Source organism: Oncorhynchus gorbuscha, linkage group LG24 (genome assembly GCF_021184085.1).
Source record: "Oncorhynchus gorbuscha isolate QuinsamMale2020 ecotype Even-year linkage group LG24, OgorEven_v1.0, whole genome shotgun sequence".
NCBI lineage: Eukaryota > Metazoa > Chordata > Actinopteri > Salmoniformes > Salmonidae > Oncorhynchus > Oncorhynchus gorbuscha.
Window position 1 is genome coordinate 48,157,129 of NC_060196.1, and position 144,179 is coordinate 48,301,307.

At 41.2% G+C, this 144,179-nt stretch overlaps 10 protein-coding genes, 1 long non-coding RNA gene and 1 pseudogene across 17 annotated transcripts; 2 read left to right on the forward strand and 10 right to left on the reverse strand.

Moving 5' to 3' along the window:
- Nucleotides 1-8,036: 8,036 nt before the first annotated feature.
- Nucleotides 8,037-19,180, reverse strand: LOC124012257 (annotated as a pseudogene).
- An 11,857-nt stretch (nt 19,181-31,037) lies between these two features.
- Nucleotides 31,038-36,680, reverse strand: LOC124012947 (homeobox protein Hox-A2a-like). The gene is made up of 2 exons (XM_046327038.1): nt 32,999-36,680; nt 31,038-32,342 (listed from the first exon to the last, which is right to left on the reverse strand). Exons 1-2 carry the CDS (start codon nt 33,360-33,362, stop codon nt 31,582-31,584), a joined length of 1,125 nt encoding a protein of 374 aa, XP_046182994.1. The 5' UTR covers nt 33,363-36,680; the 3' UTR covers nt 31,038-31,581.
- Nucleotides 36,681-36,828: 148 nt separating this feature from the next.
- Nucleotides 36,829-90,733, reverse strand: LOC124012943 (homeobox protein Hox-A3a-like). Of its 6 annotated transcripts, none has more exons than XM_046327028.1 (5): nt 90,609-90,733; nt 64,808-64,915; nt 46,256-46,316; nt 42,072-42,657; nt 36,829-38,496 (listed from the first exon to the last, which is right to left on the reverse strand). In XM_046327028.1, the coding sequence occupies exons 4-5, from the start codon at nt 42,538-42,540 to the stop codon at nt 37,697-37,699; spliced, it is 1,269 nt and encodes a 422-aa protein (XP_046182984.1). In that variant the 5' UTR covers nt 42,541-42,657; nt 46,256-46,316; nt 64,808-64,915; nt 90,609-90,733; the 3' UTR covers nt 36,829-37,696. The 6 variants fall into 6 exon arrangements, with proteins under 6 accessions (XP_046182984.1, XP_046182983.1, XP_046182985.1 ...); XM_046327027.1 differs by lacking the exon at nt 90,609-90,733 and adding an exon at nt 72,718-72,855; XM_046327029.1 differs by lacking the exons at nt 64,808-64,915; nt 90,609-90,733 and adding an exon at nt 48,695-49,092.
- On the reverse strand, nt 54,562-56,780 carry LOC124012957 (homeobox protein Hox-A4-like). Its single transcript, XM_046327054.1, has 2 exons — nt 56,258-56,780; nt 54,562-55,745 (listed from the first exon to the last, which is right to left on the reverse strand). Exons 1-2 carry the CDS (start codon nt 56,670-56,672, stop codon nt 55,405-55,407), a joined length of 756 nt encoding a protein of 251 aa, XP_046183010.1. The 5' UTR covers nt 56,673-56,780; the 3' UTR covers nt 54,562-55,404.
- Nucleotides 56,178-63,220, forward strand: LOC124012970. Its single transcript, XR_006834800.1, has 5 exons — nt 56,178-56,420; nt 59,083-59,148; nt 60,266-60,323; nt 60,421-60,474; nt 62,904-63,220. It is a non-coding gene; the product is annotated as an uncharacterized LOC124012970 (long non-coding RNA).
- LOC124012954 (homeobox protein Hox-A5-like) lies at nt 65,562-68,843 on the reverse strand. The gene is made up of 2 exons (XM_046327050.1): nt 67,328-68,843; nt 65,562-66,674 (listed from the first exon to the last, which is right to left on the reverse strand). Exons 1-2 carry the CDS (start codon nt 67,917-67,919, stop codon nt 66,418-66,420), a joined length of 849 nt encoding a protein of 282 aa, XP_046183006.1. The 5' UTR covers nt 67,920-68,843; the 3' UTR covers nt 65,562-66,417.
- LOC124012958 (homeobox protein Hox-A7-like) lies at nt 74,820-83,261 on the reverse strand. The gene is made up of 2 exons (XM_046327055.1): nt 79,096-83,261; nt 74,820-75,202 (listed from the first exon to the last, which is right to left on the reverse strand). Exons 1-2 carry the CDS (start codon nt 79,454-79,456, stop codon nt 74,820-74,822), a joined length of 744 nt encoding a protein of 247 aa, XP_046183011.1. The 5' UTR covers nt 79,457-83,261.
- LOC124012955 (homeobox protein Hox-A9-like) lies at nt 83,473-90,745 on the reverse strand. Of its 2 annotated transcripts, XM_046327052.1 has the most exons (3): nt 90,609-90,745; nt 84,968-85,491; nt 83,473-84,576 (listed from the first exon to the last, which is right to left on the reverse strand). In XM_046327052.1, exons 1-3 carry the CDS (start codon nt 90,614-90,616, stop codon nt 84,332-84,334), a joined length of 777 nt encoding a protein of 258 aa, XP_046183008.1. In that variant the 5' UTR covers nt 90,617-90,745; the 3' UTR covers nt 83,473-84,331. The 2 variants fall into 2 exon arrangements, with proteins under 2 accessions (XP_046183008.1, XP_046183007.1); XM_046327051.1 differs by lacking the exon at nt 90,609-90,745 and having other exon boundaries at nt 84,968-86,761.
- Nucleotides 90,746-91,683: 938 nt separating this feature from the next.
- LOC124012945 (homeobox protein Hox-A10-like) lies at nt 91,684-96,959 on the reverse strand. Its single transcript, XM_046327034.1, has 4 exons — nt 96,656-96,959; nt 94,772-94,965; nt 92,655-93,677; nt 91,684-91,985 (listed from the first exon to the last, which is right to left on the reverse strand). The coding sequence occupies exons 3-4, from the start codon at nt 93,532-93,534 to the stop codon at nt 91,711-91,713; spliced, it is 1,155 nt and encodes a 384-aa protein (XP_046182990.1). The 5' UTR covers nt 93,535-93,677; nt 94,772-94,965; nt 96,656-96,959; the 3' UTR covers nt 91,684-91,710.
- Nucleotides 96,960-98,146: 1,187 nt separating this feature from the next.
- LOC124012953 (homeobox protein Hox-A11a-like) lies at nt 98,147-101,233 on the reverse strand. Its single transcript, XM_046327049.1, has 2 exons — nt 100,356-101,233; nt 98,147-99,528 (listed from the first exon to the last, which is right to left on the reverse strand). The coding sequence occupies exons 1-2, from the start codon at nt 100,996-100,998 to the stop codon at nt 99,296-99,298; spliced, it is 876 nt and encodes a 291-aa protein (XP_046183005.1). The 5' UTR covers nt 100,999-101,233; the 3' UTR covers nt 98,147-99,295.
- Nucleotides 101,234-113,542: 12,309 nt separating this feature from the next.
- On the reverse strand, nt 113,543-115,677 carry LOC124012952 (homeobox protein Hox-A13a). The gene is made up of 2 exons (XM_046327048.1): nt 114,941-115,677; nt 113,543-114,499 (listed from the first exon to the last, which is right to left on the reverse strand). The coding sequence occupies exons 1-2, from the start codon at nt 115,608-115,610 to the stop codon at nt 114,252-114,254; spliced, it is 918 nt and encodes a 305-aa protein (XP_046183004.1). The 5' UTR covers nt 115,611-115,677; the 3' UTR covers nt 113,543-114,251.
- Nucleotides 115,678-131,564: 15,887 nt separating this feature from the next.
- LOC124012968 (homeobox protein XHOX-3-like) lies at nt 131,565-135,054 on the forward strand. Its single transcript, XM_046327068.1, has 3 exons — nt 131,565-132,112; nt 133,211-133,446; nt 134,261-135,054. Exons 1-3 carry the CDS (start codon nt 131,740-131,742, stop codon nt 134,786-134,788), a joined length of 1,137 nt encoding a protein of 378 aa, XP_046183024.1. The 5' UTR covers nt 131,565-131,739; the 3' UTR covers nt 134,789-135,054.
- Nucleotides 135,055-144,179: the final 9,125 nt, after the last annotated feature.

Consider the following 144,179-nt stretch of genomic DNA (forward strand, 5'->3'; position numbering starts at 1 on the left):
TCTTTTCTCATCAATCTACACACAATACCCCATAATGCTGAATCAAGAACAGGTTTATATACTTTTTTTCAAATGATTAAAATACAAAAAAGGAAATATGACATAAGTATTCAGACCTTTTAATAATATGTATTTTATTGAAGCACCTTTGGCATCGATTACAGCCTAGAGTCTTCTTGGGTATGACGCTACAAGCTTGGCACACCTGTGTTTGGGGAGTTTCTCTCATTCTTCTCTGTAGATCTTCTCAAACTCTGTCAGGTTGGATGGGGAGCGCCGCTGCACAGCAATTTGCAGGTCTCTGCAGAGATTTCCGATTGGGTTCAAATCCAGGTTCTGGCTGGGCCACTCAAGGACATTCAGAGACTTGTCCCAAAGCTACTCCTGCGTTGTCTTGGCTGTGTGCTTAGGGTAGCTGTCCTGTTGTAAGGTGAACCTTCACCCCAGTCTGAGGTCCTGAGCACTCTGGAGATGGTTTTCATCTAGGATCTCTCTGTACTTTTCTCTGTTCATCTTTCCCTTGATCCTGACTAATCTCCCAGTCTCTGCCACTGAAAGACATCCCCACAGCATGATGCTACCTCCACCATGCTTCACCATAGGGATGGTGCCAGGTTTCCTCCAAGCGTGAGGCTTGGCATTCAGGCCAAAGAGTTCAGTCTTGGTTTCATCAGGCCAGAGAATCTTGTTTCTCATGGTCTAAGAGTCCTTTAGGTGCCTTTTGACAAACTCCAAGCGGGCTGTCATTTGCCTTTTAGTGGCTTCCTTCTGGCCACCCTACCATAAATGCCTGATTGGTGGAGTGCTGCAGAGACGGCTGTCCTTCTGGAAGGTTCTACCTTCTCCATAGAGGAACTCTGGAGCTCTGTCAGAGTGACCATCAGGTTCTTTGTCACCTACCTGACCAAGGCCCTTCTCCTCTGATTGCTCAGTTTGGCTGGACGGCCAGCTCTAGGAAGAGTCTTGGTGGTTCCAAACTTCTTCCATTTGAGAATGATGTAGGCCACTGTCTTCTTGGGGACCTTCAATGCTGAAGAAATGTTTTGGTGCCCTTCCCCAGATCTGTGCCTCGACACAATCTTGTATCGGAGCTCTACAGATCTCATGGCTTGGTTTTTGCTCTAATATGCACTGCCAACTGTCAGACCTTAAATAGACAAGTGTGCCTTTCCAAATCATGTCCAATCAGTTGAATTTACCACAGATGTTGTAGAAACATCTCAAGAATGATCAATGGAAAAAGGATGCACCTGAGCTCAATTTCGAGTATCATAGCAAAGGGTCTTAATACTTATGTAAATAAGGTATTTCTATTATTTTTCTCTGTATATATATAAAAAATATATATACATATAAAAATTTCTACAAACCTGTTTCCGCTTTGTCATTATGGGGTACTGTGTGTAGATAGATGAGGGAAAAAATATTTGATCCATTTTAGAATAAGGCTGTAACGTAACAGAATGTGGAAAAAGTCAAGGGGTGTGAATACTTTTCGAATGCACTTTAAGTCTCCAATAAATCAAAGGACATAGGCCTGCATATGTCCTGTAATTTCCCTCCTGAATGTGGACCGGGTATCCAGAAGGACATGACTCCCATCGTACACTGTTGGCACTTGGCACATTGCAGTGTTTACATTGCAATATTTACATTGCAGTATTTACTGGTATGTGTATTGCCACAACCAAGTCACTGCCCATGTTTCTTCTATTTATTTTCTAGAAGCTATGGAAATGAGGAACAATAGAGATGTTAGTACCAGCCCACATGTATCAAAATTAAACACCATGATAACACACACCATTATCCCAGAAACCCTAGACACACTCCAATTTTCACTCCGCCCTAACAGATCCACAGATCTCTATCGCCAGGACAACAACATCTCCCTCAGCGTGATCTATACAAAGGAGATGATTGTAGACTACAGGAAAAGGAGGACCGATCACACCCCCATTCTCATCGATGGGGCTGTTGATAAGCAGGTTGACAGCTTCAAGTTCCTTGGTGTCAACATCACCAACAAACTAACATGGTCTAAGCACACCAAGATAGTCGTGAAGAGGGCACGACAAAACCTTTTCTCCCTCGGGAGACTGAAAATATTTGGCATGGGTCCTCAGATCCTCAAAAGGTTTGACAGCTGCACCATCGAGAGCATCCTGACTGGTTGTATCACTGCCTGGTATGGCAAATGCTCGGCCTCCGACCGCAAGGCACTACAGAGGGTAATGTGTAAGGCCCAGTACCTCACTGGGGCCAAGCTCCTGCCACCCAGGACATCAATACCAGGCGGTGTCAGAGGAAGGCCCTAAAAATGCTTTGGGAGGCTGAGCACAAGTAGGCCTAGGTCTGTTGCTTGTTGAAACACACTGCATTTGTGTGTGTGTGTGTGTGTGTGTGTGTGTGTGTGTGTGTGTGTGTGTGTGTGTGTGTGTGTGTGTGTGTGTGTGTGTGTGTGTGTGTGTGTGTGTGTGTGTGTGTGTGTGTGTGTGTGTGTGTGTGTGTGTGTGTGTGTGTGTGTGTGTGTGTTTCAGCACTTGACTTTATTGCTGACTTTATTCACTCCAGTAATTATGACAGACACTTCTTGTGTTATAACGGCACGTTAGGAATTACCTCAAAATATTTACATTTCTCTGCAGGTCATATATTGGACACAGGCCTACATCTGTCCTGTATTCTTTCTGCTCAATGTGGACAGGAGAGCTGTAAGAACATGACTCCGATTGTACACCGTTGGCACTTGGCACATTGGAGTGTTTATATTGCAATATTTACATTTTTTTATTTTTTTATTTCACCTTTATTTAACCAGGTAGGCAAGTTGAGAACAAGTTCTCATTTACACTTGTGACCTGGCCAAGATAAAGCAAAGCAGTTCGACAGGTACAACAACACAGAGTTACACATGGAGTAAAGCAAACATACAGTCAATAATAAAGTAGAAAGATAAGTCTATATAGAATGTGAGCAAATGAGGTGAGATTTGGGAGGTAAAGGCAAAAAAGGCCATGGTGGCGAAGTAAATACAATACAACAGGTAAAAAATAACTGAAATAAAAATTAAACACTGGAATGGTAGATTTGCAGTGGAAGAATGTGCAAAGTAGAGAGAACTAATGGGGGTAAAAAGGAGCAAAATAAATAAACAAATACAGTATGGGGAGAGGTAGTTGTTTGGGCTAAATTATAGATGGGCTATGTACAGGTGCAGTAATCTGTGAGCTGCTCTGACAGCTGGTGCTTTAAGCTAGTGAGGGGGATAAGTGTTTCCAGTTTCAGAGATTTTTGAAATTCTTTCCAGTCATTGGCAGCAGAGAACTGGAAGGAGAGGCGGCCAAAGTAAGAATTGGTTTTGGGGGTGACCAGAGAGATATACCTGCTGGAGCGCGTGCTACAGGTGGGTGCTGCTATGGTGACCAGTGAGGTGAGATAAGGGGTGACCTAGCAGGGTCTTGTAGATGACCTGGAGCCAGTGGGTTTGGCGATGAGTTTGAAGCGAGGGCCAGCCAACGAGAGCGTACAGGTCGCAGTGGTGGGTAGTATATGGGGCTTTGGTGACAAAACGGATGGCACTGTGATAGACTGCATCCAATTTATTGAGTAGGGTATTAGAGGCTATTATGTAAATGACGTCGCCGAAGTCGAGGATCAGTAGGATGGTCAGTTTTACAAGGGTAAGTTTGGCAGCATGAGTAGTGAAGGAGGCTTTGTTGCGAAATAGGAAGGGAATTGTAGATTTAACTTTGTATTGGAGATGTTTGATGTGTGTCTGGAAGGAGAGTTTACAGTATAACCAGACACCTAGGTATTTGTAGTTGTCCACATATTCTAAGTCAGAACCGTCCAGAGTAGTGATGTTGGAAGGGTGGGCAGGTGCAAGCAGCGATCGGTTGAAGAGCATGCATTTAGTTTTACTTGTACTTAAGAGCAATTGGAGGCCACGGAAGGAGAGTTGTATGGCATTGAAGCTCGTCTGGAGGGTTGTTAACACAGAGTCCAAAGATTGGCCAGATGTATACAGAATGGTGTCGACTGCGTAGAGGTGGATCAGAGACTCACCAGCAGCAAGAGCGACATCATTGATGTATACAGACAAGAGAGTCGGTCCAAGAATTGAACCCTGTGGCACCCCCATAGAAACTGCCCGGACAACAGGCCCTCCGATTTGACACACTGAACTCTATCAGATAAATAGCTGGGGGACCAGGCGAGGCAATCATTTGAGAAACCAAGGCTATCGAGTCTGCCGATGAGGATGTGGTCATTGACAGAGTCGAAAGCCTTGGCTAGGTCAATGAATACGACTGCACAGTATTGTTTCATATCGATGGCGGTTAAGATATCGTTTAGGACCTTGAGCGTGGCTGAGGTGCACCCATGACCAGCTCTGAAACCAGATTGCATAGCGGAGAAGGTATGGTGGGATTCAAAATAGTCGGTAATCTGTTTGTTGACTTGGATTTCGAAGGCCTTAGAAAGGCAGGGTAGGATAGATATAGGTCTGTAGCAGTTTGGGTCAAGAGTGTCCCCCCCTTTGAAGAGGGGGATGACCGCAGCTGCTTTCCAATCTTTGGGAATCTCAGACGACACGAAAGAGAGGTTGAACAGGCTAGTAATAGGGATTGCAACAATTTCGGCAGATCATTTTAGAAAGAAAGGGTCCAGATTGTCTAGCCCGGCTGATTAGTTGGGGTCCAGATTCTTCAGCTCTTTCAGAACATCAGCTGACTGGATTTGGGAGAAGGAGAAATGGGGAAGGCTTGGGCGAATTGCTGTGGGGGGTGCAGTGCTGTTGACCGGGGTAGGGGTAGTCATGTGGAAAGCATGGCCAGCCGTAGAAAAATGCTTATTGAAATTCTCAATTATAGTGGATTTATCGGTGGTGACAGTGTTTCCTATCCTCAGTGCAGTGGGCAGCTGGGAGGAGGTGTTCTTACTCTCCATGGACTTTACAGTGTCCCAGAACTTTTTTGAGTTTGTGTTGCAGGAAGCAAATTTCTGCTTGAAAAAGCTAGCCTTGGCTTTTCTAACTGCCTGTGTGTATTGGTTTCTAGCTTCCCTGAAAAGTTGCATATCACGGGGGCTGTTCGATGCTAATGCAGATCACCATAGGATGTTTTTGTGTTGGTTAAGGGCAGTCAGGTCTGGAGAGAACCAGGGGCTATATCTGTTCCTGGTTCTAAATTTCTTGAAAGGGCCATGCTTATTTAAGATGGTGTGGAAGGCAATTCTTTTTTTAAACAGGCATCCTCTACTGACGGGATGAGGTCAATATCCTTCCAGGATACCCCAGGCCAGGTCGATTAGAAAGGCCTGCTCGCTGAAATGTTTCAAGGAGCGTTTGACAGTGATGAGTGGAGGTCGTTTGACCGCTGACCCGTTACGGATATAGGCTATGAGGCAGTGATCGTGAGATCTTGGTTGAAAAAAGCAGAGGTATATTTAGAGGGCAAGTTGGTTAGGATGATATCTATGAGGGTGCCCGTGTTTACGGCTTTGGGGTGGTACCTGGCAGGTTCATTGTTAATTTGTGTGAGATTGAGGGCATCAAGCTTAGATTGTAGGATGGCTGGGGTGCTAAGCATGTTCCAGTTTAGGTCGCCTAGCAGCACGAGCTCTGAAGATAGATGGGGGGCAATCAGTTCACATATGGTGTCCAGAGCACAGCTGGGGGCGAAGGGTGGTCTATAGCAGGTGGCAACAGTAAGAGACTTGTTTTTAGAGAGGTGGATTTTTAAAAGTAGTATTTCAAATTGTTTGGGTACAGACCTGGATAGTAGGACAGAACTCTGCAGGCTATCTCTGCAGTAGATTGCAACACCGCCCCCTTTGGCCGTTCCATCTTGTCTGAAAATGTTGTAGTCAGGGATGAAAATGTCCGAATTTTTGGTGGTCTTCCTAAGCCAAGATTCAGACATGGCTAGAACATCTGGGTTGGCAGAGTGTGCTAAAGCAGTGAATAAAACAAGCTTAGGGAGGATGCTTCTAATGTTAACATGCATGAAACCAAGGCTATTACGGTTACAGAAGTCATCAAAAGGGAGCGCCTCGGGACTAGGAGTGGAGCTAGGCACTGCATGGCCTGGATTCACCTCTATATCACCAGTGGAACAGAGGAGGAGTAGGATAAGGGTACGGCTAAAAGCTATGAGATTTCGTCGTCTAGAACGTCCGGAACCGAGAGTAAAAGGAGGTTTCTTGGGGAGATAAAATAGCTTCAAGGTATAATGTACAGACAAAGGTATGGTAGGATGTGAATACAGTGGAGGTAAACCAAGGTATTGAGTGATGATGAGAGAGATATTGTCTCTAGAAACATCATTGAAACCTGGTGATGTCATCGCATGTGTGGGTGGTGGAACTGAAAGATTGGATAAGGTGTAATGAGCAGGGCTAGAGGCTCTACAGTGAAATAAACCAATTAACACTAACCAGAACAGCAATGAACATTGCAATACTTGTCAAAGCAAGGGCTGATTTCAAGGTTTTACTGCTAACCTACAAAGCATTACATGGGCTTGCTCCTACCTATCTCTCTGATTTGGTCCTGCCGTACATACCTACACGTACGCTACGGTCACAAGACGCAGGCCTCCTAATTGTCCCTAGAATTTCTAAGCAAACAGCTGGAGGCAGGGCTCTCTCCTATAGAGCTCCATTTTTATGGAACGGTCTGCCTACCCATGTCAGAGACGCAAACTCGGTCTCAACCTTTTAGTCTTTACTGAAGACTCATCTCTTCAGTTGGTCATATGATTGAGTGTAGTCTGGCCCAGGAGTGGGAAGGTGAACGGAAAGGCTCTGGAGCAACGAACCGCCCTTGCTGTCTCTGCCTGGCCAGTTCCCCTCTTTCCACTGGGATTCTCTGCCTCTAACCCTATTACAGGGGCTGAGTCACTGGCTTACTGGGGCTCTCTCATGCCGTCCCTGCAGGGGGTGCGTCACCTGAGTGGGTTGATTCACTGTTGTGGTCATCCTGTCTGGGTTGGCCCCCCCTTGGGTTGTGCGGAGATCTTTGTGGGCTATACTCAGCCTTGTCTCAGGATGGTAAGTTGGTGGTTGAAGATATCCCTCTAGTGGTGTGCGGGCTGTGCTTTGGCAAAGTGGGTGGGGTTATATCCTTCCTGTTTGGCCCTGTCCAGGGGTGTCCTCGAATGGGGCCACAGTGTCTCCTGAACCCTCCTGTCTCAGCCTCCAGTATTTATGCTGCAGTAGTTTGTGTCGGGGAGCTAGGGTCAGTTTGTTATATCTGGAGTACTTCTCCTGTCCTATTCGGTGTCCTGTGTGAATCTAAGTGTGCGTTCTCTAATTCTCTCCTTCTTTCTTTCTCTCTCTCGGAGGACCTGAGCCCTAGGACCATGCCCCAGGACTACCTGACATGATGGCTCCTCGCTGTCCCCAGTCCACCTGGCCATGCTGCTGCTCCAGTTTCAACTGTTCTGCCTTACTATTATTTGACCATGCTGGTCATTTATGAACATTTGAACATCTTGGCCCTGTTCTGTTATAATCTCCACCCGGCACAGCCAGAAGAGGACTGGCCACCCCACATATGCTCTCTCTAATTCTCTCTTTCTTTCTCTCTCTCTCTCTGAGGACCTGAGCCCAAGGACCGTGCCCCAGGATGACCTGACATGATGACTCCTTGCTGTCCCCAGTCCACCTGACTGTGCTGCTGCTCCAGTTTCAACTGTTCTGCCTTGTTATTATTCGACCATGCTGGTCATTTCTGAACATTTGAACATCTTGGCCATGTTCTGTTATAATCTCCACCCGGCACAGCCAGAAGAGGACTGGCCACCCCACATAGCCTGGTTCCTCTCTAGGTTTCTTCCTAGGTTTTGGCCTTTCTAGGGAGTTTTTCCTAGCCACCGTGCTTCTACACCTGCATTGCTTGCTGTTTGGGGTTTTAGGCTGGGTTTCTGTACATCACTTTCAGATATCAGCTGATGTACGAAGGGCTATATAAATAAAATTTGATTGATTGACTTGTATGTGTATTGCCACAACCAAGTCACTGCTCATGTTCAACCTTGGATCCGGAGCATCCTTTCTGACTTGTCTTCTACCAGCACTCTGTCATCAGATCGAGATGACACACCTCTCTGGTACCTTGAGGAGCCTGACAGACACAATGACAATGACAGGGTCAAGGGTGCATTTGTGTCAATATCATCCTCTCGATGTTTTAATCAATGGCCTTTCTTTTTGTCCATTCAATGAGCCAGCAGCTCGATAGGGTTGTCATCGCAAATGACAATGATGTTAGCGCTCTCATCCCCTCCATGGATAAACCTGCCTTTATTATGCCAATAATGTTTACCACATGAGACATGGGCAATGCAATCACTGCTGCATGCATTGAGAGCGTTTTAGTGGAACGCTTAAAGCCCTATGCTGGAGACATACTACCGTTGGACTGAAAAACCTTCCCACTAGGCACACACTGGATGAATCAACGTTGTTTGCAAGTCATTTCAATTCAGTTACGTTGACCAAATGTGGAATAGAAGTTGAATTGACGTCTGTGCCCAGTTGGTTAAGCTACACTCGTTGAACAAAAGGTTATAGATTGAACTAAAAAGGGTTCTATGCTTGCTCCATATATGGCACCTCTTTATTGATCCAAAATTGGTTCCATATCCAAGGGTTATATACGGAACCAATGTTGGTTCAGTGAAGATGCACCCCTGGGGTTCTGATTAAAGAGCCCCCCTAAAAAAGGGTTCTATATAGAACCTTTAGGTATTCAAATTTGAAGCAAGTATATATAACCCTTTTTGGTTTTATCTAAAACCTTTTTTCTAAGAGTGTATTTTAGTGTAGCCTATTCTTATGGTCGGGTCATTCTCATAGGTTTATAAACTTGCAATGATCTTATATAAAAAAAATCACTATTGTACAAGCCTCTATGAGCCCTTGTGTCTTACTTTCCACTGGTCTCCTTTGTCATTAAAAATCTTCTCTGAGTCATATTTCTTTAACAAACTTTTTTTTATTGACTTCTTGAGTGTTTCTGAGCTACAATATCTGGTGATCTTCCATAAACAAATCTGCCGTTTCCAGCTACAATAGTCATTTACATCATTAACAATGTCTACACTGTATTTCTGATCAATTTGATGTTATTTTAATGGACAAAAGGAAATCTCTAAGTGACCCCAAACTTTTGGATGCTAGTGTACATTATGTTATGAATTTACTAAATATATGATATGTTATGAATTTTAGCTAGGTGGCTAGCGTTAGCTAGTCTGAGCTTAGGGTTAGGGGTTAGGGTTAAGTTTAGGAGTTAGGTTTAACGGTTAAAGTTAGGTTCAGGGTTAGGGGAAGGGTTAGCTGAAAGGATTATGGTTAAGGTTAGGTTTAGGGAAGTCTTAGCTAACATGCTAAGTAGTTGAAAAGTAGTAAGTAGTTGAAAAGTTGCTAATTATCTAAAATGCTAAAGTTGTCCGTGATGACATTCAAATTCGCAACTTTTGGGTTGCTAGACGTTCATGTTATAAACCCACCCATCGATCCCGACCAACTACCCTACTTTTGTTTCTGACTTAATTAACCATATGTCTTATTTCGGCATTCCAAACAAAATATATCATACTAATTTTGAGTGTCCCAGATTTAGGTTTACTATGTTATGTCTAGTCTATGAGACCAGGCTGATCCTGGTTTCATGACTGATGTGGACTGTGATGTGAGGGGTTGAGAGAGGCCTGCCTCATAGTGGACTGTTTCCTGACTACTGCCGAGGTGTAGCGGTCTTTCTGGCGCTTATAGCTGCCGAAGCATCACTCAGATGGGTGCTACACTTGAGTAGGGGACTATCCAGCCTAACTACAGAGGAGGAGACAACATATGAGGTGCCTAATGAAGAGCTCAGAGACCGGACCTGTCTACGTATCTGGTGCTGCTCCCTCCTCTTAAACTACTGCCCAGCCTTTCTGAACTGCCTGATGAAGAGCTCAGAGTCCGGACCTGTCTACGTATCTGGTGCTGCTCCCTCCTCTTAAACTACTGCCCAGCCTTTCTGAACTGCCTGATGAAGAGCTCAGAGTCCAGACCTGTCTAAGTAACTGGTGCTGCTCCCTCCTGATGAAGAGCTCAGAGTCCGGACCTGTCTAACTAACTGGTGCTGCTCCCTCCTGATGAAGAGCTCAGAGTCCGGACCTGTCTAAGTAACTGGTGCTGCTCCCTCCTGATGAAGAGCCCAGAGTCCGGACCTGTCTAACTAACTGGTGCTGCTCCCTCCTCTTAAACTACTGCCCAGCCTTTCTGAACTGCCTGATAAAGAGCTCAGAGTCCGGACCTGTCTACGTAACTGGTGCTGCTCCCTCCTGATGAAGAGCTCAGAGTCCGGACCTGTCTAACTAACTGGTGCTGCTCCCTCCTCTTAAACTACTGCCCAGCCTTTCTGAACTGCCTGATGAAGAGCTCAGAGTCCGGACCTGTCTACGTATCTGGTGCTGCTCCCTCCTCTTAAACTACTGCCCAGCCTTTCTGAACTGCCTGATGAAGAGCTCAGAGTCCGGACCTGTCTAAGTAACTGGTGCTGCTCCCTCCTCTTAAACTACTGCCCAGCCTTTCTGAACTGCCTGATGAAGAGCTCAGAGTCCAGACCTGTCTAAGTAACTGGTGCTGCTCCCTCCTCTTAAACTACTGCCCAGCCTTTCTGAACTGCCTGATGAAGAGCTACGAGTCCGGACCTGTCTAAGTATCTGGTGCTGCTCCCTCCTCTTAAACTACTGCCCAGCCTTTCTGAACTGCCTGATGAAGAGCTACGAGTCCGGACCTGTCTAAGTATCTGGTGCTGCTCCCTCCTCTTAAACTACTGCCCAGCCTTTCTGAACTGCCTGATGAAGAGCTACGAGTCCGGACCTGTCTAAGTATCTGGTGCTGCTCCCTCCTCTTAAACTACTGCCCAGCCTTTCTGAACTGCCTGATGAAGAGCTACGAGTCCGGACCTGTCTAAGTATCTGGTGCTGCTCCCTCCTCTTAAACTACTGCCCAGCCTTTCTGAACTGCCTGATGAAGAGCTCAGAGTCCGGACCTGTCTAACTAACTGGTGCTGCTCCCTCCTGATGAAGAGCTCAGAGTCCGGACCTGTCTAAGTAGAGGCAAAAGCACTTTAATACACGTATTCTGACCCATAAACAACATGCTGAAAAACACTTTTCATGTGCTCTGCTCAAACAGATAGTAACAGACACAAGCATATTATACATAATCAACCTCCTAACTGATAAAACTCAGTGTCCAATCAAGTATAGTCGACATGAAAGTGTGGCATATCATGCAAACCTCACACAATACATTCAGACTGACACACAACACTAGGATAGCAGGCTACAAACACAGGCCAGAAACACATGTTTGAACATGATTCAGTAGGTATTCTAAGAATGTACCAGCAGTGATTCCATATGAGTTCTCCTCGCTGATTGTGACGTAAAACACAACTTAAAGTGCAACCAACTGTCTGTGTCAGTGATGTCTTTTTCGATTAATCAATTTGATACACAGGTATTTGTTTAGTCCAGCTCGTTACGTAACAAAGGTACGTACACTCGGCATCTTTTGACATGGGAGAGTATAGCATTACACACGAACGTACGAGTGGAATACAAGTCGGACAAATTTGAACTCACAACTCCATAGGCTGGTTAGATATTCTACACTGTTCAAACCACAAATGACACAATCTAATCTCTAAATACAACGCCAACCCATGGCATAACTGCAGTAATAGAATTAGGTGAGAGCCAGGACTAAAGTAACAAGAGGTGAAAGTAGCACGCCCATTTTCTCAGATAAGACAGAAGCTACAATGAGGTAGTGAAGTCAGCATGTTCCTAATGCGGAAGACAAGCTCCCTGCAAAAACACAGCCCAGTCCCACCATGTTCCTCCCAGTTATGGTTTTGAGCGATGTACAGTAAGTTTTTTTTTTTAAACGGACCCAGAAGTGTTTTTCTGTTGTTGAGCTTTGTTTAGTTGTTTAAGGTTACAATCAGGTCATTTTCTTACCCCATCTAGTGACTAAATGACAGCGTAGGTTATAAGTATCATGCTGGCTAGTCGTGGGTGTTTGTCTGGGAGAAGAGACGGATGGGACGAAAATAGCACAATGATAACTGATGACCTGGAATAAAATAAAATATAAGTTTAAGCGACAGGCCAATGTCTCCTCCAGTTCATATTGCTTGTATACTGTTAGCAAAATATCAACAAGTGACTGAATGTTTAAAAATTATATATGACATCACTAGAATGGCATTTTCTACAAGAAATCTCTCTCCAGAAATAAAAGCTTCTCCCAAGTGGATGTGACACCTACTCCCTTTGCCTGCTGCACTGCTGCTTGGATTCCACCTGGTGATCTGTTCAACGTCTGCCCTGGTTGTCTCCCCCTACCTTCACACCCCCCCCCCCTTCCTCTCTCCTGAGCTTTTGCTCGCCTCCAGCACACAGGCACTGTTGGGGCGAGTGACTCTGAACATTCAATGGCTAGCCCCAAGTCGTTATATATATATTTTTAATCTTGTGTATTTTTCTATTTCACTATTTGCCTGCTTTGTTGACTACAAACTTTCTTTACCTGACTGTGGGACAGACTATGCTTGTTCCCACACTCAGGACTGTGACTCTCTATTGGTTACACAGTCTTTTGGCCTCCCATCTCATTCTAACCACCTCTTGCTGGCTTTGTATTCAAGTAGCCAGAAAAGGCTACTCTCCTCGATGTTATCCTCACAAACACTCCTGATAGGTATCAGTCTGGTGTTTTCTGTAATGACCTTAGTGATCACTGTTTTACAGCCTGTGTTCATAATGGCTGCTCAGTGAAACGACTTGTTCTGATTTGTCATAGATGCTTGCTGAAAAACTTTAATGAGCAATCCTTCCTTCATGAACTGGCCTCTGTAAAATGGTATAGAATCAGCTTGATCCCCTCTGTCGAAGATGCTTGGACCTTCTTTTTTGGTATTTTCAGTGGTATTGTTAAATTTGAATTCAAATTTGAATTAAAAACAGGTTGAGCTCCTGGTTCAACCGTGATCTTGGAGAGTTACTCCACCTCGGGAATTGCATTTGGCAAAAGGCTCGGCACACGCATACTCAGGCTGACTGGCTCTCGTTCAGGCAAATGAGAAAAAAGTGCACTCTGGCTATCTGGAATGCCAAACTTAGTTACTTTAAGGAGCAGTTCTCTCTCTGTGGGTCTAACCCCAAGACGTTCTGGAAACAGTTAAAGACCTGGAGAATAAACCCTCCTCATGTCCCTTAAAGTTGATGATGTGATTGTTAATGACAAGAAACACATGGCTGAGCTCTTTAATCACCACTTCATTAAGTCAGGATTCCTATTTCACTCAGCCATGCCTCCTTGCCCGTCCAACATTTCCTCATCTCCCACCCCTTCTAATGTGACTATCCCCAATGCTTCTCCATATTTTTCCCCTGCCCCGCAACAAAGTTTCTCCCTGCAGGCCGTCACTGAGTCTGAGGTCCTAAAGGAGCTCCTGAAACTTGACCCCAAAAAACCCTCTGGGTCAGACGGTTTAGACCCTTTCCTCTTTAATGTTGCTGCCCCTATCATCGCCAAGGCTATCTCCAACCTTTTTAACATGTCTCTCCTTTCTGGGGAGGTTCCCATTGCTTGGAAGTCAGCCACGGTTCTTCCTTTATTTAAAGGGGGAGATCAAGCTGATCCTAACTGTTATAGGCCTATTTCTATTTTGCCCTGTTTATCAAGTGTTGGAAAAACTTTTCAATAATCAACTAACTGGCTTTCTTGATGTCTATAGTATTCTCTCATTCTTGTTGGCTAAGGAGTTTTTGTGTCTCTGAGGGGTCTATGACCTGGTTTGCTAACTACCTCTCTCAAAGAGTGCAGTGTATAAAATCAGAAAATCTGCTGTCTCAGCCACTGCCTGTCACCAAGGGAGTACCCCAATGCTCGATCCTAGGGCCCACGCTCTTCTCAACTTACATCAACAACATAGCTGAGGCAGTAGGAATCTCTCTCATCCATTTATATGCAGATTATACAGTCTTATATTCAGCTGGCCCCTCCCCAGATTTTGTGTTAAATGCTCTACAACAAGGCTTTCTTAGTGTCCAGCAAGCTTTCTCTACCCTTAACCTTGTTCTGAACACCTCCAAAACAAAGGTCATGTGGTTTGGTAAGAAGAATGGTCCTCTCCCCACAGGTGTGATTAATACCTCTTATGGTTTAGAGCCTGGGGTAGTCACCTCATACAAGTACTTGGTAGTATGGCTAGATGGTACACTGTCCTTCTCTCAGCACATATCAAAGCTACAGGCTGAAGTTAAATCTAGACTTGGTTTCCTCTATCGTAATCGCTCCTCTTTCACCCCAGCTGCCAAACTAACCCTGATTCAGATGACCATCTAGATTACAGAGACATAATTTATAGATCGACAGGTAAGGGTGCTCTTGAGTAGCTAGATGTTCTTTACCAATCGACCATCAGATTTGCCACCAATGCTCTTTATAGGACTCTATACTCCTCTGTAAACTGGTCATCGCTGTATACCCGTCGCAAGACCCACTGGTTGATGCTTATTTATAAAACCCTCTTAGGCCTCACTCACCCCTATCTGAGATGTCTACTGCAGCCCTCATCCTCCACATACCACATCCATTCTGCCAGTCACATTCTGTTAAAGGCCCCGAAAGCACACACATCACTGGGTCACTCATCTTTTCAGTTCGCTGCATCTAACGACTGGAACGAGCTGCATCAAACACTCAAACTGGTCAGTTTTATCTCAATCTCTTCATTCAAAGACCCCATCATGGACACTCTTACTGACAGTTGTTGCTGCTTTGCGTGATGTATTGTTGTCTCTACCTATTTGACCCTTTGTGCTGTTGTCTGTGCCCAATAATGTTGTACCATGTTTTGTGTTGCTACCATGTTGTTGTCATGTTGTGTTGTCCTATATTTATATATATATATATTTATTTGAATCCCAGGCCCCCGTCTCCGCAGGAGGCCTTTTGCCTTTTGGTAGGCCGTCATTGTAAATAAGAATTTGTTCTTGACTAACTTGCATAGGTAAATAAAGGTTAAATAAATAAACAAAATCATTTTTTCTTGATGGATCGTTTTGTCACATAAGCTTTCATCGACGGGTTTAGTGGTTAAAAATATATCTCTTTATGAATATGGGGGTTAAGTACCTCGACAAGCCATAGAAATGGGATGAGCCTCATGAGTTTCCCATTTGTGAAGAGAATAAAAATGTTTATTTTATCAAGTGACAAGGACATCTGGAGTGCACCTGATTATTAGGGCTAAGTATGAATAGTTATTGAAAATGGTGAGAGACATCCTTCTACATTACCATTATAAGTGAGATGAGAAAAGTACGGTTCAAATTTCTACTATGTGACCCATTTTAGTCTGATTAATATTGTCATGCAAAATATTGTGGTTGCGCAACACTGAATGTTGAGACATGGTTCATTTTCATACATTTCAAAAGCTATAGCATTAATTATTCAAATTGACACAAACGTTAAATTATGTCTTATAGTACATCTGTAAATTAAGGAGCATTACAAACCAGAAACATGGAGATCAGACAGATATTGTGCACTTCTCGCCACCTGTTACTCCAGTCCCAAGGCTGTGTTACTCCAGTCCCAAGGCTGTGTTACTCCAGTCCCAAGGCTGTGTTACTCCAGTCCCAAGGCTGTGTTACTCCAGTCCCAAGGCTGTGGTACTTGTTGAAGATGAACTCCTTCTCAAGCACGGTGATCCTTCTGTGTAATCATCCTATCCTGCCAAACTGATTCCAAACCTGCTTTCTTATTTGTACGTAGGGGTTATGGAGAGGGCCGGTGGGGTAAGTAACTGATCTTGACTCAGGTCTTGGTAGTGGTGGTCAGCTAATGAAGAGGTCCCTACGTAATCATGTCACATAGGCTAGTCTAGTCATCTCCCTACTGAATTTGAATTGTGGGAAAGACAAATAACAATGTAGAAGTAAAGACAATCGAGTTAGACATTTTTCATGTCCAACAATCCAGAGATGGTGAATCAAACCCAGAATGAGTCAGAGAACTGTCACTGCCGGAGGAGAGGAGTGAGCGGCAAACTGTTCCTGGTGGTGATGCTAATCACGCCAGTTCAGCATCACCACCGGCATCTCCACTAGCTAGTAGGCCCACTAGTGAGTCAGATTCAGCCGGAGATGGAGAAGTTATATTCCGATATTGTTATATTTGTTCCACCGCTACATTGACTCGCCCTGGAAAGTGCTGTCCATTTCACCACAATAGATAGTAGCCTACTTGGCTGCTACATTGACTCACCTTGGAGAGTGCTGTCCATTTCACCACCATAGATAGTAGCCTACTTGGCTTCTACATTGACTCACCTTGGAGAGTGCTGTCCATTTCACCACTATAGATAGGAGCCTACTTGGCTTCTACATTGACTCACCTTGGAGAGTGCTGTCCATTTCACCACTATAGATAGGAGCCTACTTGGTTGCTACATTGACTCACCCTGGAGGGTGCTGTCCATTTCACCACCATAGATAGTAGCCTACTTGGCTGCTACATTGACTCACCTTGGAGAGTGTTGTCCATTTCATCACCATAGATAGGAGCCTATTTGGCTTCTACATTGACTCACCTTGGAGAGTGCTGTCCATTTCACCACCATAGATAGTAGCCTACTTGGCTGCTACATTGACTCACCCTGGAGAGTGCTGTCCATTTCACCACCATAGATAGTAGCCTACGTTGGCTTCTACATTGACTCACCTTGGAGAGTGCTGTCCATTTCACCACCATAGATAGGAGCCTACTTGGCTGCTACATTGACTCACCTTGGAGAGTGCTGTCCATTTCACCACCATAGATAGGAGCCTACTTGGCTTCTACATTGACTCACCTTGGAGAGTGCTGTCCATTTCACCACCATAGATAGGAGCCTACTTGGCTTCTACATTGACTCACCTTGGAGAGTGCTGTCCATTTCACCACCATAGATAGGAGCCTACTTGGCTTCTACATTGACTCACCTTGGAGAGTGCTGTCCATTTCACCACCATAGATAGAAGCCTACTTGGCTTCTATATTGACTCACCTTGGAGAGTGCTGTCCATTTTACCACCATAGATAGATAGGAGCCTACTTGGCTTCTACAATGACTCACCTTGGAGAGTGCTGTCCATTTCACCACCATAGATAGGAGCCTACTTGGCTGCTACATTGACTCACCTTGGAGAGTGCTGTCCATTTCACCACTATAGATAGTAGCCTACTTGGCTTCTACATTGACTCACCTTGGAGAGTGCTGTCCATTTCACCACTATAGATAGGAGCCTACTTGGCTTCTACATTGACTCACCTTGGAGAGTGCTGTCCATTTCACCACTATAGATAGGAGCCTACTTGGCTTCTACATTGACTCACCTTGGAGAGTGCTGTCCATTTCACCACCATAGATAGGAGCCTACTTGGCTTCTACAATGACTCACCTTGAGAGTGCTGTCCATTTCACCACCATAGATAGTAGCCGCCTTCCTCGTCACCGGTCTACTAAAGGCTACTTGCCTACATTGGCTGTCCATTTCACACCATAGATAGTGACTCACCTTGGAGAGTGCTGTCCATTTCACCACCATAGATAGTAGCCTACTTGGCTGCTACATTGACTCACCTTGGAGAGTGCTGTCCATTTCACCACCATAGATAGTAGCCTACTTGGCTTCTACATTGACTCACCTTGGAGAGTGCTGTCCATTTCACCACTATAGATAGTAGCCTACTTGGCTTCTACATTGACTCACCTTGGAGAGTGCTGTCCATTTCACCACTATAGATAGGAGCCTACTTGGCTTCTACATTGACTCACCTTGCTGATTTCACCACCATAGAGTGCTGTCATTGACTCATTGGAGAGTCATTTCACTATAGATAGGAGCCTACTTGGCTTCTACATTGACTCACCTTGGAGAGTGCTGTCCATGATAGGAGCCTACTTGGCTTCTACATTGACCATTTCACCACTATAGATAGGAGCCTACTTGGCTTCATTGACATTGACTGTCCACCTTGATAGAGAGTGCTGTCTGTCCATTTCACCACTATAGATAGGAGCCTACTTGGCTTCTACATTGACTTACCTTGGAGAGTGCTGTCCATTTCACCACTATAGATAGGAGCCTACTTGGCTTCTACATTGACTCACCTTGGAGAGTGCTGTCCATTTCACCACTATAGATAGGAGCCTACTTGGCTTCTACATTGACTCACCTTGGAGAGTGCTGTCCATTTCACCACTATAGATAGGAGCCTACTAGGCTTCTACATTGTGTTTGACACTTTTTTTAAACATTTATTTCAATTGAATGATTTCTTTATTTGAACTGTAACTCAGTATAATCATTTAAATTGTTGTATGTAGCATTTGTACTTTCAGTATATTACTTGGAGTTATGACTTTATGGCTACATTCCTATCCATACCCAATACAGAGAGGTATTGCATCAATCTGCATTCACCTGTCCCATTCTGCATGACACTCACCTGTCTTCGGCGGGTTCCTTTTCACTTTCATCCTGTCGAAGGTCTGTGAGTTGGAGGCTCTCTCTGACAGGGGCGAGCAACACGCGTCAAGGTGGGCCGCGTGCAGGGGTGACAGCGGGTTCAAGCACCCATTGAATGGACACAGGTTGGCCTGCTTGTGCTCGCCACCAGAGGTAGAATGAGCGCAATGGAGCTGACCAAGGGCTGCACCCCGTAACCTTGGCAATGCTGCGTTAGCATGGATGAGGAAATGTTCCTGGAATACATTAACCATGTGCACTGGGGGAACCCCGTGACCGACTCCACATAATGGTTCAGTGTGTAATGGTTGTGGGTGGTACAAAAGCCCTGGCGTCCATAACCCAAGATGCAGGCAGGATGGGCACCATAGGCTAAACCCAGAGAGCTGGTAGGAGTCTGGTATGACCATGTCTGTGAGGGATACCATCTCTACTGGGCATGAAGCTCGCATCTGCCCCACAGTTGTTCTAATGACCGCGCATAACTGGAAAGTTGTAATTCTGTGATCCGAGTGGAATGACCTCAGTGAGCAGGACCTACCATCGCCGCTCTTCACTGAGTAATCTAAGGAGATACTCATTGTAGTATCGTCTCAACAGGACTGAGAGACAGTCCACAACAGGCCCGGTCTTCTGATGACTTTCTATCTGTCTCACCCTGGGTAAACATATCACATTTACTGCTATCAATGAAACGGTGGGAAGTCACGTGGCCCGGGTCAGCCAGTGAGGTGCTCGGCCGTGTCCCCTTAGCGTGACAGATTTTGAGTGGGTCTTTAAATTCCGATTAGTCGATCAAGGTGACGTGCTTAACCACTAATTTATTGGTGGAGCAAACAATGAGCCGGGAGGCAGACGACGGTGGATGGCGCTCAGGTCCCATGTAGAGCGGGGAACAGCAAACAAGGCTTCTGCTAAGCTGCCCTGCTCGAATGACTGTCAGGAGAAGAGTTATATACCACGACCCTCCACAAAAAAATATATACTAATATGATTTCAGTGTGCAGTAAGTAATGTGGCATTTCAAGACGAACAAAGGAGCACATGAAAATTGAACTGAATGTATTGAGAAAGAGAATAAGAGAGAGAAGAGAGAGAGAGAGAGAGAGAGAGAGAGAGAGAGAGAGAGAGAGAGAGAGAGAGAGAGAGAGAGAGAGAGAGAGAGAGAGAGAGAGAGAGTGTGTGTGTGTGTCTAGGATCCAGAGTTGCTCAGTCTATGCTTAGAGACCATGGTTAAATTGTTCTAGGTTCCCCTGCTAACAATATGTCAGGATCAATAGAGTCCTTTCCCTGTAATATCAGTCATTTTGTCGACATTATAAAGGAAATATATTTAGCACAGTTTTTGCACAACCTTTCAAGAATCCTTAAATACACTCGATCGGGATAACTATCCATTTACTATAACACTATTGCGTGTGTGTTTGCGCGTGCATGCGTGTGAAGTTGTCAGTCAATAGGGTCAGCTGGTTGGCATGGAGACGTGAGTCTGGCGCACCAGTCACTCTCAACTGCACCTTACCACAACCGAATGATTCAACGTGCATTATGTTGTGCATTATGTTGTTTCACTCGATTGCGGACTGCACATCTAAGTCGTTTTAAGTGTTATCTGCATTGATAGAGGGACAGAGGCATTGTAGGGGCTTTATTTCATTGGGGCAGGCTCGCTGAGCCACATGTAGAGATTCGAAGACCACAAGAATTGGCCCATCAAAAAGAATCAGTGACACAATATTAATAGCATTGCGCCAAAAGCCAGCATGCAGTGTGTCATTTTACGCCCACTCCTTTTCATTATGTAGAATGATCAGTTGATTTAATAACAGGATGTCAGTGTTGTAAGGCTCTTGCAGCCTCAGGAGAAATTGCTGCTTGATCATCCTGTTATGAGGCCGTTTGAGAAATTAATGGTGATTAAATTTTATGTTGCAGAGAAAGGGGGACTGGTGCTCCCATTCCTGGTGCCAAATGCTCGCTCTCCCTTTCTCTTTCTCTCTCTCTCTCTCTGTTATGCTCTCTTTATTTATTTTTCTATACAGAAAGGCACACATCGCCACATATCACACACACGTTACAGGTTTTTTTCAATCGGTTTGGTGCAATTTTCACAAGTATGTGGTAGGCTACATTTTCAGAACTCTTAGTCCAAAACTCAAAACAGACTAAAAGGCATTTTTTTCAAAACTCTAAGCACATTTTTTATTGACTAAGTACAACAAATAAAATCACACAGTCACTTTATTACCAATCGTAATCAGTTTAATCTAGAAATACATGTTTCACATTGCAATATATGTTCATACAAATTCATTTCCTTTCACAATGCAATGCTCACATTACTTTTGGTATGATACTCCTCTCTGTTGTTAAAGTACATTTTACTATGATTTAATCCGACTGCTCTTAATTGATTATCATTTAAACGTTTGTCAAAGATTTTGAGAACTACATAATGCAAATGTATGACATGTACTCAAATGTATGACATGTACTCAAATGTATGACATGTACTGAAATGTACTACTATGATGATGACTAATTATGATTTTACTTCACAGATTAAAAAAAAAAAATCTGATATTGACAAGCTCAGAAACGTAACAAATCAAATCCATGTTTATTGGTTAAGTACACGGATTAGCAGATGTTACAGCAGGTGCAGCGAAATTATTGTGTTTCTATAGATCCAACAGTGCATTAATACAATAGAAATACAATACAAAACCAATATGCAAATAATTCAGAAGGTCCAAACAAGAAGAAATGCATCTCCTATAGAGTCAACATGTATCCAAGGTGAAGTATCTGGGGTGTTTTTATTGTGGGGGGGCTTCACACTGCTGTACTAACATGTCATTGGCCAATACCCTACTCTAATACCGTAATATAGGGCATTACAGGACTGTAGTACCGTAATATAGGCTATTTACATTGCAGACACTTTTATCTAAAGATACAACAATCCACACATGTTTGTGTGACCCCAGAATCAAGGTGTTGCTAGTGCCATGCTCTTGCTAACTGAGCAACACATGACCACTACAATGCATAACAACAATGCAATACTGTAAAATATACAATACATGATTACAATACAGGTGGAAAGTATATGATTTGCCATCCCCATGAGTGTGCCACCCTCCTCCGGGCCATGGGTGAGGCATTCAATGACATCATTCCAGACCTAGGTGAGGCTTGGATCTGCCATGCCAAAAGGTTTTTCCCCATGTGCATAAACAATGAGGACATTTACTGCGATGTTAATGAGAACCTATGGCCAAATGCTCAAGACAGGCTTGATGCAAACTAGTGCCTGCTAAACGTTATGTATATTTATTTCATTAATTTAATTTGTTTTGATTTGTTTGATAATGTTGTAATTATATCTGAACAATATATATTTGCATCAGTGATTGTAAAATATGTCTTTAATGATGACCATTTTTATCACACATGGGATAGAAATTATGGAAATTAGATAGGACATTTTTGATGGGTCAATTTTTGATGGGTAGAGCAAGTGTATTTCCTAATGTTAAAACCAGTAATGTAGCATATTACATTCAAAGGGCATTTTTTTTCTATTGGATTATTTTAATTTGATTTATTTCATCTTTATTTAACCAGGTAGGCTAGTTGAGAACAAGTTCTCATTTGCAACTGCGACCTGGCCAAGATAAAGCATAGCAGTGTGAACAGACAACACAGAGTTACACATGGAGTAAACAATTAACAAGTCAATAACACAGTAGAAAAAAGGGGGAGTCTATATACAATGTGTGCAAAGGCATGAGGAGGTAGGGGAATAATTACAATATTGCAGATTATGTACAGCTGCAGCGATCGGTTAGCTGCTCAGATAGCTGATCTTTGAAGTTGGTGAGGGAGATAAAAGTCTCCAACTTCAGCGATTTTTGCAATTCGTTCCAGTCACAGGCAGCAGAGTACTGGAACGAAAGGCGGCCGAATGAGGTGTTGGCTTTAGGGATGATCAGTGAGATACACCTGCTGGAGCGTGTGCTACGGATGGGTGTTGCCATCGTGACCAGTGAACTGAGATAAGGCGGAGCTTTACCTAGCATGGACTTGTAGATGACCTGGAGCCAGTGGGTATGGCGACGAATATGTAGCGAGGGCCAGCGGACTAGAGCATACAAGACGCAGTGGTGGGTAGTATAAGGTGCTTTAGTGACAAAACGGATGGCACTGTGATAAACTGCATCCAATTTGCTGAGTAGAGTGTTGGAAGCAATTTTGTAGATGACATCGCCGAAGTCGAGGATCGGTAGGATAGTCAGTTTTACTAGGGTAAGCTTGGCAGCGTGAGTGAAGGAGGCTTTGTTGCGGAATAGAAAGCCGACTCTTGATTTGATTTTCGATTGGAGATGTTTGATATGGGTCTGGAAGGAGAGTTTGCAGTCTAGCCAGACACCTAGGTACTTATAGGTGTCCACATATTCAAGGTCGGAACCATCCAGTGTGGTGATGCTAGTCGGGCATGCGGGTGCAGGCAGCGATCGGTTGAAAAGCATGCATTTGGTTTTACTAGCGTTTAAGAGCAGTTGGAGGCCATGGAAGGAGTGTTGTATGGCATTGAAGCTCGTTTGGAGGTTAGATAGCACAGTGTCCAATGACGGGCCGAAAGTATATAGAATGGTGTCGTCTGCGTAGAGGTGGATCAGGGAATCGCCCGCAGCAAGAGCAACATCATTGATATATACAGAGAAAAGAGTCGGCCCGAGAATTGAACCCTGTGGCATCCCCATAGAGACTGCCAGAGGACCGGACAGCATGCCCTCCGATTTGACACACTGAACTCTGTCTGCAAAGTAATTGGTGAACCAGGCAAGGCAGTCATCCGAAAAACAGAGGCTACTGAGTCTGCCGATAAGAATATGGTGATTTACAGAGTCGAAAGCCTTGGCAAGGTTGATGAAGACGGCTGCACAGTACTGTATTTTATCGATGGCGGTTATGATGCCGTTTAGTACCTTGAGTGTGGCTGAGGTGCACCCGTGACCGGTTCGGAAACCAGATTGCATAGCGGAGAAGGTACGGTGGGATTCGAGATGGTCAGTGACCTGTTTGTTGACTTGGCTTTAGAAGACCTTAGATAGGCAGGGCAGAATGGATATAGGTCTGTAACAGTTTGGGTCCAGGGTGTCTCCCCCTTTTGAAGAGGGGGATGATTGCTGCAGCTTTCCAATCCTTGGGGATCTCAGACGATATGAAAGAGAGGTTGAACAGGCTGGTAATAGGGGTTGCGACAATGGCGGCGGATAGTTTCAGAAATAGAGGGTCCAGATTGTCAAGCCCAGCTGATTTATACAGGTCCAGGTTTTGCAGCTCTTTCAGAACATCTGCTATCTGGATTTGGGTAAAGGAGAACCTGGAGAGGCTTGGGCGAGGAGCTGCGGGGGGGGGCGGAGCTGTTGGCCGAGGTTGGAGTAGCCAGGAGGAAGGCATGGCCAGCCGTTGAGAAATGCTTGTTGAAGTTTTCGATAATCGTGGATTTGTCGGTGGTGACCGTGTTCCCTAGCCTCAGTACAGTGGGCAGCTGGGAGGAGGTGCTCTTGTTCTCCATGGACTTCACAGTGTCCCAGAACTTTGGAGTTGGAGCTACAGGATGCAAACTTCTGCCTGAAGAAGCTGGCCTTAGCTTTCCTGACTGACTGCGTGTATTGGTTCCTGACTTCCCTGAACAGTTGCATATCGCGGGGACTATTCGATGCTATTGCAGTCTGCCACAGGATGTTGTTGTGCTGGTCGAGGGCAGTCAGGTCTGAAGTGAACCAAGGGCTGTATCTGTTCTTAGTTCTGCATTTTTTGAACGGAGCATGCTTATCTAAAATGGTGAGGAAGTTACTCTTAAAGAATGACCAGGCATCCTCAACTGACGGGATGAGGTCAATGTCCTTCCAGGATACCCGGGCCAGGTTGATTACAAAGGCCTGCTCACAGAAGTGTTTTAGGGAGCGTTTGACAGTGATGAGGGGTGGTCGTTTGACTGCGGCACCGTAGCGGATACAGGCAATGAGGCAGTGGTCGCTGAGATCCTGGTTGAAGACACCAGAGACGTCTTTGGAGGGCCAGTTGGTCAGGATGACGTCTATGAGGGTGCCCTTGCTTACAGAGTTAGGGTTGTACCTGGTGGGTTCCTTGATGATTTATGTGAGATTGAGGGCATCTAGCTTAGATTGTAGGACTGCCGGGGTGTTAAGCATATCCCAGTTTAGGTCACCTAACAGAACAAACTCTGAAGCTAGATGGGGGGCAATCAATTCACAAATGGTGTCCAGGGCACAGCTGGGAGCTGAGGGGGGTCGGTAGCAGGCGGCAACAGTGAGAGACTTATTTCTGGAGAGAGTAATTTTCAGAATTAGTAGTTCGAACTGTTTGGGTATGGACCTGGAAAGTATGACATTACTTTGCAGGCTATCTCTGCAGTAGACTGCAACTCCTCCCCCTTTGGCAGTTCTATCTTGACGGAAGTTGTTATAGTTGGGTATGGAAATCTCTGAAGTTTTGGTGGCCTTCCTCAGCCAGGATTCAGACATGGCAAGGACATCAGGGTTAGCAGAGTGTGCTAAAGCAGTGAGTAAAACAAACTTATGGAGGAGGCTTCTGATGTTGACATGCATGAAACCAAGGCTTTTTCGATCACAGAAGTCACCAAATGAGGGTTCCTGGGGACATGCAGGGCCTGGGTTTACCTCCACATCACCCGCGGAACAGAGAAGGAGTAGTATGAGGGTGCGGCTAAAGGCTATCAAAACTGGTCGCCTAGAGCGTTGGGGACAGAGAATAAGAGGAGCAGGTTTCTGGGAATGGTAGAATATATTCAGGGCATAATGCGCAGACAGGGGTATGGTGGGGTGCGGGTACAGCGGAGGTAAGCCCAGGCACTGGGTGATGATGAGAGAGGTTTTATCTCTGGACATGCTGGTTGTAATGGGTGAGGTCACCGCATATGTGGGAGGTGGGACAAAGGAGGTATCACGGGTATGAGGAGTGGGACTAGGGGCTCCATTGTGAACTAAAAGGCAGGGTAGCCTAGTGGTTAGAGCGTTGGACTAGTAACCGGAAGGTTGCGAGTTCAAAACCCCGAGCTGACAAGGTACAAATCTGTCATTCTGCCCCTGAACAGGCAGTTAACCCACTGTTCCCAGGCCGTCATTGAAAATAAGAATATGTTCTTAACTGACTTGCCTGGTTAAATAAAGGTAAAATAAATAAAAATATTTAAAAAATTATAACTAACCTGAGCAACAGTATACAAGGCATATTGATATTTGAGAGAGACATACAGCGAGGCATACAGTAATCACAGGTGTTGAATTGGGAAAGCTAGCTAAAGCAGTGGGTGAGACCACAGCTAATCAGCTAGCACAACAACAGCAGGTAAAATGGCGTTGACTAGACAACGGGGCCGACAGATAAAACAAACAAGCAGAATGGAGTACCGTGATTAATGGACAGTCCAGCGTGCATCAGCTATGTAGGCAAGTGATCAGAGTCCAGGGGGCAGCGGTGGATGGGGCAGGGGGCTGGACTGGCGAGTGTTATCCAGGTTAAAAAACTAGCAATGACTAAATAGCTTGTAGCTAGTTAGCTGGTTAGCTTCTGGAGGTTCTTGAGTGTGTTCTAAAAATAAAAATATTAGCGATTCCGTATCACATTGGGTGAGTCAGGTTTCCGGAAGGTATAAACAAAAATGTTTTTAAATCGGGAAGAGATAGAAAGTACATATGGGCCACTGTGTGTTTGGGACGCGGCGATGCAGACGGTTAGCAGGCCTGTGCTAACAAGCTAACAGATTAGCAGGCCGGGGTAAACAAGGTAGTAGTTAGCGGACCTGGGCTAAACAAGCTAGCAGTTAGCATGCCGAATTAGCAAGCAAGGAGATAGCGAGGGCTAGAGAGTTAGCCTTTGGGGGACGTCGCGATGGGGTGAGTCTGTTTATTCCTCTTCATGCGGTGACATCGATAGACCGGTCGTGGGTCCGGGTATTGTAGCCCAGGAGTATGCTACGGTGTGTGGCAGCACAGGAGCTCTGGCCAGGCTAGCTTCAAGCTACGTGGGTGGAAACGCTAGCCAGGAGTAATCAACCAGGGTTGCGGTTTAGCTCGATAGCTAGTTGTGAAGATCCAGCTGAAAAATGTTCCGTTTGCGGTGGGAATCCGGGGATAAAAAAATAAATAGGTCCGTTATGCTCTGGTTAGCGTCGCGTTGTTCAAACTGACGAGAGCTTTCCGAGCTAAAGGTTAGCTGATGACCGGTTAGCTGAAGACCGCTAGCATAGCTGGTGGTTAGCTGGCTAGCTTCAGTTGAGGGGTTCCGGTACCGAAGTAAATATAAATACTTTAGGAAAAGTAGCTACATTGGCTGAGACGGGTTACAGGAGAGTATTTGGAAGCTTAGGTTTAGCAAAATGTTTTTAAAGATATGCGAAGAAAAATATCTAAAACGAAAAAGAGACCATATATATACAGAGAGACGAAACGACAGGACGACTTACTGCTACGCCATCTTGGTAATATCAATATAGATGTCCTATTTATATCATCTGACTACTCCTGATCCTTATGCTCCTGGTTTCAGGAGGGGAGGATTGGTGTCATGTTGTTAACACGCAGCACAGACTCTTGTTGTTAAAACAACTCAATTGAGAAGATATCATTATGTTGTGTTTCGGGGATTAAATCAATGTTCTAATGGTATTTCACATTAAACTTATATTTTGGATCAATGGGTGTGTGGTGAAAGATGTCTCCAAACAAAATGAAAGCACAATAAAATGTTTTTGAAGATAAGACTTAGCGGATTACACGTGTTACCAGTTTGGAGTTTTGTACTAAGGGTTTTTAAAAAGTACCAAAGCAATTGAAAAACCTGTAACAGAGAGAGAGAGAGAGAGAGAGGGGGAGAAAGAGAGAGAGAGAGAGGGGAGGGGCCGAAGGATAAGAGGGGAATAGTTGTTTGCGCCCCTACTGGATGATAAAAGGATTGTATGGCGGGGGGGGGGGGGGGGGGGGTCCGCGGGAGGTCGGCCCCCCAGATAGCATATGAACATATCAGAATCCATTATTTTATTAATTTTTGAATGACAGGAAATTAGCTTTAAAACTGCAAAACAACCTCATGGAAAATCTGTAGAACAGCAGGAAATTAGATCAAGGATTCTTGAAAGTCGGTACAATCCTTGTCTGACAGGGAAACAAAAATGTCAGGCAGGTCACCTTGATACAAGTCAGTATTTGACGTACATCCATATCCAAGGATATCGAGAGACAACGTGCAAAGCGGCCACTAGGGGCAAAAGTGAGCGCTGTTACCTTAAAGTGGGTTTTGGCGTACGCATCCGCCTCTGGTTCCATAGGAATATAAAATTGTTTTTCATAATGTTGTTTTAAGCCTATCCCAGACCTTAGTCCTTACCTTAAAGCTGCATTATGTATGCTTCCCGTGCTTAAGTTTCGTTTTTGCATGAATTACTTTTGGTTTTGTACACCAGCTTCAAACAGCTGAAAACACAACATTATTGGTTATGGAAAATATATTTCACAGCTGTTACAATGATTCGCTACACTATACCTGCTTGTTTTGTCACATAAACTGAAATTAGGTGAACTATTACAACTATTACAATTTTAGCAACCATTGTAAGCATCTGCCTCTGATTCCAGAGGTTGCATGTTTGAATCTAGCATAGAAAGTTGTTTTTTTATATTTTTGTTTTAAGCCTGTCCCACACCTTAACCCTACCTTAACCATTCAGAGTTAATGCCTAACCTTATGAATTTAGAGGTCAAACTTCACCCTAACCTTAAAAATGTGGAGTTAATGCCTAACCTTATGAATTTAGAGGTCAAACTTAACCCTAACCTTAAAAATGTGGAGTTAATGCCTAAACGTAAAATGTGATTTTTGGAACAACTTCGAAATTTGAGAAACATGGATGACTGTCCAATTCTGATGTGAGACTGTGAGAAGTGGTTGTAAAATTTACATTTATGGAATTTTCGAATGCCCTTGTCTGTAGCAAAATGTCCCCATTTCAAACTTTCCAAAAAAAGTGTCTACAATTCTAAAAACTGGCAATAGTGGATATTAACTGGGAAATTATCTAATGTAGTTACTTGCAATAGCCCTTTGTGACTTTAAATAATATTTCTCTGAAAACTGTGATTAAAAGATGTATCCGGAGATTTGGTAAACTCTAAAATGAATCAGGAATGAGCAGGGTCAACTATACCATAAGGACCCCTTATTCATGTCTTCATTACATGTAGGGCACTCATGGTCTCATGGCACTCATTGTCTGTAAAGTTCTGTACTTTTCGAAGATTAAAACAAAGAATATTGCAATAACCATGGTCACAACCATAAACGGTCAACTCTTCCAGATATTTCTTCCTGATAGCTAAGATAGAATATGAATTTTGATTCAAATACGTTACATTTAATTAGGTTTTAGAGTCATAAAGCAACTGAGGAAAAACAAAATTGCTTCTGTGTACGCCACTTGAATGAATAAAAAAATGCAATTTTTGTCAACTCTGTAAAGCATCAACTGCCTCAGATTTGTATCTCTTGTTGGACACTAATTGAAAAATGAAAGTTAGTTGCATTTCATAAAAATGAAATAAAAATGTGGTTGTTTCTTTACATGGTGTGATAGCTGATACTTTGGTCTATCAAAATATATATTTAAAATGTTGTTACTATAAAAACAAATATTTGCGGGGGAAAAAAGTAAGATTGTGCCTTCTTTTAAGAATCCATTATCTCTAAAACAGTAACATTTTCTCTCAACCTCATGGCAAATTGTGCAAAATAGCATGATATTAGCTATAAAACTGCAAATTGTTCACTATGTCCCCTAGCAAAACCCATCTTGGACACAACAAGACTCCTTAGTTTCGAGCCATGAGACACTACTAAGGTATCCTACACTACCTACGCTTCGCTCTCTCTTTCTCTCGCTCTCTTCTACCGTGCACATAGCGCGTGGGTGCAGCACTCTTCGCCAGGCGGTGAACGTTCCAGGAATGCTTTTTCTGCGAACGTGGAATGGGGTGAGAGAAAAGGCGCTTTGTTTCGGAATTATTTGGTTACCAGCCTTTGGAAAGGAAAGCCCAAGTTGGACCAGAGTTGTAAAGTAGCTTACCTCTTGACACATATATGTGCATGGAATATGTGCATAACCTATAGCCTACGCGTGCAGTCGTCCACTGCCAGTTTTTAATCAATTACATATTGGCTAAACGTCACTCCACCAATACGCTACTGTTGAATGTAATATGGTTATGCACTTTGCTTTGCAATGATACATTTTACGATCGATCCATGTAGCAACCCGTAGTTAGTATGACCACAAGCATTATCAAGTTGAGTGAAATATTGACAACTAGTAGCCCATTCCAAAATTATTACAGAATTGTAATATTTCTGACCAAATCTAATACAACTCCAAGGTGAAATTAGTCAAACATGCATTTCTCAAAGGCTGTGGAAGATATATTTCTGCACAAGGACATAAAACGTTTGTAGCCGAAAGCCATTTTGCCATATTAGGTTATTGTTATGAACATCTCAATTTAATCAAATATATTTATTGGCATACACTGCTCCCCAACCACTAAAAGGTTTAGAGCTATTTTTAGAAAATGTAAAACGTGTAAAATGAATACTAATGTATAGGCCTGCAACAGCCTGTTTTGAATTAGGCTACTTATAGCACGAGGGGGAAGACGCTGCTGCACGCATGGAGAGCCCGCGTGTTTGAACAGCTATACAAATGCATTATTACCAAAGGCTTACAAAGCTTCAGAGTTTTGGCCTCGATTCGCGAATCCCATCTGAAAAAGTAAAGAGGGTTGTTAGTTGTGCATTATATATCACAATTGGTCTCTTTGACAACGTTCTCATTCATGACGGGGTTTGATTTATGAGCTCGTGAAGGCAAACATGGTTCGAGCATTTGCCTCCACATGCACACAGCAAAGGGAGCTAGCAATAGGGAGACGTGCTATTTCTAGCCTAGCATGTTCACAATTTTACTAACTTTACAACCAGGGGAAATAAAAGAGATATATTCGATGTATTGTAGTAGCCTGTGAAATGTTTTGTATTACTCGAATCTGCTTGAAATTGGACAAGGGAGGTTTTCTAAAGAGTTTCCGATTCAAAATTGTAAGCTGATATTTCTATTGAACTCCATTCTCAAATTGCACAGCTATTTATATCACTGAAAAATCATGATAAAGGTGCTCATTTTTAATTAACATAAACAGAATACAATATCAAGGGCTCAATGCCTCCAAGATGAAGGTTCGTTTTTATCGACTAAACATTTATGCTTAGCCTATAATAAAATATAAACCATGCATTTATTAGAATAACTATAGGATTTATACTCCGACATCCGGCTATATTGGCCTGCTTTCATCACACTATTTTGACTTGCAAATTAATTAGAGTAAATCTGTATTCAGAATGAGCTACTAAACATTGTATCGACTGGTAATGCCTCATTTCTATTTTTGGGGGTTGATAAAAATACATTTGATCAAAAATACACTTTACACTTGATAAAAAAGGTTTGGATAATAATAACAAAACACAATTTTGCAAGTTCCTTATAGCAAGTCAGATTTATTCTAACAAAAATATCCATGGCACTGTAAGCTATACAAAAATAAAATGACCAGAATTCATACTATTGTGCAACTTTTCACATACCCATAATATTGCATCTTAAGAAATCATTGTGTTATTGTAATTGCAGGCCACAATGGTATATTTTTCCAGACGCTTACCTTGAATTAATCGACTAGGCCTAATCAATTCATCAATAAAAAGGAAATGTGCCGATCATATCAAACAACCACCAAAATGTACTTCATAGTTAATACCGGAGTTTTTTTCTTCCTTTCGATGTTCCAGGTTGAAAATCTCGCTCTATTTTTCATTAATTTCAATAGCTCAGATGCTGTAAGTCAATTGTAGTTAATGACTCCGAGAAAAAGTAGAAGTTGTCGGTAGATATGTCCAGATTGTCCACGGGGCTGTCCAGGGATTCTGACACACTAGGCGAGGTGGCATCAGAGAAGTGAAGGCAAGAATCCGAGGAGAATACTTGGAAGTCTTGTATTGAGACGTCCAGGGCCGCGGGACTACCGCCATTGTCCTGGCCAGGTGCAGAGCCGGGCCCTATTGTTGACACGCAGCCTGGAACAGTGGGTGACGGGTTGGGGAAATGCTTCAGATTTTTGTCATTGCTGCTCAGTGGTAAAACTGTGTAACTCTGGGCCACGCCATTGTGCGGGCCAACATTCTGGAGCTGCTGGGAAGTACTGAGTGAGTTCTGCTGAAAGGAGCAGGCCCCTCTCTCCATAAGGGCCCCGGTCACTATATTGAGGCTCTGCTCAAACACCGAGCCCTCATCCTCCTCCTCGTCGCTCTGGGTCCTGTCCTCAGCACTCGGCTCTTTCCCTTCGCCATTGTGGTTCTCCTTGCACTGGGTCTGCCTCTTGTGCTTCATGCGCCGGTTCTGGAACCATACTTTGACCTGCCGCTCGGTGAGGTCCAGCAGGGCGGCTATCTCCACCCTCCTCGGTCGGCACAGATACTTGTTGAAGTGGAACTCCTTCTCCAGCTCCAGGAGCTGTGTGTTGGTGTACGCAGTCCTCAACCGCCGGGAACCCTCTCCTCCGCTCTCTAGAATCTCCGGCGAACCTGAGACAGCAGCACATAAATCACGAGATAAAGAAGCATTACACAATTAACCACTATGACTTGATAATGCAATATTACTCCTGTATAAACACAAACTACCAGAGATCAACCTATTTAACACAGTGGCTATACTGCAGCAAAATGGCTGCTCATAGTAGCACCCTATGCATTCTCCCCCACAAAATAGCCTACTTGTAATATGGCTATTGATTGATTAATGTACACTATTGGACGAAGTCCTATTGCGCACCATATGTACATAATTTCCCCCAAAATACAGCAGAGAAAGACAGAGAGAGAGCAGTAGTGTGGTACAGACTGGGCTACTATACTGATGAATGCGCCAGCTGCCCGGCACGGCAACACTACTCTATCACTCTTCATTACTGTCACACATCAAAACTCTGGCACTGCTCCGCGAGGAAGGGCACCGTGGAAATTAAATAAATCATTTTACATTACTTAACTTTGCCCAAACTTTTCCGAGTAGAGTAACAATATGGATAACCCAATGCACCATTGTGCCCAGCAGATTAATTTCGAATAGGCTCTGCAACTTGGTAATGGCTAGCCTATTGCCAGTCCTTCAAGAGCTTGGAAAGTGCATTCTGAATAAAAATGTCTGGCCTCTAAATTACCCCATTAAAACCACCCACCTTCCGGGGAGAAGCAAACAAGTCCACTCGTTATGGCAGTCGCGGTGGAAGTCGGCAGGTGATTCTTCTTGGAGGCTTTCTTCTCTCGCATCCAGGGGTATTCCGGGGGTAGGGAGGCGGTGGGCAGCGGGATGCATCCATCGGGGCTGTGTCTGGGCCGGCTATGCCTCGGGTGGATGCCTGGGTTGAGGCTGGGAATGGTCTGCTCAAAAGGAGGAGGAATCAGTGTCGAGTGTGAAAGCGTCGAGCTCTTGATTGATGAACTTTGAAATGAATCACCGACAGGGGGGAAAGATGTCAGGCACTCAGCAAGCGAAGGCTGACTATTGATAAAACCGCTCTCTCGCTCGAATTCGTAATTCATCTCCGCTCGCTGAGAGCCGAGGAAAGTTTGCTGCGCGTATTTTTATAAATGTAGCGGCTCAATGAGAAAGAGGTGGTGGCATTTTTTTTTCAAATTCACTGATTACGGCCGTATGGTGACCGAACAGCTATTAAACTATTGAATTCATGGAGACAAGGTTGAAATTGGAGCCAAGTCACATGATAACTTCTGCCCAATGACAATTTGGGGTTTAATCAAAAGAAGCCACTGTCTGCGTGATTGATCCAAAAACTCTGGTGTGAAGAACGCCGTGTCTCTATGGGGACGGCTGTTTTTATTTACACCTTTTTTACGCCCACCCCAGTTTATCGTCCCCTAGCCTCCTAGTCAACTAAACTACAAATGTGTTTTTAGAATGGCTGCCTGAGCGCTGTGAAAGTGAAGCAACTATATTGCCCGGGCTCATTGCAGTCCTATTTTCTCGTATTGTTTGAGTATGTCTGGAGAGAACGCCCCCGCGCCACACAAATGACACCAGTAGCTACACACTATGCATGCAGTCATTAGCAAAGTTAGTCATTCATGTAGAGTTCTCTCGTGGAAAAAAACACCCCAAAAACTGATATTTACAGATCCTGACAGCAACAACACCTAACAATCAAATGTGTTCCAAAACGGTAGAGTTTACAATGTGTGACAATGTATGACTGTGTTCATAGACTTTCTTTTCAATTCAAGCATAGATGAGCTATAGGTTAAGCCACTAATTGAGGCATACAACTGGGAACAAAACGTCATACCTATTCTGGAGGCATGAGTTAATCATGCCTACTATACCATTTTAGTGTCATCCACTTGTATGCAGTACATTTATTACACATGAAGTAGTTACATATTGTATTTAACGCCCAGATACCCAAATACACATGGACCATGTAAGCACACACAGACAAACCTCAGACAAATACACTCACACACAACCGATGTTGCTAAAATAATATGCACCTAATGCAACAAAAAAAATACGGCTTTAAAATATCACATTTTGTGTGCATGCATACCAATCATGTTTTGTTTCATTTGAGTCTGGAATTGTTGTGGAGTAATTATACTCTTTCTCAGTCTCCGCAATTATATCACTCTGCAGAGCCCTCCCAGTTACACTAAAGCAAGGTTGACCTATATGCTAACAACATACTAAGTTTAGGGAACAATTTCCAGCCGGTGAGTGGTGGACAAGGGCATAATGATCCTCTTTACATTTAACCTTATTTCTCACACATTTCAACTTGCGCTATTGCACAGTTAATAAACCCCTGCTATTGGAATAGGTCATTTTAACGAATTCATTGCGGAGAGATTCTGTAGAAGGAATTGTGTATCGACTGAGCAGCTCCCACAGTTTGGCTATGTACCCTTCCAGTACAATCTGTAAAAGCCACACTATGGATGTTTTTCGTCAAACAGCCAGTAAGCAGCTATGTTGTATGCTTCAAAGGAAATAAAATTGGAAGAGTGAGTGGGAGAGGAGGAAAATAAGTGGTAGGCCTTGCTCAGTTTATTGCTTATATAGCAAACAAAGAATCCTGGAAGCCTGCGCGCGATCAATCTTACTCGCCAAAAGGTCTGACAGCTCGGTGCCCTCAGAACACATTTAAGGCTTCTAACTCTCCCCCGGATCAAATGCAGCCAGGAAGCGGCGAGCAACGCTGGCCATTTAGATTATAACACGTTTCTGTTCGCTGTCACATCTTTTCTGTCGCTTAAGGGATGTTTTAAGACATTAAAAATACATGGAACATTTTGCAGAAGGGCGATAATGCGCGTAAATGGTGAGTAAGCTAAACTAACATCGCCACTGCATTTTCTTTCTGGATTTCTTGGGGGGCGTATTTACAAAACGTAATTATTTTCGTTGGAGCATACATTTGGGTTTGTTGGTGGTGAGCAGAGTCTGTGGTAAAGGACGGGCCTGAGGAGGAGACGGATGGATTTTGGGAATTACGCATAGGCTTTGTGTGTGAGGCAAGGAGTGGGTGGCGGCTTTCTGTGAACCCTACTCAGACCTACACATTTTTTTTACAGGGGGATTCTGGGGGAATGATTTAGAACACCTTTCCCACGGATGGAAAATGACAATTCCTTTTTTCAACCCAATACCTTAAAATCTCCTACATATGGGTCAAATCAATGGAGTGTGTGTGAGTGTGTGTGTGCGCGCGCGCAAGTGTGTGCGTGTGTGTGTTTGTGTTTTGGATCCAGAGTTGCTCTGTCTATGCTGACAGAACATGGTTCAATTGTTCTAGGTTTCCCTGCTAACCATATGTCGGGATCAGTAGAGTGCCATCCCTGTAATAAGTCATTAGTCGAAATTATTAAGGAAATAAATTCGAGTGCAGATTTTGTAAAACATTTGAAGGTGATAACTATAATTTTACTACACTGATAATTGTTTCTTCGATTATAAGTTGGGAAATTCTGAATGCACAATGCTTGGCATTGTCTGTGGAATTGTGTTCTCCATCATTGGCTTATATTGACCTACATTTCATCAATATACTCACTGAATTATATTTGAAAATAAAAACTTGAATGTAGTCAAAGTAATTAAGTTGAAAAGATGTTTTATGCCATGTAAGACAGTTGTTTGTGTGAATTGAATTTGGGCCTGCCACAACAAAGGAAACTGCAGTACACAATCCCAAAAGTTAGTCTTAAGAGAGACATACACAAGCTTATTATTTTCATACTTATTTTGCACCATTGCACAATAATAACAGCTGAAAATATGTCGATTAATTTTTGTTGCTTGTAAACACTTGTAATTGTTATTGTGTGCAGCGAATCCAGGCCCACATAGGCCTATTTAGCTGCATCAGATAGCCTATGACTCAAATATTTAATATGTCCTGTATTACATATCCTTTCACTTAGTCTAATTTACATGTGTAAAGAACTATAATTATGAGCTTAACAGTCCTATAGCGCCATAATAAACGTGAAACATGGGGCCAAAATGTGATTGATTGAATATAGGCCTATCAGCAAACTTTTTTTCCTTAACGGTTTCTCATTTAACCTATTTTATGCTAACAGATACTGCAGAAGATCCTCGTGACACTTTTATTATTATGGATGTGCTCGTGCGGAGGAGGCGCGGGAACAAGGCTACAGCAAAAGCTTCTGATGTGCCCACGCGCTAAGGGAGACAAAACGAGAGGCTTTTATACAATGTTTTCGGTATTTATTGTCACTATCAAATAAACTATTATGTTATAGATTATTATAGGTAATATTGATTCTGAGATAATGTGAATTACATTTTTGTGATGAAATACCATGCCCTCTAAAGTCCTACCAGTGTTTTTCCTCCTCATAAATAATTTATGGGATAATAAGATGTTTGTTATTATTATTATGCCTATTATTATTGCTTCCTTATTGTAGTTTGTGCCATGTGTTATATGTTTAAATACCCTCGAAATCCAGGTTGAGAGATACAATGCATATTTAAATTCATTTCTTTATTTATTCGAACTGGAGCAGCATGGAATGTATGACACTGAAAAATAAACTTGGTGATATCTAGAATATTTGTTCAATAAAGAAACGTCTAATATCTGTCCGTCCTTCCAAGCGTGACTGGTTGATTTGCATTCGTAGAGAAATAAAATACCCTCCTCGAAGAAGAAACAAATAACACCAACATATCAGTGTTGTGTCTGTCTGTCTCTCTGTCGTCTGTCTGCTGTCAGGTAAGGGGTAGAACTAGAGCCTAGGCCTGGTTCCAATAGCCTTCTCTCCACATACAAAGAGCACAGGGGGGTCAAATAATACTAAAGAACTCCATATAACGTCATATAAATAAATAACATTTTGAAAGTCCAACAGAACACAAGCTGGTTAGATCGTAGGCTGGAGCTTCCAGGCCTCCCTTTTTTAAGGATCCTTCCACAAGTGCAACAAAATGCAAAACAATAACACAAAACAAATCTTCAACTGCGGATAAATACCAAAAAACTAACACATTCACATTAAAATAATACCATAAGATTTGTTCATATACCCTGTTTGATTTGTTTTTAGAAACAAGTTAAAGATTAAATAGGTCTATGCGTATGTGCCCCCGCGCGTGTTGTCTCAGATAATAGGTCTGTGCAGAACAATAACACTATAGCAAATAGAGTGAACATTTGAAGCAAGCGTGATTACTTTCCTATGCTACTTCACACATTAAACTATATTTAAAAAAATAACAAACATAACCTAGAACAAAGAGAAGGTGGAAAAAGCTACTAAAGAACAAAAGAAACAAAGCGATGGTGGTTCATCAGGTAAGACAATGGGGCGGAGTGATCCAGGGTGCAACCCGGCTACAGATGTGTCAGTTTGGGCGCTTCCTGAATTCTTCCCTGAGAGTAGTGCGGCGTATTAAGGTCTGTGTATGTCGGGTTTGGATCGCACACTCTTTGATGGTGACTATTGCTCATAGTGATTGCTCCATTGTAGTCCATGTTTGTGGACGGCGGGTGCGAGAGATGGGTCAGGCCGAAAACGGAGGCCCTGTTGTTGGGCATCGAATCGATGTAACCTCCGCCTACATACACAGGGCTGACCTGCTGCAAGTGCGTCCCATAGCCGCCATTTCCTTGGAGAGGATGCGTGTCATACTCGGGCGTGGCCGAGCCGCCAGTCCCGGGATACCTCTTCTGGGAGGGCGGGCAGTTGTTTAGGGAGCTGTTCAAGGGAGGGGGATATGACGTAGGCATACCGTATGCATTATGAGCGGGCTTATTGTAAGACGTTGGCGAATGGGACTCATAGGGTACACTGTTAACCAGAGAATGCATAGAGTTGAGGTATCCTCCACCCCCGCCTCCGGGTGATGGGCCGAGGGGGCTCCGAGGGGACTGTCCCCCGGGAGAAGGCATCATGCCACACCCTTTCTGATCCTTTTTGTACTTCATCCTGCGGTTCTGGAACCAGATCTTAATCTGCCTCTCCGTGAGGTTGAGTAGGTTGGCCATCTCGACCCTGCGGGGTCTGCAGAGGTAGCGGTTGAAGTGGAACTCCTTTTCCAGTTCCACCAGTTGTGCGCTGGTATAAGCCGTCCGGGCTCTCTTCGACGCGGCTGACCCGCCCGGGGGGCTCTTGTCTCCAGGGCAACTCTCAACTGGCGGAAGAGGAAAAGGAAGGCAGTCAATCAGTAACCAACCCCAGCAGCAAGCACAAGAACAAGACACAGAGTGACAAGATACATATAGCTGATAACACACGTTTCTCCACATGAACCGACTCAAATACACATATCAATAAGAGTTCTACAAATAAAGACAAATCATAGATGGTCTCAACTAGACTGTGGATGTTACCAGTGCAATTATATCAGACATAACATTAACTATGACTGTATACCTGCTGGAGACAGCTCTCAACTGTTAGCTATACTTTAGTCAAAAGCCAAATCAGAGTGATTATAATTGTGTGTGTGTGTATTTCCCACTGTAGCCTTTTAACCCTCATAGTACACACATGTGCAATGCAAATATCTATATTCCTCACTGCGCATGAGCTACATCTCGCCTTGCCATCTCCTATGAGTCTCACCATGCTGAATGGCTTGGGCTCTGCCGCCTCACAGCAAGGTGTTGGTCTAGTTACCGTTTATGGCAGGCTGCCAACACCTAATAAATGTTGCTACTAGCTACTGTACAGCCAGAAGCTGGGCGTGAGGAATGCAGCATGGCATCATGTTATGAGTTACCTCTTCTTTATAAATGGGGATATAATATTTTCACCATCTCTGTTTCAGAAACTAGGCTACTAATACTGCTGTTATTCGAAAAATGCTATAATCGGTCTATAATCCAAATCGTAATAATTATCCAAATAAAAAAATGTAATATTCAAAATGATCTTGTTTCATTAAGGAGCTACTGTTGAGGGACCTGTGATTAGAATTATTGCAAAAAGCAGACCCACTGAACACAGACTTATTTCAAAGTCTAGTTTTAATTTACATTTGCTGGAAAATCAACAGTGAATTAAACGTAAAATCAAAAATATTTTCACCATGTCATTGGATTTAGGTTAAAAGTTGGGTGAAAAAAATACGAAATCATTTACATTGATGACTTTCTGGCAATCCAATCAGTTTTCCACGTTGATTCAATGTCATCACATCTTTTTGTTGAAATGACGTGGAAACGTTAATTCAACCAGTTTTTACCCAGTGGGGTAAGCCTTAGGCTAAGGTATGAAATAGTCCCTTTGGCATCAATTTGGCAGACATCTTGACAGACTCATGATAAATGGGATTCAGCAGACCTTTTAGATGCCTGGATGCCCTACTTATTCACTTCTGACCAAATATATTCCCAAAAGGTGGACATAAATAGGCATACTAGCCTATGGAGACAACACGATTTGGTAAGGCCATGGGAATTTAAGTATCTTTCAACTTTGGGTAAACAACTTCCTCCCCCAGGTCTCCTAGTTTTTCCTCTAATCAAAACAAGAGAACAAATTGGAACAACTGTTTTTGTATGTTTGTTTGTTGTCCTGCATGGAATGTTGTGTGATCACGGACAATATATTATGTTTATTCTAGCAGAAAGTCAACGATAGCGCATATGGACAACAAATGGTGGAGCTAGGCCTAAAACTATGAGGAATGGATCACAATTGAGTATTTCTAATGAACATGCATACATCATAATAGATCATAAGGAATGCATACTAATGGTGGACCCTATTGACATCACAAGAGGTTGTGCGTAATAGGGGTATTATACGAAATAGGTTGTTTTCAATAAAACGTCACAATACGTTCGATTTGGCTTCTGGGGGGGGCAAGTAGACTATAGCTCCGCTAAAAAACCTTTGGCAAGGTTTACAAGATATTGTTAAATAAATGTTATAAATATTTGGTTTTAATATCATCACCTATTGAGCATAGTCATATCTACAAATTGACGACCATTCCATGCAAAACATGATCAGTAAACATCAATGATAACCTAATTTCAGATTTGTTTATATATTTTTTTTAAACTTTATTTAACTAGGCAAGTAAGTTAAGAACAAAATCTTATTTTCAATTACGGCCTATGAACAGTGGGTTAACTGCCTGTTCAGGGGCAGAACGACAGATTTGTAACTTGTCAGCTTGGGGGTTTGAAATTGCAACCTTCCGGTTACTAGTCCAAAGCTCTAACCACTAGGCTACCCTGCCGCGGAGGTACCTATCATTTAGCTTGCTTCATCAGAGATAAGGCTTTTGGAAAGAGCTTGACATCGGCAAGTCCTAGTCCTGGTAAAGTTGTCAGTCGGCTCTACGGTCACTTCCACTATAGATGGCAAGCAAATCAAGCAATATTTGGATATAGTCATCTAATTTATCCGGCGAAAGTTTGCTTGTTTAACTAGCTAGCCAATTTGACATGGTCTATCAATCAATGTAACCTATATCATGTCTGTCAGCAGCAATTGTAATTAAAAACTCTTAAAAACAATGTTGAAAAGGGGATCATGTTAGTTAACTTCGATAGGTAAGCCAACATTGTTTGGAGAAAAAAGTAGCCTACATTAGGTCTACTTACCATATGTTTAGCTAACTGTACAGTTTCTACCTATAGCATGCAAAGTAAACATTATCAGCTGACAGTAGCACGGCATATGCGCTCTTCTGCTGCTTGACAGGCAGAGCCCACAAAATATGGGAAATGAACCTAAACCATTCATACTTGTCTGGTATAGTTCACTTTTATTTGATATCACTCAAATATCCAATTAATGGTGGCCAGTACTGAGATATGTCGTGAGACTTGATGTGTACTGATGCAGTTACATGCAATATAACTCCGATCATTGTTTTGCATGAAGCGGCAGGTAGCCAAGTGGTTAGACATTGGACAAGTAACTGAAATGTTGATAGCTCGAATCACCGAGCTGACAAGGTAAACATCTGTTATTCTGCCCCTGAACAAAGCCGTTAACCCACAGTTCCTAGGCTGACATCGTAAATAAGAATGTGTTATTAACTGACTTGCCTAGTTAAATAATTGGACCTGTTTAGGTCTGACTCTGCTCTTCAAGGGGTAATGATATTACAACCAAATATTTAACAATCCTTTGATTGTTGTCAACGGTTTTAAGCGGAGCTGTGAGTCTCCTTGCCCGGACCTTGAGAACTAGATCATAAAGAATATCACGATGGACTAGGCCCGAGCCATACATTCAGAGTTAACCACATTTTTGAACATCGTTCTAATTCTTGACATACAGTTACATAGCCTTGTTTAAATATTCTCCATGTAACGTTAATGGGGAGCTAACATGAACACGTTGAAGTGTTATCCTTATTCAACCGGGGAACAGTGGGTTAACTGCCTTGTTCAGGGGCAGAAGGAAAGATTTTAAATGCATCAGGATGCCGAATGGGCCCAACTCTCTAAATACATGGCTCTGAGTGGGCTTGCATAATAGATAATAAGCCATACATCATAATGGTAAACTATAGTTTGTTCAACTGTGAGGGAAAAGTTTGAGAATTCGAATGTATGCATAATATGGAAATAATCAAACATGTTGGTTCATTTGATGAAAATATATATATAATTGGTGACTTGGGGGGTATGGATGTAAGCTAACTGTTTCATGTATCAGTAATGGATCACAGAACCAAGCATGAATAATGGGGTGTATTTTATCACGTGTCTCCTCAGAAGTGGCGTCTAGGTAATATACCTGAGCTGGAGCTACTGGTTTTAGGCTTCTGGTTCTGACGGGACTCTTTCATCCAGGGGAAGATGTGCTTCCGGGTGGTGGTCGGCGAGCTGTGCACCGAGCTCTTTGAGTTGGGTTGACAGGAGCCGTTGCTCGTGTTCTGGTTGAGAGAACCGGGGGACTGTGACTGGGGAGGGGGTGGTGGGACAGACACCGACATCTGCGGTTGATTGCTTTCAGTGAGGACGGGTGGCTGCGCTGCCTGGATGGCCGTACCCCTATCGCAGTTCTCCGCCATCTCCCCTGGCTTCTGCAGGGCGACCAAGCCGTCTGGGGACTGCAAGGAGCAGGCTGGTCGATGGTACTCACTTTCCACATGAGAGGCCCGGGGATATTGGACCTGATTGGCATCATAACTGAAGCCATTTGCGCTTTGATACGGGTAGCCACTGTAAATTGCGGAGCTGTCGTAGTAGGTTGCCTTCTGCATCTCGCCGTTTCCCAATATTTATTTCAGAAACTGACAGGGTCTTGACACCCTTGTTGAATAACATTGGCACCCCTTGGTCACGTGACACCTCTTCGCCAATGGCCTCCTCGGGTGAACCTAGGGTTACAAGAAGCACGGTGAGGAGAAGAAATGGTGGCGATCCATCTTACTTTTCAATAAAGGGCTGACACCAGATACTATGGAGGCAAGATAGGGGCAACAGTTCTCTGGCTATTCTCGTTTACCTTCTGGTTACCAACAAAGGGAACAAAGGCATGCACAAACCTCATCTGCACTTAACTGAATCAAAATAAATACGTTTATAAAAGCATACCAATTGTGCAATATTACAATTAATTGTAAACCACCAAACGAAAGGCCTGTCGTGAACTGGGCCTATGACTTCTCTATGCTTTCTCTCCACAGACCCGGCCAGCCTTCACCGCAGTGTGCTGTAATCTCTGCCCCAGCCCAGCCACCTTGCTAAAAGCATAAACAACCACATTCCCCAGTTTTTGCTGCATGCGTGTGGAACCAAGGTGGAGTAGGGCCAGGAAGAAACCTGTAAAACTGCATCTCCATGACCATGACGTGAACTTTCCCTCGCAGGCCTATAATAAAGGCTCCTGTCGGTGCTGTCGGCGAAGTCGCGCATCCCGGTGATGTATGCAAGGGCGGGATGGCGCACTGCAGACAGCGGCCCGGTGAACAGCTAGGCTATGGCTCGGTATTTAGGAATGTAGCCTAGAACTATAGGCGCACTTCTAGGCTAGGAAATAGCTATTGTGGATCTAATGAGTGGGAATGCCCAACTACTGCTAGCAGTCTACTCACTGAGGTAGGCAAACTGGGGTCATATCAATTGAGAAGTAATTGAAAAACTATCCAATTGAAATTATATATATTTTGATAATCGATGTGGGCAAATAGATACAACATACACGTTTTTAAAATAAAATAGTAGAGTTTTCCTTCGAAGGATTTTAGGCTTAATTTGTGAAGCATTGTAGTCTGGATAAAATAGCAACTATAGGCAAAAGCTATTGTCACACCTGCTAATGGAAATTATGTGAATCATTAAAAATAAACGAGGTACTCGATGCAGCAGTATCAATTCACAAACTATCTCAAATGTGAAACTAGTTTCATAGCTAAGGAAATATAGGCAGGTTATTGTAGGCTATAGTGGAATCCAAAATGAAAACATGAACATCCTATTGTGTAGCCTAGTTAAGGCAGTGCAAGAGACATACCACCACGATAAAATGATGATAGCCAACAAGTGGAGAAGGTTTGTGATAATGATTGATATTCATTGTATTTTTATTAGAAATAAATATATTACTACTCTTTTAATACAATATAGAACTAACTTGGGCAAAAGTAATATTAGGCCTAGCGATACTATTAGAAATCAATCATGTCAATAATAAACATGACCATGATCTTCATATTAGATCACCTGAGATATGTTTTTATAAAAGAAAATGGATAGATAATTCGTTAACTACGGCTCGTTACAGCACAATCCACACCACGACAAGCAAAAACGGTTTGAAAACCAGACCCTCTTGCCCTCAACACACCGCAGAATTCAAATGAATATCACATCCCATCACCAGATCTGCAATGAACATTGCTTTGGAATACATATCAGAAAGCTTTTTGATGCATTTCCAAAATAAATAGTAGTCTGGTCGAAAAAAGAAAGACAGGGCAAAAAAGAGAAGACAGGTTCGAGCCTTCGAATACTCAGCCCCCCGCTCCGCGCGCGAGAGAAATCTGGCTGCCTGTGTTGTGTGTGAACTCTTCCTGAACCGAGATGTAAGTCATACGGTGATAAATCACCGCGCGACACGAACTCTGCCTTTTACAACCGAGAGAGAGACAATTTCTGGCCTGCTTACCTTATCCTCTGACGATGAATGTAAAGCACGAGACAATATGTTCTCATTCAGCGACGAAATCGATCAAAACAGTAGTCCGGAGAAAAAGTTTAGGCAGAGCGAGCTGGGGTATAAGCAGCAGCACCAGCATGCGCCAAGCTCATACAGGACTCATCCGCCACAACAAAAAAGGGAAGGGGCGAGAGGCTCTGTGTGTAGAAGAAACAAAATCCCTTTTTTCTCTTCGATGTTTGAAGGGTAAACCAAGATAATGAAAGCAGGCGCGAGCACTCGGGTCGTCCAGATAACCGCTATCGGCCCTCGGGGTTGAACTTATCACATGCTAGAGCAGTGCCCATGTCTTATACCAATATTCAACCTAGCCAGGGCTATGGACTATGTGTTTGGGCACAAGTACCATGCAGACATCACCAGAACAGTGAACTCCCCGAAACATAGCGTCACCATAGACAAGGAAGATTATGCAAATGAACTAGTGCCTTGGACACAAAAAGTCACTTCAAATCCTGCCCCCCCCCCCTCCAAAACAAATAGCATCACAAAAACCACGAACACCCATCCCAAGTGTTTTATGGCATTTGTTGTTATTTATTAAACACAGAATCGAATAATGACTGGATGAAATGATGGGAGAGTGCACAGCTTTACGCAGCACAGCTGATGGTGACAACCGTACATTACCATTACTATGAGAGGGATAAAGGGCGCCCATCCGCAGCTTAATCATTAACCAACAATTTTGCATTTTATTTAGCTTATCATGCCTTTCATTTACGAATTCTGCTTGGATTATTACTTTTTTGTGTGTGTTGCAATACTCGACAAATTTCTAAATTCCTAGGATCGAATATGTATTTTTCCTGAATGGTTAGAAAATAAATAAATGCGTTTATGAACTGGGGACGCCGCCGATCAAAGCCTTGTTTCGGGTGAACCAAGGGAAAGACCCCATCGGGTTAGACATCTTCAAAAGGGAAAACAGAGGAGGTAGACAAGAGAAACCGGCGAGAGAGAAACCGAGAGCATGGGGAATCCCTCTGCATGTGAATGGTGTCGTTTGCGGACAAAGCAAAACGATTTATGTCCTCTTGCATCTCAAGGCAGTAAACACGTCTAGAGCACTGCTTCTCTGGTCTGAGGCCGCATGGTGGATGGATAGAAGGACAGATTCAGCCACACAATAAGAAGGTAGAACATTCAGACGGCGTGGGAGGGTGAGTGGGACCAAAATTCGTGCGTGAGGATATTTTTTAGCAAACGCTGCCTTTCTTTTTTCAAAGCAGAATAGTGACTTGGTATAATTATTTACTGCTTTGTGTTTTCTCGAAATGCTGAGTCATGATTTTCCTTAATTTGGGCCCTAGCTACGGGGTTAAATGTCATGGAGATAGTGGGAACAGAAGGCGGATTGATATTATTACAAAAAGCACGAACACGAACCACCCCAAAACTACTTTTTGGGAGTAATATTTGTGTAATCTATAGCCTTCGCCAAGGCAGATGGTTTTCAGAGAGAGATCTTTTGAAAGGTACAAGGCATCGCTGCAAGAGCTGCGATTCCCCCGTCGTTTTTATAGTGACAAATTACACTACAAAAGACATGTGGAAGAGAACGAATTATTGCTCTCAGGCGTTTCATATCACCACTATAAGCTATATAGGAAGTCTACAGGCTATGGATGTGTGTGTACAGGCCTGTGTGTGAGTGTGCTGGTGTAGGCGTCTCAGAGCTACTTATTAGAATTGAATCAGGATATGACCATCAAGCATTTCTAACAGAAATCAATGAGGACATAATATGGACTTACCGAAGGCAGGGCAGGGTCTCGTGAAGACCGTAGGATGGATGTGATTTATTTAGGTAGAATTCTGAAAGAAAATTTCAAATCCATGTTACTTTAGCCAACCTGTTTTTTTCCCTAATAAACCTATAGGTCCAATATTCCACCTCACATGTAAGTGCTAAATTCATATCAATAATAACAATGTGCATAATATATTAGTAGGCTAATATCATATCTCCAGAAGAGAGTAGGCTAGGCCTAATGAAAACTCCAAGTAGCCTAACAATAGACTAATTACTCTGAACAATAAATTAATTCAACATTAGCAGCCAAAACCAGTCAAGTAAATACACAAATTTACGATAATAGGCTTTAGCCCAGTAGTTTAAAGAATTTTAATGTGACCTATCTTGAGTCCAAATGTAAATATTGTATCATATTGTAATCCTATGTGTTCGTTGTGCAACAAAGTTAGTGAATATTCTTTAAATTAAACTTAATAACCACATTATTATACATATTTTTCTCTTATTAATCAAATTATTGCTAGTAATAAAAATAATACATTTCAAAACAGTCACATTTATATTTCAACATTAATGTTACAAAAACAAAACTATCCAGAAAACAAAAAAAGTAACTTGGACAATCATTTTTGTCGCTTTTTTGTTTTTGTGACTATTTTTGTCCCACATTGGAATTGGATCGAATAGTCATTAGCGCTCGTGCAATGGCTGCCCCAAGTCCCTGCGCCCATAAATCACACCCGAGCGCCGTGACCTCAGCGCGGCCGCGCGGTCCTATATTACACTCCGTCTAATATTACACTCCGTCTAACATTATCCTCGTCTCCGAGGCAGAGCCGCACAACCCCAAAGCCTTTCTTCGCTTTTTATGTACCTCAACTTGATGTATGCTTTCCCGAGAAAACCCGTGTTTAACACCACAAATTGATGTACTTTATAGGGAAATGAATTACTCCTCGGATCAGGACATCACGACTGCTTTCACCTCAGTTTTTTTTTCTTATTTTCTAACCAGCAGAGGTTTAAATGGCTGGGTTTATTTACAAACGGCTATCTAGGCCAACTGCAAATCTGATGTAGGCTATCTGTGGCTATGGCTGCATGAACTGCATACGGGTTTCGAGCTAAACACTTGAGTGTCTGTACTATTCTGAGCTAGGAATCTGATCAAAATTAAACTGAAAATGAAACATTTAAACATCTATATTTTATTGTGATATATAACACCAATGGAGTAAGGCTAGACCATGGGATGGGGAATTGTTGTGAGGACTTTGAAGCCAAGCTAAAATGTTCACACAGGATAGTGAAGCAAATATAACTGAAGTTATGTTTCATGTAGTATAATTCATTTTAGTAGCCTGACACTGAAAATCGACGATATCTCTAACAACATGACAATATATACTCTTTAAAAATGTTTCAGTTTGATTTTCCCGACACAAACATGGAGTCTTTTTTGCTTACTGACCTCTGCCTCGCGCGGCAATAACTCACGACAGTAATGAACAATCGGCGGAAATACCTCAAAATAAAATCCATCATCCCCAAGCACAAGCTCTGACTCTGTCCGCGAGGAAAAACATATCCGTCCGTGACAGCAGTATAATAGCATCCACAACAAGCAAGAACCTCCCTCTCTCCCTGTCTCTCTCTTTCTCGTTCCCTCTTTCTTTCTCTCCTCAGCAAAAGTCTACAAAGCCCCGACTAAACTCATGGAAAGTGGGGGGATGCGCGTAATCAGCATCGTATGGCCAGACCAGGGCTCCGGTTTTCTCCCGGTGCCATAACACCGCGCCGTATTATGCGCCCTGCTCACGTGACACCACGTCAACTTAAATCCCTTTTATTTGAGCCCTTGAATCATTCATGGAGGCAGTCATTGCCCCTGAGGAAAACGGATCACTTTAGAGGGAGGAAAAAGAAGGGTACATGAGACTACAATGTACGATGGGACAGGTCTCTCGCAGTGCCTCTCTACTTCCACACAACTCGCCTGATTCCGAGGCGTGTGTGTTCCGTCAGTTTTGAAGGCTCCTATATTTAGTGCCTATTAACGTAATCAGAGAGCGCTAATCCCGATGTAAAATACTGTGATGCTAGGCTAACTAGCCTTGGGCCACGGGTAGAGCCAGGGATGTGTTTGGCGTGGTGGTGTGACAATTCTCACTATGTGAGATAGATAGAGGGCTTTTCCTCAAGGAAGCCCCTTATGGGTGGCGGATTGCTCACTCAACACCCGAGTCACCCCTTTATTTTTTATAGAGAGATATGGCTGGTGCTATTGTGTGCAGAGTGTGCAGAGGCACTCAATATCGCCACCACTCCACTATACATCACCCCACACCCCCGAGCTATACAACCAATCACTCACCCACTCACTCAGTCAATAGCCACATACTGGCGGCCGAATCGAAATCAAATATCTCATAGTTACCTGTCCGAACGCTGCGTAAAGGTGTGCGTCCCAGTAGCCGGGAGGTGTGAGTGTCAGTTAGTCAGTCAGTGCTGATCTGAGAGGAGATGGTGCACGAGTAAGCGCAATGAGCTGTTTTTTACCCCCCTGGTCAGTGCAGCGACCCTCCATTCAACCTGCAGCTCTTACGCATTTCCTACCGCCAGTTGAGTGATGCTGGAAATGGTAGGTTTGCGCAGAGGACATACTCAAATCCCAGTATGGGGAGGGGGAAGGATCAGGTGGTTATATGGCAACTAGCCTACTCTTCTTGTTCACATGAAAACGTATGAGATGAGGGTCATCGATAATAATGATCTTTGAAATACATGTATATTCTACTGCAATGTCTAATAGACCCACAACTTAAGTTATGAACGGTATGGTGGCCCACTACATTATATCGTTTAGACTTCCCGGGTACAGCCTAAACCTTGTCCGGAAGAGCAGCCCTTCTCTCGGCGCCGTTTGGCGCTTGTTTTCTGTCAACACTGAGCAGCGGGCGTGGAAATGTTCCACCATAACTATTAATCACGTCAAGCGGACATGGAGCGCATCCCACTCCCACACCACCCTTTGTCTTCTCAAACTACAACTTGAGCCGTTTAAACTTTTACAAATCCGAGCAGGAGGGGACCATCTCTAATCAGTTTACCTTTCAGACTACTTTGTGGAAGATTGGGAGTGAGGAGGTTCTGATTTTATGATTTATGTTGGGTTAGAATTATGGGTGAATCAGATTTGATTAGCATAATTGTTTTTTTGTTTTTTTTTATGTGAAGAGGGGACGTCGTTTAAACTCAGAGAAAGGCCTTTACTTTGGGATACATTTTGGTGATACAGAAATGTGATTTATGTCTTTCTCTGTTCTAGTTCGGCCAGATTTGCATACCACTTCACCAGCTCAGAGTGCACATGCATGGCATGCCTGGGAGCGTCTGTGACAGGAGCTGACGGTGGACGGAAAACAGACCCTCTCTCCCACGCCGGGTTTCGCCACCGCACCTGAACTTTTTCCTGACCCAAGCCGAGGCCCATAGAGTCGAGTGTGAAGTTATTTGGGGTCAAAAACAAGGAGAGGATGGAGACTACAAAACCAATTACGAACATAGCTAAACCTCCGTTTTCAGCTGGGAAAGTTTTGGATACTTTTTAGGATGGGTGTTTGTCCTTTTCAGCAGTTTCAAGTTTCAAAGTTTATTCGCCACTGCACAGAATTCAACAGGTGTAAAACCGTACAGTGGAATTCTTGATTTGAGAGTTAGTTCCAATAATCCGTGATAATACTATAGTAATACTATACACTAGTGATAATACTATAGTAATACTATACACTAGTGATAATACTATAGCAATACTATACACTAGTGATAATACTATAGTAATACTATACACTAGTGATAATACTATAGTAATACTATACACTAGTGGTAATACTATACACTAGTAATACTATACACTAGTGATAATACTATAGTAATACTATACACTAGTGATAATACTATAGTAATACTATACACTAGTGATAATACTATAGTAATACTATACACTAGTGATAATACTATAGTAATACTATACACTAGTGATAATACTATAGTAATACTATACACTAGTGATAATACTATAGAAAATAACCGAACATATAATACAAAATGCAATCAAGAATAAAAACCACACAAGATGATTAGCCTATTACAGCATTTGGTTAGTTTCTTTGTTTATACTTTTTCTGAGTTATTTCTTCAGATATATCAAACTCCCAACATTCCCCGGCCACCAAGAGGACTTGAGCTGTCGACCTCTCCACACCCTCTGTCTTTGGGTGTTCGCCAGACGGCGGTGGCTATAAGCTACATATCTCCCCACAATGTTGACATTTGAAGCTCTTAACAGCGAGCCTTGGGTTACCGATACACTCAGCAGAAGATAACTCTTTCTCAGGGGTTTACATTGACCAACATCAAGGCTAATGCGAAATTCAACGCCTTAAACTGGCTTGGCGTCCAAGCTAAGACAAAGAAGCCTCGGTGGATCTCGCTATACACGACTACACGGACTGACTTCTGTTCTGCTGGTTTGTTTCAGTACGTATTGTAGAAATAAAATTGTATTAATTTTGACTTTTTGTTGTAATACTTTAAAATATATTTCAATTGCCACTTTTGATAGGTTAACGTTATAGTTAGTGCGTTGAGCTGATTATAAAAAAAATAGGGTAAGAACAAGAGACTAAACTTCCTAATTTGACCTCAGAGCAATAATAATGCTGTATAATAATAATAATATTAATAATATTAACAATAATAGTAGGCCTACACATTACCAATGGCACATTTGATTCAACTAGCCTCTGGCAAGCTAAAACTAAAACTAACCGCTCAAAGTCATTTTGAACATATTTTTAGACTTATGTTATTACACGTGTTTATATTGTATGTTACATTAATGTTCAATAACAGCCTTATAGCCTAAAGTCAGTCTTTCGTGGACAGGATGGTGATCTGTTAATGTTTAACTTTAGTTCTTGATTGTTCTTTGTGCCTGTTTAAGGCGCCCATTCAATAATGTGGACAACTCATTCATGCACAATAGCCTGATATTTGCCTTTTAAAACTTTGCATGTGTGGCTCACAAGACCAGACATGGGTTATTAACATGCACATAAATTGTTAATAAAATGTATTTTTACAAAATACTTTGAAAACAGTTATCTACACCTCATGAAAACGGAATATAAAGTCAATGATTACTGTACTACTTCTACGTGAATGCATTGTTTTTACCAGAATCTGACAATCCTTTCAATTAATTTCAACGCAACTTTATTTATACAATCAGAGACAAATGGGACAGTAAATTGAGTGTGCAAAAAGCATGGAACCTCTTCCTTGCTCAGGGTCATTGGGTTGCTCCAAGGTAATCTTGTGATCACTTATGTCCAATGCCAATATACATTTGAGTTCATTGCAGTGGTTATTTTCAATTAGGCCTACTTTATTTATGCTCAATTAACGAAGTGGCATTTATGGGCTCTACACCCTTGAATAAAAGCCACAGGTCAGAAGTGAACAAGAAGTCTCACTGCACAGCTTTGTCAATCGCAGCAGTCCTATAACAACGGGGTATCAGTTCATATTTTATCAATTAAATGTTCACAATTATAAAAGTTCGTTGCTGCCACATTGCAATTCCGTGTCCCCCTCCTCTTCCTTTTGAGTCATTTTAGGGTAAATTTAGCCAGAAATGTTATATTATGGAAAAGCACAGATGCTATGCAGAAGTTTGTACTTTTCCACATGCTGATGCGCCTTGTGTATAACGCCTGGGTGTGAGCCTTGATCACAAGTTGAATGCCATATCCTACCATAATAACTGCCTCATATAGTCTATTATCATTGAAAAAGTATATCTTCATATGAGTAATATTAAGATTCCAGGTAACAATTTAGAAATTGATAGTTTTCAAGTTTTTAAATTGCTACGTGACGGTAACGCTTACGCATTTTTGCCACAAGGAACCAGTCTCCTAGCAGAGGAGTCTAACCCACAAAGCTGCGGGTTAACAGGAGGTTGATGCTGGTGAGCAAGAAAGCCTTATAACAAAGCAGCAGCTGAATATACACTGTTACAAATCAGTCACAACCAAATACCAATGACGTGGACAATTACATTGCTCTCAACCTTTAACATATCGCTATGTAAAGAAATGAAAAACAGGTTATTTAGGACAGAAAGTGTCCAAATCTACTCACAATCAGACAACATGGGCTCTATCCACCAGGGAACGGACGGACAGGAGCGAGAATTTAGCAGAGAGGAATATTTGATTCGTGCTCTGCCGAGGATCATTTCAAATGAAAATACTGCCGATTTTCATATCTATTTCTGACCGGAGGGCATTCATTATTGAGTACGTCACGTGAGTTATCATATTAAAATGTAGTACATTGGGGGTGACCTCTATTCGGGTATTAAATTAGCACAAATGTCTAATTTAACTATCTTGACATCGTGAGAGACTGCGTAAAACCTGTGCCAATCAAACAAAATGGCAATTTCTCCATTCCACGCCTACGCCAACTGCTGGCACAGAAAAGGCCTAGCCTAAGTTGGCAAGATAATTCTGTGTAATTTAAAATGTTTCCATAGTGCATTACATTGAATTGCACTTGTATCCACTTAAAGCTCAGATGGAGTTTACGAAGATGTAGCCATATTACGCATTCCTTTCCTGCTGTGCCCAATGCCATTTGATAAGAAAATACGCTGATTGTTATGCATATGCTATAACATTCCACTCAAGCCTACTTATAATATATATATATATATATAATATAACATAGCAATCGCTTCTGTCTATCAAGGATGGATTATGAATGCTTGTAAAGTCAGATACAGAGACAAAATGCTGCTTATGGCGAACAATAATAATGGCCTTGAATAACTGTTTTTTCATTTCGTTAACATATCTACTCGAAACTCAATGTTAGAGTAATAATTATAAGAATGGCTTTCATTTACTAGAATAATGTAGATCCTTTGGAGAGGTCAACGAGGTCCCTTTTATAGCTACAGTAAATGGAAAAGTTTTTTTTCTAATAGCTCTAAGCGTGGTCTATCTCAATCTTCCCTTTGCACTCATGATCTGACAGAGGCGTTTGTGGGACGAATAGCAGTAGAGACGACTTTGAGTGAATGAACAGCACGTTTGCACACCTTCACAAAAATGTTGTTTCCGCATTGTCTCGTGGGCAAATATATATATATATTAAAAGCTATGGAGGACTGGACATTGTGTATCGTAAGGTCAGAGGTCAAGCGGAGTGCTGGTAGTCGATGATTGGTCAGATACTGATGTGTCCTCCCGTTGAACCCTCTGATTGTTTAGATGTAGCAGGTAGTGACCAACACACGCTGGTATACTAGGGTTTGAGAAGAAAATGCACAATATCCTTATAATAAAAAACGAAAACAGGAGCAGCCAAATACTTCGCTAGAATATAACAGGTCTCTATGGGGCTACATAAAGTTTGTGGAACATGTATTATTATGGTAGTAAGTAATATCCTATTTCAACTTGCAACACTCTCATACTTTCGAAATACTTTCCTATAGTAGTAGTTTACAGATTATTAACAAATATGCACACACGATTTAGTTTTGTATTGTGTTAACTGTGTATGCAATGTTGTAACAGAGAAACATGGCCCGTAAATCAACTTGTTTAGTTTAATAGCAGTTTTATAGCAATCTGGAAAGTCCACTGAGAAAGATGCATCTGGGTGAAAAATAAAATGTTATTGGAGTTGTATGCCCACTTTATGCACAACGATATTTCTGGATAATTGCGCGTCTTTGGCTGTGAAACTACATTGACTGAATGTCTTAGGACTGTGAACTTGCAAGGAGTGGGCTTTTGTATATATTTACTGACGTTTTAGGTGCTGCCCATTGGAATATCACTGGTCTGAGTTGTTTTGTCCAGAAAAAACGAAAGTGGACAAACAAAGCAAAATTTAACACCCAGCACAGCTATCATAATTAGGTGAATTGTATTTCTTATAACGTTCATTACGCACGCACATTCGAAGCACTGGCTAGCTCATGCAAAGGTTTCAATCCCTGTTTGGGAATAGTGTAACGTCATTAAACGTTAAAGAAACAAGCACTATGCGTATTGAGTTTGTGAGCCTTGTTAAATCATCCACTACTTTTGTGCGGCCTTTGACATAGGCCTACCCTATAGACAAGTTATGCTATTGTTACCATAGCATTCAAACATTTGATCTAACTCAATGCATATTATTCTGAAATATCTTACAATATTATATGCAAACCAACATCAGCCATACAATTGAAGTACATATTTATTTCACGGGAAACGTTTCTTGCATGTGCCTAAACTACAATACATTATTACACCGTTCATTAATCAAACAACATATACAAATATTCACAGTTTAGATCACACCACAAAATAGGGAACACTATCACAGATTAAACGAATCTACACTACTACACGAACAAACAAACGAGGTTGTCTTTTTTTAGCCGACAAAATGGATTCAGTATTGTGCCTTCGCTATGATTTGTCTATGTACATTAGGGGTGAAAGTCACCTGGACATTACACGAGTTAATAACACATTCAACAGTAAACCAACTCATTCACACATCACGAGCTAAACCCTAACTACTACCCTGTCCCGTTCTAAACCTCGTGATAGGTCTCAGACCGGGTACTCGAGCTTTCCTAAAACATCGTCATTCTTTCAAGTATATTAAAACTTTCCACGAGAATAAACAAAAACATTGCATATAAGAAAAAGAAAAACGCGGCCTCACATGTCTCTCGTCTCATTCTCTTTCTTTTTATTCTATGCAATGATACATATAATCCAAGGTCCCGTGGTGCATTTGAATGTGCGTTCACCTTCTGTCTTAATAAACAAGTACATACATTTCAGTTGCCATCTTGGGCAGTACGTGGCGGATTTCGAGCTCAATAATGAGGAGAGAGTGAACAAACAGAAAGAGGAGGTTGAGAGGGGAAATGGTTTTGAAAGGACGCGACAGGCCCAAAGGCCAAGGGAATGGGGTAATACCATGGGGGCCATACTCGAGAATCGGGCCACAAAATTATGTTTCTGTGTTCTGTTCTCAGTCTGTTGGTTTGGCGCGAGGGTTCCATCACTATAGGATCGCGGTGCAAGGCGTGGGAACAAGCTGCTGGTGCGTGGCTGTTTTGATTTTCTGTTGTTGCTGCTGCTGCTGTGCTCCCAAGGACGAGGCTGAGCTTGCGGAGCGGATCTTTGTGTTCGGCAGCTTGTGATCTTTCTTCCACTTCATTCTTCTGTTCTGGAACCAGATCTTCACCTGACGTTCGGTCAGGCACATCGTGTGCGCGATCTCCACGCGCCTGCGTCGGGTCAGGTAGCGGTTGAAGTGGAATTCTTTCTCCAGCTCGAGAGCCTGCTGGCGGGTGTAGGCAGTGCGAGACCTCTTGGGCACTCCTCCATTGTAAGTAGCATTGACTGAAGAAAAGCAAGCACACACACATACAAGCAAGCAGTTGTTACTGCCACATGAAGCACTACAGTTCAAACACCACCTCCACTGGATACATTACAACTGTTGTTCTCCATAAAGGCTCGTTGGGAGTCTAATGGGGGTATAAAGCCTACGATGTTTTGTTGGGGGTTTCGCCTCAATTTCTTTGGAGACTCCATGTGTACAAGCGCTCGCATCCAGGGACAAATCAAGCCTTAGAAAATGATTAACAAAATCGGCGGGGTTGTATATTACAGTTTGGCTGGGGTCCAGCCATGGAGGTATAGTTCTAGTTAAAAGACAACATAGACACATGGCCCCGGCAGACAAACACAGGCAATAAAATTTATGAGGGTTCTTAATTACCGACCCCGCTGCTCGATGGTCGTAAATTGCCGTTGTAAGGGGTGCTACTAGTGCTGCCTCAATGGGCGTGCATACGTTCCAGTGGTGGCTTGCTCTGTGGTTCCGGTATTTAAACGTGGCGATAACTCACCAACATGGACCTTCTTCATCCAGGGGTAGACCACCGGCACTTCCTTTCCCTTCTGTGCGCTGGAATAAGACTCAGTGGCGAGGCTGCAGTCTTTGCTCACGTCCGCCACGGCACCGCTGTCTGGGACTGGGTTGAGGCGAGGGCCATGGTTCTGGGCAACGGGGTGAGCCTGTGCGTGATGCCTGTCGGTGAAATCGTCGAGACCGTTGTTAGGGACATTACCGTAGTCGTAGCTCGGTTCTGTGTAGTTTGACCTCGGATAGGACGCCTCGTCGTGATGGGGAAAGCCCGAATCTTTTGGCCGTTCGTAGTACTCAGTAGGGGCGGGGATGTATCCGTTCTGTTGATATTCGTCGCATGGAGGAAAGGAAGGTTCGATATAGTTCGAGTTTATCAAGTATGAACTCATGATCATTAATTTGTGAAGTGCAACAATACTAATTTTTATCGCTCTGTCGTTATTCTGATCTCCACAAAACCCTCCTACTCTCTGTCAAATGTACAAAGTTGTCTGGTCACGTGTAAACCGCCACCAATCACCGCGTCTCCTGTGGGCATCATGTAAACAGGAACCAATGGAAAGCCTGGCATTGGCACAACGAAAATGTCTCAGACTAGCCTACGTTGGTGATTTCCTTGTTTAATCAAAATAGATAAAGAAAAAAGTATCAAGCCAGTTGTTTACCACATTGACTCAACTAGTGTAAGTAACCCCTTTATTTAGCAGTAACCCACAGTAGACCACGGCCTTGAGGAGATGATGATGAGGAGGATGATGATGATGATGTTGGGTATCTCATACTGTTGCCCAGGAAAAGGATGGGCTCTTTGGAAACAAGCAAACTGTACGTGCCTTATTTTCTGTCAAAGATGACATTGGAGCGCCTTTCCAATCCACTCCTTTCCAAAATGCTTTTCTTTCTAGTCAATTCTCAGTTGGTAATTCCGTTCGTAAAATGTAAATCTGTATTGTAACATTTTACTGATGGTGATGAACTAAATGAAATGGAAACTTGTTTACATAGATACTGATATTGATCGTGAACTGGAGTCTAGAGAGTGACAGATTATGTGCACGCACAATCGAGGAAGTCAAATATTTAACTTGATTTGTGCCACACACACACACAAAAAACAAGGCGAAGCAAAGATAAAACATTGCCTGGGCGCAGTTACGCGGCTCTGCGGTACACATTGTCACTTAAACCTATGATAACTCTGCATTTTAATTGTAACATCAAATAGTTTATATTTGGCTCATCATATACAAGATGGCATCTTAAAAGAAGGCCAAAAGAAGGCCAAATAACCGGTTGCGAATTTGCAATGATGTTAGTAGATGAGAAGTGAACACTAGTGTTGAAATGAAAAGCAACTCAATACAGAAGTAAGTGATCAACATGCATCGGCCTATCTACCGACGCACCGTCTACTGACAAAACGCTTGTCAGTAATCACAAAGATAGGCCTATACGACTCATGTTTAGAAGTAACTGCCTGCGATTGACTATAACTAACCTAGTTTACTTTACTAGGCTAGTTGTTGACTTTACTCAAATATCCAACATAAACACCCATCATTTGTGCAACATTTTAAACTATTGAGGTGTATGTCAGATAATAATTAGGCCTACAACATAAGTCTAAGGGCATAGTAGTAATAATCATCATAAATATAGTATACTATTAATAAGTACAATGCCAAACAACTGAAATAAACAACTAGACCTAAAATGCCAATATTCAAGCCATCACCTGAAAATATATTCAACCTCACGACCATGTATCCTACAAATAACCAAACACACTTCTCGTTTCATTTCACTATGACAAAAGTGCAATTATATACAGTTTATAATAGCAGCATCCCTGACCGTATCTCTTCTGTGCCATCAGTGTCTTGTCAACTGCCATCTCCACGACCTGCTTGCCCTCCATCTCACTATTCCGAATCCGAGGTGAAAATATCGAGGAAGCCTCCTCAACTGCACGAACAACTCTAGGGAAAGTGTCCGCGACTGTCCACGTGAAGAAGGCCGGGTGTGCGGTGGCAAGGGGAGGCCAAACTTCGGAAATATTGAAAGCTTTATTTTTTTTTTCATTTTTTCGCTCCCGCTTTCTATTCGCTCCCCTAAACAGCGATAACTTCTCCCTGACCCCAAAGTGACACCGTTTCCATTTTGTTTCTGATTAATCTTGCCCATTGACAGTCTTTGTTAAACAACAAGCCGTGACTTCTCCAAAGAAGCGACATTTTCATATTTGTTAGACGTAGTGACCTGAAGTTCACCCCGGACTTGGACTTCGGTTTTCGGGTCTACTCGACTCTGGGGAGATAACGGTGCACTTAGTACGGGTCAGCACTCAACAGCGCCCCAAAAATAATAATAATTTGTGATTATTTGTTGTTGTTGAACAGTACAAAACCCACGTAAGTCCACCTTAAAAAGACTTACGTCGATCGTGCCACTCCTGTAGCGATGTTGGCCAACTGAAGGGACGCTTCAGTGTATCCGTGTCAAGGTTTGAGTTAGAAGGATATACATATGTATATTTATTCAAATGGTATCATACTGTTAGGCTTATGTTATTGTTGCTCACCTAGGCTCCTGTTTTTCCCGTTCAAACAAGGTCCTGCTCCGAGCTTTGTATGGATAAGACGGAAACGAAAGCCATCTCTATGGGATTTGTATTTTTGTCAGATATAGGCCTACAACATTCTACGCATCTAAATAGCCAAAGTTGACAGGTGTTATATTACGATGTAATGTATTCTGCACCTGTAACTCATCGTGAATGACAAGGGGGGATATTTTATTCCATAGATCTGGCCTCCAGAACGCATGTAGCCAAGACCAGGTGAGAGCCTATCTATCAAGATAATATCCAAGGTAAGAATACTTGACTTGATATCTAAATCACATACACCCACCCACCACTTATGGTGCTGCCATATGGTGTATTATTATTATTATTATTTATCCTGCTACCAGTCACGTTCTCCTGATCCCTGTCTACATGTAAGCTACACATCTACCTCAGTATCCCTGCACATTGTAAATGTGGTACTAACACTGACCCTGTATATATCTGACATTCTCAACAACAACAACAATTCCGTCTCATATTTCTTATTTCTCTTCTTTTTAATAAAAAATAGTATTTTGATATTAAATATTGCATTGTTGGGAAGGGCTAGCAATTTAACCATTTCACTGTACTTGTGCATGTGACAAAGAAAACTTGAAACTTGAAATGTACAGTCAGTTTGTTATATATGTGTTATATAAATATGGGCAGGGTTGGCTATTATCCAATCTCTAGACATACAGTAGCCTAACCTTGAATGAGAGACCGGCTAAGTCGGTAATGCTTTACAGCTATTTGCAGTTGATTGCGTTTAATACACTGCTTTTTGCACTTACTATAGTCATTTTTTATTTAACATTTTGAGATGGGAAAACGTGTTTATTCTGAAGTTGAACATGTTTTTTACGCCCTAATGTTAAACTTAGGTAAAATCACAAGTTTTCTTTTGACACTTCTCAAACGTGATGATCTAATAAACTCAGCGACATAAATATGCTATTTTAAACAAACACATTCAGTGTTTTACGATTTTAGATGGAAAATGTGAAATATGATAAATTGACTTTCACAATATAAAAAAATAATCATTAATAAATATGGGACTGGTACTAATCTTGTTCGTGCAATGTGGCTCAGGCTATGGCAACGTTTCTGTAACAATTCTTCTAAATAAAACTCGTCTAAGGCATCTAAGTTAATTAGCAAAAGAGCAAAAAGTATAGTTATAAATTTGAAAAATCTAGCCTACTATTCATTTGCTAAAGTAATGTGTGAGAAAGAAGTGTATTGCCACGCCTTCTGTCCTTCCCACATATAACGAATATAATATATATATATCAAACTGACACAGTGCTGTAAATGTAGACAGTAAGAAAGGTGCTCTGATGATAGTGACTGATCACACATGGTTGCTACAAGGCCCCTTGTCTGTTAGGAGGACCAGGCTGCAGAGGAAAACATTCACTAGGTGGTAAAGGTAAGGGTGCAAATTATTGTTGCAAATTTAACGATTTTGATCATGTAACATGTTGTGAGTTTTGTATAACGATATATTGATATGTTTGCTCAAACAGGAAGGCCACCAACAGAGCACCTTGCATATTCAACACACCTTTAGAGGAAAATGGGTGGGTGAAATAGTATATTACTTTGAACATGTTGTTTAAGTTGTCGTCTTAAAAATAGGACATAAATCAAAGCAAAAGCAACTGCATCAAGCAAAGTGTTTTATGGAGATTTTAGTGATACACAAACGTTTCGAACAACAAGGCCTTAGTTAGGTCTGTGTTATCATAACATACTATTTTGCCCAATCCGTATCTTCTAAATTTATACGACAGAACATATACTGAATGTTCTTCAATAAACATTTGTTAGAATTGTGCCATAACCCAATTCGTTATTATCCTATAAGAAAAAGATCACTTGCGGAAGCTATTTCCGATATTTATTTATGATAAAGACACACCTCCAATTACCATATTATTCCTTTAGCTCTTGACTCTTTTTAAATAAATGAAGATTGAATAACCAATAGTTAGGCTATTTTATAATAGGCCACTTGTTTGTTTAACAAAACGAAATATGAATGAACAGTTTGGGAATAAATTGTTACTGACATGGCTATGGCAGATCTCACAATTTCGAGTGCACAGTTTCATTAGACGTTTTAGGAAAATAGCCTACATTAGCCTACATTTTGCCATGTCTTGAAAACCAATTGTATCTATTACATATAGGCTAGATGCATATTTTCAGAAAAATTATCCCCATGAAAGCGCATTGGGTTAGCAATGTTCATGTAGAATTAGATGGGGATGAGGCTCATATTCTCACAGTTTTACGGGACAGGAAAACGCTTGTGTTCGATCTCTTTATGCAGCTCCATCCCTTTAGAAGCTTTATGGCCTAAAGCCTAACGCATTTTCAAAACCTAATACAATTATAACGGTGTTTTTGTTCTTATTCAGAAAAGTTTATAACACTTCACGGTTTTCATTTATTATTATGATTATTATTTTTTACATATTTCTTCTTTGTAACCAAAATCAACTTGTGGGTGACTTTTTGTAAGGCAAAAAACAAGACGTGTTGCTTAGCAGAGCGAGAGAAAAGCTAAATGTTTTTTAAGGAGTCCAGAGGCTCCATTTGGGGGGCTGTGGCCATAGCCTACCCATCACCCTGTGACCGGGGTAAGAATATCAATCCTCAAAATGCTAATTTTGCCCTGGTCCCTAAACATAACCAATGCAATTTATTCAAAGGAAATTCACCAATCCACAGCCTTAATAAAATGCTGGCCACTCAATCTTGGGTCTGGGGACGGGCGGGGGTCCACTCCCCTCGGTCCCTGACTCGGGGTCACCCCGCTTTCAGGGTTCACCTGGAGTGCACCGTCAAACATATGTAATTCAAAGCTATTCTATCTTTTGTGTGGAGAGTCAAGATCGCTATTATAACGCTGGCATCAGGCCCCGGCTGAACAGATGAAGGAGACTTGTTCAGCGGGTAAACTTTTGACCCCAGTTTTTCCTCATCTTCCCCGCTATCTCGAGATCATCAGTCCCACCCCTGCGAGGCTTAGCTGCCCAGGCGAGGTTTCTGGCTGCTCAGGACGAAAAATGTATTTGCTCTATATTAATTTCTGTTATCATTACTGTAATTATTCTCATGAATATTATAATTAATGGTATCCTATAGTAACAATAAAGGCAGGCCTATAACAGAATAACTGTAGTTGTATCTCTGTACTGTCTCACTGTGTGTTTTGGTTACAACACACCGCTCTGCATACCTCTAATACAGTATGTACATTATATTTAAGTAATAGGCCCGAGGGGTTGGGGTATATGGTCAATATGACACGGCTAAGGGCTGTTCTTACTCACGAAGCAACACGGAGTGCCTGGATACAGCCCTTAGCCGTGGTATATTGGCCATATATCACAAACCCCTGAGGTGCCTTATTGCTATTATAAACTGGTTACCGACGTAATTAGAGCAGTAAAAATAAATGTTTTGTCATACCAGTGGTATATGGTCTGATATACCACGTCTGTCGGCCAATCAGTATTCAGTGATCGAACCACCCAGTTTATAATGACATTTTTGTCATTTAGCAGGCCCTCTTATCCAGAACAACTTACGTTATTCATTCGTTTGTATCAAGCAAACCACTCAGGGATGCATTTGTGTCCTTCATACTTTTGTGTGCCTCACATCTACCTACTATGCCATACTGCTCAAATGTACCACAGGCTATCCAACAAAAAAACGAATGTAATATGCAAATGTTATTTTGCCACTGCAATGTGTATGTACTAAGGCAAGCAAACAGGTCAAGTATATGTGTGTCCTATCCTTCTATCGTGTGTGTGTGTGTGTGTGTGTGTGTGTGTGTGTGTGTGTGTGTGTGTGTGTGTGTGTGTGTGTGTGTGTGTGTGTGTGTGTGTGTGTGTGTGTGTGTGTGTGTGTGTGTGTGTGTGTGTGTGTGTGTGTGTGTGTGTGTGTGTGTGTGTGTGTGTGTGTACGTGCGCGTGTGTTCTCCTCCTATCAGAAGCTGGCTGCGGATGACACTGAACTTGGCCTAAAGCGAGCTCTGCTGGTGGCTCCGGGAGGATGCAGATTTATCTTTCTGCTATGGCTGACCTCGCGGTGAACCGCGCGCTGGGGACGGTTCTTTTTTTCTGCCTGGCATTGTCTGCCTTGCTGTGCAACGCATAAGGGACCCCGATTTGGACATTTTAATTGTGTAACAATGGTGTACATTTCTCCCCAGACGTCACAATGATAATGGCATAGAATAATGGTTTTACTTATATTTTCTACACCACAAACTGTAATGGAAATAAATTTAAATTTCGTTGCATTGGCTATCTGTTTACACGACTTAGTGATATATGTCAACTATTAGGTTACTGGGCGGAGAAGGGGAGGATGGGGAATATGGTTGGGGTCAAATCACCAGATGAGTCAGTTTGAATGCAATCGACGTATTGATATTAAGTCCTATGAAGATAATTTTTTTCAGATGTATTCATTGAATTTCAATCAAATACTTTGAGATTACATTGATTGAAATCGAATTCACAGATGAAAAAAAGGTTATGAATAGACTGTAAGAACTAATTTAGAGTTTAGACTTTATGATAACCATTTCTGATACTTCAAATATAATGTTTTCTACTTACAGTAGGCCAACATGTACTTCTTAATTAGACATGGGCAATGCACCCATTATCCAAATGCTTTAATCATCACGACATGATAAAGGCCTAATGTAAATGTGTCAACATATAAGAGCAACACACAACGATGGAAATTGAGTCAGAAATCCATAACTGTCAAATAGTAAAACACTGTTATACACATCAAATAGGCCTGACACATAGCTACGTAGTAGAAACACAGTTTAACTAAACCTAGACTGTTGCCACAGAGTCTACATTACAGTCTACATTACAGCCAAAACAGCAACGTAATTAGGCTATATACTAAGCTAAACAAGAAACTGATGCAGAGCAGTTTTCCCAGCAAACGAAAAAAACGCAATCTAAAGGAAACTATTGTGATTGTGAAAATGCGTCACAACAGTTACACACACTTTTGTGACGCATTTACAAATTGGCTACTTTGATAAATCTATCCTTTCCTGGAGATATTGGTATCTGAGTGACCACCTCCGCACGGACGTACGCGCCCAGGCTCTGCAAAGAGGTCACCATGCAGCGAGAGTGACACTCTCCAAGAGGTCAACTGAACTTTATAACCCCAAAACACAAAATGACGTGGCTGAGACAAAACGGAATTTCTTTTTAAATGTGGCCCTGCTGCTTTTTGTCATGTGTTGTGTTAACTCTACAGTGTGTTAATGAGGAAACCTGACCAAAGCGACAACTGCAGCTCCAAAGTTGTGCTTTAACTTCCCACTCACCCACCAAAAAACATTATACCGAAAGTGTTGTATGATAGTCAAGTACTGTATACAAACATATTTCAGTTAAGCAGTGACAATGCAAACACCATAAAACAGTTCAAATAGCTTTTTGGCTTGTCCAGCACATGAATAGCTATGAAGAGGCCAAATACCCCCCTTGTGTTATACAGGAAGTGAAAAAACAACGTACTAAAAAGTGAAGTTTGTGGGGGTGGAAGTGGACAGAAGCGTAATTATCCCACACGCAGTAATGGATTATGAGTTTCACCACAGATGGAGGGAAACAAGTTCCACTGGGAAGGAAGCAATTAAATATCCATGAGCCGGACCCAACCCTGGCCAACATCTGCCGAGAAAGACCAGTATTCAGCTCATAACCAACTGACAAATTAGCGTAATAGGCTAATAAGGACAAATAGATCGTCCGAATACAATCATAATGCTGTTTCGAACAGGGTGGCTGTTCGGAGCCAAGGGAATGGAAGGCTACAGGCTACCCAAGGGCAATAGAGGCAGAAACTTACCTCGAGACAAGAGCTCTCTCCTCATGTGAGTCTGGTGAGCAGGGTCCATCGCGAGGCGTTCTGGTGAACGAGGAGCAGCTGTAACCGGCAAGGAACACTTTTTACAGCCTGCAAGGAGAGAGTCAGACGAAGCCTCGCGTCAGTGCGATTATATGTTATGTGCAATATACTGTCAACTCCCCAAAACCATAAAACTTACTTTAATGGCCACCACGTGACCGTTTATGGCCAGTGAGCCTATCTGGCCGCGCTCTAGATGATTTTTACGATCTAATTCATGGACAAAACCCCCATTCATTTGGCACCCAAATGTCAGGCCGGAACCGGCATAATAAAGTTTACGGCTCAAAAAGTAGAAAGGATTTCATGAGAGTAGTGAGCTCGAGCCCAGGGGACGCAGAGCCCCTAGAGCAGGTCACTGGCTAGGACCCGCTTTTGACCCACGTGCAGAGGTGAGTAAAGAAAGCGGATATAGATTTGTCTACCTGTTGATTTTCTCGACCTTGAAACTAGCTGGGAAAGTGTAGCTTTTTAAGTTTCAAATACAATCAATGGGGTGAAAGGGTTACAGTGAGGGGGGGACGAACATTTCAGGACTGCATTTCAGGTTAGGCATAGTCTTGACCTAGAAAAACAAGTTACAGCAGGCCTATGAAGTTTGCATTCAACAACTAAAATGTTGGACAATTCTGAGACATACAAACATGCGTTTTACCACCTAGGCACATGAAGAAATCATCGAAATAACAAATAATTTACAGTCTGTTGTTCCCGTAGAAAGTTTATTATAATCAGCGTCACCATAACAATATTATTTTAATTTTCCAGTCATTCTTTAAAAACATTTACAAAAAGCTTATATCACGATGGCGCTTACGCGATGGGATCCACTATGTATCCCTTCCCATCCAAACTAACGAGGGAAAAAACGTACACACAAAAGACAGAAACACATTCTAAGAAGATGCGCCAGGTGAAACAACTTTACAGCAGCTCGTGCAAAAGAAGGTACATAGGCACAGCTACACACACTGGGTCAGAACTGCGGTTCCATCACGTGTTCACAACGCACAACAATCACATAAGGCTTATTAAGTCTGTCTACAATAAGGAACAAGTTATCTGAGTTTGGTACAATACATTCAACAAATAAATACATAGGCCTACTTACATACATATAAAACAAAGGCTATACACAAAAGCAACTACATTTCTTATCAAGTCATTATTTATTTGAGTTTCTATACTGTTTTATGAGTGCAATAGGCTACACAACTTTCATTGGATAGTTAATAGACTTATTTGTGGTAACTTTAAGTTTTTTCAATTTTGAACAAGAAATCAGTTAAACAAACATGTATTTCCCATTGGTTTTTCCTTTAAGACAAACATTTACAGAACGCAAGTTTTTTTTTTTACTCACACAAGCATTATCATGGTCAAAATAAAATAAATAAAGAGGGAATTATTTTTAAAGGCTGGAGCTTGCATGGACACGTGGATGTTCACTGTCCTAAGAAGCCCTCGGAAAGTCTCTTGGGCTTTTGACATGATGGGAAGTTTTCCCAAGCTTTGTATTCTTTTATTAGTGCTCATCGGGGAACCGAATATCAGGGGTGGTGGTAACCTATACCCCCTGCCGCTGCCATGCTCATGCTTTTTAGTTTGTTGTCCTTTTTCCACTTCATCCTCCGGTTCTGGAACCAGATTTTGATCTGGCGTTCTGATAGGCAGAGCGCGTGCGCTATCTCGATCCTCCGTCTGCGGGTCAGATAACGGTTGAAGTGAAACTCTTTCTCGAGCTCCAGTGTCTGGTAACGCGTGTAGGCTGTCCTCGCCCTCTTTCCCTCTGGTCCGGTCAGACTGTCTGGTGGTAACACACACAGGATGCAACCATGAGCCCACAATCAAAATAGCAACCTACACAACTATGTTTACTAACGCTTTATGCAGGAAATACATTTTACTGATCACTCTTCCATAGAGCCTAATCCACATAAACACACCTTTATACACTATTCACACACATTTCACATACACCTTAAAACGCAGTGGAAGTGCCAATCAATTTCACAAAGTGTGTCTTGTAAAAATGCCATACAAATATAGAATAATCCGAAAGAATGGCAAAAGAAAACCTATCATCGTATATTTAAATCAAATGTTCACCTCCTGCATTTTGGAAAGAAGAAAATGTCCTATGTTTTCATGCCACGTTGAATTATTTCCCCAACGCCTGAGGTACAATATGCAGTTAAACAGGTGGCGTAAATCTCGCCAATACACACGCCCCTTACAACTACCATTAATAAAATATCGAATAGATATGATTTTTCTCTCATATAATGATTTGGGGAAATACTTTTGAGCTCCGAAAATGGAAACAAGCACATCTTAAAATGGCTATAGGGCACACCATCCCCACACACACCACAAACCCACACAGAGACAAGACGAGCTGTATCAAGTACAAAACACAAACACAAGCGTCGACCTAAACAAAATACAATGCTGTTTTACCATGATTCATGTGCAGTTTCCTCATCCAGGGGTAAATATGGGGCTGGGCACCGTCGGTGACATTTTGGGAAGTTGTCTGCGCCCTTCCCGCGGGCTTCTCTTCCTGGAGGGGGGACGCTTTGGACACACACACCCGGTTCAACAGAGTGCCTCCATTCGAACTCGGGGTCGTGCAGGGGCTCGTTATGGAGTTCTTTATGTCTCGGTGTTGAGGTTGAGACTCGCTGACCGGAGACGAGCAGCTCGCGACAGAGGAGGAGCACGGGAGCGGGTCAGGTGGAGGCGAGAGGGACGTCGTCTCGGTGGCGCTCGCGGGCTGGGTGTACCTGGGCGTCTCGACCGAGGACGTTGTTGTCGCCACCGACTGGTTCGGGGAGTAGCCCTGTGCCCGCACGCTGGCCATAAAGTGCCCGTTACCGCGACTGACAGTGAGGTCCATCCCGTTGTAGCCATAACCGTACCTGCTGGAATGCATGGTCGTGGGGTCCCTGTATTGCTCGTTTGCAGAGCTGTGGTCTCCATAATTATGTAACTGGAAATCCGCGCCATTGGGATAGCGACCGCAGAATGAGTTTACAAAATAGGAGCTCATTGGTTGATAATTCCAATATTGTTGTTTAGCAGGTATTTGTTGCTTTTTTGTGGAGAAAGTAATAACGTGTGTACTTGATTTGTGGCTCTTGATGGTTTTGCGCGTTCTATAGCACCCTTGCACAATTTATGATGAATTATGGAAATGAGTAGAACATGTACTTGATTCTCTCTTACGTAGGCACCCAAATATGGGGTACTGCTGAGAATCACGTGCTTTTGTTGACCAGTCGTAAATCCTGCTTGATGACCTCCAGAAGTAAACTCGTGCACAAATAGGAAATCTTGGTGGGATGTTAGGGAGGCGCGCCTGGGTATGCGCCTAGGCAGGGCGCTCGCGGGGCCCGGGTTGCGTCTCTTGGATTGTCGTCGCGCGCCATCTTCTGGTCGCAGTCTGGCACTGCCTGCGACAGTGTTTGAGGCGTGGGCTCCGAACGGGGTCGTTCAGAGGTTAACGACCATTGCGGCAAAAGCATGGTCTCCCCAAACAATACAACAAGAAACGCAGTGTATACTGAATATGCAACCTCTCCACTGATAGAGAGTATAGAGAGAAATCTGTATTCAATGTTATCCTCATTAACCTTCGCGTTGGGAATAAAACACGTACAGTACAAGAAAAAACAAGTACAGGAAAAATATATATGTCTAGAACCTTACATTTAGTTAAATATTTCGTTAAACCATGTTGGAATATCCTATGTGAATGAACTCTTTGGACATTTGAATAAATTGCAAATGTGTTTATCACTAATAATCATTTTACAGGTGAAGCTTAGTTTACTGATATGCATAGAGCCGTCACAACCTGCAGTTATAATCCAATCTAATAGAAAGGCAGTCATTCCTAAATGTTAGATACGCAAAAAATTGGGCATTTGAAACAACGTAAGTTTCGTCTTTTAGATGACGACAGAAAGTAGGCTACAATACAGTAGTCTCAATAGACAACACTTCACCCCTCCAGTGAAATTCCATAAATACTTTTAGAAGTCTGAATGAAAATAACCCAGGTTTTGATCAACAAATTATGACTGAATTATGCTAATTAGATAATTAGGCACAAAAAAAAATCTGCATAAAATCTTGCAGCTGCGTGTAATGAATAGCCTCATCTCTAGAAAACATGAATGGCATAACAATAATATACATTTTGCTTTAGTTTTTTTGCAAATATGGATAACTAAAGTCCATTTTCAGAACAGGAAAAGGAGGAGCAGAAAAATTATAGGTATGTTTGAAAATAATCTAAACACATAATGTAATGTAAGCACATGTCATAATGTAATGTAAGCACATGTCATAATTTAAACACATGTTGTAATCTAAACACATGTTGTAATCTAAACACATGTTGTAATCTAAACACATGTTGTAATCTAAACACATGTTTTAATCTAAACACATGTTGTAATCACATGTTGTAATCTAAACACATGTTGTAATCTAAACACATGTTGTAATCTAAACACATGTTTTAATCTAAACACATGTTGTAATCTAAACACATGTTGTAATCTAAACACATGTTTTAATCTAAACACATGTTGTAATCTAAACACATAGTGTAATTTAAACACAGATTAGAAGATACATTTTCAAAGAATGTCTGACGATAGGCGAAATAAACTTGATCTTTTTGTGTAGGAATGTTCGTTCATTTGACATGGATAATAAGAAAGGGAAAATGAAATGAGTTCCCTTGGCCTTGCTCGGCATCTTCCCCACACCCATTTCCTTCCATCAATAATGTCCTCGGAGTGAGGAAGCGAAAGACGTAGGATAAGTGTTGTCAAGTTTTCAAAATACAAAGATAAGGCACTACGCAATGACAATCTAAAATTAGGTTCGAAATATGATATGAAGAAAGACATATATCGGTAACAGCAGAAGTAATAATAATGTAGGCCCAATCAATACAAGCGATAACAATAACAAACATATGACGACATTCATTTAGCACTATTTGATTATAGCTGCTGTTCATCGGTGTTGAGTTGCAGGTTTGTTGGTGTAACGTAGAGATAAACTGTATATAGGCCTAAACTAAAATCGGAGAAGTGGTGATGATTATAATAATAGTTGATGAGAATGTGACTCTATAGCTGGAGCAGGGTTATATTAGTGTACAGGCAGGAAAGGCAGAGCGATAACTTTTTAAATAATGTAGCCTTACAAAAGAGACGTGGCTAGTAAGCGGGAAATGGTGCAGTTAATCTGGAACGTCTATTTAGGCTACTAGAAACTGGGGCACACGACTGCAGGTTTACAGTAGTCTCGTTTTGGCAACGAAGGCCCTAGTTATCCAAAATCCATTGGACCTCTGGGTCCTATAGTCCCCACACAGTCAGTTTAGAGCGTCGGCACTAACTGCGTGAGGGATAAGTACCCTGTACGAAGGATGCAGACTCACAGCAGTAATAGGGCCCTTCAGGCACTGCAGTAGCCGAGGAACAAGCTGCACTCAGGACCAGATGTGTACAGCGGTGTCTAAAGGAGCCCTGTATGCGAGCCTGGGTCTTACATTTCAGGGATAGTTTGAGAGCGCAAACAAGCATGCTCCGGATGTTGAAAGGAGCAAGGATAGGTTCTGTGCTTTAGAATGTCCAGTAGTGTTTGTGAATGTGGCTTTAAAGAGGTTGTTAGGGAGTCTAAGAGCTAACATCTGATTCATCAATGGCCAATAGAAACAAAGTTCCCAAGAAATTATCCCACCCAGGGAAAGGGGGCAAATCAGGAAGTGCGAGAGTAAAAAAAACGACCGAACTAGTTGCGTTCTACTCAAGTGTCTGCATCTGCTAGAAACGTCAAAAAAAAGAAAAAAAGAGAGAGAAAATAATCAGGATTAGGGACTCTGTGTGCGTGCTTGTGGCGCACAGAGCAGGGAGGGGCGCGTGCTCTCCAGATGGTGAAATGCTAACAATTTGAAATGCAGCTTCCTTGATGAGTGAGTAAAATGTCACGATGCATCAGTTTTATTTGCTCATAAATTTCATTAGCTAGATAGGATGTATTACGTGCGTAACAGACAAAACTGTTCAAGCAGCATTTCAGATACCTTAGATTTTGTATAGTGTAGGGGAGTAGCAGCACGGCTATATTCTAATGTTTGGAGCTCGGAGCCTAAGGGTTTCACTGTACCCTGCAATCACACCTGGAACACTGTACATGTGACTATTAAACACTCTTAATCTGAATATATGAAATGTTTTCTCGACTAGTTTCATTACCACTGTAAATATCGAGGAGGATATTGAATTGGAGCCACTAAGGTAAACGGAACTCTAAAGACACATTTAAGAGGTGAACCATAACGGATTCAATTCTAAAACGCAACTCGTCGAAGAAAACTATGCAATCTGACACGCACGCATACAGTAATAAAATGCATCACAACAATAGGCTATTGTCTGGTACTTTTTCCATGGTATTGATGCCTATTGTGACATTTCGGTCTCTCGGTGTCTAATTTGTGTCATATTTTGAGGTAATAATCTTGCCATATCAATTGTGACGTTTCGGTCTCACAGGCTCTATTCTATGACATCATTTGGAGGTGACAATCTATTGTTATATGAATGGTGTCTATTGTGACGTTCTGGCTCTCTGTGATGTCCAGTGATCTTATGTAAAGAACACTTGACCATCTGTTGTCACAATCAGGGGAGTGTATTTTCTTTCTGCCTGTGCTCATAATGATTGCATTTATTTCCTTCGGTGTTATCTCGTCATCAGGTCTTGATGTTTGACCATTCTGCAGGTTATTTGCATAACCCTACACCTTGCCATTTTCTATATCTAGTCTGAATTTACACAGACACAATATATGTAGTATTAGCTCACCTATCATATAGTTTAATAACAAAACGTTGAGCTACTATTCAGAACAATACAGTCCAGCTATATTGGGCCTTATGCAGTGCCAATGTAGAGGATTTAAAACTCGTATGAAAATGAATTGCATATTACCAGCAAAATAGCATTACTAGCATATTTTTTTTGTAGCCATATCGTTTCTAAATATTATAAGCGTGAACATCATCGAGATTAATGGGTCATTGATAAAAGGTCCTTTCGATGATGTGGTTCTGATGTTACATCATGGAGGAGAGGAAAATTGGAGCAAGAATACTCTAGATTAAGCTAATCTATAATTTCCTCAAATCAAAACAACTGCAACATCTGCCGAAACCATGCTATCATGATACAAACAGCAAAGTACAACCCCGTTTTATGGTTTAACGAATAGCACGAATAAAAAGACAAAGGGAAGTTCTGTGTTGGCTCAATTAACACATAGAATGTAAATGAGAGAAAATGGATAGAACGCTGTGGCCAAAACACCACCACACTTCTCCCACAAGAGGGCGACAATGACTAGGCCTATTGGCCACAGTTCCAATTCGGAGCTGGTGAAAGACCATCCCATTTGAATAGCAACAAATAAACACAAATAGCATGCATCGCCAATAAATTATTCAAATCCTGATAATGAAAAAGCATTTGCCTACATTAGTACTGAATAACATATTTAGATAGGTCAAGCCCAGAGACCACAATCAACGAACCATAGCATTGATATTAATGCAAATAATTATCATATTGTTATTATCAAATGACATTTTCGGACATAACCCGTTTAACCCTACAATACAATATTCCAACCACTCTTCTGAAAGCCATCGCTATTTAAAACTAAACAAGCATAGAAAGTTGTTTTTACTTGAATGCTCACTCTATTATGATTTTGCATGATTACAAAATCATATCCAATCACGATAAGCAAGTAGTATTCTTACCGTATGTGAGGTGTTCGGGTCTCATGGTGTGTGGTGATGTCACAGGGAGAGGACGGACAAGTGCCGCTGGCGCAAAGCGACCAGATCCCCTGTTCTGACAGCTGGATCCTGGACGAATCCAAACGCTCCCGGGATCAGGCAACGACGCACTCAACCCGTCCAATGTGCCAAACCGTCACGAGGACCCGGGTAATGAATCCAAACCGTCCGGTTCCATGAGAAGGGAACTGCTCCTTGCACTGCGTGTTAAATAAACAACAACTAAAAAGCAAAACAGCGTTACCCACGACGAAAAGAAATGGAAGAGCGAATGTTTTTACATTACAGAAAGGGTTGGATGGCAGACACAGGCTTTTAAATGAGTGCGGTTCTATTCTGGAAAAGGAAATTATGTATAAAAAGTTCATGTTCACGGCTCCATGCCATGTGACCAGCGGTGACCAATGGGGAGCCGAGGAGCCTCGTAAAGTTGCATTGCAATGTTGTAAATTTTCATAAACAACAAGGGATTTATGACCCAGTGAGAGAGCGACAGGAGGAGAGAGGGGAAGAAACAGAGAGGGAGAGGACGGGGCAGGTCAGAACTTGGGCGCCATTTTACCGAAAGGAGGGGGAATGCAGTAATTCCCCTTCACAGTAGGCTACACACACACACACAGCCTGTACAGTCTGTGTCCTCATAGTGAACATTCTTTAGTCTCTTTATTAAGCAAATGTTGCATTGGTTAAATCTACTTTCCGTGCTAAATAGACTATGTTAAAATTGGCCACCGTGTTCTTATGTAATAGCGTATTTGTAGGCTCAGTATTTATTGTCATATAAAAACAAATGGTTTAAATGTCAAAATGTTAGAATAACTAAATGAACGTGAAAAGGTCACTCATGCCTAATGTAGGGTAGGTAGTACCATCGATTTTGGCACGTAAGTTGAATTTCATAACGTTTTGGCTAAAGATTTCATCAATGTATGGTTGGCTTACAGGAAATTCGTTACGAAGCTATTTTTCAAACCGAATGGTCTTGTTTTTATTCGATTACTATTGCATCTTACATAATGTCACAATGTGAATACCGCAGAGGGAAAGCGGTGAGTGTCGAATGCAGTCGATTTACACCAGTCACATTGCAAAACAAATGCTCATTTCTGAACACTGGAGCGCTTCTCTTCTATAGCCTAGATTCAAATAAAACAAACACACAAATTCCCTAACTTACAGACTTACACGTGCAAGCAGACACACTCACGTCCATAACAATGATATTGACCCTAGGCTGTAGCTAGTTAGAATAATTGAAAGCAAAAAAGGAGATGAAAATCCAATAGCAACACGACGTTACAATACAGTGTTTATAAGTCCTTCTTAGGCAGTGTTGAAATTCAGTGAGACAGTAGTAGGCTATAGGTTTAGTCTCTGACGTCAAATCTGAGGTAGGGTATACAAATTGGACAATTCATTTTTTTGATTGCTGTTTGGAAATCATGCACATATCTATTCAAATCTCTACAAATCTCGACCCCAAAAGACAAGCTCTCACAACATTAGACGTGATAACAGACAGCAGCGCAATGCAACGTTAATAAGCTACAGTTAAACGTTAAAGCCATATTCACCAGATGATTCAACATTTGCATTTATTTCGCTTTGAAATAGAGACAAAAAAAGAGTGCGAAAAAGGTTCCTCGAAGTCAATTGAAACTGGAGGTAAATTCTTAGCATGAACGCAACTGTCGCCTTAGGTAGTTATCTGTTCAGGAATGTTATTTCAGTAGTAAAATATCTAATATTTCCCAACGATTAACATTAAATATTGTATAACATTTACAGTAGACTTGTTCTACATTCAAAGATCAAATTGAGTTTTCATAGTAATAGCGTAGAGTAAATAGGTAGTATCCGTTCCCTTTCATCTTCCTTGAGCTATATTCATTTTTATAACTATAGCCAGTGTTTTCACTAGCTTGTATATATTAAATTAGTGCGTCTCAATTTCAGCCCTGCAAGTCGTTTCCTCAATCAGGCTTCTAAGCTCTGATCGAACAGTGTATCGATTCTGTGACAGTCTGCATCTAGAACATTTCCTTAGTGACCAATATGAACATTTATGGAGTGTTTCTAATCGCCTCCTTGTCTCCATCTCCTCTTGCAGGGTTTTCTGACGCCACACGGGTGGACTGGGAATCTCCGTCCTCGGCGTCCTCGGACTTGGACTGTCCGTCGGTTACCGGATCACTGTCATCATCCTCGTTTACGTCCTCGCTGGTGGCACCGGGGGTCGAGCTTGAGGACTCGTCCTTGTGATCTTTCTTCCATTTCATCCTCCGGTTCTGGAACCAGATTTTGATTTGGCGCTCGGTCAGGCAGAGCACTTGTGCTATCTCTATGCGCCTCCGACGGGTCAGGTACCGGTTGAAGTGGAATTCTTTCTCCATCTCCAGTGTCTGGTACCGGGAGTAGGTCTGACGTCCACGCTTTCGGTTTGGATCTACAAGAGAAAAGGGTTTCAATCTGCTAGGTCCAAAAATTAAAATACTAAAATACTAAAACCATGTTCTACACAAGCATGACATATGTAATAACTCTGATAATATCATGATATTGATAATGACATATGTAATAACTCTGATAATATCATGATATTGATAATGACATATGTAATAACTCTGATAATATCATGATATTGATAATGACATATGTAATAACTCTGATAATATCATGATATTGATAATGACATATGTAATAACTCTGATAATATCATGATATTGATAATGACATATGTAATAACTCTGATAATATCATGATATTGATAATGACATATGTAATAACTCTGATAATATCATGATATTGATAATGACATATGTAATAACTCTGATAATATCATGATATTGATAATGACATATGTAATAACTCTGATAATATCATGATATTGATAATGACATATGTAATAACTCTGATAATATCATGATATTGATAATGACATATGTAATAACTCTGATAATATCATGATATTGATAATGACATATGTAATAACTCTGATAATATCATGATATTGATAATGACATATGTAATAACTCTGATAATATCATGATATTGATAATGACATATGTAATAACTCTGATAATATCATGATATTGATAATGACATATGTAATAACTCTGATAATATCATGATATTGATAATGACATATGTAATAACTCTGATAATATCATGATATTGATAATGACATATGTAATAACTCTGATAATATCATGATAATAATCATATGTAATAACTCTGATAATATGATATTGATAATGACATATGTAATAACTCTGATAATATCATGATATTGATAATGACATATGTAATAACTCTGATAATATCATGATATTGATAATGACATATGTAATAACTCTGATAATATCATGATATTGATAATGACATATGTAATAACTCTGATAATATCATGATATTGATAATGACATATGTAATAACTCTGATAATATCATGATATTGATAATGACATATGTAATAACTCTGATAATATCATGATATTATGATAATGACATATGTAATAACTCTGATAATATCATGATATTGATAATGACATATGTAATAACTCTGATAATATCATGATATTGATAATGACATATGTAATAACTCTGATAATATCATGATATTGATAATGACATATGTAATAACTCTGATAATATCATGATATTGATAATGACATATGTAATAACTCTGATAATATCATGATATTGATAATGACATATGTAATAACTCTGATAATATCATGATATTGATAATGACATATGTAATAACTCTGATAATATCATGATATTGATAATGACATATGTAATAACTCTGATAATATCATGATATTGATAATGACATATGTAATAACTCTGATAATATCATGATATTGATAATGACATATGTAATAACTCTGATAATATCATGATATTGATAATGACATATGTAATAACTCTGATAATATCATGATATTGATAATGACATATGTAATAACTCTGATAATATCATGATATTGATAATGACATATGTAATAACTCTGATAATATCATGATATTGATAATGACATATGTAATAACTCTGATAATATCATGATATTGATAATGACATATGTAATAACTCTGATAATATCATGATATTGATAATGACATATGTAATAACTCTGATAATATCATGATATTGATAATGACATATGTAATAACTCTGATAATATCATGATATTGATAATGACATATGTAATAACTCTGATAATATCATGATATTGATAATGACATATGTAATAACTCTGATAATATCATGATATTGATAATGACATATGTAATAACTCTGATAATATCATGATATTGATAATGACATATGTAATAACTCTGATAATATCATGATATTGATAATGACATATGTAATAACTCTGATAATATCATGATATTGATAATGACATATGTAATAACTCTGATAATATCATGATATTGATAATGACATATGTAATAACTCTGATAATATCATGATATTGATAATGACATATGTAATAACTCTGATAATATCATGATATTGATAATGACATATGTAATAACTCTGATAATATCATGATATTGATAATGACATATGTAATAACTCTGATAATATCATGATATTGATAATGACATATGTAATAACTCTGATAATATCATGATATTGATAATGACATATGTAATAACTCTGATAATATCATGATATTGATAATGACATATGTAATAACTCTGATAATATCATGATATTGATAATGACATATGTAATAACTCTGATAATATCATGATATTGATAATGACATATGTAATAACTCTGATAATATCATGATATTGATAATGACATATGTAATAACTCTGATAATATCATGATATTGATAATGACATATGTAATAACTCTGATAATATCATGATATTGATAATGACATATGTAATAACTCTGATAATATCATGATATTGATAATGACATATGTAATAACTCTGATAATATCATGATATTGATAATGACATATGTGATTTTGCATTCATGTATTATTTCTATAGAAGTTCATCAATTAATAAATAAAAACATTTTTTGCCTGTGACATTTTTACTAAGATTTCTTTCTCAAAATGTTTTAGGACAGTAAATTATGTTTTGCCTCATGTAGCCTATATACAATTCAATAAACTTTTTTTTAAATGTTTTAAAGACTTCCTTCCATTCTAAATATTCCAGCTGGGATTCTAGCCTGTCGCCTATAGCTAATGCACTGCATGCCTCTCCAATTAGAAGCATGTGCTTGTCCACCACTTCTAGGTCATACCCACATAGCCATAAGCAATTGCTACTGCTAGTTTCATTGGTAGAGTATATCTTTATTAAACACTGGCTTGCCTACCAATTCCCTACTAGCCAGAAACTATACTATTAATAGGCAACCACTGCTCCAACCATTGATATTATTTACAACCACCATTAATATAGATTATATCCATGTCTACAAAAAGGTTTCTGAAACTGATGAGGATAATCACATCTGCTATCCCTATCCCATTCAAAAGGTTGAACTGCAGAGCGCACGGTCACTGATTTACACTATATACAGGTAACTGCCAAAATAATGGAAACACTTGAGTAAATGAGGGATATAAAGTATACTGAAAGCAGGTGCTTCCACACAGGTTGGGTTCCTGAGTTAACTAAGTAATTAACACCCCATCGTGCTTAGGGTCATATATAAAAATTTTGGGTAGGCCACTATTTTGGCTACCATGGCTATGCCCCCATAGGATGACAATGCCCCCATCCACAGGGCACGAGTTTTTAAATGATGTAAATCATGATGTAAATCATATGCGATGGCCCACTCATTCACCAGATCTCAACCCAATTAAACACTTAAGGGAGATTCTGGAGCGTGGCTGAGACAGCATTCTCCACAACCATCAATAAAACACCAAATGGTGGAATTTCTGGTGTTAGAATGGTGTTCCAGACACTTGTAGAATCTATGCCAAGGAGCATTAAAGCTGTTCTGGCTCGTGGTGGCCCAAATCCCTTTTAAGACACTTTATCTTGGTGTTTCCTTTATTTTGTCGTTACATAGTCTGGTATTTTATTGTCACAAAGGGGAGTAGAAGCAGTAAGAAAGCAGAGTCAAAAAGCATTGCAGAAGCGAAGGGATAATACGTTTATGGCCACAGAACTCATTACTTGCGCAATAAAAGTTGAACAATAATTTCCATGAAATACCAATGGCTTCAAGTAATTAATTGCGCCATTAAGACCACGGTAAGTATCCCAAGGTTTTGTAGATTCATTGACATTACAGCAGAGCTCTGCAGGAGCCGGTTGGGAAGGAAGGACTCATCTTAGACAGTACCTGATGTTTTCATCCAGGGGTACATTCGGTAGTGTTTGTCCTCTGGCGAGGTGAGGGGCCCCGGCTGGACACAGCTGTCCCCGAACAGATGACTCTGGTCGAAGGAGCTGCAGTGCAGACTGCGAATGTCCGGCCCCTGGCCATAACCAGGGCTAAACATCGGGTGGCTCTGGTAGATTGCATTGTTCACGTTGTAAAGTCCGGACAGGGACGGTGGGAAGGCAGGGGCTGCGGCGTTGTGAGCAGATGCGGGTCCTTCTCCATCGGGTACAAGAGTGCACGAACCCCGGTCTGCGTTTGGGAAGAAAGAACCGCTCGCCGTATATTTGTTAAAAAGACCATCCACATAATAAGAACTCATATTTTTTTCTCTGTGATTTGTTGGGCCAGAATCTTCAGTGTCGTTTTTACGAGGTAGTGTGATATATGACAGCAATACACCCTGGATTTACACCAAACCCCATTTTCCCCAGGACCAAAGAACTCACCCACGTGATCCACCCCTGTGACCGATGTAGCCAATCACCGGTGGGGCCAGAGATTTCATTATAATGCACAGACTGCAGAGTAGGAGGGCCATTCCATTGTAACAGAGACTCCGAATTTTCACTTAAAAATATATGTCAAACAAAAACCGTGGAAATTTGTAAAAGTACCAACTGTGCATAGAGTTGTATGATTTATTTAACTTTGCAATCATCGTTTTTTGTTAGACATTTTAAAGTGGACAATCTGAGTCTCAGCATCACTCTGTTACCATGGATTTTCCCAGGATTACACACACACACACACACACACACACACACACACACACACACACACACACACACACACACACACACACACACACACACACACACACACACACACACACACACACACACACACACACACACACACACACACACACACACACACACACACACACACACCTTCTCTTCCTTTGGGCACACACCCTGTCATAAACACTGTGGGAAGCCTATACATATGAAATGACACAAAATACAATGTCATCAAAATAAAATAAACGTATACTGTGGCATTTAGCCTTTCATAACACACCATACTACACCATACTACACCATACTACACCATACTACACCATACTACACCATAATACACCATAATACCTCCCTAATACAATCGTTTTCACCACCTCATAACATCTGTCATTTATACCCAAGTAAGAGTATAAAACTGCATTGTGTACTCATTCAAAAGGTTTTGTTCAATTCATATAAATATATTTCTCCATATGGGTAAAACTGAACTATGTGACACAACAAACATCAAAACATGGTAATTGTATTATAGGCTACAAAGGACTGATCAATTCAAAGTTGAAACATTTTACAATAGTTTCTTTGATATTGTGGTGATTGTAAATATTTTCAGTTACCATTGTTGCGTCTCAAATAAGATAATATAAAAGTAATTGTTGCAAGTAAGTATAGGCCTAAGAGAAATATTTGAGAATTATTTTGAGTGGTAACCTAATGCTAGATTAAACAAAGTAACAAAGTATTAACTGAAAACATAAAAATTAAATAAGTCCATTTGAATATTTAAAACTAACAACGTTATTTGCAGAGCTACATTTAAACGTCTACTACTTTTGTATTATTTTAGCTTTCTTGGAGGTTGAAATAATCAGATTTATATATATATATATTTTTCAATATATATATATATTGAAAAAAATACCATTGAAAAAGACCATTGAATGTATCTGGATAGGTCAGTAAATCCCAAAAATAATCCTCCCAAATTATGTAAAACACACATTTAACGAGGGATAGCTATACATATTTATATGCAAGGCCGTGGCCTAATTTGGTAACGTTTATGTAAATTCTTCCGCATTCCACAATGTTATCTGGAAAAAAAACAGAAGGGACAAAAAACAACTACATTTTATATGTGGAGTTACTGAGCATATAGCTAACCGATTTAGGCTCATCTAAATACCACCAAACATATGATATTTTAGTACGCCATATCATAATATTCCAAAATTGATTAGCCTAAAGCAAATTGAATTTTATGTAGGGCTATTGCAAATGTAGAGTATGAAAGATAAGCCTATTTGAAAAGGGCAAATTATTTTCCAATTACTTTACGAAACATATGTACAAACCATTTGTTGAGAAAGCACTACTTATGTTTACTATTCCTATAGGCCTAAACTAAAGATGGAAATAAACACATTTGAACTATAATAGTTAGGCCTTCTAAAAGCCTGATTTCTTTCATTTGACACGCGGAACAACTACGTTTCAGGTTTTTCTGTAGCGTCAAGTAAAAGATAGGCCTACACGTACAAACATTTTTTTGACTAGACTAAGGCGTACTATTTTAAATGTTTTATGTATATTATTATTAAATATTAAATACTGCCGCGGATGTGTCAACGTCTACAAGAGCTAACATCATTATAAAGACTATAATAGCAAGCATCAATTAGAATTACAATGTTATAAAACGAAAATCCACCAATAGGCCAAAACATGTCAAAATATGTTCATCCGAAAATAATCAGAAAGGGTAAGTGTTTAAACGAGGCCATTTTGAGCCTTGTTATGGAACATCAGCGCCATCCTCTGGTCACTACACGTAGTTGCAGTGTGGAAAAGGTGCAGTGCCCTGAGAACTGGAATCACACCCATTCCCCATTATCCATAAATAAATCACATAATAGGAATGCGATTAATGTATGTGGCTCTCATTGCCTGCAGTTCTATTTCCACATGGAATATAGATGTTGGAGGTCCGATGATGACAATCGAGAGTAGTATATCTAAAATGTTCATGTTGGTCTCATCTATACTGAGATTAGGTCTTGACTCATATAATGCTGTTGTTTTATTGCCCTTTTTGTTTTTTCAGCGCGTGAACAGAACACTAGCTACTACCAGAGAAACTGAGAGAGAACTTTCCCAGGCCAGGTACAAACAAAGGGTCGCTCGAGATGACCATGAGTCCGGCGAGCAACATTCGGGGGAGAGGCCAATAAAGCTGATCATTTCCGCTAGGCCTTTTGTCCATGCTGCAGTCCCACAGAAAAGAGAAAAAACAAATGGGTGCCGAGTTCTGGAAACGGTCTAATTGTGTCTGGACGGCCATAAACCCATTAAAAGTGGAATGCCAGACAGTATAGCAGACCAGGCGTTTTATTGCTATGTCTCTGGCTGAGCCTTTGAAGTTTGGGGTCCATCTGCGTCCTCGAGGCCTAGCGCGTCACAACACCACTATATGTCTCCATACAACTGCAATTTCCTTGTTTTTATTTACTAAAGCTAATATATTCGTTAAAATATATGTGCGTGTCTGATGTGAACGATGTTGTCTGATAAAACAAGAGCGGTTCTGTGAGGATGTGGCTAGACAGTCCCAAGGTCCAGTTGTAGCCTATTTCACAAGTAGGCCTATCTATCATTTCCATTTTTATTGGCTACTCTTTGTCGATATAAATTGTTTGCTAGGCCACAGAGCAGATTTGAGGGAACTTCTCTAGATTTATAATCCAAAGGTTTTTGGTGGAAGCAGGCCCACATCGATAGACCTAACTCATTCTTGATACAAATGTTAAATAGAAGCTCAGATCAAATATATTGTAATCTGAATAACGCCAAAGCTACATTTTAAATAGTAAATATTTGAACGCTGAACACGTCGACCGCCCTGCTCATGTTGACGGTTTCAAAACATAGCGACCATTATGTGTCCAGAAGCACCGGGTCTAAACTGAGCGGTGGTGTCAGATCATAGCTGAAGAATACATATACTACATTATTTTAGGCATCAGCTGTCAAAGCTTTCGACATCTTTCTTGTGTTGCGTCCTCTCGCCCTGCAGCGCTTTGCACCCCATAAACGGTTATAGTGGTAATTGTCTTTTATGGCTGTATACAGCTAACAACCTCCTCTGCCAAGGCGCGCGGAGCGGAGCAGCAAGCGTGCAGCGATCCGCCGGGCCCGCCTGTTTTCCCGGACTACAGACTGTTTGAACACCCCCACCCACCCACACACACGTGTTGCGTGCGAGCTTGAGGGAAGAATAACAAAATGCGCGTTCAAAATATCGAATTCCCTCACGGAAAATGAAATAAATGGGTAATTTGTATTATTTTCTAACAGTGTTCTAACATTTTCTAATAGTGTTTTTGCTAGTATTATTCCAATATTTTGTTTGAGAGAAAATATATGGGCAAACTAATGTTAGAATAGTCCTATACACATTACATTTGGTAAACTATAATACATCTGAGTGTCAATAGCTTTAAGAATTTGAGCATCTTTTAGAGCATCACATTAATTTTGAATTAAATCTTAGAGTGAACAGTGACATGCACAAGAAATTATAATAATTCAACGTGGCTGCATTCGCAGATATAATTTGTTTTATTCAATAAATAGTACAAATTACATTTGAGAACCAAAAATCTGAAAGTCCCCAGACCATGAGGTATTCATTAGGTAGCATACAGTGTTTCTGTTTATTTAGTCTCTCTCCTTTCTAACAAATATGTCCTCTCAAATGTTACTCCCTGAAATTCAGACGTAGTTTACAATCTATACAAGCATTCTGTCTCTTCACAACGAAAAGTCCTGTTAAAATGAAATGAGGTTCTTGCAATTATAGGTAGTTGAGAGACAATATCATTGTATGTAGCTTCTAGTAACATTATCAACAGGCCAATATGCATTTTAAAGAGGCTTTTTGATGGTCATGCACCCGCTTCAAAATGACACCATTACGTTAGCCTATCCCTCCAACTCAAATCGACCAATAGTTGAAATAACGACAACAACAAAAACATTTGAAACTAAATTCAGTTTAACCTGAAATACACATAGGCCTATATCTACAAACCGGAGAACACACACATAGCTACTCACATCCACACACAAACGAGCACAGAGAACAGGCCTATCAATAGAGTACATGCCTTGCACATATGCCCTCACAGCCGAGGCTTTAATTCATTCATTAACATCCTAATAACAATAACAAAAAAGAATGCGCACTGCTAAATTGTGCAATATAAAGGTAGTTAGTTGCATCAAAACTACGAGTAGAGCCGGACATGCTTTTTACAAGACACATAACAGCTTCTGTTAGGGATAAAACAATGAAACAACGACTATAAAAATGCAGTCCAGCAGAGAAAGAGCCTTTTCACAGATACCCCTCTTATTTCGGATATGTTTTTACGTTCTCATTCAATCAATCATACCTAGAAATCATCTTTCGGTCCACCATCTTTATTACATTTCTTCATCTTCATTCTGCGGTTCTGAAACCAGATTTTGACTTGTCTCTCCGTAAGGTTGAGCTGCCTCGCGACCTCGAACCTACGGTCCCGCGTGAGGTACGTGTTAAAGAGGAACTCTTTCTCCAGCTCGAGGATCTGGTGCTTGGTGTATGGACAGCGCTTTTTTCTCGTGGCGCTAGCGTGGAGCCAGTTGGATACCGGGTTATCTGGAGAGAAGGAGTGCGAGACGAGACTGGTGTGAGCCCGGTGCCGCTGGGCAAAATGTCCTAAAAACATATGACCCACAAGGGACGAGGCTGACAACAAAAGCTCTGGATATTATTTCTGAATATAAAAATATAAATGCGTTCCAAAGTAGCAATGCACTCCCATTCCTGGCTCTTGCTCCTGTTTAAAATCTGAAACCCATATTATTAGAACACGGAAATGAGTGAGAGAACGCTATCCTATTATCAAGTCGCTATAAATGAATGGCGCGCCTTGAATGGCATATTTTCAAACACGCGCCTCCTCTACTACTCACACATTTCTTTCTGCATCCCTACAGCTTTACAGAACATAGCATGGCCAAATGTCAAAGGATGAAGCAGCACTTACTTGGATCAAGGGCCGGTTTCTCCTCGTTCAGGTCCCCGGGCTGGCCTGGTAGTGTGTCCTTGTCCACCGGGGATGCAGTCGCCGCCGTTCCTTCGGCGAAATCGGACAGGAGCAGCGCCGTGTGGGATCCAGGCAGCACGCTGTCCGCTCCCGCATCCAGGCTCTCGGATTTGATCCCGTAGTGGTGACTCGTTGGTAATCCAGTTAAAGGCAAGGACCCTGACATGGGCTCCAGCAGCCAGGACTGCATGTAGCGACCCTCCAGGTCGCCTGGAGCCGGGCTTAGGTGATTCCCGTAAGGGTGGTGGTACACCGACGACACGGCGGCTGGAAACTGGGTCGGTACATGGCCCCAGGACGGGCTGAAGACCGGGGCTTTCGTCGGGAAGGTGCAGGGCCCAAGCTCAGTGTGATCGGTGATCGATGTGGGCTGCCTCGCGTGCTGGAGCCCCCCCGGGCCGGAGGAGTATCTAGGCGCGGAGAGCGCCTCACTCTCAGGCAAGATGAGGGAGTCGACGTAGTAGCTAGTCAACGTTCCAGATGTCGACATGGCAAAAGAGACTTTCACATGTACGCACACATACACTGATACTTACAAATACAAGCGCGACACACACACCACACACACCACACACACATACACTGATACTTACAAATACAAGCGCGACACACACACCACACACACCACACACACATACACTGATACTTACAAATACAAGCGCGACACACACACCACACACACATACACATACACACGCACTAAACCCCACTCTCACAAGATAAAAATCTGAAGAAATCAAGTAGCAACTTGGCACCACTAAGAACTACAGTCTACTAATAGTTCGGACGCAGGGCTGCCATTCGATTGGGTGATGCGCGCACGTGATCACAAAGTCTGAACAATAAATAATAAATCAATCCCTTTGACTATTAAATGCTCGCGGGTCTCTTGTCTTAAAACGTGACAACGTCTCGTTTTAAAAGCAAATTATGATTATTTTATATGATTAGTACGCAATTTCTGATATAAATGTTGGCCCGTGACAAGGGAGAGGCTGAACTCAATTGAGAAAAATACAATTGAAAAATACCATTGAAAGTATCTGTCCCTGTTAGCATAGGCCAGTAAATCCCCCAAATAATTATCCCAAATGAGGTAAAACACACATTTAACGAGGGATATCTACACATACGTTACAGGGTAATAAGCATTACCAATGATACTCACAACAAAACACGCAGTGGCTGGAATGAACCAGAACAACTTCTACATATTGGGGCTGATTAACAAAAGCAAATGTTTCTATGGCGCAAAATAACGTAAATTATGTAGATATTATTCCTTAAAACTAATGCTATGGGACGCTTTCCATCCTAGTATGTAACCTCTTTCATCTTCCGTCAAAATGTTTCAACCTTTCATATTTTCATTGTCTTCGAACCAGAGAAAGTTATGTCCAAACATTCCCAAAGAAAAAACGTTTTACGCACACCCCCTATTAAAGATAAGCACATAATGTTGTGCTATATCGTGCTATTTTGTATAGCCTATTAACATATTAGTTTGGTATTATACAATAATAATATAGTATCAGATTAAAGACTAATCGGACAAAAACCCTGCTGAGAATAATATCTGACTATCTGACTATTTCATTTGTTATTTTCTCAACATCCTATTTTGTATTTTATTTTTTTTAACCTTTATTTTACTAGGCAAGTCAGTTAGGAACAAATTCTTATTTTTAATGACGGCCTAGGAACAGTGGGTTAACTGGTCTAGGAACAGTGGGTTAACTGGTCTAGGAACAGTGGGTTAACTGGTCTAGGAACAGTGGGTTAACTGGTCTAGGAACAGTGGGTTAACTGGTCTAGGAACAGTGGGTTAACTGGTCTAGGAACAGTGGAACAGTGGGTTAACTGGTCTAGGAACAGTGGGTTAACTGGTCTAGGAACAGTGGGTTAACTGGTCTAGGAACAGTGGAACAGTGGGTTAACTGGTCTAGGAACGGTGGGTTAACTGCCTGTTGAGGGGCGATGATATTGTTTAATATCAGCTACTGAAATATATATTTCAGTAAATGTAAGATTATTTTGAGCATGAAAATGGAAATTAGTATAGAATTGTATTTGTGTTTGCATAGTAGGCCCATTTACTCACAGCTATAGAACCCTAATATGTTCGTTAATTTACTGATGTCTTTAAAAAATACATTGGAAAAAAATCATGCTATTGTCCTAGGCTAATATTATATTCGTATATCCATGGACAAGATAAAAACGTATTCTGGTTATTAAACAGAACCGAGGAATTAAACCACTTTTATATTGAGCCGAAAGAAGAAGAAAAAACAATCATGTTCATTCATGTATCTCAATAGCCTAATGGTGAAGCATAAAAGCATGGCCTAGTTGTGGCATATTTAAATCATTCAGCGAAAACAAATAAACGACAATTATGAAAACTCGTCGTATAAAATAATGTGCACATAGTAGCATGTAAATCGATACCTGGCTTCTTTTTTAAATACATTATCCTATTAAATACATTATCCTATTATTACTAGGAATGTTATTAGTCTATTATGAGAGACCACTATCATAAGAAACACTAGCACTATTACAAATATCAGCACTATCGAGACAATTATGAAATCCGCCGTGGCTAACGAAAACAACAATGCACTATTAAGTAGAAAATGATAACAAAGATAGCATTATGTAAACTACTAAATCACTTAGAAGTTTAGGAGTTTCCCTACCATAATAATAATAATAATATATGCCATTTAGCAGACGCTTTTATCCAAAGCGACTTACAGTCATGTGTGCATACATTCTACGTATGGGTGGTCCCGGGAATCGAACCCACTACCCTGGCGTTACAAGCGCCATGCTCTACCAACTGAGCTACAGAAGGACCAAAAAAAGGAGCAAAAAAAGATCGGCCTACGTCGTGACATTTACATGCAACTAATAGATAATAGATAGGCACTAGTTTACAAATGGGGTTGTTTATGTCATTCAGACACATAGATCACGTTGTAATCAAATTTGATAGCAGAAATCTAACACATTTTCAATCTCCACCCAAGCCATAGACTGTCCTCTTGGCTTCCGCACGGGTGCATCAATTCTGACACAGGCTCCTGAACAGCTTCTATCCCCAAACCATAAGAGTAATAAATAGCTAACTAAATAGCTAGCAAAATGGCCACAATGACTATCTGAGTTGACCCTTGTATTTTATTTTTGCAAAGTCTCTATGCACACTCACAGGATACTACACACTCACTCACGCACACTGACAATCCAACACACACACAAACACTCACTCCATCATGTGTTCACACACACATAATACTAACATACATTTATACTGACTCTACACACACCCGTTGACATAGAATCATAATATACGCTGGTGCTACTCTGTTCATCATACATCCTGATGCCTAGTCACCTTACCCCTATAGGCCTGCCTACATATCTACCTCTACCACTGCAGTATCCCTGCACATTGTAAATATGGCATTGGAACTGACTGACCCTGTACATAGTACGCGGACTTACTTTCGCGTATACTTCTCATTTCTTATTTTTATTTCCTGTGTGTTTTTGGGTCTACCTCGTGTTATTTTTAGCATTACATTGTTATTGATTATTGCATTGTTGAGGTTAGAGCTTGCAAGAATGGCATTTCACTGTAATTGTGCATGTGACATTAAAACTTGAAACACGAAATATAAACCAAGACAGGGACGCTGGAAATTATAGTCAAGCCTACACTATATATGCATTTGATGTTCAGGTGTATCTTTTGAATGGGTAAGCAACACAACACAAACTAATACATGTGGGGTAACTAATACATGTGGGGTAACTAATACATGTGGGGTAACTAATACATGTGGGGTAACTAATACATGTGGGGTAACTAATACATGTGGGGTAACTAATACATGTGGGGTAACTAATACATGTGGGGTAACTAATACATGTGGGGTAACTAATACATGTGGGGTAACTAATACATGTGGGGTAACTAATACATGTGGGGTAACTAATACATGTGGGGTAACTAATACATGTGGGGTAACTAATACATGTGGGGTAACTAATACATGTGGGGTAACTAATACATGTGGGGTAACTAATACATGTGGGGTAACTAATACATGTGGGGTAACTAATACATGTGGGGTAATTCAAGAGCAGGTGAGAAGCTACTGAACGTGCACCCCAAGTCTGGACACAACATATGATACTATATGGACTAGTAGGAAGCCTAGGAGGAAACGCCTGCGTAACACTTTACAGACATTACAGACATTGTGTCGAACCTTGCACCCCCCCAGCCCCCGCCATAGCCTTAGAGAATGGAGATAGCTGCACACAGAATACGTGTTCTATTTATTACCATACAATAAAAGTGAAAGCTAGGCCAACACCCTACATGGCCACAGGCGGTTCACTGCTGCTAAAGAATCCACTCCAGCATATTTTCCTACTGAATGAAAAAACAGTAGGCTGTGCCACACACCTATAACTGAACAGATAATATTTCATCCTCGAACGTATACCACTGTGCAGAATCAGATAATGCATGGATGAAAATGTGTTAGAGACATTAGAAACAAACAAAGAGGATAGTGGATAGGGAAAGGCTATGCGCACTAAAACACAGAACAGACAGGCATTTTCAAAAGAAAAGACACAAGGGAAGGCAATGGCACTTTAAGGCTGTAAACTAAATCAGGGTGTTTTTCAACACGGACCCAGTTAACCGCAGGGGCTATTTACTTATTTTGCCCACAGATAACAGCTTGTCTGGCGGATCTAAATATCGCCATAAAGCCCTTCGCCTCTTTTGTGTGCTGGATATATTGCGCAGCGGAAGCATCCGCCTCTATTGCCCACCGGCGCGCCACTGAGGGCGCTGTTGCCCACTCAACTTCCCCTTCCTTTCCAATGCAGTGGTCGTAACCGAGGCCTTGTCTGACGTCGCCGCGTCACGACTGACAGAAAACATGCTTATAGCTTTACGCTAATTCCAAGTCCAACCCTCCTATAGCTGAGCTTTTACCAAGATAAATATAGGACGCAGGCATCCAGGGGCTTAATTTAACGATGACAAATAACAAATAGAAGTTGTATAAATATTACTGACGATATGATAAGAGATATACACGACAGCAAGTCTTTCCCAACAGGTAAAGGAAATAAGAAAGGTCCTATTTTTTTATTTATGTCACCACAAATAACACTTCCAATACTATTCAATATTATCAAATCCAGTTAAATTACACGTATCCCAGATTAAGTTGACTGACGTTTCGATGTATTAAACTGGGCCAATTAAGACAGTGTCGTGTTGTAGAGGTAGAAAATGGATCCCAACAACATGAAACTACCTAAACCACTCCACAGTCCGCTCAACGCCTCAAGACGCACAGCAGCCAATGCATAACGCCACGTCTTCTTTTGGTTTTCGATCTCAATCACCCATGCTGTTCATAAGAGGCCTGTATTAAAAATAGCCTACAATGTTTTTACATGTTCAGTATCAAATCTTACGCTCGAAACCTGAATGTTTTAAACATGTGGTGTCCCGAAAACCCAAAACAACAAATTGACTCACCCACTCATCGAAGTTATTGCGCTATTCCAATCACAAGAAAAAATAAGATGACTTCGTCAAATTCTGTCTAAATGTAGTGTAACTTTCTACGACTGTCTCTAGCCTCCTCTCCGGCTTAATGGCTCTCTCGACTGAAGCCAGTCTTTGGGGAGAGTGAAAATCGTCATATACGAGCAAGTCATAAAACTCTACTAAAGCCGGTTAGGCTTGCAGTGTTCTATGCCTATACCGCTGAGACATAATGGCTGGTGTCATATTTAAATAGTTTCCGAGAGCTACTCCATGGATCCTAAAAACATTTCTGAAGACAAAAGCCAAGCAATGCACAAGCAACCCAAAGTGCAGTTACAACCTCAACTGGCCTGTACAAAATGCCTATTCTCTTTACAAACAAAGAATTGGCGAGAAATACAGAGTTCTGAACAAGGACATCAAAAGCATACTAATCCATTTTTTGTGAACTGATAATTTATTACGCAATACACGAAAACACAACCTCATATGTACATAATGATATACAGAACAAAAACCATTTCACAACGTAGACTGCTCACGTAGCCTACATTTCCCTTAGTTCGAGTCTGCACAACAATATTATCCTAAAGTGGATCAAATGTATCTTGTTCTATGTACACTTACAATCAGCTCATCATAATATCTCCATACATTACATCGGAGGAATACATTTACAGGGCGACTCATCTTATTCCCTACAGGCCTTACATTTTAGTGTGATCCACATTGCAAAATGCAGGAAAAGATGGATTTGAATCATGTTGTTTCATGCAGTATACATGTAAAGGAAACTCCCCACATATATGCAATATAAACTTACATCTCAATATGTTTTTTTTATTAACTTTTAAGTCCTATAAGACCCAAAGCAAATTCCTTCCATTGTTTTACTCAACACACCTATCCCAACAAGTGACAGCAACAGAACCGAATCAACGAACAATTAAGAAAAAATAAAGCAAAAGAGAAAACCCAATAACATTCACGTTTTACCAGTAGCTTATATAGGACGATGCAAAGACAAGGTTTTTAACTACATCTTGTTTTAACTAAACAATACAAAGCTTGTTGAAAACATTCAAAGTTATCACGAGAAACCAAAATTTGACGTGAGCTCACGAATCCTGTTTTCCCGTGTCATTTTCTTCAGTTTCATTCTGCGATTCTGGAACCATATTTTGACCTGCCTGTCCGTCAGGTGCACGCTCCTACTGATCTCTAGGCGACGCTCGCGAGTCAGGTACATGTTGTAGAGGAACTCCTTCTCGAGCTCCAGTGTTTGGTGCTTGGTGTATGGGCAACGTTTCTTCCGTCCGCTTTTTGCTGTTAGCCAGTTGGCCGTGCATTCGCTTTCTGTGTCTCCTAAAGAAAATGGTATACATGTTTTCAGGCTATCAACTATGTATGTAAGATATAAGATAGGTTGTGTGTGTGTGTGTTGTGCAAGTCAATGGTTTGATATAGGTATTTTCATAAGGACGGTTCCACGGCCTTGTGTACTTTGCTTGGACTTGAAACATTTGCTAATAATAACAAAAGAAAATCAGAAATGTATAACATTTTCTATCATTCTAGATCTACTATAATAAGAACAAATATCACCGCCCCAAAATAAAAACGGTTTTAGTAGCCTATTTGTTTATGGGTAGATTGGGTGCCAGTCAATTCATTTTTTGTCCAAAGAAACAAACTCCTAAAATGTAAAATAAACCTGCAGTAGTCTAAGCCTAAGCAAGTAATTGCATGTATTTTTAATAATACAAGTTTCTTTTTTTAACACAGTATTTTTACTGGTTTACTTCTATTCCTTTTTTAAAACTTTAACACCCGCTTGACTTTTAGGCAGCGAAATTCTCTGAACTAAATAAAAACACCCGAATGACCTTAGAATGCAAAAGACGAAATCAGTCTCTCGGCAGGTGTTACCATATAACATTTTTACGCATCCCCATACCTGCTTTACTATACAGCCCGCAATAAAACCAACCGTGGCAGAGTGAGTGACCACACCTTTTAATGACCTCAGCTCACCTTTAGGTGTTTTCGCTGGCTTCTCCTTCTCGAGCTCCTCTTCAGCTTCCTCGGGAGATGAAGGTTCCGCGTCGGAGGACGCTCGTGCCTCCTCGTCCCCCAGTGGGGCGTGCGTCTGCTGGGGCTGGGACGCGGTACCGGAAGACAGAGCCTCCTCGGTGTCTCTTCTCTTGTAAGCCGCCGTGGCTGAACAGGCTAAGACTGAGGACGGTGGGGGGGTCGGGGTTTGGAAGCGAGTATGTGCAGGGGGGTGTAGGCCAAAGTGGGAATGAGAGGGGTTCGATTGGGCGCCGTGGTAAACTTTATGAGAGTGTGCGTGCATCTGAGACAAGCGGAAGTAGCCAGGCACTGGTACAGAACCCCCACCGCCGCCGTCGGTGACTGTGCACGAGCCTGGGCCTGTCGTGGTTAGCCTGGAGTATGTCAGGTCTTCGGCGGTCGAGGCTTTGGGGCACTTCTGCGGCTCGTAGAGACAGTACGCGCTCTCCTCCTTAATGCTCGGCGGGAACGAGCAGGGCGCGACCTGGGGACCCACAGTTTGTTGCTGGTCCATTCGGCACGACCTCTGCGCGTCCATCCACATCTCCATGCCTGACACATACGCGCCTGACGCGGCAGACATCATGTTTTGGGGACCTGCGTCGCTCCGCTTGCCTATACCTGGGAAGTATCCACAGTTCTGTAGCCCGTAAGACACCTCTGATGCGGCGTTATGGGGCAGACACACGCTGCTGCCCGGGTAGTAGTGTCCCCCTCCACCCTCGGTCCGGCCGCTGATCAGAGAATCCACAAAAAACGCGTTTCCTGCGGGGCTGTCCGAGCATGCCATTATTGTGGTGTATTTTGGCGAGGGGAGAAGATAGCCCTTTCTGGTTGACATTTCTTGTGCAAAACATGCTGGATATGATTAGAGGTACCCCCCTCTCCACCGTGCAGACTCTGGAGCCAATAGCAACGCTCGGATACGCAGAGCCCCTCCCCTTCCAGAGCCACGTAGCAACCCGGACCATATCCATCATGGGTCTGAGGCAGATAAAGGAGACAGCACAGCAATCAGTGGGTATCTCTCACCTCGCTTTAATGCACCACCATAACGCGGGAGGGGCGAGGCCCTATGTGCAGAATGCAAACATTCGAAAATAAAAAAAGAGGTATATGCACGTCCATGCATGAGCATAGGGGGCTTGTGCAGCATACCTATCGACTATCAATTTGGTTTGCAGCATTAAGAGAAGTTTGTCTGAACCCCTATCCGTTTGAACTGTGCATAACATAAAAGTATTATAAGTATTCGTTTTGTTATAAGCCCTATATGGCTCCCTATTGCTCCCTATGCCTCTAATAGTTAATACATTCCATATGCATATATCTCACAGAAGAAGACAACATGGAAACCATTTTAGTTTCAAATAAGGCACAGACGCAACAACAGGCCCAATAAAGGCCTATACCTTTTCATGCGCAAACATTTTCAACAATCGTGTAAGGCAACATTAAGGTTCCCAGGTTCAAACAGGTATTGTAAACAGGGCGTAAACACGAAAAGAAAACGACACTTTCTTTGACAGTGCTTTAATAAAAGAGATCACTGTCTGGGTCTAATTCATTGACAAGTCAATTGGTTTTAGAGAAATAAAAGAGTGATGAAGGCAGCAGGCCTAATTACCAGGAACATAATAAGCTTCACGCACGGCAACTGCATCGGTGTTCAAAGGAGTTGTTGCTTTACATCTATTTCATATATATATAAGATATAAATATGGTGATATCAAAAGAGACTGTGTATATCTGACTCAAATAGCAGCACTAGATTATTTTGGGGTGTAAATAATTGTACATTTAGCATCGAAGCATGATAACATAAAGCCTGCTGATGTACATTGTGTGTGATTACCATGTGTAAAAGCGTGTTATAGCCTAAAGGCATTGTAAAATAAAAACTATTGCAGATGTTAATTACTAGGATTTTATCGAAATATAAAAAGGTGTGCCATGTCCTATCTGTACATGCATTATTCACACAACTCACCACACGTGCATAACATCACTGTGGGTTATAGGTATACATTTAAGGACACATTTATGTTTTGGGGGTTTCAATGACCATGTTTACGTACTTGCTCAGGTTATTCCCTTTTCCTTTTAGGGGTATTATAGGGACACAATTGGTATCCCTCCATTTTGTTGCGTCCATGGTGTGCTGCGCCTTCTCTCCATCCCCAGGTTGAAGTTAATATCGGACAGCTTTGACCATTACCAGGACCAGGTGGCTTGTGGCCTCCCGGCTCGGTTTTCACCCTGTGGTGTCCATCTGAAGGCGAAATGGAAATATAATTCTACATGAACATGTTAAAACAGCATGCCCATTAGATGCCCATTTCTACATCATTATATAGGTTCATAGTTGTAGGTCTAGTGTGATATAGGCTACTCGAGGGTTAGAAATTATTTCAAATTCCACTGTCAGGAAGAATTACATCTAATATAATATGTCTCACAATTAAACATAGATGTGAAACTGGTATTAGTTTATTCAGTTCTAAAGTATAAGGAAGGAAAATGTTTATATGATGCATAACTGGGGTTGACTATATACCGGGGACGAATGCCGTGCGCCAACCATTTATTTGCCTGTTCTATAAAATTAACAATGAGTAAACATTGCATAACATTATGTGTGAACTTTACTACCAGACACATCAGCAAAATCACCATCAGCAAAAAAATATCCTATGATCTTATGAAGTATCAGCCATTGGAAATTCAACACTCAATGTTGACATTAATTAATGTTGTGCACATGCAGCTCGGAAACGTCAGCACACACCCCACGCTCCTGTATTGACTTGTAGCCTATCAGTTATATCTCCGTGTTACAGTTATTAGCCTAATTGTGGCTACTAAATCTTCATTTCACAGCTGTCCAGCTATCATTTCCACCAAAACAGTTTACTCTGGCCAATGTCTTTGATCAACCTCATATAATGTTGGCCGGGGAGACCGTTTCGAACGGATCATGTTCGTCGCGTGTGCTGTTATGAACAATAATGCTGATTTTTATTACATCCGGCGGAAGTATTTATTTTTCACGAGAAACAAAGGAGTAGGAGACGGGAGTCCACGCGCATGCAACAGCCATGGAGAACCCCCCTCGCCTCTTGGACTGATACCGAATCTCTCCCCCTCTATTTAGCTTTCTATAACAGGAAGGAAAGGGACACACGTTCCTGGCGTTTCACAATCAAATACTTTCCCAATCACATAATTTATACTTTGGCACCGCCCAGAGTGTAATGCATTCTGGAAGGACACCAAAGACAGATTGAGTCCAAAAAGCTAGGCTTTGAGTGAGAGTAGTGACTTCATATGTGATTTTTGTGATTTAAGAGGGCGTACATTAGTTCCAGGTCATCAGAAAAATCATGAATTATATATATATATATATATATATATATATATATATATATATATATATATATATATATATATATATATATATATATATATATATATATATATATATATATATATATATATATATATATATTAACACCCCCTGACTGAGGATTTAGTTATGAAAAACTTCAGATAAGACATGAATTACATCTGTCTCTGATTGAGAAAGAATACGTTCAGCCTGTAAATAGCCTCGATATCTTAAAGTAGGCCTGTGTGCTGGATATTTTGGGCCTTGCTCCTAGCCTACATATAAAATATACAAGTCCAACAAAATTAGCAGAGCACACAGCATCGCACAGATGTGTTGCATTATTAGGTTACTACATTTCATATCTTAGCTTGGCCCTCAACAATTCTACTGCCAATCACTCTAATACTGACCACCATATTGACATGTGCAACCTAATGATCAAAACAGCTCAATTAAATAAATATTTAAATACAGCAGGACATAATAAAACTGTTCAAAGAATCGACTTACAGGACAAGCCAGTTATCTCACAGAATATGAAGCTATGCAAGGGCTTTGTTCGAGAATTTACCTGCATTTCAAGTTTCCCTCGAGAATCTTGAAGGTTTATTACGCTGGGTTCTTCTTGCAGATGAAAAGATCCACGGCAATGACTTTGATCTCAACAGCGCCGCCCGGTGGCAGGAGGAAGCGTCTGCGAATGAGCACCAGGCCATGGCCACTACTCTGATCCAAGAAGGACAACCTGCAATGGGGGAAATGCACTCTCAAATGAAGTCGAAGCAGCCGGTGAGCAGAGGCTTTTCTTATCCGTCCTCTCCCCAATCGTCGCTCTCGTCTCCTTGGTAAGAGAGTGAATAACCTTGGGTCTCAGACGGTTTATTGCACTGCACTCCAATTGTACAAATGCTCCAGACTCTCAGACAGGTTTTATGGTCGCGTTGCTGCGGCAACGGGGAGGATGTCTAGTAATTAGGGACGGAATTCCAGCGCGCCATAAAGGATGAGCCTGGCAAGGCTAGGCCGGACTATGGCGGAGAGAGGCAACCATAAACTTCAGCCTCTCTCTCCCTGCGTTAATGGCCCATTTGACTGTCATATATGAACGCCATTGCGCTGCGGCTGGCGCTCATAAACAGAGTCATAATAACAGCAAATATGGCGGTTCTCACTTAGGAGGATGTTGTGGAAGAAGGGGTGGTTTTAATCTTATCTGTGAGAGACAAGTCACAAGCAGGTGAATGAAAATTAGATGCATATGGAGACTGTATTAGGCTTGTTTACCACAGCGTTGTGGGTAACTGAGACAAAAATATTCAAAGTTCAAAGCCAATGAATGAACTCCATTGAGCGATAACCCACTGGGCACATACATCAGTTCGTCCAGTTTTGATTTAAATTTGGTTGAGTTGTCAACAAACGTGAATTCAACGTAAAGTCAACCAACAATTTCCCAGTCATTGGATTTACTTTAAAAGTTGGGTGGAAAAAAAATCCCATAAATGTATGACTTTTTGCAAATCCAATCCGTTTTCCACGTTGATTCAAAGTAATCACATTGATTTTATTGGTTGAAATTACGTGGAAACAACGTTGATTCAACCAGTTTTTTGACTATAGTGGGAAGCATGCATGTCACCCTATAAAATTGCAATGAGCAAAAGCCATTAGAAAATACAACCTCACAAATAAGAAATATAAGTATAACTAATTAGTAGCCTAACATGTATGTGCATATCAACGTTTACGATAAATAGCTCAGTAGCTTGAAGAAATAATGGTATTTATCAATACATCTCTCACATAAATATAGTTCACACGAATAAGGTTTCAAATTCGAGTAAATAAACATACTTACCAAATGTTGGATGTTTAATCTATCAATTATTAATTAACAAAACAGGTTGACCAATTCAAAATGAGATTTTATTGTCTTATTTTTGTGCGTAAAATGTTTTGAGTTGTGCGTAGAAGGCCTATGCGAAGGTAAAGTGTTCGGAAAGAACAGCTTTCAAAACAGTTTCGAGTCTGAGTACAATAACCAGTCACATTTGTACATTCCTTCAATAATATTTTCATTTTTAATTTGGAAATATAGGATAATACAGAATGTGTCGGACATAACAAGCAGATGATACAATATTATGTCCCTGACAGTATATTCAAAACGCATTTAACATTCATGTTAATTCAATGAAAAACATGAATACCTGTGAATAATGGAAAAAAATATTTCGTCCTATTTGAACAAAACCTGGATGCATATTTTCTCAATCTGGGTATCAAAAGACTGCGGCCTTGTCCGTTACCTGTACTGTCTACACGCATGTCGCAACAATTCGACTATAGGCTGCTACAGCAATGAGGTTAAACAAGCCTATATCTGATTCTGTCTGTATGGGGTTAACATTCTTCTCATTGTGGGGTTTTCGTGCATTAACATCAAATTCAAAGCCAAATTGGGTGTGGTAATCAAGTACACAAAATATAAACAACCAGATTACATGTATTGTTTTGAAAATATTACAATGGTAGAGGGTTTGGGGTCAACAAAATGTTACACCGAATCCCTATAATTTTACTGATAGAGTTTTGCAGTTGGTATTCTTTAGGAAATTAGTGGCTACAAAATAAATAACCTTACAAAAAAAGACACTTTACAATCTCACCCTACCAAGTCTCATTATTTGGTCACACCAAAGTCCTAGCCTCCATTATTAAATGCACAACATCACATATTCACTGTCACAGGAAACCTATAGTCCTACCACGCCACCACTTGTACGATCTTAAAAACCGAAAACTTAATTTACAAGAGGATGCATTTTTTAAATCACCCCGGTCAGTCATTGGTAGACTGATAAGGCTCTCCGCCTTTTGAGAAGAAAATGAAGGCGACTCTGTGTCACAATAATATTAGGATACACAAGAAAGAGAACATAGTATTGGTGAGGACAACATCCGCAGATTTTTTTCTTTTAAGTCTGATGGCCAAAATCCCGTCAGTGTGTCAGTTAAATCATGCTCATTCTCAAACGGTTTGAAATCAGGAGAGATTATGTTGCCTGTCCACGAACTTGAAATGAACAGTTGAGCATCGTGTTGCAGCTACAGCCATTGCTGTTGTTGTGTTGTCGTTGCTGACACATATGTCAGGGGAAAGAGACCACAGCGAGTCAATAAGTCTGTAAACGCATATGACAAGTCACTCCTAAAGCAGCGGGTTCGTGGTGTAATACTGTAATCTGTCTCTGTTTAATTTCTTTTCCTTCATTCTTCGGTTCTGAAACCAGATTTTCACTTGGCGGTCGGTGAGGTTCAGCATACGAGAGAGCTGCAGTCTCTTCTCTTTGTTGATATACACACTGAAAAAGAACTCCCTCTCCAGTTCTCGGATCTGATATTTTGTATAAGGACATCTTTTTTTACGAGTCCTCTGTCCATCTAGAAGAGAAGAACATGTCGGTCATATAAAAAAAATCTAAATATCTCAAATCATCCATGACTATGTTATAGGATTTATAGGCAAGGTTATATAGGCTTTAAGGTAGACTATAATTACGCATTGGCCAAATCAATCCAAATCAAATGTTGCCATTACCTTTCATTTCTACAGCTTAATTATGCAGTGATTTAAATGACATTATGAAACCATGAAATAGCATATGCAATGTTCTGGATAGGAATGTACACTAATACATGATAATTGACAGTTTGCAGCATGCATGTATAGACAAAATGAAATAAATGTTTTAATAATATAAACAGTAATAACACATCAATAGATGATATTTGATCAGCGTCATGATTTCTCACGTTAGGAAATAACTTCATGCTAGTGTAAAACAGTCTGACTGATTGCTTTAGGACACGAGCTCCAATGTGCTAACCCCTAAACCAGAGGCACCACCCTCATTACACGGGAGTGCTATTTTAACGCCAAGAAACCCGTGAAATTAGGCTACATTTATGATTCAAAATATGAATGTTCGACCAGGAGTGTTAGGGCTACCTTACAATTCACAGTCATAACTTCGTGCTTGTTTTATACTTTAGGGAATGTTTAGAAAAATCACTAGCCCTGATGTCTTTCACAGCCAATTTCAATTCAAAGCACGTGATCCTGTAGTTTATAACAACGTTTTGTTGGGGGAAATCTACAGGCCCTATATAAACCTTATACGCTTATAAAACAGCATATAAAACATTTAACTGCAGCGCGCTAGATTGCAAACTTTCTCTCATAACCAGGGTGCTGACTTAATACGTACTGCTGCTGCTCGATTTCTCCTCATTGTTGCCGGAAGAGGACTCTGGGCTGCTGGTATCTTCGCGCGGCTCCTTCCCCTCCGTTTCCCGGCACGATGGCGCGTGTTCTGCGGCGGAGCTTGTCTGCTTGGTGGCCGTTTTGTCCCCTGAGTAGTCGTTAGACGACGGAGTTTCTAAGGCGTTGGCGTACGCTGTGTCGAAAAACTGGTCGAAGGCTTGGGGCAGCACCCCATTTCTGCCAACGTTCCCGTAGAAATTGGACACTGCACAGCCCGCGCCGGAGTGGTGGTGATACGCAGCAGCGGCGGTAGGGTTGTTCTTGGCAAACATTTCCCCCATGGTGGGCTGCGAGGACATACAGTCCCGATGTACCATGTCCTCCGTGGTGGGGTAGCACTGGGGCAGGTTCCCCCGGTGTGACCATTTACCGGACGCGTCAATGGCGGCATAGTCCCTGAACGTCACCTCTCTCACCGGCTGGACCTGAGGCAGGTTAGAGGAGTACGAGTATGTCATGGGCCGAGTAGACGGGGTCTGGGACAAAAACGAGGGTAGACCGGAGAAGTCTGCCCCCGCCGAGACGTAGTAGGTGCAACTGGGCAAATACATGTTCGAACCGACGGGGACCCGCTCGTCAAAATCCATCACTCCTTCACTCTACTACTCTATGTGGGTCATGCCTCTAGAGCCGCCCTTTACATGGCTCTGGAGCGCCCTGGCTCTTGCCTCTTTGAAGCAGGTCCGCGAGGCAGAAATTTTTAGACGTAGGCTGACGTGGAGAGCAATCTCCATCCATTCCAGGGAGGCGTGGGTCACGTGACCAGCGGCAGAAATTGACAGCTTTCGCGTGTATGAGAGCGTGTGTGTGTGCGCAATGAGAGAGGGTGTGTGAGTCAGTGTGAACGCGCGTGTGCGAGCACGAGGAGTTATTCAGTGACTGAGTGTGAGTGTGGGACAGACTGCAAGTTGTCCTGAAGCTTGACATTGGTGGTTTATCGCTATGTCGGTCTAAAATTAATTCCCTTATATGCTGCAAGTCAGAAAAAAATAATAATTGCATTGGTTGTTAAAATGTAGAGAAGTGACATATTGCTATCGAAGGATTAACCTGATTCAATATCAATTTCAAAGATGCTATGTGCATTTCGACATTTAATCTGGGGGTGCTCGTTGAATCCATGCGTCTTGTAAGCTTTATGGTATTCCTGAGGGTTTGATGTCGTCGTTGGTAAAAACCTTGCATTTGAGGCGTGCCAACACGTGTAATATCTGTATCCTCTGGACTTGACCAAAGGACGAGCATTTCAATCAATAGGTCTGGAGGTCATTTATAATATAAGAGCCCTCACAAAAGCCCGAAATGTACTGATGGACCACAGACATCCTCTTTACCAGGAGTTTGAGCTACTCCCCTCAGGGAGATGACACAGGGCACCAGGGCAAAACAATCCTTTGTCCCAGCGACAGTAAGGCTCCTGAATGTTTAAAACGACCAGTGGGACCTGCGGGCTGGCCATTGTAGTTGACATAGTATTTTGTTGTGTATACCCACTGAGCAAAACTGGTTGAATCAAAGTTTTTCCCACATCATTTCAACCCCCAAAAATATATGTGATGACATGGAAAAGTAATTGGATTTGGCAAAAGTCATCAAGGTAAGGGCATTTCGATTTTTTTTCCAACCAACTTTTAACCTAAATCCAATGACATGGTGAATTGTTTTTGATCATTACGCGTTGAATTCACGTTGACAACTCAACCAAATGTAAATCGCGCGTTGATCTGACATCTGTGCCCAGTGAGTATTGTAGTGTACAGATAATCACTGATCGCTCATGAATTGCACTTTTTCTAATACTGCTGAATATGATTGTTTTTACTAGGCAAGTCAGTTAAGAACACATTCTTATTTACAATGACGGCCTACCGGGGAACAGTGGGTTCAGGGGTTCAGGGGTAGAACAATATACTTTTACCTTGTCAGCTCCGGAATTTGATCCAGCAACCTTTCGGTTATTGGCCCAACGCTCTAACCACTAGGCTAACTGCGCACCAGTTGCAAAAAGAACAACTCAAATATTATGTTCACGGCAACATTTGTCAATCAGGGTCATGTTGAAGTAACCCTTGATGTTTGGCTATGTCTCCAGTCAGGTGTCGACGACGCGGCCACCAAACAGACATTTTAGGCCATGCAGCACGTATACAACACCAACAGACATAGCTCATATCGACGCTTGGCTTTTAGAATAATCCAAATCCGTAGATCATCTCACTTTTGCCACCTAAAAAAAGACGGACGTTTTGTAAACGGTATTTAAAAAGTTGCCAATATTGCACAATATTATTTACGATAGCAATAACCAGGGAGCCACTGGATCAGTAGGCTTACTTCATATTGGAACACAGGAAGTATTTAAATAAATAGAGAGAAATGTGCGATTGTGGGTGTCTGTCTGGATATTTGGAGAAACACAGAGCTAGACCAACAAAAGGCCTAATTGGAAATGGACGTTTGTTGAATCATACATATTATAGTTCATTACTAGTTAGGTTACACAATTAGGCTTCTACTACACAATTTGATTGTTTTCAGCTTGAACTCCACAACTTGTGAATGATAGGCCTATACGGATATTGCTCTCACCACCTATAAGTACGCCTAAGAATATTAATACGCACAGATCGCACAATGCGTAAATTCCCGTTTCACGCACAGATATTTCTATGCATTGAGTAAATAAATATGCCCTTATGATCTACAAGACATTGTGAAATACAATACAATTTTGTTTTTGCCGAATGAGCCCCCTTCAGCGGTCCAGAAAATAGTCCAGACAATATTCGAATTCTTGGTGAGAACGTCAACACACTGCAACTGTCACTATTGTGGAATACATTGATTTTGAATCAACTTTTTGTTTTGAATGATTTCTCCAGATATTATCCACGTTTAAACCCAATTTCCCGAGAATCCGTAGGCCTATGGGCAATATTTATTTTCGAAACCATTATTCGTTCTGAAGACCATGTTGGGTAAACACTTATTTCATCATTAACACGTGATGTATAGACAATCTAACCAAAGGTGGAACACTAGTCAAAAAAGGTTAATGCTTAAACATTAAAAAAAGGCCACCGCTCTATCTCATAATTACACAAAATACAATAAACTGCATGTTCCTCACGAGTGTTGTAGGCCTACCCATTTCGCAACCATTAAATCGAATGAAAACACATAGGCATATGAATCATTAACAACCCAATAAAGTATATTATACAATTAAGTTGTTGCCTTGAAATAAAAAACAATATCTATCTCGATGTATCCTTTTGGAGTGTGTTGTTTGATGATACCTTTTCCTTACAATGCTAAGAGTATAGCATTATTCTCTCAGGATAGCTACGATATCAGTCTCCTTGCGTGTTATGCGTTCATTTCCAAAGCACAACAACAGTGTAAAGGACCACAGCGGTGTGCTGTGTGCCTTGTGAGACTGTGGAATCTGACTCCAATGTTCTGTGAACGAGCAACCAGAGGACGGATTAGGACCGCGGGGACTCTCTCCTTGTCCCGCAGCGCTTTACCCAAATCTACTCTGCCTTTCCCTCCACACACACGGAGCTTCAGGACGCGCCAACATGACACATGTAGGCCTAATGTAATACGACTTCGAAAGCATAACATGTGCAAAGAAACGGTACGTATGAGCTAAACCCCTCTTCCAAAAAACAGAGAAGCATTAGAATATCCCTGGTTATCCGTTCATGCATCGTCACGTTAAATCATTGTGGGGACACAAACAAACACAATGCCTTCGCGACCACACGCTCCGCCTCTTCGTCAAACCAGACACATTCTACGACTTGTGCTAAGCCGTAATTGAGCACAGGGTGCCCAGGAAAACCAGTGGCTGCTCTGCACAGACCTGAGTTTTTATAGTGCCTTAGCTCCTATTTTTCCTTCTCCGCCAGACACCATCAAACCGACCAGGCGTGATAGGAAGTTGCCACCTACACCGACTCAGGAGCCAAAGCCGCGCAGCGACATATAAAAAAACAGACATTCTAAACCTAAACAGGTAAGATTTTAATTTACTCTTATTAAATAGTTAGCTAAAGTTAGAAACAAGCAATAGATAGACATTTAAGTTTCAACATTTCATGTAAACAGTTTTTATGTTCGAGGAAGACGCTTCATAACACACTTGATTCATGTCGACCCTAAGACATCCCTCTTTAGTTATTGTGGCTTTTCTTCTGTGGCCAAAAAACGAGACGGCATTTCTGCGTAAAAGCCCCCCACGCCATAGCTTTGTCTGTGCGGTCGACTTCAAGTTCGGGGGAGGGAGAGGGTCACCGCCCACGGGGTAGGCCCTTAAAGTAAGGACTGCAGACGCCATTTAAGGGCACGGTATGCCCCGGATGAAGTTTCCCTGATTACAAATGCATTTTCAGCTCCTGTCAGCAACTCTGTGAGTTAAGGAAAGAAGAAGGTGGCTTTTAGGTGGCTTTAGGTTACCAGACCGATCGACGTCTGCATGTGTGAAGTGAGGTCTAAAAATGAACTTAACTTGCGTGGACTGCGTCCAAGACTAGCAGATGTTTTGGTGTAGTTTTCAGTAGAACCCTAGACACCAGTAAGTGTACACTGAGATTAGTTGCAAACTATTACTTCAGAGAATTGTAATGATCAAGAGCACATTGATTATAGTCTTCTCCATTTGCTACATTAAACAATGCACTTTACGCACAGTAAAATATTCACTTCACCAGATCTGTTCTCAACAAAGGGATATGAATAGGGATTTATATAGTCCCACTGATGGTAATGAAGGTGAAAGGACTGCCAGAGTAAGCATTATTAAAGAGAAAGACCAAACACTAACTTTAGACATATCTAAGTCAATATTAGGTACTTTTGCAGTATTGGTTGTCGTTTCCTTTGACAAATATGGCACACATGGCATAAATCGTTTTACATGATGAAACAATTCAATCTTTACTGTCCGGGGATATGTCTTTAAAATGTCCCTACATTTTACACTGTTTCTGTCTCTGTTGTTCAATTATATTGAAACGTACTACTAAAGCCCAGGGGTTGTTGATAACCTACACAACAATAGCAAGTTAGAGGTTGACAATCATTCACTTTTGTTGTTGGTCAAAGTGCGATTTTACCATTCAGAAAGTGGTGTGTACCATTTATTTGTGGTGTGTTCCATTTATTTGTGGTGTGTCATTTATTTGTGGTGTATACCATTTATGTGTGGTGTGTACCATTTATTCGTGGTGTGTTCCATTTATTTGTGGTGTGTACCATTTATTTGTGGTGTGTTCCATTTATTTGTGGTGTGTACCATTTATTTGTGGTGTGTTCCATTTATTTGTGGTGTGTACCATTTATTTGTGGTGTGTACCATTTATTTGTGGTGTGTTCCATTTATTCGTGGTGTGTACCATTTATTTGTGGTGTGTTCCATTTATTTGTGGTGTGTCATTTATTTGTGGTGTATACCATTTATGTGTGGTGTGTACCATTTATTCGTGGTGTGTTCCATTTATTTGTGGTGTGTACCATTTATTTGTGGTGTGTTCCATTTATTTGTGGTGTGTACCATTTATTTGTGGTGTATACCATTTATTTGTGGTGTGTACCATTTATTTGTGGTGTGTACCATTTATTTGTGGTGTGTACCATTTATTTGTGGTGTATACCATTTATTTGTGGTGTGTACCATTTATTTGTGGTGTGTACCATTTATTTGTGGTGTATACCATTTATTTGTGGTGTGTACCATTTATTTGTGGTGTGTACCATTTATTTGTGGTGTGTACCATTTATTCGTGGTGTGTACCATTTATTTGTGGTGTGTACCATTTATTTGTGGTGTGTACCATTTATTTGTGGTGTGTACCATTTATTTGTGGTGTGTACCATTTATTTGTGGTGTGTACCATTTATTTGTGGTGTGTACCATGTTTCGTGGTGTGTACCATGTTTCGTGGCGTGTACCATGTTTCGTGGTGTGTACCATGTTTTGTGTACCGTTTATTTGTTCAGCTTAGAGTCGATGAATGGGAAACAAAATGTCGCGTGCTACTCAAATTGACCTTGCATTAAGTCTACTGTTTTCAAATAAAAAACTTTGGTGATGTCCTATACATCTTCAGCAATTGCAGTTGAATGATTGTTAAACATCGAATACGCTACTCCAATGGGGCTATGTGCATAATGTATCTCATCAACCCATTCTCACGTTACAATAACATTCATTCTAAACCCAACCCAGAATATCTCTGTGTAGAGTCAGTATAAATGTGTGAGCATATTATGTGTGTGTGGAGTGTCGGTGTGCGTGAGTGAGTAGAGTCCCGTGAGTGTGCATAGAAAAAGTGCAGAAATAAAATCATAATATACGCTGCTGCTACTCTGTTTATGGTATATCCTGATGCCTAGTCACCTTACCCCTATACATATATATCTCTGTCACTCCAGTATCCCTGTCACCTTACCCCTATACATATATATCTCTGTCACTCCAGTATCCCTGTCACCTTACCCCTATACATATATATCTCTGTCACTCCAGTATCCCTGCACATTCTAAATATGGTATTGGAATTGACCCTGTAGAAAGCTCCTTAATTTATCGTGTTCTTCTTATTTCTTATTTGTATTGATCGTGTGTTTTTGTTCTACGTTATGTTATTTTATTGCTATATTGATATTGATAAAAGGTTTAGAGTTTGCAAGAAAGGCATTTCACTGTACTTGTGCACGTGACATTAAAACTTGAAACGTAACAGTTAATGAACAGTATTCGACCTTTTTGTATTTTGTACATAGGCGCTACTCAATTACGCACAGCCTCAACACAAAACACAACGCCTTTACCATTAACGTGACTGCTCTGGATTTCCATACAAACACGTGCTTCCTTTGATTCGTAAAAAGTAGAACTAAAATGTAGTTTACGATAATCTCATGCCCAAATTATAAAAAATATATAGGTGTTTTTTTAAACTTATATCCATCCCATATTGGCTGTTGAGTTGTAGGCCGTTATCAAGTCTATGACTATAAGCGAAGAGGGCGTCAAGGAGGGCGATTACTACTAAACAGATATATTCATATGAAACTTGATCAAAAGGCCCTGGCATGTACGTCAATACGAATTAACAAACACGAAGATACCAGGAGGCGTGAACTTTATTTAAATCAGTAAAGAACTGTTGATTTATCCACAGGTCACAGAAATGTTGGGAGAGGGCGATGGCGACGACAGAGGGACAGAGGAGGGACCACACAAGGACAAACCCCGACTAGTGAGAACACGATTCAACTTCATGGTCAATGGGAGGACGTGGCTTTAGCCGTACTATCTCTTGGATCAATTCATGGGAAACGACTGATATCAGTCTCTCATTTAACTCGCAAGGACAGAGTACCACAAAACGAGTAAAATGACATCAGCGATGGAGAGTGGACAACCGCAAGAACCGAACTAACCTTGTGTTGGAATATGGGTTATAATCATGTGGATTTAGCTCAGAATTGGCGAGCAAATAACTTCACAAGGCAAAAGCTACATTTAAAAAATTGTCGCAATGTACCTTTGGCTTAGCCTATGTACATAATGTTGCAATGGCTATAGCTTAATAAATTGTGAAACAAAACTGCGTATTTTTCTCTCTATTTTATAGCCTTCTATATGATTCACAGCAGTTTTGGGCATGTAGTCTAAAATAGGGTAAAGTAGACCCACCAATAGCAGCAACCTATGTATATCCAAATATTTTTTTCTCTGACGGCGACAGAAGCAACAAAAACAGGCCTGCTTTTTGTCGACGCATCTCGTGCGTTTGAACTTGATTTTCTCATATGGACGTCACGTGTGATTATTCTATTACATTATTTACTAGTGAAATTTAAAAAATGTGATAGTAAAAAGAATTGCCCATATAGAGATGTGACAACAATGTATACACGTGCACTGTTCCTTGGGTCAATTCGACATTTAGCTCAATCAAAAGCTAAATTATGCCTCCACTGTAGCCTTTTTTAATTTAATGTTTAGTAGCCTAGTTGAACACATTGAGCTGTATTTTAGCTGTATTTTAGCTAGGCTACATTATCCGTTAGTATTCTAGTTTAAACAAATATCACGCCGAACATAGGCATGCAAACAAGCCTAAATCATACACACGCTAATTTTCTCCGATTCTAAATTCACCCAATATCTGAGTAACACAATTTTAAAAAATGGCGTGTGTATGATTTAGGCCTATGTTCTGCGTGATATTATTTTAGGCTAGAACAGTAACAGAGAATATAGCCTAGCTAACATACAACTCAGTGTGTTCAACTAGACTACTAAATATGAAACTAACGTATAGTAGGCTATACCATAAAATAATATAATGTTTTAGAGTTCGGAGTAAAAAAAAATACGGGAATAAATTATATATGGATTGGTATGAAACGAAAACGAACCACATGTGTCTATAATGATACGTATGCTCAGATTATTCTTTAGTTTATATGAGCTGTGTTGCCGTTCAAAATAACAAAGAATTCCATCGAGAACAAAGCAAAATGCCCAAGAAAACGGATGTATAGGCTACCTGTATTCCGTCAATACGAAGTGGAGAACAATTGCATCATGTAATTAAGACACAAATGACTAACAAAGTGTGTAAGTAAGACCTCATTTAAAGAATAGACTACACAGCCAGACTCATTTTCGCGCACACAAGGTTAATTTTGGAGAGGACTACAAAATCATGTATTGGTGTCCATAGACCTTCCTCGTGGAAATTGAGAATTAACCTACGGATTTATATCGTCAGAGGATAAAATACCACCGCTTACACAAATTAGTAAATGAATAGGCCAGGGCATGAGTGCAGCCTACAAAGGCGTGTTGAACGTAGTCTCGGGCAAGATCCTCTGCTAAACTGTTGTTAAAACACCGGTATCCCACGGTGTTTACCAGCCTAAAGTTGACTGCTTTTAAAACGAAGTATCCCACGTTGTCTACCGGGTTAAGGCACAACTGTATGCGCTATTCTGGCAAGCAGGCTCGGCATATGGAAAACGCTATTGGTATCTCTCGGCTATAGCCAGTTGAAGATTACAGCCCTCGCCATAGTCTCCATTACCCAGGTAGACAGTGAAGGTCAAAGTAAAGAGCACACCATTAGCCCCGGCCTTTACTCATCTCCCCGCCTGACAAACTGGAGAGCGAGGCTCAGTGTGAGAGTATAGGCTGCTCCTCCACCAGACAACTATTCGGTTAATACAATAGGCCTACATATAGGCTATTCATGTGGATTTATATTTCATTATTCATGTTTGAAAGCTTACAAAAATGTATGTTTGTGTTTTTGTTTCGTGTGATTCGACATCAACAGCTGTTAAAACGAATAAAAAAGTCGTACTCCATGGAAGAAGGCAACCATTTTTAGTGCAGGTATGAAATGGAAAATGTATAGTGAAATGACATGAGCCTGTAAACACATCAGGTTGATTTGATAACGCAGCAAAAAAGATTTACAGACGAACATGTACTTCTTACTTCACGTTGCCCATTTGCCGCTCAGCGTGAATCAAGCAAGACACTGAGTAATGTGAAGCTCTCTCAACCTATTTCATTCATTTTACGCAACAGGGAATTCCAAATTGAATTGCTCCATGGAGTATTTGCAGAAGCTGTCATTCCTAGTTTTGCCTTGGGGTGGCAGCAAAACTCCAACAATGCAGTGAGCACTGGGAGTGTGTCAAATATGGAATCCAGTCCAGCTCTGCTCTGCTCTGACCGCCTGCCACAGTTTGAATATTTCTCTCCCTGGGTTGTGTGCACGTTCACGTGTGTTTGCGTCTGAACCGTGTCAAGCGCACGCAGACTGTGCTCTCAGCTGAAGCGTTCTTGATCCTGACTTCAATTTGTCAGAAAGAGGAATAGTGTCATGTTTAATAAATAATAATTAACAAACTAAGACGTTACATGTCTTTATATATTTAGCATATTTTTACATTATAATTTATTTAAGTTTTGCTCATCATTGTTTTAAACAGTTATTATTACATAGCTTGTTACCAATTTAAAAAATGTTTTAATAAACTAAAAATCCTAATTGATTTTCAACCATAAACCATATTTTATTAATGTATTACTATTAGCCTAATATAGAATTAAATACAAGTATAAACTATTTATTTTGAGCACTTGCGGCCTTAAGCTTATAGCCTTGGGTTAGATATGTTTATAAGTTATACCATTTTGATGTGATGACTCATTAGTATTGCCTTGACTAGGCCTATAGACTATGAAAATAACATTTACAACGATGTTAAATCGTTGTCATCATAGAAACAACGTTTCGAAACAGCAAAAATATAAGGACGAGACGGTTCTAATCCAAATGTATGTGTGATTCCGAATGAGAGGTGGCTAGGCAAATACCATGCACCACAAGTGTGAGTCCACTGATTCAGAATAGCAAAAGACAAGGCTACAGGTAGCTTACAAGAATAAGGTGTAGAGTAGGCTACGCTGTCTTTATTTCCCTATGCACTATACCCTACTACGCCCTATGACACGCCCTACATTTTCTTTAAGCATATACATTTTCTGTTAAAGCCTACTCTTCCGCAGCAATGAAATCAATATCTTTACAAAATATGGATAGCACAACCTCTTACAGGGCGAAAATATCGAATATGTTGGTATGTTTTCCTGTATAGGCTTCATGGTTGACTTTGCTGTTTCATGCGTTAAACGCATTGTATGTGCAAGCCTGCACTCAGCATATTTATTCATAAAACAAACATAACTTACCTCAATGAAATTGAAATATGTAGCCACACTTGGCGAAGGCCTACAGTGTGATTCGTGGGTGAAATTTTAGTACAGCTTGTAAAAACATTTTTCATTCACTTTTTTTCTAGGTGTTTATATTTTTTGGCTAAATTCAGTGACCGCAGGATTCATTTTTTTCTATTTGATCATGAAATGCTTGTAGTAAATGTGCATAGCCTGCATTCACGACGATAACAACAAGGAGCTATTGGCATCTGTGAGTGTAAACCCCTTCCCTTCTATAATCACCATGTGTTTGTTTGCTTTGCTAGTTTCATGTCTGCGTTGTTTTTTATATTTGCAGAAAGGTCTCCCACTGGGCACAGACGTCATTTCGACGTCTAGTTATGATTTACATTTGGAATAAGTTATCAACTAACGTGAATTCAACGTGAAATCACCAAAACATTTCACTATGTCACTGGATTCAGGTTAAAAGTTGGGTGACAACAATACGAAATCCCCTTATGTTGATGACTTTTTTCAAATTCTATCATTTTTCCATGTTGATTCAACATCATCACATTTACTTTTTTTTGTTGAAATGACGTGGAAACAACGTTGATTTAACCAGTTTTTGCCCAGTGAGCTGTGCAATAGTATAAATGTATGATGCAGGCCTAAACCTAGTGCACAGAGACTAAACGGATATGATGTCACTAATACATATAATATAACCATAAGTGGTAGGCAACACGCTAGAAATGATGATCTTCGTCAATCACCAGATTGATGTCAAAATAGTCAAAATAGTATTTAAGAAATTGATATTTTTGAAATTATAAATTTAAACCCTTTATTAGTCACAATCGTATAGGCTAATAGTTGTACTGCTACGGCTGGTGGGTGGAATACTGCAGCATCAGCGAATCAAAATGCAGAGGCCCATTTTTTCTCTCGATGTCACATTCAAGGGCTATAGGCCTACATTACATACTACAGACGTGCATGTAATCAGCCAACACTGCAACAGTTAGCCTAAGAATCAAAATCTATATGTTAGTTTGTTTTCCATGAAAATTAAAAAGTGAGAGCATTCATGGCCTTGCGCATCAAGTTACCTCACTGACACGGTAGTCCTGTTGTTATCAGTAGACATGATAGCGAGACGGCCACCAGTTATAACTAAATATGATCAGTCATATATTTGGGGATTAAGAAATGCCAAAATGGTAAACATTTGCATGCATGCTTTGTCCTTGGGATGACGAAATGATTGAAGAACTGATTGAAAATACATTTCAAAACCAAAGCTAATTGCAAGACCTCAAGGAAATCGAAAACAACAAAAAAACTCCGCATGGTTATTATCTGCAGCACATTGGCCTACTCATTTTCAAAAACACAAATTTGATACCTTATGTGACGCTGAAGCGTTTATATGGAAGCAATTTTTAAAAAGTTGAAATCTGTGACCGACTCGGTGATGGTAATTTTAACTGTGGCTGAGGCAACGTGCATCCGACTGAAGATTCTCCTCATCTTAGTACGACTTGATGATAAGAATGCTTATGGAAGTGTATTAAATAACAAGACCATGTAAGTGAATATAAAGAATCGAAAATAACTGAACGTACACACAACTGATGTCTACAGGAAACACTATTGGCCAAACAAAGAGTTGTTGGAGCAAGTAGGCGTATCGTTTCAAATAGGTTAATGTTTGTGTAAATATTGTTCCTAAATATTTCAACAATGTTATCGTGTAAATGTAGCCTATAGGCCTATTATTGTTGTTGTTGTTATTATTATTATCAGATTGTGGTAGTAAATCTACTTGAAGTAGCGTAGGTAGACTAGGCCTATTCTGATGCAAGTGTGTCTCCACTAACAGTCACCTGTAATGCTTGAGACAATCTCATCACTAGATGGCGATATAGGCCTTATAATAATCCACATACACACAACAACACTTCCATCATTTGCTCGAGTGAGACATTTTCGATGCACATTTCGCACTCAACAGGTAGATTCAGACACTTCGTAATACCATCGCACCCAGGCGACACCTGGAATTAACGTCGAAATGGATAGAGCCCAGAGTAGTTCTACACAGTCTGGCCAAACACTGATCTTCCGCATTCAAGCATAAAATCATACGCCGGTCAGACATGTTCCTCACAACACGGTAAACAGGCCTGATAATTGAGCCTCTCACACTGCTTCTGAATCTAAGAATATCTTAAACCAATTCATGACAAATCCTCTCACATTTGAATAGCTATGACAAAATATCACGATTGACATTCAAAACGTCACCAAAAACGAAACCATCTCTGTAATATACTGGACGGATGTTCAAATCAGAGGTCGTGGATATCATATATGATTCAACAATGTCCGGATTTTATTGGACAGATTTTTGTGTCAATAGTTTTACACCGACATATTTAACAGACACAGATAGCCTTGACTTATTATAGTTTTGTCTGTATAGTTTACCTTTATATACAACCACATGAATACACACACAATATAAAAGACATATGGTTCACATGGGCACACATTTCCCAGAAAATGATGTATGCATTACAAGCGGGATTGCACCTTGGATTGGTTATGAGTGAGAGCAGGAGAACCGTTTGAAGAAGCTAAATTTTAAATTAAGATGCACGTGTTTAGTGGAGTGTTGAAGGGGAAATGGAACGGATTAATATTTAACCGTGGAAGCTGTAATCCTAAAGGCCGTCACTTCCTGGGGATTTCCAAATGTTTTTTTTTCTCCACACGGTGAAGTTAGAGTGTCTGTTTTCCTGAGGTTACTGCATGCCAGTTGCAAAAATTATACGGCCCTAATTTTCTCCTTGCTTTGGTCTCCATTCACCGAGAACAATACACAATGGAGGAAAATGGAAGGTCCAGAGTTTTTCTACATGTTCGTTCCATAAAGGTCTCGGCAACGCATTTGGCAGAGTATATTTGTGAACCATGTTCGGTGGGAAATAAGGGTTAAATTGTTCCAATCAAAAGGCGTGAATAGCATATTGTGTGTGTGTGTTCAATTCCCATCCCATTGTTGTATGTCAGTCAAAACTAGCTGATACTCTTCACTTTGACGACCACCTTCTTCTCCTTTACGCGTCTGTTCTGAAACCAGATAGTGACCTGTCGCTCGGACAGGTTCGTCTGGGCCGATATTCTCCTGCGTTTGTCCTTTGTTATGAATTTATTGGCCGCGTACTCGCGCTCAAGTTCCTTCAGTTGCACCTTGGTGTATGGCACGCGCTTCTTTCTTCCACGTCGGAAGGAGCTCAGGTCCCCTCCCACAGGAGACACCGCGTCTGGTGGAGCAAAACGGAAAGCGAAATGGATATAGTAAGCCGTTCACAAACCATACACAAAAAAAGGTTACGTCTAAAACATAAAGGGGTTCTTCGGCTGTCCCTATAGGAGAAGCCTTCGAATAACCGTTTTTGGTTCCCGATAGAACCCCTTTGGGTTCCATATAGAACCCTTTCCACAGAAGGTTATACATGGAACCCAAAGGGGTACATACAGGAACCAAAAAGTGTTGTCCTATGGGGACAGCCGAATGACCCTTTTGGAACCCTTTTTTCTAAGACTGTATTCTCATAAATGAATTTACAAACACGCGTTATATTTTTTTTTACAGAAAAGGCATCGTCTCTAACATTTTGTTGTGGATTAAGCAAAAACAAACACAATGAAAAGTTGTTCTGGTTTATTGCGTAAAACCTGAGGGATCTCTACCTATGCTGTACCTGGTATGGAGGATTTCCACATGTGTCCGAGCTGAGGCTGCTCCTTGGTGCAGTAGACCTGCCCGTTCCAGCCGTTAGTTAGAGCCCACGGCTGGTAGCTCTCCATGGGCAGCAGGGGCTCGTGTCTGTGTTCTGCTGGCCCGCTCATAGTTGGTACAACTGGCACGTCCAGGTAACTGGGTACGGGCTGGTATGGGACCGACGCATAGCTCGGATAGAAGGCGAACTCCTTGGCCCTAGAGGTGAAGTCATCGCCCGAAGCGGATGTGTCCATGTACTTCTCCCCGTACGCAGAGGGGGGCTGCGTTCCGCACGACTTTATGCTACTGTGGTGCGACATTCTGCACGGATAGTAGCCGCTACCGAAGTATCCATAGGGCAGGGACGCGCTGGAGGAGCTTTGCACAGCCGAGCAAGGGCTGCACTGCTTGGATGGCTCGCCCATTCCCGAGGTTGGGACGTCGCTTGACGAGTATGCCGTGCTCGGAGCGAGGGACGCGGGGTGCGCCATCAGGTTCCTGCATTGGTTTGCCGCAAAGTTGCCTCCAGCAAAACCACCACCGCCAGCATCCATGTTCTTGCTCACTTCATCGGAACCGCCGCCGTTGTCGTAGAGGAACATCACCGACGGGTCGACCCAGCGAGGACGGAAGAGCAGTGACGTTGTCATAGCACGACATCCAGCATTGAGGCTTCTGGCTCTTTTTTTAAAAAAGCATAGAGGCTGAAAAAAGGAGATACTGATTCGGAGAGAGTAGGCGACGCTGACGCGCCCGGGTGCACCAAGGTCGCGCCTCTATTGGCCAAGAAGGGGCCACGTGATAGGCTATGCAAAGAGGACGATAAATATCTCCCAGTGCGGATAATTAAATGTAGAAAAAATGCAGCTTTGGAAAATGACGGTACCTATCAAGGGATTTGGCTTGTCTTTTTGCCGCTCAAAACGAGAGGGTTTCGTGTGTAAATATAAAAATAAATATCTATATCTATATTTATATATCTATACTTATATATATATATATATTTGATACATATATCACTCCTATATACGGTTACACTTCAAACCTAAATTGGTTTGAAAAGGGTTTTTATTTTATCATTGGAAAGCAAAATAAAAAGGACCTAGTAGTCCAGACGGTTTCAAAAGACTGCGGTGACTCACCAACTTAAATACATCCATACACGTTGCTTTTAAAGGCAGTCCGCGTAAACATGTCTATGACACAATGTCATTGCTGATTATTTTGTACATGGTGGGCCTATATTAATTCCACAAAGTATAATCCATTCAAAGCCACACACCCCAATACAGCTCACATAATTAGTACATAGCGTAAGGAATGGTCGCCAAGGACACGTTTCCCAATATCCCATAAACGACAATGGAGATGGACTACTAGCTAATGTTAACAGTGTTTGAACAGACCGTACCACTGTGGGGAACACGGATGACTCATCCAAGAGACACGTATCGGATAGGGAGTGGAATAAAGAAGGGAAATAAACAGGCTTTAGAACAACACGTCCATCTCATTTTTCAACTAAAGATAATTAAGCTAAAATCCATGGGAGATGCTCTCAATCAAAATGCCCCGTTTTCATATCACTCAAATTAGAGCGACAGGTTCGAGCATTCAAGAAATGAGTGAGAATTCGGATAGAGAGTGTGCCCAAAAAATACCAGATCCCTCGCTTCCGTCATGTTTACAATATGCAAAGACAGAAAACAGTTCTCAATGTTGGCAAGTCGGTTGTTTTTCACATAGCCTACGGGGTAGACGCGGTTAGAGGCCAAGGTCAAGTTGAAAGTTGCTGTCTAGCCGATGAGTCTGTTGGGTTATTCAGTCTTTGAAGGACCCGGCTGAGTTCTTGAAAAGGGCGGAAGAGGGGTGAGAATTCCTGGCCTAATGAAAGCTTTGGAGGGCATTAAGTTTTACTATCATTTTGTTTTCTCGAACGTTTTATTCTCGTTGTGTCTAAGGAAACATGTTATGCATCATGTGTTTTGCACACGTTGGAAAAGTAGGCTAATCGGAAAGTTTCATTTGCAAACCAGTCTCGTGTTTTGGAGACTTTTGGTGAAGACGGGTGAAAATGATATGAAGTAGTATAGGCATGTCGTTGTGTTTTGTCTGCTTTGTCGTGTTTATGTCTCTCCTTAAGGCTCTCCTTCCAAATATATTGTTTCAGGAGAAAAAAGCAAGACTATTATAGGCAAAACCAGCCTGGACTTACCTATAACCTATTTTCTCTGGTACAGTATAATGCCATGAAAAAAAATACAATAATAGGTCTAAATGAAATAATGCAAGCCGTCAAATGGCAACGTTTGTTTCAGGATATAAATGGAAGCCAACAAAAGTGCTCAAAGATTCATTCATATAGAATTCAAGCATTTTTCATAGACATTCTTGCCTATTTTCGCGCCATAATACTATTATTGTGGTGCGATCACATAATTCAGGATGCATTTTTCCATAGGCATTCTCATCTATTGTTACGTCATAATAATGTTAATAAAAACGTCAAAAAGCACTGTGCCTCAGCCACAGTATAAATACCACCATTACGAATTCGATATTATAGCTAGGTCGCGTGCAGGGTCCAAATGATCCATTACACAGTAATAACAAACGTAGGCATTATTAGCACGTCAAACCAGTTATTTCTTTGTAGGCCTATTATTTGAATATTCTTGATGGATGAGGGACTTAATAAACTGTCGTAGTCATCTTGGACCGCAGGAAGAGTAGAAGAGTAGATCCCCTAATTGGGGATCCTAATAAATACTACTACAGACAGTCAGATATGAGACAGAACATAAAGCCTCAAACAATGTCTATCTGAATCCGAAAAACGTTGAAAAACATAACCTTATTGATTAACATTAGTGTTCCACATGATTTCCAATACAAATGTACTCAATGTTGTTTAACCTGTCGGCTATACAGGCACAATCGCGTGTAGGGTCCAAACCAGTTAATTCTTTGTAGTTATTTGTATATTCTGGATAAGATTTTAAAAAACAAGGCAGTTAATCCACTGTTCGCCGGTAGGCCTTCGGTTTTCGCCGGAGGCCTTCGGCCCCTTGTTCAGGGGCAGAACGACAGATTTCTACCTTGTCTGCTCTGGGACTCGATCCAGCAACCTTTCGCTCTAACAACTTGGCTACCTGCCACCGGTGACTGCACTAGTTTATTAAAGATTTTTAAAAAGATAACATTATGACAGAGATTGCGCATGCACTCAGATGTTAACATGCCGTAACGGGACATTAAAACACATCAATACACATGTTCGGCTGTTAGGATAGCCTAGATTCTTCATGATGTATATCCTTAAGAAGTAGACGACTGATATCTTCCTAGAAAAACTTGATTAAACTAACCCAGTCCTGATTCGTCGGACATGGAGTGTTGACGTTGTACCTCTTTTCTTGTGAACGGGCAATCTATTCTTGCAATATTGAAATAAGTGTGTGTGTTTTTTTTAACCAACAATTATATGTGTGGTTTATATGTGTCTTATATGTCCAATCTATAGCCTATGTTTGATCAATTTCATGTTCCGGGAAGGAGAATCTGTGATACACAAATTGATATGTCAGCTTTTCAGATAGGCCTATTAGACATAATCCACATCCGGTGCTTAACTTTATATTTATCTTTATAGCCTAATTAGTCATGAACAAATTTGAGAAAGCTACTCAATATATATCGAGAAATGACACGATTTAGCGTTATCAAATATCTAGCTATTTATTTTTCTTTTCTATGTAGCTAACCATGATGTGTAGGCCTAACTAAAGGCCTAACTAACCTATAACAATGAAGCTATGACACAGATAGAACGGTTTTGTGAATCAGGTTTAAATCATCAGGCTACATTTGGACTTTCTCTTTTTGCTCACATTAACATGTGTTGATCCAACAAAGATGTTCCAAAATCAAACGTTTGAAATGGTAATAAATTACATTAAATATTTACATGAACTTGTAAAATAAATGGCAATGTAAGCAAGGTTCTGTCTTAAACTCGGGTTTTCTGGCGCGGGGCCTGCAATCAAAAAATCGGGAGCTGTCACGGAGACCATGGCGCGCGCAGATGCAGTCTGTTTTGGTGGTCTGACCCGAACAGACATCCCTATCGAGGAACTGACCACCGCCATGCGCCACAACAATGCCCAGACATTCTACTGGCTACGAAGACCCGTCTGTAAAGTCATTACCAAGAGCATAGACATTCTTAGTTTCGACTGGCATTGTCATTTCGCAGCAAATAACAATGTTTTCATCCTATGTGACGTAACAATAGGTTTACAAAATAATTGTAAAACCATTAAAGGAAAATCTAAACCATTTGGAAAGCTATGAATTATCATCATATTACCGTTTTCCAATAACAATTTGTGAAATGCAGAATTACGTTCCCAACCCGTCTATTCTTTCCAATCCATAAAGCGAGAAAAATGTGCCTTATCCAGTTGTTGTGGTGTGATGTGAAACTAAATTGTAGTATAGAAAGTAAAGCCAAATCAATACAAATATGTTTCTGCGGTAGAGCCAGTGAACCACAGGACGGCCTGGCACGTAACTCTTCTATGTTCTCCGGCCCTTAACGTGATGTGGCACTAAAGGATAAAATAAAAAGGAAATTGGCAAATAAGAGTTAACAGGGTGGCTCTTGAATCGCGCCTTTGACTGACAGCTCCGTTATACATTCGCTCTGACTCAAAGTGTCACAAAGTAGAAGTCTTAAACATTTTGTTAACGGGCTGCTAAAACCGTAAGCTACATGTTACATTTATTGCCACAATGGAATCCCAGTAAATATACAGGCCTACAGTTCATTTCAATGAAGCTTCAGCCGCTAGCCAGTTGCACATCTGTTGTATTTCCGAACGCTACCAGTCCCCCATCAGTGGACTGATTAGGCTCATTTGCACCAGCCCCTGCAAGATACTGTTGCTCTTTCTGATGAATGAGCCCTTCCTACACATTATTGTCCCAAGGACGAGGCCATGGACCTCTTTCCAGTTAACATACAAAGGGAAATGCATTATGTTTAAAGCTAATTCTAATCAAGACGTCTGTATATATGCTGCAGAACATCCAGCCACTCACTACCTATCAACAAGTTCACTCAGATCGAGTCACCATGGAATTAGGCTAACATTTTCGTTGACCAATTTCTTTCCTGATGACGTTATTACTATATGCACACACGCTTCACTATGTATAACCATTTGCGTTTCTGTATGGCCAAACGATTCGTCATTAACAATAAACAGCAAAAGCAGAATTTCCCACTAGGTTTAACATAAAATAAAGTTCTTAAAAAACAGCAGGCTATATTACACAATAGTTTACGGAAACGAACATCAAAAAAGTGTTAACAAATTACACCAAAACACCTATAACCTATAACCTATAACCTATAACCTATAACCTATAGTCTGCAAGTGTTCAACAATAATGCCCATTCGCCTAAATATATAGGCTAGCCTACATTTTTAGATGGGCTTTACCGTTCCTAGTTTTCATGAAAAAAACTAGGAACTTGTAAATACATCTTTATTGACATCCGTTGGTTTTGATGAAAAATGTCTAAACTTCACAGACCTTTGATTCCTGTGAACGGAATTGTATTTTATGTTTTACTTTGTCCTCGGTTAAGAAATACTTCTAATCCGTCGTGATTTAGTCGTATGTCTCATCAGGAAAATTCATTTTTGTAAAGGAAATTCCTACATGTTTTGCATTCGTAAGACAAACAATCAACGGTGCAATGGTTATCCGCTATACACGATTTTGTAAGGGAAAAATTAATAGATCGAATAAAATAGAACCTTTATTTCACATTCTGAAATATGCCAAATAAAATCTATTCAAAGACATACCATGTTAGTCACATTACAACGAGCTTCGATTTCACATTAACCAAATATACATTCTTAAAGAAACACAAAGTATTGCACAATGTCAGATTCAGTTGTTCATTCAAAAAGTTCTATAGAAATTTCATCACGTCAATAAGTTACAATGGGTCGACGACACAACAGAATTCCCAATACATCACAGGTAGACACAATAACACACCGATAACAACATGAACATCGTATTGGACACAATACAATTAATATCAAATTAGGCTACATTCCAATTGCATTGTTATATAACCAACGCACAAACCCACCTCGTCTCACCTTCTTTATCAATATAACATTTGCACATAGGCTACAAATGATGTGGTCAACATTTGGTCTTCAGTGAAACTAGGTTTCGGTGAACCTGGTCAAACTGGTAAAGGATAAACACGAATAAACGTGTGACCATGATGCAATAGGCTACATAAAGTCAGGATATTCGTTGAAGGCCTTATTTCTAAAATACTATCATTTCAATGACTTCATATCCTGGAAAGTTAAAGAAAAGGCATGGCGCTCTCCATTTTCGATTCCCAAAGCCAACATGTGGATCTCCTCGACCATAAGACAACCGATCAGGTGTGTTGGCTTTTCAGTTAGGCAAGCTTTGTGTATTCCATAGGCTTTACCAACTCAAAGGGATAACTCGGATCGATAAGGATTCTACATTGATTTCCTACACTAGAACAGCGGTATAATGAGGTGAAAGATATACTAGCCTATATATTATTACGAGTCTCTTTCAAGCCCAATATATGGAAAGCCGAGTTATAGTTATAAAGATGAAAACAGGTAGGCCTATGGAGCGTTTCAGGTTCGCGCCAGGTGAGTGTTGCGTGTCACGGTTTTCCACGCTACGGATGACATTGTGGTAAACCATACCGTCGGCTACTGAATGGTGTTTTCGTTTTAATGGGGTGATGTAGGTTTCAGTGGCTCGTTAATCTCGTCGTTATACGGAAATGCAGTGCGTGTGAGAAGACCAGTTAGAGGTAACAAATAGTGGCGCGAGGAGCTATGAAGAGGGGCTTAAAATTACAAGAGAAGAGATATCCAGCTCGAGCCACCTTGCATTCACCTTGCATTCTCCGGGCGCGTTTCAAGGTCAAAGCATTTAAAGCTCTGGTGGCTGCGTCATCCAGTTTCAAGGCCAAGTTGAAGCCGGGATGGTGGAGGTGCTAGGATAGCAGAACACGTATTCTTCCGTTGGCATATCCTCTTTACTAACAATCCTAACCAAATCCATTGAAATTGAATGTGTTTGATTTGTTTTGCCCTGGTGGGTATTGATGGAATAGCTCACTCTCGTTCAAAACTAAAATACTGAGACAGTAGCGTCGCACAGGGTTGCATCGCGCACTGCGCAGACTCAATGGTCAAGTTCACCTTAGGCCCGCTTGTAAAACCGAGAGGGGCGCAATCTGCAATGTCTGCTGAGGGGGCCGCTTCCCCTTTTAATCGCGGTGTATAAGACACAATAGCAAAGACTAGAGCAAAACCACAACACACTGTGTCCCGTTTTCCTTCCGGTTCTTGCACTTATGTTGCCCACCTATATGGAGAACAGACATGTATTTGGGTATATCCAACAATGAACGAGTCATATTAACTCATCCGTTGTCCTCCCAGTTCCATTATCTAAAACACACACAATAAAGTGCCACTACTGTAAACGAACAAGGTCACCTTTGAATTGCGCAAAAGAGCATTATAAGTGTTAGGTTTTCTGCTGACAGATCACAAGATAGTATCTGTCTTGACTGCAAAGTTGCATAACTCCTCACAGGTAACACAGGGGCTATCTGGTATCCTATAGCACAAAGAGTGGCAAACGAGGATATCCCAAGAGAGCATGAGACATGTCTATGTGAAAAAGAGGTAGGGTGAATTCAGAAAGATTGGGGCATCATAACAGTTTACTCCTGATGTGTTTATTTCTTGGTCTGGCAAGAGAAAATAAAAGCGATTGTTAAAGCCCTTGAAGAGAAACCACATGAACAACATTACATCACAGGAAGCTCACCACACAAAGCACATGGTATGATCAGTGACATAGCTTTTATTCTGTTTTTATGTTAAGGTTATAAAACTGTCATAAATGATGCACAGTGCCAAATTGGGATGTAAATGTGCATACTATGTACTGGTGCATCAAAATGCACAATAAAAGTTGCCAATATTATGTATCAATTTTATATTTTTGTTGTTGGCTTTACCAACCATAGCTAAAGTAGGACAGCATGGAGTAGCTAAAGTAGGACAGCATGGAGTAGCTAAAGTAGAACAGCATGGAGTAGCTAAAGTAGACCAGCATGGAGTAGCTAAAGTAGGACAGCATGGAGTAGCTAAAGTGGGACAGCATGGAGTAGCTAAAGTATGACAGCATGGAGTAGCTAAAGTAGAACAGCATGGAGTAGCTAAAGTAGAACAGCATGGAGTAGCTAAAGTGGGACAGCATGGAGTAGATAAAGTATGACAGCATGGAGTAGCTGAAGTAGAACAGCATGGAGTAGCTAAAGTGGGACAGCATGGAGTAGATAAAGTATGACAGCATGGAGTAGCTAAAGTAGAACAGCATGGAGTAGCTAAAGTAGAAGAGCATGGAGTAGCTAAAGTAGGACAGCATTGAGTAGCTAAAGTAGAACAGCATGGAGTAGCTAAAGTAGGAGAGCATGGAGTAGCTAAAGTAGAACAGCATGGAGTAGCTAAAGTATGACAGCATGGAGTAGCTAAAGTATGACAGCATGGAGTAGCTAAAGTATGACAGCATGGAGTAGCTAAAGTAGAACAGCATGGAGTAGCTAAAGTAGGAGAGCATGGAGTAGCTAAAGTAGGACAGCATGGAGTAGCTAAAGTAGGACAGCATGGAGTAGCTAAAGTGGGAGAGCATGGAGTAGCTAAAGTAGGAGAGCATGGAGTAGCTAAAGTAGAACAGCATGGAGTAGCTAAAGTAGGAGAGCATGGAGTAGCTAAAGTAGGACAGCATGGAGTAGCTAAAGTAGAACAGCATGGAGTAGCTAAAGTAGGAGAGCATGGAGTAGCTAAAGTAGGACAGCATGGAGTAGCTAAAGTATGACAGCATGGAGTAGCTAAAGTATGACAGCATGGAGTAGCTAAAGTATGACAGCATGGAGTAGCTAAAGTAGAACAGCATGGAGTAGCTAAAGTAGGAGAGCATGGAGTAGCTAAAGTAGGACAGCATGGAGTAGCTAAAGTAGGACAGCATGGAGTAGCTAAAGTGGGAGAGCATGGAGTAGCTAAAGTAGGAGAGCATGGAGTAGCTAAAGTAGAACAGCATGGAGTAGCTAAAGTAGGAGAGCATGGAGTAGCTAAAGTAGGACAGCATGGAGTAGCTAAAGTGGGACAGCATGGAGTAGCTAAAGTAGGACAGCATGGAGTAGCTATAGTAGGACAGCATGGAGTAGCTAAAGTAGAACAGCATGGAGTAGATAAAGTGGGACAGTCATATAGGCTTTTCCAATGGAGGAAAGATCCAGTTTCCATTAGAGACCCCTGTACTTAGGTTAGGCAGAGCTCTGATTCTTGTAGTGCTATATCCTGTTCATGTTTTATTTATTGTAGTACTGTTGTTTGTAATGTTGTATGACTGAATTTAGAAAAGGTAAAAGATGCATTTCCCTCTTCTGTAACCTCTTCAGGCATCTATCCAACATATTATCCCAACATGATACATTTCTGAAACCCATTGGCGTATAATTAGGACTATAATAATACTGTCCAATTTATCTAACCAGAGAGGAAGAGGCGAAGTGAGAGGTACAACTGAGCCCAAAATCTGTCTTCTACAGTTAGTGGCGTTTTTTCGTTTTTTTTCCGCTAACCAAGCGCAGAGTTTTGTATGGAGGTCAATGAGAGTGTCGAATTTGGATAACAATAAATTGAATGGCTTATTTGCTATGTGTTGCTTATTTGATTGAATTGAAGATTCGTAATCAGTAGGTTGTTAGAAGTGCACTGATATAAGTAAGACACCTAAGATCCCGGCAACTTTTAGAAAAAGCACTTTATATCGGAGTTGTGGCTAGTTCTCACTAGTTACCACAGCCACAAAGTTGAAACCCCCGCCTTTCTAAAATGTCGCTTCTTAAAATGTGTTTTAAAGCTAACCCTAACCTTAACCACAGTGTGAACATTATGCCTAACCCTAAACTTAAATTAAAACAAAAAAGCAAATGATTGTTTTCATGCATTTTTATGATGTACCCAATTCCGACTTTGTGGCTGTGGTAACTCGTGGAGACTGTTGGTCTTCTCATTGGCTAGAATGGTCCCATCTGATCTTGCCTCCTCCCGACTGCCTTCCATTTTTTAAGACATTTATTTTAATTGATAGAGCGGCCACTAGAGTATTAGTGCCTTGTTTCCCAAAAGCACAAATGGGTGTGTCATGCCTCCTGTGAATAAGATATCATTCTTTTGGTGTGTGAGTGTGATTAGGAGACATCTTGAGGATTTCAGAGATGTCTCAAGAGATAACAGAAGACTGAAATGCAAATTGGGTCCCACTTATACCGAATACACCATAGGGATTCATTGAAAATAAAACACGACTATTCATTTAAATATTTATATTTGCAATGATTCTCTAAATTAGATGCTTAATATACCCGATGCAACCTGATTAATTAATTAATTGCAAAACGTGTAGCAGCCTAACTAATACACAAGAAATGGAAAGGTGTGATGTAGGCCTACAAGAAATATTGCAAAAAAATATTTCACTTTAATGTTCGTCTACTTGGTATATAGAAACAAATACAGACCAATGGAATACATTTTCAATAGGCGTTACAGTACAAAAAAAAATTATTTTGTATTTCACCCCACATAAAGGATTATGCAAATACATATTTAATGTATAACAAGTTTATACGGTTTTAGAAACTCAAAATGATCTTGCAAAACTCGAAGATAGGCAGAAATAGAAACCTAAAAGATACTTACTGATTATGCCACAGAGGGTATCATCAGATCAGAGATTCAGAATAAAACTATTGATAACCAACTATGTAGTTAGGCCTATGGAGTAGCCTAGTATGCTTTACTGCCAAAATACACAGAGGGTTTACATTTGGCTGTGATTGTGGGTATGTCTACTACAAATATTTAGCCTTGGGCTATACAAAAAGGTTCAGTGTTCTCAGACAAGTCGGTGTATTTCCATGAACCCAGATGAATGGAGGGAAAACAGTTGAATGAGAGTGGAACCGAGCACAATGGACTAACCAACAGATGTTTTTGGAATGGAAACGTTGGGATTTTCGGGTTTACACAGTATTAAATGCAATTCGTTTTTAAATGATCCAATATTATGAATACAAGGGGGCATTATAAGCAGGCCTAGACCCCCGTGGTACAGTGGTCAGCATTAATTACTATTGTAGTTAGTTACTCATTATTACGTTGTACTTATGGCAGCAGGTTAACCCTAAACTTCACCCCAACATGAATCATGGTGTGGAAGTCATTCTTAATCTGAACAAGTATTAGTAATGATTATTTACACAATAGGACTAACGGCATTATCCTTAAGTGTTAACACAATCCAAGTAAGATAGTTTGAAGAACATTTTGGTATCAATTAATGCAATATTATGAATACAACAACGCTCAATGGAATATAGACTATATATTATGTATATACAGTATATATAGGGTATAGCCTATAACGCAAAGTTTCTCAAACCACCCACAATAGTTTAAAACATAGTAGGCTATGTCTTGTTGATAACTCAAACTTCAAAACATCGAGGAACTCATACAGTAGTGTTGATTGATCCAGGTAGCCAGGTCCCTATCTCTGGACATAGGCTTAAGGAAACAGTCTTGATTTACCGAAATAATTTCTCTCTCGTGTCTCTCCCAACCGTGGAATTGTATCTGCTGAAGTAAAAAAGCGAAATATTAGTTAGGTTCTAATGATACATTTTATTACCATGGTTCCGATTGTGACTCGGTGGATCGAATACGTGATAAACGTTTATGTCTCTCGCGCTTGTCTTGATCTATCTATCTATCTATCTATCTATCTATCTATCTATCTATCTATCTATCTATCTATCTATCTATCTATCTATCTATCTATCTATCTATCTATCTATCTATCTATCTATCTATCTATCTATCTATCTATCTATCTATCTATCTATCTATCTATCTATCTATCTATCTATCTATCTATCTATCTATCTATCTATCTATCTAGCACTGACAACGTCCTCAATGATAACTTCTCATGGAGGGACAATAACATAACATTATTTTCTCCACTTTCTCATTTTAATTTCAAGAACTTCCATTTTATCATACAGGTGGAATAATTGTATGGTAGACTACTAGGGCTTCAAATGATTGAAGTGACATTTCTTACAAAATTAAATGACAGACAGAAATATAAATCTAAAATATATAATTCCCTGAATTGCTTTTTAGTACAGAAGATTCAAAATTATTGTGCAACAAGTTACTGCTTTTGCCAGACAGAGCATCATCAGATGGGAGATGAAGAATACAACAATTCCTATGCAAGTCTAAATTGACCTATGGGCAAAGAGAGTAGCCTATGATTAGACAAAGGAATGAGAGTATAATCCAATCTGAAACGTTTATAGTTTTAACAGTATACTGTAGTGTGTTTCAGAGGGAGACAGAGAATCGCGAGATAAAAGATGCAGACCTTAAACACGGCATCTAATACCCTTACAGAACCGGCTCAAACACCTTTGCTGTGAACTGTCATTGTAAGCGGAGAGTAGAGGGAGTGAGAGCTAGAGAAGAAAATGAAGACAGAGGGGGAAGGGGAGATGGGCCTGTGTGCAATGTGAGAGAGGAATTTCACTCGGTCAGTCGCCCCCCTAAGAATCGGTGAGGGCTCATGTGCCTTCCTATTTTTCAACAGGCGAGGGCGCACGAGGACAGCAATGGCTGCGCGAGACTGCTTGGTGGCATCCCCTTGTCACGACGACCCCTGACGTCATCCTAGTCCCCACACTGATACTTTGTATGAACTGTAGGACATGTAATATGAGTCAATGCACCTATTCTACAGACATGTTCCCTGCCCCATCCCTAACCTGCTCAATCTAACAGTGGAATCAGAGGACACAAGAACTGCATAGTTCTTATGGAGTGGAGAAAGAATGATTAGCACTAGCATCCTGATTCTCCACCCTTCGCCCAAAGCGTGCACTTGTACACTCCTCATTATGAATTTAAAAGCATTGCATTGGTGTAAGCACCATGTTTTATCCATGATGGTTATTGTTGTGCAAGTGCACTTTGGTAGAATTTTGGAGAATCGGGACCCGTCAATGACCCAGTCAATGAGGTAATAACAGCTTGATCTGGATGCTTATATTTAGCCTATTCCTATAAATCATATTAAATTAATATTATCATATTCCCTAATTATATGAGCCCATCCTTCAATAGTAATGAGAAAGAATACCTAGGATGCTATGTGTAATGTGTAATGTGTGACGCGTAAGCAGAAAACAAACAGACAGAGAGTTGTAATGGGCCCCATTACGATTCCAGGGCTCAACTTAAAACACAGTGAAATCTTTAAAGTGGTAATATCAAGTTCAACCTCCCCCAAAGGCCATAGCCTTAATAAAAGCCTTGTCCTTTATCGCTGTGTTTAGTGAATGTTTACTGCGCTAGAGTACATAGATCAAAGAGAGATTGGGAGACGTCTCGCATCCAGAAAACATGCACGGCGTCGCCTTTATCTGCGCGTGCGCACACGCCCGCATAGAACACAGGCGTGTGTGCACATAGAATGTCAGAAATAGTTTTTTTTTTTACTCGGGAGACATGGCTGCACAAAAAAATCACAATAATCAAATGGTTGACTAGTCCAGTAATGTGTAGCCCTCTAATATGTCTGAAGTTACAGACCTTTGCGACATGCTTATTTTATATTTTCTAAAGTTTCACCCTCTATGTTCAAATATGCCTAGCCATTATGAAGGCTATAGTATACCTGGTAAAACTATGCAATTACAGTAAAACAATGCTTCCTAAATTATAGGTCTTGGGCTGTAATAAAAAATGTTCCTGTAGCCCAACCTGGTTTCACAGTATTTCGTATTATTCTCTACTTAAATCCGAGAGACACCATCTAGTATGATATATTACGTTTCATATGGTATGTGTTAATTTGTGGATGTCCATCACCCATTTCGTATGATATGTTATGAATTACAATTCGTATTATAAGTTAATAATTAGAAAAACGGACAATATGTTACGAATTTGCAAAAGTACTATATGTTACAAATGTGTATAATATCTTCCAGCTAGGTGGCTAGGCGGCTAACGTAAGCTAGCTGGCGAAAGTTATCTAGGCTAGGGTTTAGGGTTAGGGGTTAAGGTTAGGGGAAGGGTTAGCTCAAAAGTTAAGGTTAGGGTTAGGGGAAGAATTGGCTAACATGCTAAGTAGTTGCAAAGTAGCTACAAGTAGTAAGTAGTATAAAAGTTGCTTATCAGCAAAAATGCGAAAGTTGTCCATCAAATCAAATCAAAATCAAATCAAATGTATTTCTATAGCCCTTGTACATCAGCTCATATCTCAAAGTGCTGTACAGAAACCCAGCCTAAAACCCCAAACAGCAAGCAATGCAGGTGTAGAATCACGGTGGCTAGGAAAAACTCCCTAGAAAGGCCAAAACCTAGGAAGAAACCTAGAGAGGAACCAGGCTATGTGGGGTGGCCAGTCCTCTTCTGGCTGTGCCAGGTGGAGATTATAACAGAACATGGCCAAGATGTTCAAATGTTCATAAATGACCAGCATGATCGAATAATAATAAGGCAGAACAGTTGAAACTGGAGCAGCAGCACGGTCAGGTGGACTGGGGACAGCAAGGAGTCATCATGTCAGGTAGTCCTGAGGCATGGTCCTAGGGCTCAGGTCCTCCGAGAGAGAGAAAGAAAGAGAGAAAGAGAGAATTAGAGAGAGCACACTTAAATTCACACAGGACACCGAATAGGACAGGAGAAGTACTCCAGATATAACAAACTGACCCTAGCCCCCCCGACACATAAACTACTGCAGCATAAATACTGGAGGCTGAGACAGGACAACATTCAAACCCACAGCCTTTGGGTTGCTAGACGTTTGCATTATACGCCCACCCATCCACCCTGTCCAACCACCCTACTTTCGTTTTCGCCTTAAGCAACCATCTAGGTAACCATACCAAGTAACATATACTACTTTTAGTGTCCCGGATTTACATTTCTATGTTACGTCTAGTCTATGAGACCAGGCTGTGTAGCCCCATGTTGTTGGTTGTTCAGACTAATATGTCAAATGGTAGATAATCTTAACTCTGACCACCAGGACTTGACCTCTGAGCACTTTACTTGACACCACTTTAGAGGAGGGGGTGAGAGAGGGACAGGGGGGATGGAGAGGGATTGGACGGGGCATTGTGATGTGAGGAAGATTGCGTGTTCTGTTCCAATTACGCAGGGTTCTATGGACACTTGGACAGGCCACTAAAGAGTGGACCATTTCATTAGACGCTTCGAGGCGCGCACAAAGCATGTTGATCCAAATGGAACATGTTTTAAACGCCTCTATTAAGCACCACTGAGAATAGATCTGATTTAACTTCCCTGTGGAATGGAAGTCTCAGGGACAATGTATTATAACAACGTGGTCATTTTGTTATAAGATGGTCCTATGCATTGGTGGCTACAACGGTTTTGATTGTATTGCTTGCAACGCTTTCCTTTAAGCTGAATAACTTGGCAAATACATTAATATGGTCTTCATTCTGTCCAGTGCAGCTTCCTGCAATCATATTTTCAATTGAATAACAGGCCTTATATTGTTATGCATTGTTCTTCACATTAGACAGGGTTTTGTTTCGGACAAGCCATACGTTTTGAAAGCTGACAACTTCAGATTCACGTTGCAACAAACCTCACCATACTCTTATATTGTGCTCCTGCTGTGGATTACAAATATCACAATGGTAAACCAATTAGCTCCACCATTTAGCTTCAAATACACACTATACTATTTCCCCCCCAAAAAATATGTGTGGGCTATTTGATGACCACGTCGCAACAAACAACGCAAATAATTTGCCCCTTGTCATGTAAATAGTGGGTTAATAATATGGATTATTTCATGGCATCACATTACATATAACCTGGTGTCCTATAAATGAGTGAATAATTATTTTTCATTATAATTGACATATCAATATTGTTCATAATTTTAATAACTGAGTACCTCTTAAGAATGACCTTTAGAACGGTCTAAAAATATATATAATTGAAATCTTGAAGATTTTTCAGAATTCCTCGTTTCGAACGGTTTTGTTCCATTGTGGAAATTGATGATTAGAGGACATTGACGTTCAGTGGACTATATATACTCTTTATACCTGCACAAAATAATTTGCTCGTTAGCTCATGCGGTAATAATGTGTTTGTAGCCAACACTGTCCAAAGATGCCTGTCTTCCCTAGTATCTCTCATCCCGCGGTTGTGATTGCTCGTTCTCTGTTTATCCACATCCAATCGATGCGTGGCGTCATCAGGGGTGCCATTATGACGACTGCCCTATTAAGAATGACAGCTCGAGAGAAAGAGAATGCAATGGTGATCCCTCCCAGGGCTTGTGCCGCACTCTGAAGCGCTCGCCTCGCAGGATCAGAACGTACATCCCCCCTCTCTTCTCTCCTCTCATTTCAATCAATTCCTCTACTCTTTTTTTCTCCACTCTCACGACTGAATCCCCTCGCCATCCGTAGCCTGCAGTGTCACAGACAGCTTGGCTCTCTCCATAGTGATTTGGCGCCCGTTCATTCCACGCGCGTTCGTTCGTTCGTCGGTAATGGAAAACAGAAAGGAGATGGTGATGCTCGCGGAGGGAGGTCAACTTGGCACGGTGGTTGGCAAGACGGGCTCTAATTTCTCGGAAGCAGTTGGAAGCCCCGCGCAAGAACCGCAAGGAAAGACGGTCAACAGGAACTGCCTGAGCCCGGGTTCTGCACCCTACTCGCGAGACAGAGCGGACGAAGAGGTGGAAGGCGCACAGGGACGCGTGTGCGCTGATGTAAGGCCGGTTGGCATGTCCTCTTCTACCGAGAGACACCGGATAGATCACACCAACAAAGAAACCAGCAGCTCGGACACTGAGTCAGACTTCTATGAGGAAATTGATGTGAGCTGCACGCCAGAAAGCATGGACTACCCCAATGGGAAAGGTAATGAAAAAAACGTCATGACACTATTCATTTCGTTTTCTCAACACATTGCATGGATGTGATTTTGAAGGTGGGAAAATGTAAATTAATGAATGCAATCGATGTGACTGTGTAAACATGGTCTACAATCGATTGCTAGTAGCCTGTCTCTGTGCATGCAGAGTCCAGAATAAATTTAAAAAAGTAAATTATGGCGTAACATACTCAAGATATTCCGTACGATTGAATTATGGATAGGGAGTGACAATTTACTGAACATAATTGTTATTGTTGTTATAACAACGTTAATTTGTAATGAATTAATTTCTCTATAGATTGTTACATCCACACTCATGAGAGACCTCAGCTTGTTATTGTTGTTATAACAACGTGAATTTGTAATGAATTCATTTCTCTATAGATTGTTACATCCACACTCATGAGAGATCTCAGCTTGTTATTGGCTTGTACCTTCTTAGCTAGGGTTTTAACCAGTGTCACTTTTAAAACGAGTTACCCCGGGGCCAGACACCCTGTCGCAAATCATCCAATCTGCACGCATACTGCTAGCAGAGATTTGAAGTAAACTGATTGGAACTATCTAGGGACCATACCCCCAGGAGAACTGACATCAGACTGGTCATGTATTTATGAAAAAGAGGCTCCAAATTAATTGTCTAATGCTTAACACATGTATTTTTAGGTCCTGCTTTCAAATGAATGGGAAACAGTATCCTACATGTTGAACGAATGATTATATATGCTATTATCTTCACATCGGGTTCTGCGTAACATATAACTATCACAATGATGGATTAATATAATTATCCCTTCTGCAGTTAGCTATGGTATTCATTTATCTGGATTATTTAGTTTACTCTAGGCCTACATAGGCTTAATTTAGGATGAGATGCCTTTTAGCTAGTTGTGGTGCTCTGCTTTCGATTTTTGTCAACCTCAGCCAAACGAAAAATAAAGGCTGCAGTGACAATTATACAAAAACAAAAATAACCAAATAAAACCTGTACAACACTTAATTGTAGGATACTATTGTCATCAAATGTACCTTTAGGCTATTCTATAACTAATAATCTGATTCATGTTTTAAACCCATTCCAGGTCGAAACGGTGATTCCCCCTGCCACCCGAGTGACAGCGGCATGGATCTTGGTAAGATGGGTTCGGGACAGGGCTCGCTGTCCTACGGGGCCGACGCGATGCGACGGTACCGGACAGCATTCACTCGGGAGCAAATCGGTCGGTTGGAGAAGGAATTCTACCGGGAGAATTACGTGTCCAGGCCGAGGAGATGTGAACTGGCGGCTTCACTAAATTTACCAGAGACCACAATCAAGGTAAGATGAGGCTCTTTGGCTTTAACAGTGGCCTATTTCAACATCATAATGTTTCTCTACAACATATAAGCCTATTTCCAATATAACATATTTGGCATAGAAAGGGGCGAGCTTAAGTATCCATTAATGAGCTGGAATTTGCGATATATACTGAGCTTGAAAACATTAGGAACACCTTTCTAATATTGAGCTGCACCCCCTTTTGCCCTCAGAACAGCCTCAATTCGTCGGGGCATGGACTCTACAAGGTGTGGAAGCATTCCACAGGGATGCAGGCCCATGTTGACTCCAATGCTTCCCACAGTTGTGTCAAGTTGGCTGGATGTCCTTTGGGTGGTCGGCCATTCTTGATACACACAGAAAACTGTTGAGAGTGAAAAACCCTGCAGCGTTGCAGTTCTTGACACACTCAAACCCGTGCACCTGCCTGCCACCTGCTACCATACCCCGTTCAAAGGCACTTAAATATTTTGTCTTGCCCATTCGCCCTCAAAGTCACACATACACAATCCATGTCTCAATTGTCTCAAGGCTTAAAAATCTACACTGACTGAAGCGGATTTAACAAGTGACATCAATTAGGGATCTTAGCTTTATCACCTCGATTCACCTGGTCAGTCGATGTCATGGAAAGAGCAGGTGTTCCCAATGTTTTGTACACTCCGTGTAGGTCTGCCCACTGCTCTCTAACTGTAATGCCATTTGGAACCGTGGGTAAACGTGCAAAAACAGCTGTAAATCTGTTATCTGTCTCATCACAGACGTATGAAGGATCATATTTTACTCCGCCTGTCTGTATGTTTGTGTTCCATAGGTGTGGTTCCAGAACCGCCGAATGAAGGACAAGCGGCAGCGTCTGGCCATGACGTGGCCTCACCCTGCCGACCCCGCCTTCTACGCCTACATGATGAACCACGCGGCCGCCACTGGGAATCTCGGTTACTCCTTCCCGTCCCACCTGCCATTACCGTATTACTCCCACCTTGGGGTCGGAGCCGGCTCGGCCTCCTCCGCCACTCCATTCTCCAACCCACTCAGGTCCCTCGACAGTTTCCGGATGTTGTCTCATCCCTACCAGAGGCCGGAGCTGCTGTGTGCGTTCAGGCACCCATCCCTGTACCCCAGCCCGGCCCACAGCCTCGGTCCCGGGGGAAGCCCCTGTTCCTGCCTCGCCTGTCACTCCGCTCAAACAAACGGCTTTCCACAGAGGCCCACCGGGTCAGACTTCCCGTGCTCCCCAACGAGCAGGACTGACACGTTTCTGACGTTTACACCGTCGGTGCTGAGCAAGTCCTCGCCGGTGACTTTGGACCAGAGAGAGGAGGTGCCATTGACCAGATAAAACGAAGAGAACACATCTAAATGTGTTCATTGGACTGAGTCAATGAAGCGCAGAAGAGGGCCATACGCTTTTACCATGACGAGCTTTTATCAAACTTAAAGAAAACACATGATGACAAGACTCAAACAGCATGAATAGAACGCTCGTGTGGAGCAGACTCCATACCCGCAGCAGCATAAGCGACAGGTACTGCAGCGCGAGCTGTTACACACACCTGCTACATAACAAAAAGGAGAGATGAGCGAGCTCGGAGTGCAAATAAATAGCCTACCCAGTTTTTAAGCTATATGTTTTCAAGCACCAACGCGATGATCTCACACATCATGCTATCCACTGAAAAAAATAATTTCAGTTACAAAATCCCATGCAGACCATGAAATATTCCGAGATCTAAGATTAATTTGGTGCGAAGAAAGAGAGAGCCCAGGCGGACTGGGAATTACAGACAAACGTTTATCTCTGTGATGGATGGTGTTAACGGTTTATCATTATTTGTAGTCTCTTCACATGTCCAAATTGACCTACATATATGGGTAGGCTAGTTACAAGAGAATGATGTTTTCCATCTTCTTTTTTTAACAAGGGAATTGTTAACAGACTGCACCGTCTCATTATGGCTCCCTCTCCCTATCCGAGTGTCCCTTTTTTGAAGGTCTGGGTCGGAAATGTGCAGATGCTGGTAAAATTAGTAAGTGATGTATATGTACGTGGCAGATGAATTTTGAGTGTTGAATTAATGATAATACCGGCCGCGCGCGGAGACCGGGAGGGATCGTTTCTGCCAAACCGTAACAAGGCGCCAGGGGAACGGATTAGCTCGCTTTGGCTTGACGGGGGAAGAGAGAGAGACAAGCCATTGGACAATCACACCAGGCAAATTAGGCCGAGTTCGCTCGAGCTGCCCATCTCACCCATATACCCTCGACTGAACACTAGCCACCACCTCTCTCCCCCTGCCCACCCCCAATTCTACCCCATTCAGCCAATGTTCATAAGACCGAATGCTTGGATAAATGCATTCATAACGACTGATTCTGATACTATAAGCCTTATATTTATTATACTCATTCTAAAATAGTTTGAGGAAATTGCTATTATTTCTTTGTTTCTATGTATCGCTTTGCACTGTTACTGGCATAGTATTTCATCGAAATAACCCTGTCATGTTTTAGGGAAATTGCTGCAAAAAGGCTCAAGAGAGCGAATTCACTCTGTGGTCATTTTTGCTGAATATATTGTTGGATTGTTCTGGACATCAAATTTGCAATAAACAGCATTTCAAACAACAAAATCAATCGAATGTTTTATTCTACAGCTCACGGAATAGGCATACTACGTTTTCATTGCAGCCTGGGCATCAAGGGAAGGCCTACATGTAGAATCGTAATCTAAATAAAATCAAAACAATTATATTCCAAAAGGTTATTCCTATTCTATTGATATAGAACCAAGTAATTGCACATTGTTAGGCCTAAAATAATATAAGTAGGCCTATGGAACTTCCTAGCAATCTATTGACTTACAGGACTATTATAGACAAATGCCACAGAAAAATATAATATAAAATAGACCTAAGGTACAGGGCATTGTCATTGCATATTGCTCCTAACGAGAGCAGTAATTTGACCGAAGTGGTCGGTGTCAAAACAACAGAATTGCTGGGCGTCGTCTTGTGATGGGCGCGCGAGAGGATATGACAGCTATGTGGTCCCCGGGATCCGTTAACGCCAGTCATTATTTTCTCTCCCACCGGTTAATAGACAACGGCAGAATCTGTTGTCTCGAGAAGATATTGGAATGCTAAAAGATCGATGATCTAACTGGCCCCACCAATCAGCGCCAGCTTAATTTGTTGCGTTTGACGCGTAATTGAGTCGCAGGCTTTCGGTAAACGAGATATTTCTGTATATAATGGGACACTAGAAAGAGGCTGTAGCACCACGAGCTCAGGGGCTTTTAATGTGTTTACATCGTCGAGAGGGTAGATTAGAAGTTATTTCAGCAAATGAGTAGTGTAAATGTGTGACATTTAAGTCGAGGGTGGATAAAAGCATTCCAACATGAAATGTGAAATTCCAATTTCAATGGTCTTGAATATAGTAGATCTATATAGGCCTAACTATGTATTGAGGGTAAAATTAGATAAACTAAGTCATGGTCGTGCTCGAGTTAATACATTTTCAATCGTTATCTAACGAATAAACGAGACAGCATTAGCTTACTGTTGTTTTAACTTAGCCTACCATTTTAGAAAACAATACGATCTTATTATCGTGATACATATCACCTTCCTATAAACACACGTTTCTAAAATATATTAGCCTATATCTATTTTTCTATCTGAAGATAAAATAATGTGTTTGCTAATTATTCGTTAAATCATGCTCCCATCCGGCGTGCATTCCGGTGTGTCACGAGGTAAAAGGTTCGCCCTAATCAGGCAGCCCCCGCGAGCCCCCTCTGAAATACCCTCCACCCTACCCGCGCCCGTCTGATTGATCGCCTTATTAACTGGAGTTCTTGTAAGTGTGACCGAGCTGATTAAAATGCATATGTTTGGAATAATACACCGTTTAAGCCGCCCGGCAGAAGCCACAAGGCAGATTTATGTAAACCATCACGCCATATTTCTGCCTTATACGGAGATTGCAGGACGAAAATAAAAAAATGTTTTGGCTTGTACATAATAAAATAATAGCAAAAAAAGATCATTTTAACTAAATAGATATTCAAATGCATTTGCCATTTCACAATTGTTTCCCATTGGACAGTGGCAGAGTGAGTTATGGTTCGTGGCCAGGACTGGTTGGGGCTGATTTGGATGTACCGATACAGTAGCAGCCCCCACCACCACCATATGATCCTCTTTTCAAGCGCGCATCACAGCGCCAGAATGACACATAAGTGATATAAATTACAACCACATTTACCCAACAACACATATGGATCCCCAGCTATCCCTTACTACGTTGGATCCTCAATGGCCTAATCCACCATTAACACTCGCATTAATCGCTGGAAGACAGTACACGACCGAGCTACAAGATATGATAGACTTCTCTAATTCACACGTAACAGCAATTACCTCGGCCTTAGAAGATGTTATTAGTGAGAATTGGCGCAGGGCTCGTCGGAACCCTGACTAGCACAAAGCGTTCTGATAGGGGAGGTGCGGAGCAGCTGTCCACTGAATGGAGAAAAAAACGTAGCCATCCTATCCGAGACTGCTGCTGCTGTTTAAATTGTACTACATTCTAATTTACAGGCCCTTGTCGTAGCGCGCGGGGCTGGCGAGGAGGCGTGGATGGACCAATCACAGAGTAATGATGATGAATGGGGAATTAATGCACACACAAGCGAGACAATTTAAGCCTTCATCTGTTTAAATAGACTTCCAATATCATTTGGAAACGGAGGTCACGTTAAATCAATCGGGCGACGCGTGAAAGTCGTTTTCGGTGGCGTCTTTATCAACATTATTTACGGCGCACGGGAGAGGGCTTTAATGCCAGGCCGGGCTCGGGAGGGGGGAGGAGGTAGAAGGGTCCCGCTGCTCAAAGCTGGTGACATGAGAGAGTTGGGGTGCCTCTTCAATTGTCACCGGTTATTTTATTCAGGTGGAACTAAACAGGTTGTAGCTATAGCGTTTGTTTATGCGAGTCAATTCAGACTGGCCCATAACAATTTCCCTCACCTAACAGAGCTGTACGGATATAAAGCCAGAGTTTAATGGCCCAATATCTTATGTATGCATGTTTACACCATATGTCTAAACACAATGTAGCCCCAGAGACAAGAATAAAGCAACGGAATAAAGCAACGGCTGGCAAGAGGCAAGATAGGGGGATGCTTTCAAACTGCCTCTTTTTGCAACGCCATCGTTGTCTTTTAAGTCAATATGATTACATCATTCCCTGTTTATTTCACATGATTCTTTATCAAATATACTCACCCAAACGGTTTACCACTAACACTTCTGGGAAACACTATAGCTCTCAAGAACCAAAGTGGGCTCAAGGGGGCTTACAGTTTCCCCCTCTTGGATTCTCAGCTGAAGGTATGGCCAGTTGTGAACTACAATACCGGCGCTCTGTTTTAACGTTTATAAACCTTAATAATCCTCCCTTGCGATATGGTTTTGGAAACATAAAGCCCTCTACTTTCACATCACATCAAAATAATTTCACAAATAGAAAATATACACTTGGGCCGCCTACTGTACACCGTTTTAACCGGTTTTAACACATTTGTGGCCGACAGTATTTTTCGGTTACAACACTATTCTGGTGTCCTCCCGTTACGCACAGGTGTTAGGAAATGCTTCAAGAGATAAGTAGAGCAGTTGGTCGCCTCTGTCTTCGGTATAAAAAAAACAGCTGTAACATGGCCTTGTGGGAACCAGAACCATATAAAGGTGCGTAGTAACCCAATTAACATTTGATTTTGTTTTAATTCTTGCCGATGAGAAAGTTCGAAATGTTTCTAAAACCATATTGCAAGCGAGGGGTATTGACGTTTAGACATATCTTCGGGACAACGTTGGAGCGTCCGTGCATTTGTTTCAGGCGGCAGACAGGTTCATGATAAGAAGGTATATGTTTTAGATTACCTGTCTATGAATGGACTAGATAGAAACAACACGAATTTCGCGTAGATTATGCTGCGTTCAAGTGATGCCCCTTCAACTCGTATTTATGACTAAGAACCTCGGGTATGATATCTGGACCCAGATCTTTTCCAGATGCTGTACTCTGACGTCACGGGGCACTGAAAAAGTAAACAAAATGGCCGTGAGTTCAGCTGTAAATGGTGAGAATGGTTCTTGCGTCCCTTCCGAGCGCCTGAAAGCTCCAACTCGTTGACATGAAAGCGGCATTAGGAGCCTATATGGCTGCTGGAATAGGTGATGTAGCTCTTTCACAATCAAATAGGAGGTCCTTTTAACTATAACCAAATTTGACCGTCTACTTCTGTGATTAATAAAACAAATAGTCAACAACAAAAATGCAACTGTAACTCTTACCCTAGTAACGTTGTTGACTCATCCTATACTCGTATTCGTAGTCAAAGCGTAAATTGACAACAACCAAAAAACACTCAACAAAAACACCACCTCAAACTTGTATCTCAAACAGGCCATTTCAAAATGCTTGCTATTTCCTCACAGAGGATGATGTCATCCTTAGGAGAACGAGCTGACCAATCAGTGATATATTGATGTTAATATTTTGAATGACCAGTACATGCCCAAGCCATTCTGTTGTTACTTTAACTGAACGAATAGAGATGTTATCAAGAGTTTCAGACTTTTGGGTATTATGGTTAAGGTGTTGGCTGGACCGTCACTGGACCTGGGTTCAAATCCCAGTCAGGGCTACTCTTTGAATTTGCTTCAATATGTACTCCATATACAGTGCCTTCAGAAAGTATTCACACCCCTCCACTTATTTCAAATGTTGTTGTGACAGCCTGAATTACCAATTGATTAAATAGTTGTTTTTTCTTCACCCATCTACACACAATACCCCATAATGACAAAGTGATCAGATCTTTTTATAATTTTTTGCAAAGTTATTGACCCGGCAGCCAGCTGCACCAATGTGTTGGTAGAAACACTGTTCAACTGATGACTGGAGTCAGCCTGCAGGCGCCTGGCCCACCACAAGGAGTCGCAAATGCGGGATGAGCCAAGTAAAGTCCCTCCGGCCAAACCCTCCCCTAACCCGGACTACACTGGGCCAATTGTGCGCCGCCCTATGGGACCCTCGGTCACGGGATCGAACCCCAGGCTGTAGTGACGCCGCAACACTGCGATGCAATGCCTTAGACTGCGCTACTCGGGAAGCCTAGTCCGTTTCTTTTAATCCTAAAAAATGTCATAGTCCTTGCCGATGACAAGCACACCCATAACAGGATGCTGCCACCACCATGCTTGAAAATATGAAGAGTGATACTCAGTTATATGTTGTGTTGGATTTGTGCCAAACATAATTCTTTGTATTAAGGACATTCACTTAATTTCTTTGGCACATTGGTTGCAGTTTTACTTTAGTGCCTTATTGCAAATAGGGTGCATGTTTTGAAATATGTATTATTCTGTACAGGCTTCCTTCTTTTCACTATGTTATTTAGCTTGGTATTATGGAGTAAGTACAATGCTGTTGATCCATCCTCAGTTTTCTCCTATCACAGCCAATAAACTCTGTAACTGTTTTAAAGTCACCTTTGGCCTCATTGTGAAATCCCTGAGCAGTTTCCTTCCTTTCTGGCAACTGAGTTAGGAAGGACGCCTGTATCTTTGTAGTGACTGCGTGTATTGATACAATATCCAAAGTGTAATTAATAACTTCACCATGCTCAAAGGAGTATTCAATGTCCGTTAAAAAAAAATCTATCTATCAGTAGGCGCCCTTATTTGCTTTGCATTGGAAAACCTACATTTACATTTAAGTCATTTAGCAGACGCTCTTATCCAGAGCGACTTACAAATTGGTGCATTCACCTTATGACATCCAGTAGAACAGTCACTTTACAATAGTGCATCTAAATCTTAAAGGGGGGGAGGGTGAGAAGGATTACTTATCCTATCCTAGGTATTCCTTAAAGAGGTGGGGTTTCAGGTGTCTCCGGAAGGTGGTGATTGACTCCGCTGTCCTGGCGTCGTGAGGGAGTTTGTTCCACCATTGGGGGGCCAGAGCAGCGAACAGTTTTGACTGGGCTGAGCGGGAACTGTACTTCCTCAGTGGTAGGGAGGCGAGCAACCTCCCTGGTCTTTGTGGTTGAATCTGTTTTTGAAATTCACTCCTCGACTGACGGATAATATGTGTGGGGTGAAGAGATGAGGTAGTCATTCAAAAGTAATGTTAAACACTATTATTGCACACAGAGTCAGTTGATGCAACTTACTATAATTCTGATTAAGCACATTTTTCCTCCAGCACGTTTTTAGGCATGCCATAACAAAGGAGTTGAATACTAATTGAATCAAATACATTTAAGCTTAAAAATGTTTAACTGATTTGTAAAAATGTCTAAAAACATCATTCCACTTCGACATTATGGGGCATTGTGTGTAGGCCAGTGACCCCCAAAAAATCAATATTTAATAAATGTTCAATTCAGGCAGAACAAAATGTGTAAAAAGTAAAAGGGTGTGAATATTTTCTGAAGGCCCTGTATATTTGTGAACACTTTTACATTCATGTGGATGCTTCTATGATTACGGATAAACATGAATCAATCGTGAATAATGATGCGTGAGAAAGTTAATGCTGGAGTAGAGAAACACATTTTAAAATGTAGCTTCACTGTCCAAATAAATACCTACAGGATTGTAGTTTGTAAGCAGCAGGGTTGGTTGGTTGTGAGTTGGCTTTACTGAGAGCGCAACCAGTCAATGTAAAAGAGTCTCTTCATCAGTCTCCCTCTACCCCTGACAGCTCTGACAGAGGGGTGGGCTGACCCCCTCACCCACACCCACCAGCACCACAGTCTACACACTCACTCAACGTTCTCCTCCTGTCTCCTTATTCCCATATACCGTAGGCCTTAATACTCTCCAAACACAATGCAAAAGAAACCTCAAAACAGCACACTTCCAGTTCAGGTCCAAGACCAAAATGCTCTTTAAAAAGACATTAAACCTATTCTTGGTGAAACGAAGTGGAACTGAGATTAAGGCATTACAATTTATGTGACTTCTTAAGAACATTTTTACTCCTGAACATATTTAGGCATAGTGGCTGAATACTTATTGACTAAAGACATTTCATTTTTTCATTTTTTAGTACATTTGTAATGTTTAAAAAAAAACATAACTCCACTTTGATATTATGACTTATTGTGTGACTGAAATCTCAATGTAATCCATTTTAAATGAAGTCTGTAACACAACAAAATGTGGAAAAAGTCAAGGGATGTGAATACTTTCTGAAGGCTCTGTATCTTTCTCTTCTTCCCACAGTTACTAATAAACTATAGGGTTCTCTGTCTCTGGCCCTCATCATCCAATCTCTTATACCTGCGATAGCAAAACTACCACCACTTATATGATTGATCTGAAAAGCACATTCATTTACTCGCAGGTGATTGAAAGACCCCTGGAGGGATACGAGCCCGAATTCTTAGTCCATTGCGCTCGGGGTCTGCCTTCAACAAAATCACAGACTCAATCTTGCAAAGTTAGATTTGTTTTGGTTTGTTGCATTCAAAAGGGACTGATATAATGTTGATTTGATCACAGAAAAGACATAGATCTACACTGAAAAATGTATTAATGCAACATGGGAAGTGTTGGTCCCATGTTTAATGAGCTGAACAAAAAAATCCCCAAAATGTTCCATACGCAGAAAAAAAGGATTTCTCTCAAATTTTGTGCACAAATTTGTTTACACCCCTATTAGTGAGCACTTCTCGTTTTCCAAGATAATCCATCCTCCTGACAGGTGTGGCATATCAAGAAGCTGATTAAACAGCATGATCATTATACACATGTACCTTGTGCTGGAGACGATAAAAGGCCACTTTAAAATGTGCAGTTTTGCCACACAACACAATGCCACAAATGTCTCAAGTTTTGAAGGAGCCTGCAGTTGGTATGTTCAATGTTCATTCTCTACCATTAGCCACCTCCAACATTGTTTTAGAGAATTTGGCAGTACGTCCAACAGGCCTCACAACCGCAGACCACGTGTAACCATGACAGCCACGGATCTCCACATCTGGCTTCTTCACCTGTGGGATCGTCTGAGGGGAGGTAGGGGGGAGGAGGTGTTCTGCGTAGTATTCCTGTCTGTAAGAAAGCACTTTTCTGGGGTAAAAACCATTCTGATTGGCGGGGCCTGGCCCACCCATAGCTGTACCATTGTCCAGTCATGTGAAATCCATAAATTAGGGCTCAAGTAATTTATTTCAATTGACTGATTTCCTTATATTAACTGTGACTCAGTAAAATCTTTAAAATTGTTGCATACTGCATTCATATTTTTGTTCAGTATATATAGTACAAACTTTTAAAAAATGGGATGAACTCAATTCAACCTCTTGTGCCTCTGGCATTTGTTTTGTGAGGCAGCTTAGAGGGAACATTGCATATATGACTACCTTGGGCAAACCAGGTGGAGTAAAGGTAGGTTTTACTGGCTACATCAGGCTCTGAAATGGTCCTAGTCAGCATGCTGATGTGATACTGATGTGATAGTTGTTATAGCTATAACTATCTCATTGCTCCCCAGCTTGCCCCATCACATCTTCTGTTTGTGGAACACAGCCTGTGGAACAACTTGCCCCATCACATCTTCTGTTTGTGGAACACAGCCTATGGAACAACTTGCCCCATCACATCTTCTGTTTGTGGAACACAGCCTGTGGAACAACTTGCCCCATCACATCT

Bases quoted from the DNA above. Each gene is read 5' to 3' on its own strand.
- LOC124012947 (XM_046327038.1), bottom strand. From the start codon at position 33,362: ATGAATTACGAATTCGAGCGAGAGAGCGGTTTTATCAATAGTCAGCCT. The intron at 32,343-32,998 runs GTGGGTGGTTTT...CTGCTGTCTCAG, and splicing joins TGTTTGCTTCTCCCCGGAAG to GTTCGCCGGAGATTCTAGAG.
- LOC124012945 (XM_046327034.1), bottom strand. From the start codon at position 93,534: ATGTCAACCAGAAAGGGCTATCTTCTCCCCTCGCCAAAATACACCACA. The intron at 91,986-92,654 runs GTGAGCTGAGGT...CATTTTCTTTAG, and splicing joins GCCAGCGAAAACACCTAAAG to GAGACACAGAAAGCGAATGC.
- LOC124012955 (XM_046327051.1), bottom strand. From the start codon at position 85,517: ATGTCGACATCTGGAACGTTGACTAGCTACTACGTCGACTCCCTCATC. The intron at 84,577-84,967 runs GTAAGTGCTGCT...CCTTCTCTCCAG, and splicing joins GAAACCGGCCCTTGATCCAA to ATAACCCGGTATCCAACTGG.
- LOC124012943 (XM_046327028.1), bottom strand. From the start codon at position 42,540: ATGCAGAAGGCAACCTACTACGACAGCTCCGCAATTTACAGTGGCTAC. The intron at 38,497-42,071 runs GTATATTACCTA...CTCTTCCGCCAG, and splicing joins AACCAGTAGCTCCAGCTCAG to TTGAGAGTTGCCCTGGAGAC.
- LOC124012957 (XM_046327054.1), bottom strand. From the start codon at position 56,672: ATGATCATGAGTTCATACTTGATAAACTCGAACTATATCGAACCTTCC. The intron at 55,746-56,257 runs GTGAGTTATCGC...GCTTTTCTTCAG, and splicing joins GATGAAGAAGGTCCATGTTG to TCAATGCTACTTACAATGGA.
- LOC124012952 (XM_046327048.1), bottom strand. From the start codon at position 115,610: ATGACAACGTCACTGCTCTTCCGTCCTCGCTGGGTCGACCCGTCGGTG. The intron at 114,500-114,940 runs GTACAGCATAGG...TTGCTCCACCAG, and splicing joins GTGGAAATCCTCCATACCAG to ACGCGGTGTCTCCTGTGGGA.
- LOC124012968 (XM_046327068.1), top strand. From the start codon at position 131,740: ATGGAAAACAGAAAGGAGATGGTGATGCTCGCGGAGGGAGGTCAACTT. The intron at 132,113-133,210 runs GTAATGAAAAAA...AACCCATTCCAG, and splicing joins GGACTACCCCAATGGGAAAG to GTCGAAACGGTGATTCCCCC. The intron at 133,447-134,260 runs GTAAGATGAGGC...TGTGTTCCATAG, and splicing joins TACCAGAGACCACAATCAAG to GTGTGGTTCCAGAACCGCCG.
- LOC124012954 (XM_046327050.1), bottom strand. From the start codon at position 67,919: ATGAGCTCCTATTTTGTAAACTCATTCTGCGGTCGCTATCCCAATGGC. The intron at 66,675-67,327 runs GTAAAACAGCAT...TGTTACCACCAG, and splicing joins GAAACTGCACATGAATCATG to ACAGTCTGACCGGACCAGAG.
- LOC124012953 (XM_046327049.1), bottom strand. From the start codon at position 100,998: ATGGATTTTGACGAGCGGGTCCCCGTCGGTTCGAACATGTATTTGCCC. The intron at 99,529-100,355 runs GTACGTATTAAG...CTTCTCTTCTAG, and splicing joins GGAGAAATCGAGCAGCAGCA to ATGGACAGAGGACTCGTAAA.
- LOC124012958 (XM_046327055.1), bottom strand. From the start codon at position 79,456: ATGAGTTCTTATTATGTGGATGGTCTTTTTAACAAATATACGGCGAGC. The intron at 75,203-79,095 runs GTACTGTCTAAG...TTTCTCTTGTAG, and splicing joins CCCCTGGATGAAAACATCAG to ATCCAAACCGAAAGCGTGGA.